This window comes from Gambusia affinis, linkage group LG20 (genome assembly GCF_019740435.1).
Source record: "Gambusia affinis linkage group LG20, SWU_Gaff_1.0, whole genome shotgun sequence".
In the NCBI taxonomy this organism is placed as follows: Eukaryota; Metazoa; Chordata; class Actinopteri; order Cyprinodontiformes; family Poeciliidae; genus Gambusia; species Gambusia affinis.
The window spans coordinates 20,312,208-20,451,661 of NC_057887.1; the positions used below are offsets into that span (position 1 = coordinate 20,312,208).

A 139,454-nucleotide genomic window follows, 5' to 3' on the forward strand; every position below is an offset into this window, starting at 1 on the left:
AATATTAATCAATGTGTCTTGCCATTTGAAAACTTCTTTAAAAAGCAGTATAATTATTTTACTTCTTTTAAGTATAAGAATAAGGAATAATTTCCAAAAGGAAAAATATTTCATACTATCTTTTCCAGTCATACTTATATAGATTTAGAACGTGATAAAAATAATTTTTTCATAATTTTCCTGAGAATGTAGGAACCATAAACCAATATTTACTGTTAAAGTAGAACAGAGTAGGAGAGTTTAAACCTGCTAACCATCTGAGCAACAAGCAGCATTTCTCTAGAAAGAGAAAAATCACTCACATTTCCAGATGTCTTTCCCTTTCTCCTCTTCTTCATCAGATCAGGAAGTTGCAGATTGTTTTTTTTGCTGAACAACAAAAGAACTTGCTTTACATTAAGTTTAGACTGGAAATTTCGCCATATCAAATGTGAATACCAAAGTTGCTTTTCTACCAAAAGATCTTTATCTTTCTGCTGTATTCTTCAAATGCAATGCTGTACTTCTTTGCATATTTAGCCTAAAGAGCAAAAAAAAAAAAAAAAGAAGTTAAATGTCAGTTCTTTGAGATATTAAGTATTGTTTTACAAACAGGTTCACTAAAGACAACCTACTTTCTTTTTATCTGAGAGTTCGTCATACTTCTTGTAAAAGGTATTTTTCATCAACAGTACGTTCTTCTCTGGATTTTTCCTCGCATACCTGGACATATTCTTCCTAATATAAGCACTTCTTGGAGGATAAGGCGGTTTTGGCATGTCTGGGTGAATCTGCAAGAAAAATAAACCACAGATTTACAAAAACAAGAATGTGTTATTATCCTGGGAACATTTATACTAAATGGCAGCAAACTGCAATACAGTCACACAAGTTTAAAGGCTGATTGCTTACATTTTTGTCACTGAAGGGGTTTGAAAGCAAATCTTCAGCTTCATCAAGGATATCAAGAAGGGTGCGATATTTGCATATCTGAGGAACAAAAACAGTAGAGAAAGGATCACATATGCCACATTCAAATTTTTAGCAGCACAATGTCGCATTTCGCTTATTTTACCCAGCTTTTGAGCGCTTCAATAAAAGAAGGTTTGACCGTTTGTGCGGAACGTAGGCTAATTTATCTTGCCACTAGTTCAGAATCTGAACTATTTCCACTTCATACAGGTAAATATAACAAAATAATACAGATGTGCTTAATCTATGCATCTGATGAATGAATCCAACATTTAGACAACAGTAAAAAGAACAACTAAAACATAAATATGTTTTCATATTGTTCTACTTTTTCTATATATATCTAAATCCTACAGATACTTTAATCAAATTTTATACTATTTCAGGTTGTGAAGAAATCACAACCTGAGGTGGATGGACACTAACTACTAACATTTACTCAATTAGATTATGTTGAGTAACTTTCTTTGAAAAAAAAATTCCTTTTAGGAGTATTTTTTAAAACGCTTTATTTTTTACTTTTGAGTAATTTTATTATGAAGTATCGCAACTCTTACTTGAGTAATACTTCTGGATTCTCGACCCACTTAATGAAAAACAAACATGTTTTAACCAAAAATTCACCAGACAACTTTAACAGGAACCTGCAGTTCTACTACTATTTCATTTTATTTCAGCAAAAATATGTTGAAGTAGTGCTATTCTTATTTGAGTAAAATTTTGGGGTAATCTACACACCTATGATCACAACACTATATTTTGAGCAGGAAATCCAACATTTAAATACAAATTTAAAGCCTTATTGCTCACCGTCCCCATTATGCTGTTCCATTTCTCGCGACATTCACCAGCAGAAAACGGGGGGAATGCAACTTTATCCCAGTCTACAGCTTTCAATCCTCGGATATAACTCTGTGTTTTTTTATTCTCTGGGAGGGTGTCTTTCAGAGAAGCAAAGAGCTTCTGGAGGTTTTCCTGCGTCCATTCTGTAGATTCAGCCCCTTTACACAGAAAACGGTTGAATAATCTGCTAAAATGCTGTTGCAGGAAGAAGTTTTAATTAGCCGTACTCACCTGTTTCACCATCTTCAATTACTCCTTCACTCATTTTAAAATTAAAACGAAAAACGTTGAAAATGTGAGAAACAAACCTGAACGATTCACAAATTTTTCGACTCTATCCCCGGTTATCGGCAGAAAACCAGCAGTGAAATTACAACTGTATAATCATTCATTCAAACTATTAGAAAAGTAACAATCTGAAATGCATCTAAAATCTGAAGATAACACGTGGCGTGTGTTTTTGTTTAAATACAGCTTTATCTTCTTCTTCTGCTGCTGCTGCTACTTCTTCTTCTTTGTATGGGGGTTGGCAAGCAACGTACGGATGTGCATTACTGCCATCTACTGGAGTGGAGTTTGGACCGGGACGCTACATGTTTAATAGAACTTCCGTATGCGGTTCCATAAAGGCTGAGCCTTTCAGAGGAAACAGCCAATCAGAAACGAGACGATAGAAACGTCGCTAAGCAACGGAAAAAGACATTAACCCCGAAAGACCCAGTCACAAAAAATGTATGACAAAGATCTACTTTTTAGATGGTTAGAAGGAGTAACTAGATTAGAGATAAAATAGGAAGTTTTCAGATTTATTTTGCCTTTATAAGATGGCAAAATAAAATGTAATAGTAAATTGAAAAAAAAAAATAAAATATATATATATATATATATATATATATATATATATATATATATATATATATATATATATATATATATATATATTGTTTAAAATAGCGATGTAGTATAACAAAACTGGGTCATACAGGGTTAAATGAGAACGTTGTGTTTAAAGTTGTAGAATCCGGGTGAACATGAAACTTGCTTTTTCTTTTTTTAAATCAACCCCTTTTTATTCTTGCGAAAGTTTCACATCCACAAATGTACTCAAAACTTATTTTTATATATTTTGTACTTTGTAAAAAGGAAATTAAATTGTATCTGGAAATCTAATCTGCCTTGCACAACCTTTAAGGTGGCCAAAAAAATTGCTCTGAATTTAATCTATTACTCTATTAGATGACGTTTCTTTTTTCCAGTACGTGTTTTTCTGTTTTGACAATCAGCTGGTGACCTCATGGTTTTGAATGTGTCTCTTCCTTTGGATGACTACCTTTTAAAAAACATTTTAAAAAAATTATATAAAACACATTTTGTGTTAAAAGGTACTAGAAGTGGTGTAAAAAGCACTTTTTCTTATCATTATTTCTAACAACTTCAGGGTTGGCTTTCTGCTTGTGATTGCATTACAGTGATGCAATAGAAATAGTATACATCCTTTTGCAACACTTAACCTTTTATGATGAAGGGGCCATGGGTTGGATTTTTTTTTAAATTCAATGATGAATAGATTTGATGTGATGTACCTGTAACTCCAACAAAAGGCTAACCAACGAAAAATAGAATTCATAAATTTTCCTTTAATATTTACATTTGAGAAGTCAAAAAGATAGCAACTGCATGCAAAAAAGTGTTTAAAAACACAAATACTGCCATCTTTTCCATTGCCAAAGACCACTGTTGTCCTACTTTAAAGCCTGCATTCATTTTGCTGCACAAGTAGCATTTAAATCACAAAACGTTTTAATCAGAATTTGTCTCCAAGTCAGCAAATTGAAACAATTGTTCTAATATTATATTCTTTGTAGTTGCACGGAATAGACATGCAGGTTTGACTATGAATGCAATCATTTTAAAACTTTTTAAAAATACATCTCTTTTTTTCTTTTTAATTACTTGTAAAATCCTCCTCTGTTTGTTATGGATAAACTAACGTTCAGTTGACATGCATTCCATAAAAGATTTATGTAAAATGCTGATATGCTATACTTTCTGGTGTGAGAAGCTAAAATTAGAGAGCAATGTATCATCTGATTCATGGGGGCTCGTCCGGGATGCCCCAGAGAATGTCAGTGCATCAAAGATGAACTATATTTTATGGAGAGCATGTTAACTGATTTTTTTTTTTGTGACAGTCAACCATAAAAAAAACATTTGAGCCTTTTTTTTCCAAGCTTTTTTTTTAATTTATTTTTTTAGCAAAAATACAGAAATCATCAAATGTTTAGCTTTATAAGTGCATAAGCAAAAAGTTTCCTAAGAATTTTTAAACTAAGGGGTTTTCCAGAAAATGCTAAAGCTATCAGTAATCACCCTCAATAAATATAATCTGCATCTTCATTTATCATGATACAGTAAATAAATATTAAATATCTTGCTCATCTTGGAATTGAAAACTCACTTGAGCCTAAAATAAAATAACTATACAGTTCTTTTAGGATAATAAAAAAGTGTCAGCAGCCATTATCTCAGATGTCTACAAAGGCATCTGCGTTTCACAGTACACATCCTGTCCAGGCTCCTCCTCAAACATCACCTTGGCATCATCGGCATCCAGCTAAAATAAACAAAAAATATAGGATTTATGCATGCAACAGAGCAATTTTAATAAAGTAATGAGAGGACGCTTACACATTTCATTTCCATATCGGTGAAGAGACGTCCAGTCATGACCATTCTGAGAGGGATGGTGAGGATGAGAACGAAGGGAAGAGCAAGGGATACCGGGCTGGACTTTACGAGCCACAGGATGCCGAGGCAAACTATCTGGATGGCTGTATACAGGTGCATTCGTCCTGTGCTTACCTGTGTCAAACATACACAGATATCAGTCAAGCAAATCGGGTCCTAAATATGATCAATCAATCAATCAATCAATCAATCAAGCCTATCTGTATAGCATATTTCAACAACTAGGCGGTTCAAAGTGCTTTACATCATAAAAACACAAAAATACAAAGTCATCAACAATTGAAACATTATATTTTTCTAAGTGACATCATTTCACATCAGAATTTTGAGTAATATTTCATTTATGGTTCAAAAGCAACTCTAACCAGGTGAGTTTTTAGTCTAGATTTAAAGGAACTCAGTATTTCGGCTGTTTTACAATTGTCAGAAAGATTGTTCCAGATTTGTGACGTATAGAAGCTGAATGCTGCTTCTCCGTGTTTGGCTCTGGTTCTTGGGATGCAGAACAGACCAGAAGACCTAAGAGGACAGGAAGGTTGATACAACAGAAGCAGATCTCTAATGGGTGATAAGCCATTAGTGATTTATAAACTAACAACAGTATATTAAAGTTTTTTTTCTCAGTGTAAGGACATTAAAACTGGGTTGATGTGTTCTATCTTCCTTGTTTTAGTCAGAACTTGAGCAGCAGCGTTCTGGATCAGATGCAGTTGTCTGATTTTTTAGGCAGACCAGTGAAGACATCGTTGCAGTGACCAATGAAACTAAAGATAAACACACCGATGAGTTTCTCTAGATCTTGCCTAGACATTAATCCTCTATTCCTGGAAATGTTCTTTAGGTGATGGTAGGCTGACTTTGTATGAAAAGAAAACTATTGATAAAATCGCTACGTATATTAACCTACATATTGTATTTAGGTATCTACATGTTTTTGGATACGCTTCTTTCCTGCATTATGCTCTTCAGCTCCGGTGAAAATGAGCAGACTCTTACTCTGGTGGCGTAAGGTTCATCTGGATGGTATTTCTTCGGAATGAGGAGAAGCAGAATGCGATCCCACAGCTGGATACCATTCAGCGACGTCACGCCCATGTAGAGGAAGATCCCAAACAAAGCTGACATGGGAATCAACTTTAGGATTGGCTCCATTAGAATTGATAAACCTGGACATACGAGGATATTTTTTTTATAAAGGAATCTCGGTTTCCATAAATCAATACATGAGAAGAAGACAATAAGCAGGACCTACCAACAAGCAGAGCTACCACAATGCCGCTGATTCGCTGCTCCACTACTCTCTCTATCTTGGGTTTTGTTCCTTTGCTCATGACTGTGAGAGCGTTGGCGTGGGTTACAGTTCTGACCGTGGCAGCGCTCAGCCAAGGCACACCAAATATGGCGCTGAGTCCTCCCATCCCGACCAAAACCAGCAGGTCAAAGTGGAACCCGGAGCCTTTGGCCATCTTCCGCTCAGGTTTACTGATGATCAGACTGCTCAAAGACAGGAGGGATAAATCAAGGTAAAGAAAGGCCACACTCTCTGGTGCTAAAGATCTAGAGAGAAATTACAAAACTTTTCCACAATTTGACACTTTATAACCACAAGCGTCAAGATATTTTGTTTGGATTTTAAGTGGCAGGAAACACAAACTAGGTAGGGTTTTATTCAGCTTTTCACAGGTTTTCCTCCAGCCATCCACTGTGCGATGAAGTCTGAGAAGCTAAAATTTTTCCTCATAGCATGACGCTAATGCCTCCATGTTCTTCTGCAGTGAAGTTGCATTCAACGTAATGGTCAGTGCTAGTTTAGTAGGCCAGAGACATCTGTTGGATCTGAATCAATGATAACATCATTTTCTAGATGTCTGCTTTACCCTCTTCATTGTGGCCAATGTAAGAAGGAGTACTATTGGATTTTCTTCGGCAGTAGATTTTTTTTCACCAAATTTGTGGATTGCATGGTCAACAGATTCTCCCTGAGCTCCTGCAACGTTACCATGGTGGTTTAGAGAAAAAGGGGTTGAAGAAAAGAAAACATTTACCTCTAACTTCTAACTTCTCTGTGTTGGTCTATCACATAAAATCTCAATAAATTACCTTAAAGTTTGTGGCTGTAACAAAATGTGTCAATAGACGTATCTGTTTGGCAGGACACTGTAACTCACGTAGTGATCTGAGACTCCAGGAAGATAAGAATGAAGACAAGCACAGCAGGAACGCAGGATGCAAACATCAGCCATACGGGGAAAGGTTTGTGCTCCCCAAAGGGATTGATAATCCAGCCTCTTTTGGCCGGATTAGACACCGTCAGGCCTTTAGGAACAACCAGTTTCTGCATATAAGAAGTAAAATGTTGTCAGTTCAGCACATTAGAGGTTTACTGTCTGTCCAAGTCTGTTTTTTACACAATAAGGAAGCTTTGAAAGAAAAGGCCAACCTGAGTGTAGGTATCTTCAATGTTATAGTCTGCAACAACCATGAGGAAAATTGCAATGGGAACTCCAAAGTCGCCAATCAAGCGCCTGACCTGACAAAGAGAGGCAAAATCCAAAATAGTTGATTATTAAATCCACTTTCATACTGCAATTAATCGATTTTATTGATTTATCACCAACTTTAAAATGAAGTAGAATCGATCAAGCTACGTTTTTTTATTATGAGAATAAAGTTATGATGTTACAAGAAGAAATTTGCAGTAATACGAGAATAAAGTCAAAATAATATGGGAATAATGTCAGTATTAGCAGATTAAAGTCATAATGTTTGAAGAAATAATTAATTTTATCAGAACTCTAATACAAAAAATAAGAATTCAAATGGGGAATTATTAGCATCTTGTCATGTTCTACTTTGGTATACAATTCAAATAAACCTGATTGATTAATATTAATTTTAACACATAACATTATGAGTAGCAGGACTTTGGAATGATTAAGAAAATGTTTAATTTTGAAGAAAACAACACAAACTGAGCTGCTCACACCAGATATTGATAACCCTAAAATCATTTTTCTTTCTCCCCACCAGCGGGTCTTTTTGTGGGCTCTAGTGTTCCTTATATGACAGTAGGCTGACAGGAGAGGGGGGAAGACATGCGGCAAATGTCGCTGGGTCCGGGAATCGAGCCCGCGACGGCTGCGTCAAGGACTCAAGGCCTCCAAACGTGGGTCGCGCTACCCTCTACGCCACCACAGCACGCCCCCTAAAAGCATTTTTCTAAAAAGATATTTTTATATATTCAATATTATGATTGTATTCTCTTAATTAAACAAATGTATTTGTAGCCTGGCCCTAATACCTAATTGTACAACTCTCAGAAGAGATGATTCAAAAGAAAGCCACATTTTCTTTTTTAGGAAATAGAGTGAGATTTATTTTCTTAAAGTCGGAAATCACATCTGGCATGAAAAAAATCTAAGATCTAATTTTTAACCCATATCAAAAACTCCAAATTTTATCTAGCTGGAATTCAGTCATAAAACCCGAAAAATAACCTGCAATAATAATGTCAAAGGACTCGACCGTCGGGTGATGACTCACATTTCCAGGAAGGAAAGTCCCGTTCTTGAACTGCCGCAGGAAAAAAGCGATGAAGAAGCAGCCAAACATGAGGCACATGGAGAGCAGGGCCGTGTTCGGGTACGGCGGCTTCACGGTGTTCTCAATCACCGTCGTGTTTCCAGTTTTGTTGTCATATGTAGTGATCCACTCCACCTTTGGGTGCCAGGGATTTTCCAATGTTGCATTCACATGATCATAATTCATAATCAGTGGATGTGCCTTGAAGATCTGAGAAGAAGTTGACAGAGAGTAGACAAAGAGATGTGAGATGATTTATTTGAGGAGACAGAATATATCTTTAAGTTTTTGTTTACCCTTCCTAGCTTGGAAAAGGTTTCATAAATGAAGATGATGGAGATGAGAATGGAGAAGATTTCCTGGGTGAAGCGTGAGATGTAGCGCACTAGAAAGCTGCCCTCAAAGGCGACAATGATCACCACGATGATGACGAGCCACACCCCGACCCACACCCTCCCAACGATGTACTCGATGTCCTGGGACTTACAGAACTGAACAAAGAAAACTAGGGATGAAGTGAGCCGTGACCATGATCAAATATTGTTAAAACCCGACGGTTAAAACTCACGGCAAAGAAGGCCTCTTCAAACACCAAAAGAGGGCCGGAAAAACCGATAACCAGGATGGGCTGAGCTGCGACGAAGCAGAAGATGATACCCTGGATGCTGGTGGAGATGAGGAGCTCCGGCACACCCATCATGTTTTCTACCTTGTCAGCTAAAAAGAGAGAAATGTTTAAAAGTTCCTCAGGGATTCTGTCTGGAAAACAAAACCAGATTTCGATTTGGTTACACACCCAGCAGGCCTCCAAAGGTGATGGCAGGAGACAAAGCAGCAAAGTAGATGAAAATAATGGCGGCCAGAGCCTGGGGGTTCAGGGCATCTGTGAGGTCGCTCTTGTAGTATTGGTAGCGTCTCTTTATGTCTCGAATCATCCCGCCGAATGGCCGACCGGTGCGTGAAAGGGGATCTTCAACAGAAGCCCCACTCGCTATAGAAACTGCAGAGAAATGCTGTCAAGTTAAAACTGCTCCCAGATTTGTATGTTGGTGAACATATTGGTCTTAACTTGAGGAAATTAAGTGAATTTGAACAAGTTCTGACTTGTTTTTTAACTTCATGTGCTGGTTTTTACCTACACATGCACAGAGTACCCAAAAAAATGTACTCAAGTAAAAGAGGTAATAATTTCACATATTTTTACTCAAGTAACGTTAAAATGTAGCTGTCCAAGAAATTACTCGAGTCAGAGTAAAATAGTATGTTGGCAAAAAGTCTGACCAAGTACTGAGTAACTTTTAAAAATTACATAACCAGACGTACCAAAATATAAAGTTATGTGGTAATTATGGTATTTTAAGAAACATGATGACAGTAATTCATGTAAGTAATAAAAAATAACAAAGTTGGGCAAAAGAAAAATGTTTCCAAATCAGCTTCTTTCAATATAAAACTGAATTTTTGGTTAAAATACATTTGTTTTTCTGTCAAGTAAGAGTAGCATTACCTCATCATAAAATTACTCAAGTAAAAGTAAAAAGCACATTTAAAAAAACCAAGTTACTCAAGTAGATGTAATTGAGTAAATGTATCCAGTTACTACTCAACTCTGCACATTTAATCTGAATAGTGAGGGTATACTGGGATCAAGAGTGAGAAATTCACAGTGTATTTTTGTTTATTTATTTATAGTTAAGGACCAACTGAACGTATGGAAATGACATTTTTATGAACAACTATTTATTGATTTAAAGCTTCCTAAATGCTCCAACCTGTTCATAAAATTATAAGCAAAATTTACCATCTTTACCATCCTGGTTTATCTGGCCGTCTTGTGTTAAATATGTAGTAATTCAACCCCAGAGTGATATTTCCCCTTACACATGATGAGGGATTAACTAGTGTTAATGACCAGTGGTGCTGCTGCTTTCTGTGTGGTTTGGTACATTTATCAGCTCCACTGGTTGAAAAAAGTAAAAAAACAAAATAGAATAAAAAGACTTAAAATAAATAGCTGCTATAAGTAAGTCGAGATTGCACTCTTTGTGGCTGTTCTCTAAACATTGAATATTTTTCACATCCCTTACCAGCATACCCATTGAGTTTGGTGTCATGGTAAACAGGGATTCTCCATCTTTGTTCCAGTTTCACTTGTTTGAAACTGCTAAGTCATGGCCATAACTGTTTATATGGGCAACTTATGTTTCAGCTATTTTCTTCTGACATCTAAATCTTGTAGATTTATGGCAATCTAAGTGTATGTTAAAATATGATTCAAATATGAGTGTGAGCTCACGCTCCTGCAAAAGAAAAAACAGTTTTTTGTGGGGGTTTTTTGCAGATCTTTAATGGTGGTGGTTTTAAAAGTAACTCTCACCTCTGCGGGTTTTGGAATCCCTCCGGAGCGTCAGGTCCTGAGAATGCAGTCTGTCCTTCAGGAGTTTCTTCTGAAAGCTGATGATGGAGCTGAGCATCCCTTCATTCTTGATTTCAGTGGGTGGGATGACAATGCTGCAGTCGATAAAATCCACCAAGGCATCCGTTAGCTCCCTGGCCGTCTTCGCTTGAAAGGCCTCCTGGTTAAAAACCTTGGATGGAGAAAGTGGGAAAAAATAAAATTAATTTCTCTTACAAATAATTTGATATAAAATTTGGTATGTTGGACAAATGTCTCACTTTATCAGCCATCAGAGCGGCCATCGCTCGGCCAGTCTCATGGTAGTCCAGGTCAACCTTGCTTGGGCCAATCAGAACAAAGATGAAGCGAACGGGAACCGGGGCCTCCAGAGCTGAGTCGAGGGCCACCGCTTCCTTCAGCCGCACAAAAACAATCGTGGCTTTCTCCAGAAAGTCCAAGGCTCCTGGTCAGAAAGACACACGGTAAATGTTTTATTTGAACTTAGATAAAATAAAAATGATGGCCGTAAGAAACCAGTTCCATCACTGCAAGAAGGTAAAATAAGAATAAAAACTGGAGCTCACCTACTAGCACCATGGAGGCCTCAACATGATCACATTCATCTTTCTGACCAAGAAAAAAAAAAAAAAAACAAGAGTTAAAAATATATACTTCATCTTTAAGAAGGTTCTCATACGCAGAGGTAAGTAAAGTACCCCAAAATTGTACTCGAGTAAGAGTAGCACTACTTTAACATATTTTTAATCAAGTAAAAGTAAAAAGTAGCCATTCAAGAAATTACTCAAGTAAGAGTAAGAAAGTCTTTGGTAAAAGATCTGCTGTTTCTGTTAAAGTTTCATAAGTTTCATATAGAAAGAAACTGATTTGGAAAAAGTAATTTTTTGTCACTTATAGAAATTATTGTCATTTTTGTCCTTAAAAAGCCAAAATTTCTCCTCAATTTTATATTTTGGTCTTACCAATTATGTACTTTATAAATATTAAATGATTGATAATTTGATGAGTTTCTCAGTATTTGAGTAGACTTTTTTTTAATCAAATACTTTTTTACTCTTGAGTAATTTCTTGGTTGGCTACAATTTATTGTTACTTGGGTAAAAGTACATCGAAGTAGCGCTACTCTTACTTGAGTACAATTTTTGGATATTCTGCTCACCTCTGAATAAAAGTAAAATGTAGCCGTCCAAGCAATTACTCAAGTAAGAGTAATAAAGTAGTTGGTAAATAGTCTGTAGTACTGAATGACTGATCAAATTATCAATCATTTAATATTTAAAAATGACATCATCAGACAGACCGAAACATAAAGTTAGGTGGAAATTTTGGTATTTTAAGGACTAAAATGATGATCATTAATGTTAGTAAGAAAAAATGTAATCAGAAAAAAGAAAATTTTTCCAAATGAGTTTCTTTCTATATAAAACTGCAGGTGTGTGTCTGGGTTTGGTGAATTGTTGGTTAAAACATGTTTGTTTTTCATTCAGTGGGTAGAAAATCCAGGGATTTTACTCAAGTAAGAGTAGAAATACTTCATAATAAAACTACTCAAGTAAAAGTATGAAGTACAGCGAAGTAAAAGTACTCCTAAAAGTACATTTTTACCAACACATTACAGAATAAAATGTAATTGAGCAACTCTGCGTATATGTTGCTGTATGCCAGCGCTTCTCAATTCCAGTCCTCAGATGTACCCTTTTAGATGTACCTCTACTCCAGAGCAGCTGATTCAAATGATTGCATGACCCTCAAGTGCTGCAGAAACCTGTTAATCACCAAAATATTCAATCCAGGTGTGCAGCAGAAGGGAAACACCTAAAACATGCAGGACCGGAATTGAGAATCACTGCTTTGTGCTCTGCAGCAGTAAAACCAAAGTCATCTCATGCAAAATATTATCAGAGGTTATTCTGAAAGGCAGCCTCGTTGTTTTATCAGAAGGAAAGTTTGGTTCCAGTGGGGAACTTACTCTTTCCCTGACAGAAAACCTGTGCAGGTCCACGCCGTCAGTCAGCTTTTGGCTCTCTGGGTCAGCGGATTCACTGCAGGCAGAAACGTCACAAGCTTGAAGCTTTTTCTTCATATACTTTTCACATATACAATGCACAAAAGTTTTTGTGCATTAAATCTTCTCTTTTAAATAAAAAAAAAAATCTGAGTAAAGAGAGTTACAGATATTTTGTCGAATCAGGAAAAAACAAAAACAATTGTTAAATAAATAAATAAATCCATTCTACTTATTGGTTAAACAAGGGGCCAACAATCTTTTAAATGCAGATAGCTATGAAATAAATTCAAAGACCCCAAATAATATGAAAAATATAAATATAAATAGTTACTAAATTAAAAGTTTTATTTTGAAAGCAGTCACTGCTCAGAAACTAAAATGTTATCTTTTTGATAAAACAAATTCTCTTGTCTTTCTTTAACACTCTGATCATTTTTGTGTATTCATGACCGCTATGTAACAAAACTGCGCCCCAAAATAAAATATTAATTCAAAAATAAATAAAATTATCTTTTGAAAATGGTTTTATTATTTTGCTTCAAATTGGAGTAATGCCTAACATGACAGCGTGCCTTCTCGCCCAACATCAATGTCTGACCTCACAAATGAACAATATTCAAAAATTTCATAAGACACACTCTGAAACATCATGGTTGAAGCTGTCACAACTCCAAAAAAGGGCAAATAAGAGATCAAATCTTTTGCAATGTATTGTAAATAAAAAAAAAAAACAAAACAGAATAATAATAACAATGTTAATGTTTCTTTTTCTTAAATCTGCTTTTAAGATGTAAGGTAACTATTGTCCAGATTGGTTGCCTTGCAGGCAGATTGTTTGGTGGTCAGTGATGGGTTCCCTTAATCACAGGTTTGGGCGTTACAGCAGCAACTTTCTCTAACTAAAGCAGTTAAACCCAAACCTCCAGAGTGGAGCTTTGGTTAATTGCCTCAGCTGAAAGCCTAAATGTAGGTCACCGTGTTTGAGTCACTGCTGGGTGGCGTCTCAAAGGGTACCTGCGATTTTGAAGCAGAGAGTTCAGGACTCCTTCGCGGTCTCCAGATCTAATCTCTTTCTTGCTAACCATCTCGCCAACCATCTTCTCAGCGATGGCAGCCAAAGTTTTCTCCTCGCAGTCGAAGATTGCCACAACTTGAGAGGAGAAATATTAGTAGACATTTTAATAACACGGGGAAAATAATCTGCTTTCGCACCATTTTGGAAAAGCAGCATTCAAAATTCTATTATATTTACTGTACTTTTGAGAAAAAAATGTGTGCACTGCAAATGTTGCTAAGCTTCCGAATTTGAAGTGCACTGCAAAAATACCAGGTATTTTGGTCTAATTTTTAGTGCAAAATAAGAAAAAATTATTTCACTTATAAGATTTTTTCCACAAATCTGGAATAAACTTTCAGAAAACTGCAAAACAGCTGAAACACTGAGTTCCTTAAAGTCTAGAGTAAAAACCCAGATGATTAGAGTTGCTTTTGAAACATAATCAGTAAAACACGAATCAAAAATCTGATATGTAATAATGGCTAACTGTAATGTTTCAGTGTTGACTGTGTGTTCTGACTTGTATTTTTGTTTTTATTATATAAGTAAAGCACTTTGAAATGCCTTGCTGCTGAAACGTGCTAAACAAATAAAATGTAATTTAATAATCTGCCAGTGGAGCTAATATTTCTTCACCAATGTTAAAGATTATTCACTTTAAACAAGCTCTTATTTCTTGCTGAGAAGTTACATGTAAGTTTTATCTCATTTCAAACATATTAAGATATTTTCACTAGAAACCAGACCAAAAACACTTGGTGAGATTTTGTGTTTTTGCAGTGTATTATAAATCAATATTTAGGGATGTTTTTAGAAATGTTTGCCACTGACCGGTGTTCATGGTGCGCCGCAGCTGGATGAGGCTCTTGAAGGTGAGGTAGGAGATTTGGGAGGATGCCCACACCCCAGCGTGCGGGTCCAAGCTCTCCTCGTAGCCCGCCCATCGGCCCGTCTCCTGCCAGTAGCCCTGCTGCTCCTGCTCCTTCATCTCCGCCTTCAGCTTCACACGCCTGTGAGCGGACAGAGGCACGCAGAGGTGAGGACGTGATGGCTGCGCCGCCTACAAGCAGAGCCTGAGCATGTAGTTTGCAGCTGAGGTTTCTGTGACCACTTCATGTACGTGGTCCGTGGGTCAGATAAATGACGAACAAGACAGTGGCTTGTTTGTAATAAGTAGAGAGCGCAACCAGAAAGATCTCCTTCATCGTAGCCTGATATTGTAGCAAACTCTGGTTAAAACAAGAGAATTATTGGAAAACTCACTCTGATTTTTCGTCATACTGTTAAAACATGAAGGTAGTTCTTCTGTAATTACTCAGCTGATTCTTTTTCCTGTATTTTTTGTTGTTGTTTTAGGTTTTATTAACTAATTTTGGGGGGGTTGGATGGCAGGAGAAGCATCAGTAACATTTAAATTACTGAACTTTTGGTCGAGTTTTAGTGCAAATATCTTAGTATACTTGAAATAAGACTAAATTAATTTACAATTAATGTTTCAGCAAGATAAAGTAGCTTGTTTTAAGTAAATAAAAAGTTATTCATTATTTCGCCAATAGTACTTTTCCATCAGTATTTAGCAGTTATTGAGTGAAAACAAGCTAATATATATTGCTGTAAAGTTACTTGTAAGTTAACTTTGTTTTATTTCAAGTATACTGCGATATTTGGATCGAAACTAGATCAAAACTACATGGAAAGATTTTGTGTTTTTGCAGTGTGCCGTACATTTTTGTGCAGCCTTCTTTACTCTGAAACACCAAATTCAAATCCGGTTCAAATGTCCTCAGTTGTTCTCCCCACAGTGAAATTGAAACTGAAGAGGATTAGAATCACTGGGGGAAAATAACATCTGAATCCTTAGAAAAAAGTTGGAATTATGAGATTTTTTTAAGTATTGCTACCCTGAGAAGGCATCTGTGGTTTGTTAATTAAGTTAAATGAATGAAGAATGAAGCATGGGAATGGCAGCATAATGCTGGGGGGATGCTTTTCTTTAACAGCGATGTGGCGACAGGTCAGAAGTTGTGATAAAAAGCCTCATGCGCCACCATGTCTGGGTTTATTACACAAAATCCCAACCAAATACAACCAAGTTTGTGATAAAACAATGGAAACACTCAATGGGGCATGAATACTATTGCAATGCCAATATGCTTGATAGAGGCCAACTAAACTTTCTGCCGTGGTTCAGTTGACTTCTTTTCAAGCACGTCAGATTACCGCGACCTGGATCACTGGAAGACTTCAGAGACCACAAGATCAGATAAAAATCACCTTCATGCCTTACTGCAAGATCCAAACACACAAGATATTAAGGGTGTTGTTTTCCCCCACAGCGGCAACAGGTACAACACCACGTTAGGTAAGTCATCTCCTACAAACTGGACATGGATCAAGAGGAATTGGGAAGGTGACGCTTTGTGTCTAAAGTAAACATGATGGCTATCCTGTTTCAGGAGGAAACTGGCTGCGGGGTCTTGCTTCGTCGCTGGTTTCTGTCAGCGGCGTGAACGACGGATCACCCTGCACACCTTCCACCGACTTGTTTGCACTGTCAATACGTCTTGAGTGGTTTGGTATGCGCCGTGTACCTGGCAGTCTCTCACTGGGATTTTCGTTGGAGGTCGTCTTCCTTTCTGCTGAAAGAAACAATATTGAGCAAAATGGAGAAAATTTTAAAAAATGAACATATGAATGTAGTCGAGAGGGAGTTTATCCAGAGTGTAGCGGTTGACCTCTAATCCCCAAAGGCGGGTAAAGGACCCAAAACTTACACTCAAGTAAGAACGGCACCACTTCATCATATTTTTACTCAAGTAAAAGCAGAGTTATATCTACTCAATTCCATTTACTTGAGTAACTTGTTGGATATAAGGTACTTTAGGAGTCTTTTTACGACATTGTACTTTTGAGTAATTTTATTCTAAAGTATTTCTACTGTTACTTGTGTAAAATTTCTGGATTTTTACCCAGTGAATGAATGAATAAACACGTTTTAACCTAAACTTCACCAGACACAGACACACATCTCCAGTTTTTGTTCAAATTTCAGAATTTTTTATGGAAAGAAACTACTTTGGAAAATTGTCTTTCACCTGATTTTGTTATTTTTCTGTTACTTATATAAACTGTTGTCATTTTCATCCTTAAAATACCAATATTTCCACTTGACTTTATATTTTGTTCCATCTGATTATGTAATTTATAAATATTAAATGATTAATAATTTGATCAGTTACTCAGTACATGAGTACGCTTTTTACCAAATATTTTTTCACTTTTAATTGAGTAAAAATATATGGAAGCCCATTTCCGCCATGAAAAAAAAAAAGACCAACAGGAAGTCATAATTTCGAGATTCAAAGTCATAATTTCGACTTTGACTTTGAAAGTCGAAATTATGACTTTGAATCTCGAAATTATGACTTCCTGTTGGTCGAAATGGGAAAATATGATGCAGTAGTGTTACATTGTTTTGTACATTGAGTATCCAAAAAATGACCCAAGAGTAAAAAAGTATTTGGTAAAAAGGACTGAGAAAATGATCGAATTATCAAATACTTTAGATTTAAAAATTACATAATCAGATGGACCAAAATATACAATTAAGTGGTAATTTTGGTATTTTAAGGATGAAAATGACAATAACTCCTATTACTCAAAAATCACAAAATCTGTTAAAAATGTAGTTTCTTTCGATAACAAAAACTGCGGCTGTGTGTCTGTGTCTGGTGGATTTTTGGCTAAAACATTTTATTTTGTCTTTCAGTGGGTAGAAAATCCAGAAATTTCACTACAACTTAAAGTGGACATAATAAACCTATGGTAATTATAATAAAATTACTGAAGTAAAAGTAACTAGAACAGCATCGTGAAAATACTCATAAAAGTTTTTTTTCAAAAAGTTACTCAAGTAAATGTAGTTAAGTAAATGCAACTGGAGAAGGCAAGTTTTAAGGTTTGCTCTGGGATGTTCAGAGTTGGGTAGCAACTATTAAAAACATTTTATAACAATCAAAAAATTGAACACATTTTGTTCGTTTGTGCCTTTTTTCCATTGCAGTTGGATCAAATCTCTGTTGTGTTTACATAGTTTCTATTTTATCTGAGATCAAACCTGACGTTTTATGTGACAACAAAAAGATTTATTTCCAAAACACGGCTGTTCAAAGAGCAGTTGATTCAGTAGATTAAACTGGGATGATGCTGCTCAGCCGGGAGTCTGGGTTGTGCACCAGGCAACGCTGCACATTGAGGACGTTTTTCATGATCTCTTACTCTCTAAAGACCAATAGGGTTCATATTGCTGACAGCATCCTGCAACTTTTATTTGTTTCTTTGGTTTAACAAAGCTGAAACAAATTTCTAAGGGCCTAATTTGATGAATCAGGTGTGTTGAAGTAGAGACACATCTAAAAGTTGCAAGACATTTTCCTGAGAGGATTGCAGTTTGAGACTTGTGCTTTATTTGACATCATGGATCATTATTGTTTGAGCTGCCATGTGTAATCAGTCTGGTTTAGGTGCTATAGGTAAAGTTTAAAGCTGGAATAAGTTCAAGGTTGGACACAATTTAAGAGAAGTCAATGCAAGCCCCTAATGTGGTTACATGTGTGGACTTATTTACGATGCCTACTTTGGACTTTTACTGGAATAAACACTTAACTTTTGAAGACTAGTAGTAAAACCACATCTTGTTCCTACTGCTGCAAACCCCAACTTTTAGAGTTACTTTTAGAGTTGCTAAGTCCATAAATAGTTGGACTGTGTTAAGAAAGAAGAGCTTGTGATTTTGTTTGTTTATATATGATGATGGAGTCCGTTATTCGTTTACTACTTGTAAACATGGGGACCAAATTGACTTTGGTTTTAGATTCAGGGTTAAACTGTGAATTAGTTAGGTTGACGTTAAGTTTCAGATAAAAGATTTTAAATGACTTAACATTAAATATTTGGCCGGCGAGGACATACAAATCTAATCTTGAATAATATGCATATATATCGATAGTAAATATGCATTTTAATCTGTGTTTGTTTTGTTTTTCCAGTACAGATTGAAATTATTCTCAAAAAGACTAAATTGGGGACACATTTCTATTCATAAACTAAAGGAGTGAACTTGAAATTAGTGTTCAGGGCTCAACTTTTTAGCTTCCAGCCAAAATAACAGGGAGGTTCAACTAATTATGTAAATAAAATATTAATTAAATGTTGAATAACAGGGGAATAAAAAAGCCTTAATGTCTAATTTATTGCTCATATCTAATGTTTTATGTTGGATAGTTTATTTAATGATAAAATGTTAACAAGCCCATACAAATAAAAAGTACAACAGAAACTAAATTAAATAGAAAAGAACACAATATTTTTAAAAAATGCATAATGGGTAGATTCTATTCTGTAGCAAGAATAGTTTCTATACTACTGTATTCTATAGAATATAATATAATATAATATAATATAATATAATATAATATAATATAATATAATAGAATAGAATAGACATTTCCTTTCTTTTGGATTTGAGCATCAACAAATTGCACAATAGTCTCCAAATATTTACTTGTATTTTTCATTTCTATTTGTCGCCACAATATTTCAGTAAACAGTAAAAGTAACAGCTGTTACAACCATCATGTTTTCTGAAAAATTACATTTTTTTTTTTTTTTTTTAAAACAACAAATTTTGAAGAAATTGGTATTTCTTCATAAATAGAAGAAATACCAATTTCTTCACTGAACTGTGGAAAGCACCCAACGCAACAATGACTCTCAGAAAATAACACGAAGCGCACATTTTCCAGGAAGTGTTCTGCTCCCATATTTTTCGCCCTGCAAAGTTTCAGCTTTACTTGCATTCAAAACTTCATCATAAAAAAAAGAAAAGTGACGCCTACCTTCTGCGGGCAAAGTGCTGCCATGTAAGAGTCCAGGATGGCAAAGAAATGTGACTTTATAAACACTCCCTCTTCCAAAGCCTCTCTCTCTGCATATGTAAATGCATGTTATATTATGATGGGTGGGACTAAAACATGCATGCACAGAGACAGAAGTGAATATGGAGACTTTAAATCTTTGGGACATCCTTCTACAGCGCAATGTGTTCTGCACTAACCCATAATATTGACGGTGCATACACTGACTTGGCATGCAAGCAAACCAGCCACACTGTGTCATTATACAGCCAGCATCTTATCAAATTTTTGTTCGTGTTTATTTGACAACAAAGTCTTTGATTACGCTGCCAGGTTTGCCCTCTAACCTTTGCCGTCTTCTTTTTCTCTAAACTGTTCAACTCTGTGCTTTAACTTGATGTCTACTTTGGGATGTGCGCTTACAAAATATAACAAAGTCAGGAAGATGGGCCTATAAAACTGAACTAAATGATATTGGAACAATGTTTCACTTAAGGACCATCTAACTTTAAATTACCCCACAACGACACACACATAAAATATTAATCTCGTACCTCACTTATTGTCATGAACCATTCATTTTGAGTTATTTACATATTGTGAAAAGTTTGGTTTGTAAGCTTTCCAATTATGTCAAATACATGGAAATTAAAAAAAGGATGTTTTTTTTACTACCAACTGTTGTGTCCATTAATAACATTTAAGCCTATTTGACATTTAGAAGCACAATTAAAGAAAAATAGACTTGAGTTGCTTTGGCAGAAACAACTAAATGTAAAAAAATCTACACCCATGTATTTATCTTTTGTATTTAATTCATTTAATTTTAAATAAATAAAAATAACAATAGCTGTTGAGGTGCGAGCAGAGCATCTTATGCAAGCAAAATCGCAAAAGACAAAGAATAGTTCTCACTGAAACTTGAGTCCTTCCGTTCACGGCAGAGAACTGTTCAAAAGAACTGAATCTCTCGTGAACAACACATCAATATTCTCACTTGGTTTCCTCCGGTCATATAAGTAATTCCTGGAGAGGTTTTGTCTCCACCGGTATCTTCAGCTTTTCTTTTGAGTAACCCGGTTTTATCCATTATTATTTTTAACCACAATCATTGGGATGCTAACTGTAGCGTCGCTCTTTGACCTCACGTCACGGAAAAATGAACGGTCGTTTATATGCAGTACCACAAGGGGGCGCCCGCGGACCATCAGTGATCCGTTCACTACAGTTTTGAGAAAGATTACTAATCCAACACAAAGTAGTAAAGGAAACGTGAAGTCAAAGAAAATTGATATTTCAAACACTTTTTGAAATTAAAAATTAAAAATTTAGATATTTTTTTTTGTTTTGCATTAATGTAATCTGTATCTGATCTTTGCAGAAAATAATCCAACACAGGTCGGATTATTTTCAAATCTGATACATATATAACCGGATCAAATATAATGATCCAATCATCGGATATATAATATCCGGATCATATACAAATATATGATGCGGATACATCGTATCTGATTGTCGCATTCATCAGGTCAGATGAATGCGACAATGAAGGATGCATTCATCTGACCTGATTGTCACTGATACTCGACAAACAACACTATTCTGCGCCCTTATGCGCGCAAGCAAGAAGAAAAACAACAACCATGGCGGATGATAACGAGGATTAAGCTGTTAATATGCTGACCCTGGTCGGACAACAAACTTCAAAATCGTAAACTATGCTCCACCCTCAGCATCCACATTAACCTCGCAAACACTGAGCACTACTTTTTATGGCGGATGTCAAAACTGAGCATGGCTCTCTGATGTTATTGCGCCCTCTACTGCGCACGCGGGACACTTTCAGGTCGTTTGCAGTTCACACTGGAGATCGCATTTAGACATAGGTAGCCTATAAAGGTATATTTTATCAGAATTGGGTCACCACAGCTCTGCACATCCAAAGACAGAAATAGTCCTTTTTTTTCTTCTTTTCTGCAGAAATACTCCAGGATCAGATTGGATGCTGCAGCATTTCAATTGTTTCCCCAAATTTTTGACTAGCGATTAGACCGTGCAACACATAAATATAAATATTTCACATACAACTCTGATTTAAAGAGTTGCATTGTAGCTCTTGTATCTGTGAATTTTTCTCCATTTATCTGTAGATCTTCACTGTTCAGCTCAGCTCTGCCTGAAAAGCATCTTCTTGTTTTGCAGCAGGAGTGATTTGTTCATGATTTTTGCTTTAAAACATGCATAACCTAACGTAAAACAGGAAACTCAATGTTGTTTTTTCTCTCCTACATGATTTTTGGAAAAGTTTGAACTTTTTCATCGCCATGATTCCAAAAAGACTCAGTTGTCCTGTCAACAGAAATATTCTGTATGAACTAAGAATCTCATTTATAGTAATACCTTATGAATAATTTTTATTTTTTGCTGGTAAATAAAAGTTAAGAGTTAAAATTAAAAACTAATGTAAAAGCAAATAAACGTTAACTCAAATTTCCAAGTGTGGAGTCAGTATTTTATCAACATCCATTCATTTATTTCAACATAATTACAAAAAAAAAAAACATAAAATTTACATTTTTACTTCCTAACAATATCGCTTTATCTTAAATACTCATATTTACTGGTTATTTTTTATACAAGCATAGCTTTAGAGAAAAAATAAAGAGATAAAGCATAGATGTGCATTCTTTTATCTAACGTAAATTTTAAAATTGGCATTTTATCTGTTTCTGTTTATTTATTATCATTTACATCTGTGTCCGGTGCAGACGATACAGAGCAATCAGAACAAGAACCAACCGTCTCAGAGACAGTTTTTACCCTACAGCAATAACAAAACTAAATGCAATCAAAAACAACCATTAATCATCATGAATGGGCGTGCTGTGGTGGCGTAGCGGATGGTGCGACCCACATTTGGAGGCCGTCGCGGGTTCGATTCCCGGACCCGCTGATATGTGTCGCATGTCTTCCCCCCTCTCTCTCCACCTTTTCCTGTCAGCCTACTGTCATATAAGGGACACGAGAGCCACAAAAGACCCCCTGGAGGGGCAAAAAAAAATCACGAATGATGTGTGTGAGAATGTGGCTATTCTTATTTATCAGTTTTTTTATCAGTTATTTGTTATGTATCTCTTATATTGTGTGTAAACTGTGAGACAGTTATTTTTAAGCATATGCACTGACTGATGGCACTTTTTAAATTTCGTTGTTCTTGTGACAATGACAATAAAGATTTATCTATCTATTTGAAATAAACTCAAATAAAAATTACTGTAATGCTCCACTTGTGAAAGTAAATCTGTTGGTTCTCACCTCGACAGTCAGAAATCAATTCCGATTATATATTTTGATCTTTTTGTTAGTCAAATAGTTTTCAGTCACCTGTGAAACACAATGCCGTTGCCCTTGGCAATGGAGCATGATCTCATTACGCTTGTTTATTTTTGTTGCGTTTTTCCTCTCTGTGCCTGAGGTGTTGCCCTCTTTGGTCTTTTACAAACTATTTTTGTGATTTTCTATGTTTAATTCTTGATTGACTCTCTTGCAGTAATTTATAATAACCATTTCCTTCTACTGTAAACAGAGACACGTGTGCTGCCTGTGGCGCTTTGTGTGCTCCTCCAAAGTGCCAAGCGACAGGTCAGGGGCCACTGTGTCCCAAATCCTGCCCTGCATCTCCTGTTGAATCACAGGAAATTACTTGTAGCACATAGCAGCAGGTCATCCACCCCTGCAAACCATCAACAAATATTAAATCTAGACAGGAGACATTGTTTCACTGTGGCTTTTTTTTTTTACAGTGTTTGCATAAAAACTGATTGAATAAACTGTTTTCAAAGAATTATTACAGTCTTATCTATTGGACAATTTACCCGAAATGTACAAATTATTGTTTTCAGAAGTTGTGTTCTGTAAAGTAGTATTTTAAGAACTGGACTTTTCTTGACCCGTTATTAGTCAGAAATGTTTTTTTAAAAACACGCAACAGTCAATCTCAGATTATATTTTGAGGTTACTGCAGATTCTTCTGTAAGCAGATCATCATTTCACAGTAAATGATGGTTAAAATTTCATCCAAACTGCAGGATCTCCTGAAGCTCTGTGCTTTTAGATTTAACAACGCAGCAAAAACACTTTTTACCAGGTAATTTTGGTCTAGTTTCTACTGCACTTGAAATAAGACAAAATTAACTTTTGTTGTGATTTTGTGTTTTTGCAGTGAAAAGCATTTATATCACTCATCTGCTGCTTTGGGTTGGAATCGAAAGTCTAACGCCGGATTAGCTACTTTCACACCTCAGAGAGGAATATTTCTGTATCAAATTTAAACTTGCTGTTTTTTCTTAAAAGTTGATTCTTGGCGCTCTACATTTTTTGGGTTTATTCTGTGAAAACGTTGCATCTCCTTCCTCTGGGGGGGGTGATGCTGCCGTTACGAGGGCAATAAAAGTTGCTATTTCACGATTTAGCAAACAGCTGAGCTTTATTTAACAGAAACTTTATTTTATTTCAAGAAGACAGAAAGCCATGAGCCAGTTATTTTAAAACAAAATGCTTTGTTCACATTGCCACTGTTATTGCAGATTACATGTTATCAGACCTCATTTCCACTCCACCCGCTTTTCATGGTTTTATTAGGAATATTTTTTTAACTAAAACTATTTTATCTGTTAATTGGTCTAATGAGTGAAACAGAATTGATTTTAATGTCCTTCTTTTGGCTCAGAAATGCCTAAATGGTCTCTCTGTATCATTTTCACCTTTTTTAAACTTACTTTCTATCACACGCACACACACGCACACACACACACACACAAATCATAAATCAGATTACCATAGTAATCTGATTGTTTTTTTTTTATATCTGTATATCAAATCAAACTTTATTTGTATAGCACATTTCAGCAGCAAGGCATTTCAAAGTGCTTTACATCAAATCAAACACAAAAACACAAAGTGATGCAACACAGAATCAACAATAAAAACACAACATCAAGTCAGATTCCGTCAATAAATTTGTAATTGATTACGTTTCAAATACAACTCTAAACAAGTGGGTTTTCAGTTGAGATTTAAAGGAAGTCAGTGTTTCAGCTGTTTTACAGTTTTCTGGAAGTTTGTTCCAGATTTTTGGTGCTAAATGCTGCTTCTCCTCGTTTGGTTCTGGTTCTGGGGACGCAGAGCAGAACCAGAACCAGAACCTGAGAGTTCTGGAAGGTTGATACAACAGAAGCAGATCTTTAATGTATTGTGGTGCTAAACCATTCAGTGATTTATAAACTAACAAAAGTATTTTAAAGTCTATTCTTTATTTTAAAGTCTATTCTTTAAGCGACAGTGGAGAGACTTTAAAACTGGTGTTATGTGCTCTATCTTCCTGGTTTTAGTGAGAACGCCAGCAGCAGCATTCTGGATCAGCTGCAGCTGATAAATATATGTTTTGCTAAAGCTTACACTTTAAACTTGGTGTGTGTTAGACACTTCAAGGCGCAGATTTATGGAACAGACTACCAGTATATCTCAGAGTCAGTAAAAACTAAAGCGCTGGTTCAAAGTAAACCATTTATGTAACCATTAATGCCTTCCACTGCTTATTGAGGAGGGGTTTTGTGTCCGGTATTTATTTTGTCACCTCCTGAAGATTCATCAAAAATGAAAAGTTCCTTTTGGTAAAAATTGACTTAGGTCATTATTTTAGTAAGACGATGGCATTGTTTCTGTCTGTTTTCTATTAATTTCTTGTGTAAATGCTTTCTTTTGCTGTTTTTTTATTTTATTTATTTTAGTATAACTGTGTGTACTGTGTTCTGTCCTATAAATTGGATAGTGAGGTGTTTTTTTGTCTTGGGACAAAGGATGAAACGGATCTAATGTGCTAATTCCTGCACAATTACACTACCATGAATTGGGGTAATGTCCAAATCAAATAAATAAAGCAAATTAAATAAATTCTTATTTTTAAGTCTCTGTTTAAAGCAAATATACTCCCTTCGATGTAAGTAGTAGTGTTAAGTTTTTATATTTATTTGATATATTTTACACATTTTACAGTTGAAGTTAAAGTTGAAGTCCAACTTCTTCAACTTTAAAGTCTGCTTTTCAAACAAACTGGACTTGACCTTATATAACAGTGTAAAACTACACTGCTTTAAGCAAAACGGAAACTGAACCAAGTGCATGATTCAGCAGCTGCAGAGCTCTAAGTAGTTTCTTTACATGTACGTGTGTTTACACTAATTCGTGCATGAGGTGATTGCAGAGGACACCAGCAGTATCCTACAAGCTGTGGCGCTGCGGGTTCAAGAGTCATTAACATGATGGTCTGTGTCAATTAATCTCAAAGCAGTGTTTATAGGGGCCAGTGACACCACTGACCCTCCTGCCGCTTCGTCCAGTCAGGAAGAAGAAAGATCGTTTCCAGAGGCGACGCTGATGCTCCAGGTTTGACTCCAGGTATCAAGGTGACCCTTCACCTTACGCTAGCTACATCATGGGTCTGCCACTGCTTTGGATGTCAGTCACTTCATCACATCACTTTAATTTGACTTGAGCAGAAAAAAAAACAATTCCATGGTAGAAAACATGTTTTGCCTCCAGCCCTTATTTGGTGTGTTTAGGAAAAAAACAAAAGTCAATTAACTTGAGCTGTCAACCAATTTTAAAACTTTTACAAACCATTTTGTCTGTTTTTGATAACAGCTTTTTATATTACAGGAAAATCAAAGTAAGATATTTAATTAAAAAGACATAAACTAGACTTAAGATGCAGATGCCATGTTTGCATTTATTTATCATATAAAATCCAAATGTGCTTGGAGCTGGAGTCAAGATCCACATATGTATGTGTTTTGGTTTTAAGTCTTTCCTTGCTGTTTATTTTGTGCTTATTAACCATACTTTGGCCATACTCAGTTCATTTATTTGTGTTCATTATTGTTAGAATGGTTTTGCCATATCGGCTCATTCCTTTGTGTTTAGTTTCTAAGGCTACGTTCACACTGCAGCCCGAAGTGAGACAAATCCAATGATTTGTCAAATCGGATTTTTTATTTATCTATTTTTTTTTTTATTATTTATTTATTTTATTTTTTTGCCTTGGCTGTTCACACCTCCAAATGAATGTGACCTGAATGCGATCTCCAGTGTGAACTGCAAATGACCTGAAAGTATCCTGCATGCGCAGTAGAGGGCGCAGTAACGCCACACATAGAGAGCAGGCTCAAGAAGTAGTGCTCAGGGTTTGCGGAAGGTAATAGAGATGCTTACGGTGGAGAATAGTTAACGATTTTGAAGTTGTCCGACCGGAGCAGCACATTAACAATTTAATCCGCACTATAGTCCGCCATGGTTGCTGTTTTTCTTCCCGCTTGTGCATCAGGGCGCAGAATAGTGACGCTTGTCGAGTATCGATGACGTTCAGGTTGAAAGAACGTGACCTGGCCGTTCAGATTCTCCTCACATTTGAAAAGATCGGATATATATCGGATATCTAAGTGGTCTGGGTGGCTTAAAAAAAAAAATCCGACTTGTGTTGTTCAGACTGTCATGAAAAGATTAGACACAGTTCACATTATGGCGGAAAAAAAAAAATCCTCTCCTACATGTTTTCTTGTTTTGCTGCTGAATGCAACTATCTATGAACATTACTGTTCAAGTTGGGCCTTAGATTCTTGGTTTGATTTGGGTCTGGACTTTGACTAGACCAGATTAAAATGCTTTGATCTAAACTACTGGCTCTGGTTGTATCTTTTGGGTTTTGTCTTGCTAAAAAATGTTTCTCCTCTCGAACCTCAAGCCGTTTTTTGCCTGTATTTTTTATACAAAATCTCATTTATCAGTATATTCTTATATAATTGTATTTCCTGATTTCCTTTATAAGAAATTTGATTGGTTTTCTCTTTAACTTAAAATCCCAATAAAATATATACCTATTCAAACTTTGACTGTCTATGCAAATAAAGTTTTCTAATCTAATTTTGTTGTAATAAAACCAGTAAAAAATAAAACGTGGTAATCTTTCTCCAGTTGCAAAGTGGAGAAAAATGATGCATCTTTCTCACCATTTTTCCAGATGCATATTTGCATCTGGTGCTAAATGCTAAATGCACTAGCATATCTGGTGCATTTAGCATTTAAAAATTAGATTTTCTGAAGCTCATATTGCCTATACATATGTTAACAGTTTCAAAGTGATGGGGACAATAAAATGCATTTTAATAATAAAAAGAAAAAACACTAAGCAAAGCACAAACGTACACACATTAAGCGAAATAAGCTGGAAGGCTCTGAATAGACGAGTTTTAAATTATGGTTGTTTTTCTTGTTTGAATGGCTCAGTAGCAGTAGAGTTTACACCAGTTTACTCCTCCTGATTTGTCATGTTTTCCTTTCTGTGTTGGTTATCGGTCATTAGCTGCCACCCCTCATGCTCCGCCTCAGTCTGTGTCTGAGCTCCTGCCTCAGCAGGTCTCTTTCTTTGCGAATGCCCTGCAGTACGGTGCGGTTCTCCTGCGCCCGGCGCACCAGATAGGGGAGCGTGTCTTCCACTGAGCCGTATGGCACCGACTTGTAGACAGGATAACCTTCCTTTGCTGGCCAAAAGAAAAACATTAGTCAGAGTCAGTGATGCTCTTCTGTACAACATGAAGGAAGTATGAGTTCATCTCACCCAGTGTCAGGGAGACGTGATCACACATCCCCAGCAGCTGGCCGAAACACACAGAGCCTCCATCTTTTTCTATCCCCAACTCCTCCATCCTGAAGTTAAAATACCCAATGTTCATTTTAAACACTGAAACTTTAAATATTCCTGTCCTGTGCAGTCATGAGAAAAGATCAGGATACTCTGCTACAGCCTGGGAGTTATTCTAGCATATTTGAACCTTTGAATGTTTAAAGATCTGATTAAGTGTTATGCTTCCATGAACAGGTTAAGGTAGGTCTATGGTCTATAGAAAACGTGTTCCTATTATTCTTTTGCACAGAATTATTATTAGATTAGATTTTAGTCTGCTCAGTTCTGCCCATTTTGACCTCCTTCCAGAAAGAGCTTGAGCTGGATTCGCCCCACAAATCAACACTTTACACTCTCACATACTGCAGACAGATGCACAATTATGCAACTATGCATCTTTGAAAAGCAGAAGCGGAGCATCCTGTACAGTCAACAAGAATACAGGAAGTGGTTTCTGGATGGTAAGTCAACATCCAGACATTTCTAGAATGGCTTCTAGAAATATCTTTTCTAGAAGCCATTGTACAGCGCATACAGCAGTGAAACCAGCTGACCAAACATACTGGACCTCAGCTTGGGTTGCTAGGTGACCGGAAAATGGTAGTCGATTGTGACTTTTTGAAACGGCTAATTTCAGCCACGTAAAAAGTTTTTTTTTATAACTTGAGACCTAAAAGAAAATGTAATTTTCACATTAGATCCCCTTTAATATATCTAGCCTTCATCACGATGTTCGATTGAGCTTAAATATCGATATGTTCCTTGAAAATTCATTATTTGACTCTAAGATCTTTAAACCTCCTGTGTGTTTCAGCTATTTTAAACTCAGTTAGCTTTCAAAAATTGATACATTTTGTTTTCTAAACACAAGAGTGACTTCTGTGTGCTAATTGTAATGACCCTTCATTCTCCCTTTCAAACATTTTCTTTAAATCCTTAATTATTTTTTCTTTAAATAACCCTATGAAGTAATTTTTTATATCCTTACCTTTTAGCAGCTCGTCTCACAGACTCCTCATTGTGAGTGGCCACGATGATCCTGTAGCGGTCCGGTTTCTGTGCTATGGCATCCATCATCACGTCCAGGCAGCCGTTATAGCTGTTGTCACAAGAACTCGTAAAATTTTAGGGTTTTATTTCTCACACTCCTTTTAATTAACAAAGACTTCTAAATAAAAATTAAATGAATATATAGATCACTCTTTTGTCATAGCAAGTTCAGCTGAGACAAGTTTTAGATTTTGCAATAGCTGAACGCTATCAGCATATGTTGGTTTTCACTCACAGCCGACCACGAATAGCTAAAATCCCCAAATGCATACGTTGGTCACTTAAACACTAACTTAATGCGCATTAAGACAAAATAGTAAAACGAGTATTAATAAGAGGCTTTGGACAAGAATGGCTCTTTGGGTTATAAAGATTGCTTGGAGTTAAACTGAGAACATAAAGTTTGTTCAAAAGAACAAAAATGTTTGAACCAATAAAAGGCATACAACTGGAAAAAAATAGTTTTTGTCGTGTTAATTACAAAAACCAAGAGTCCTGAGAGTTTTGAAACTGAAAAAAAAATCTGAACCAAAAAAAAGTTTTCAAATCTCTTTCAGTTTTCTTTTTTAATTTAAAACCATTTTTTTAAGTTTCAAAATTATTTTTCAATTTCAGTTTTTATTTTATTTAAACAAACGTTATGTCCTCATTTTTGCTCCATTGCACACCTGGGGTTAAGTATGTTAGCTTCCCATTTTATTTTAAATATTTTGGTCTTTTTGTGAGTTTTCCCTGAATAATTTAAAGTCATGTTCCAAAAAAAGATTCATTGTATTATTAAAAACTATGATGGAAATGTAGATTTGGATTTAGTCATCTGAACTCATTATTTTGTGCATTAAAGCCAGTTGGGTTCAATCTACTGGTTAAATGCTTTACAGCTCATTAATGCAGGAGACAAATGTTTCTTCCAGGCTGTCCTTCTGGGTTGACATTTTGATCATAGCGATCATAATTTGAGTGCATCTTTAGATTTAGCTGTTATTTGCTGTGCATCCAACCTCTTGTTGGTCTCTTCCCAGCTCGGGTGAATGGGATCCACCCGGCACTCCTTCTCTGCCAGCTTTCGCTCCTTGTCCATGTATGCACCTCGTACCAGTTTGACGCCAAAGCAGAAACCTTCAGCCTGCGACAGATGGAGACCCTCCAACAGCAGAGCCCTGGAGTCCTGCTTGACAGATGAGACGCTTGTCACATACCATCAGTAAAAACGCTCAGATGTTTGTAGAAGTTATTGAAGTGTTGATTTTGACAACTGCCTTTAGATAACACTGATAGGTGTTCCAGATCCAGCCGCCATCTTTGTTAAACTTCTTCATCAGCGCCATGGTGACCAGAGTGAGAGCAGGGTTCATGTAGGTGTACTCTGCATCAACCAGCACTCTAACTTTGTTAACACTCGCCTAAAAACAAAAAGTAAAAAAATCAACATTTAACAATGTAACGTTTTGTGACCACAGCAACATCACAAAAGATAAATCTTAAATATGGAATGCCATTTAAAGTAAGTTTTTATAACTGTGAACGGTAGGATTATGGACGTGGGTGAATCCTAAAATAAGTCACTGTTGTCACAACGACTGACAGGAAAACAAATATATTATAGTACAGCAATGGCAACAATATGTGTGTAAAAATTGCCCATAAAACTACTTCTGACTGCAACTGCATTGTGAAATTACAACCATTAGAAGTAGATAAGTCTGGAAAGGGTTACCTCTGCTATTTTGTTCAGTCTTTGCAGACCACACAAGAAATGAGCCGCCTCTTTTTCCTCCAACCCAGGAAACGTTATCATCTAAAAGAAACGGATTAAATTGTTTAAAATGCAAGTGATACTGTGAATAAAATAAGAAAAATACACTGTATAATCTGCATTACTCAGAGGACTGGTGGCTTACTTCTCCATCCATCGCTCGGACAAGGAGGCTAAGGTCGTATGGTTGTTGTCCAATCAAGGTTGTGAGTTTGACCTTTGACACAAACAGTTTATTCTCAGTAGAAAAAGGTGAAAGACATTCAGTAATAGATCAACGTGACAGAGAGACAGACTGATACAAACAGAGGGCAAGTAGGCTGGGGCAATTAATGTTGACTCGGCAGAAACAACTTAGAGCAGCTGTTGACAACGTAAACACTAAAACGTGTTCTTATCTTTTTTTTTCCTTTTAGGAATTCAAGGCTGTCAGTGTGTTGGTGGTGAGCCTCAAAAACCCAAAAAAAAAATAAATTAAGGAAAAATAAATGTTTTATATTTAATCTTTTTGTGTTTGGAGGAAGGATCCTTACACACAGCTCTGGGCTGAGCAGAGCCGTGATCTTCAGCTGCATCATCGGGTCTTTGCTCCAGGCGTTGCTGTGGGACATCCGGACACATTCCAACATGGCCGCCATGTTGTCGTCATATCTCTTTTCTCTAGTGGGGATACAGCTTACTTAGAACCATGACATTCAACACACATCCAAATATTAAAGATAATGTTGTCGAGTTATTCATGTATGCCTGCGTGCGTGTGTGTGTGTGTGTGTGCGCGCGTGTGTGTGCGTGCGTGTGTGTGTGTGTGTGTGTGTGTGTGTGTGTGTGTGTGTGTGTGTGTGTGTGTGTGTGTGTGTGTGTGTGCATGTGCTTGTTTTTAGTGCCTGTTAAGGACCTTCTCTGGTACTTTCACCCATCCTCCGAAGTCCATTGGCCTTATGAGGACCAAAGCCATTTTTATGTTGTGGGTCAGGTTTATAGGTTTCTAGTGTGAATTAAATTTTGGTTAAGCTTATATTTAAAAATATAGTGGTAATGGTTGGGGTTAGGCATTAATGCAGTAACTAAAGCGAATCTAAGTCAATACCAAGTCTTAATATTTTCTCTTTATTCTGAAATAATTTATAGGTTTGCATATTTGCATGTACATACTTGTTTTTATTTTACTTCATTTATTAATTTCATAGCTAAATTACATGTAAGTTCACAGTTATGAATGTATTTATGTTGCATATGATTATATTAGCTGTGTGTATTTCCTAATACGTAACATTTTGTATGGAGTAGCTTGTCAACAAATTAACAGTTTTCTCTCAGGGATAAATTCTGATTCTCTAATATGAGTAGAAATACAAAGTGAGAGATTAAACATAAATTACTACAACAGGATTTTACTAAATATATTTTTTAATTAAAAAAATCATGCTTTGTGTCTATTTTAGGTTAGAAGAGGAACAAAAATTGAGCTGACCAGCTGGCATTAGTAAAAAATATAAAGGGCAACACATTTTTTAGTGAGCTATTGGTGAGTGTAACATTAAAAATACTATTTTCAGCTGTTGAGGACCATGTAACAGATGTATTTATACTGTATTCATCAAAGCCTCAAATAAGATTTTTATTACATAATGAATGATTTAAAACCAATCTTTTTAAATGTATGGTACATTGTAACAGTATTTATTTCCACAATTGGTCACTTTACAACCCCAATTTCAACTTTAATGTGTTTTACTGAGATTTTTTTGTGATTCAACAAACCAAACTAAAATGTGTTTTTTTTTTTAAAGTGGAAGGAAAATGATGCACGGTGTTTTGTCTAAAGAAACCAAGTCTGATCTTAATGCAACACTCTTCCTCCACTGATAAACTAAGACAATGGGAATGTCAAGCTGTGTGTTGGTAAAATGCTTCAAAGTAGAAAAAAAGACTTATCTTTCCATATTACAATTATGCACTTCTTTATTTTGGTTTATGTAATAAATCTGTGAAATATATTGAAGTGTGCGATTGTAATGTGACAAAATATGAAAAAGCTTAAAGGGTATGAATAATTTCTATAAAACTCTGCAGGAATTAAAGGTCTACCCAGTGCTCTCTCCGAGGTCTTCCTCAATCGGAACCGCCAACATGGGCCTCAGTCCCAGCAAGCTCATCTTTCCCATGGACTGGGAGATCTCCGTCTCGTTTTCTCCGGCCACAAACTGGGCGTAGACGGTGGGGCGCAGCAGCAAAGAGAACCCTCTCCTCCCCAGGATGGTGCGTGCTGCTGTCATCAGCTAAAAAAATTTTACTATAACTGAATCAGGTTATTTTTATCCAACTAATTCAATATTTCTTTCATTTACTTTAAAATGTTATAATTTAGTAGCGCTCACTATATCCTAAACCTATAATAAATTTCTTTTCAAGTGTAAACAGAAATGGTTTGAAATAATAAAAAAAAACAATGAGAGTAGAGTTTGTTCTAAAAACTAAATATCAGGATGAAACATTTGCACTTAAGTTGGAGGGATTCAGGAGTGAAATAATTGTGAAAAGATGCAACTGCGTTTTTCACTCTTCAAATTAAAAAAACTGCGTGCAAATAATTTGCTACAAATACAATAAGGTTTGGTTATGACTGTATATTTTCTTTTATGAGTTTGTCTGCAGACTCAGCGACAATTCCTTGGAATATGTTTTAGAAAAACATGGAAGAAAGATGCTGTTTTGATTTTGATGAAGCTATATGTATGTAAAAATAAATTTTTTGGGCTACACTTTGTGTTCTTGCCATTGACAGGAAATTTGTTTAGTTTTTGTCTAGATATTTTTCTTTGCTTTTGCTTTTTATTTTGTTACATTTACTTATGAGAATAGTCATGATATTGCAAAAACAAATTTGTACAAGAATAAAGTCATAATAACATGAAAATAATGTTCCGTTTGACTTTATTCTAATAATTTTATTGATTTATTTACTTACTTATTTATTTATTTTCTTAAGAAGTGGGTTTATTAAGTGTCAAGGAAAAGAAATACAGGAAAGACTTCATAAAGCTTAAATCTCACCTTACCACAGTTGTTGACCAGCACAGGGAAGGAGCACAGGCGGAAAACACAGAGAGCTCGGAGAAGTTCGCCCAGACTCTTCACCCTGAAAGCGCTTGGATCCTCAAAGGCCAGGCTGACCGACAGAATCTCCGGCCTCTTCACCGCCGCCGTCCTGGAGGTGGAGGTACCAACAAGCCTCCGCGACAAGAGGTGATGGAGGGCCGGGCGGAGGTTAGAGCACAGCATCGTCCCAGGAGAAGCAGAGGCCTGTTCAGGTTTAGCAGGAAACCAGCTTATAGAAATATTTAATGTCTTTAGTAAATATATGTTAAAGTGCCGACTATTCGATTTTAGACAGTTGTTTTTCCTTTCCAGGTAAAAATCCTATAGGAGGAAGAAAAACACCTGCAAAAAACACAAAAGTTTTGAGATTTTAAAAAACAAATGCTGGTATCCGTTTACAAGCTCCATAGAAGCATAAAGGTAAGATAGCACACTGCAAAAACATAAAATCTTACCAAATATTCTCTAGATTCAAGCAATTATCTTAGTTTACTTGAAATAAGAAAACTAGCTTATCAGTAATTCTACAGCAAGATATTGGAGCTTGTTATAAGAATTATTGACTTCAAGCAAGCTCCATTATCTTGATGAAAAGTTATTTGTAAGTTAATTGTGTCTTATTTCAAGTGCACTAAGATATTTGCACTAGAAACTAAACAAAAAAATTGTAAGAGTTTTTGTTTTTACAGTGTCTATTTATTTAGCTCTCATCTAATTTTGTGAGACATTGTTTAGTATTTTTAAATCTATAAGTAATTTGTGGTAGGACTACTAAAGAAACAAAATCTTACCAACTATTTTTATCTAGTTTCTCGTGACTCTGACTCAAGTATTTAACGGGTAGAAAAATCATCTCAAAAAACTATTTTTACAGTGGAATCAAATCTAATTCAAGAAAATTGAAAATTGAAGCAGAAAAGAAAGAGAAAGTCTCACCATCCGTCCCAGAAATGCCACCCAGATCACCTCAGTGATTAAAGCAGGTAGCTGCAGTTTGAGGGTCCGAGCGCAGGACTTTTGGGTTAATCAATGACTGTTGGGACATTTGAGTAAACATCAGTCTGACCCGTAGCATTGCCTCATAGATCTTCACTTGGTTTGCAATCTACTGACACTAAGCTGGTCATACGTATAAAGCATTTTATCATATATATTAATCCTCGCCAGGAGATATTTAATATATTTGTGAAATATTAGTGCATCACTGCATTTTCCTGTACTTTTCTAAATGTGTTTTATCCTTTTACATTTTGAACCAACAAATAATGATCATAAAATAATTTTTTCTTACATTGTTAGGCATTGCATTTTTCTCTACTTTTGGAACATAGTTCCTTCCTTAATATTTCATTGGAAATTTAATTATAATCAAAAATATATATCTGGCATATATTGGAAAACATCACACGATCAAACAACATTTATCACTGTAGTTTCCTAAATGAAGAAGCCATAAGCTTGACGCTCTCCGTCTTTCTCATTCCGTCCACCTGATGACGAAAACGACAAAACAAAAAAAAAGACTGGATCCTCTTAATATAGTTAAATGGTTTACTTTAGAAATATAAAACGGTACAAAGGTTACTTTGAAAAATAAGGAGAAACAAGAAAATCTAAAGAGAAAGAGAGTGAGGTCAAAAAACTGTGTGGCTCCACTCCAACTGCCCAACTGACTCTGCCAAGCCACACCCTAAAACCCTTAACTCCAATTAGATATGCAAATTTACAAGACTTTAGTGTAGTCAAATATAATAAATTACTATGTAATAGAGATTTAACTGGTTATCATTTTTATCCAAATAAACAAATTCTAATAAGAAACATGAACAGAACTTATCCTAAAGTCTGGATGAACAAAAACTGAATTTTGGCTTCTACAATCACTTTTACTATCAGTAACATTTTTTTGAAACATGGCGGTTGCCCAGGGTGGGGCTGTGTCTGGGAGAGGTACAAGTTCCTATAAGAACAGAAAAGATTATACGTCAATTATGCCTTGAATTAATTTTCTCTTACTTGCATTCCAAAAGGGCTAGTTCACAGATTTTTGAGGAATCAGATTTTCATTTGTTCCAAATTATAAAATATTTACAGTGGTTATTCTTGAACTGGATTCCTCAGAAACTGAAACTATCTGAGTTTCATTAAAAGTTTTATTCTATTTTTTACATTTAAAAAGACCTCATCACCTTTTAGCATCAAAAGGCATCAAAGTGGAGCTTTTTGAAACCTATTTAAGTGACACAGAAGAAGGGAGGGATTCATGGTGTTGGGGCCCGCCCTGGGTAGCATTCATGTCAGAATCGCCCCTGTTTTAAAACTGTAGTAAACAGTCAATTTTCTTTTTTTTTTTTTTTTGCATTTTGCAGTTTGGTGGGCAACATGTAAAAATTGTTTATGCCATACTTCATTGAAGAAGTTTATGTCTCAGAAATATTTGCCCAAACGTGACAAATTTGCCTGTAAAAGTTGAAATAATCTTACAAATAAACATAAAGAAAGTTTCCATTTTATCGCAGATGTGTTTGAGGTAAAATATGGTTACTTCTAAAAATGTTTCATACTCTTTTGAAACTTAAGCAAAGATAGAAGAGATGAGATCATTGAGGGACTGTTGGACACATCATGTGCAGCGTAGCCGGACCTTTCTGGTTTGTTTCTGCTTCTCTTTGTCTGTTTGTTCTTCACCTCAGAGGTTTGCAGAGGGGAGCTGCAGGACTGGTTGTTGTTCAACGAGACGCATTAATGTGCAGCCAGGTGGCCTCTATGTGAAGTTTTCCCACCCGGCTTCCAGGTTTTGTGTTATTACTAACATTTTGACCTAAAAATATACCTTTTTTTCTTGCACAGTTAATTTAGACTTACAGAAAAATACCACAAAATTACTTATGCACAGTTTAAGTAATCAGAAAACACAATAAAAGCAAAACAATTTAAATAAAATATTTATTTTAAAACAAGGAAGAAAAATACAACATATGAAGTTTTAGCTTAACAACTTAAAATATTGAAATAACTTGTTGAGCGAAGATAAAAGAAACAGATAGCAGGGGCAACATATTTTATATTGAATTAGAATGTTTTAAAATCAGAATTAAATTTAAATCGAGTTTTGGTCAGAATAACCTGTTCAAATTGTCTAATTTTGCCAAAAATTTGCTTGAAAATCTTTCATCGCTGAAAAGCTGTTTATTTCATAGAGAAATTCATCTAAATCTGACTTCAGCAACACTCAAATACACTAAAAACTTTGTTCTCAGTAAAACCAGTGTTTGAACATACCTTCTAAAATGATGCCTTTACTGTTTATGGGAATGCCTATTTGCTACCATTTACTTGAAATTCAAGAAGCCATAATAAATAAAACATTATCAGATGTAAGCATGGTCTGATTTAGTTTCATAAAATCTTGCTAACTCAATGACTTTTTTTCTTGATTTTAATATGTTCTGTTAGTAAAAATGCATCTCTTCTAATATTATAACTATATATCATAATTATGGTAAACACAATTCTTGCAGCCTTGCTCTAAATCTCCATTGTACAAATCACAAAAGAGAAAAATGGAAATAAAATCCACTTTTTGAAAATATTTTCTGTTTGTATTTCTTTTTTTTTTTTTTTTTTTTTTTTAGAAAAGGAAGCAAGAAGAAAATAATCAGTTAAAATCGTATCCTGTATGGAATAAGTCTGGGATTTTATTTTTAAGCCATGTTGCCAAGTTATGATGGCGTATTAGGTTCACTGTACATAGAAAACAAAGGAAGAGTAAATTTCTACTGAAAAAATATAAAATTTGAGACTTACCTCAATTTCTATAGAAACAAGGATATTTCCAAGTTTAAAAAGTAAAAAAAATAAAAATTGAGAGAAAAAAATTATAATAGTAGGAGATATTTTCTAGAAAAAGTCTGGATTATTTTTACTTTTGAAACTCAGAAATGTACTAGTTTTTTCCTAAAAAAACTTCTGAGGTTAACCTCAACATTTCTGAATTGTTTCTTGCAAATGTTTGACTTTTCAAACTCAGAAATTTTCTTGTTTTTTCTAGAAAACTTCTGAAATTTACTCTTTTTTTCTGTCTACACTGGCTCTAATACACCATCATACCAAGCTGTATTCAAAGTATATGCAAATCATCATTATATCCACCAATATCAATCAGCTGAACAGTTCGGCTCTCATACAAAGTTCACAACTGCTTCTAGTCTACAAATTGCTAAATTCCCTGAAAGCGCCTTGAAAACAAACACTATTCTAAAACACTGCTCTTGTGCTGATGTAGGACCCCTGGGAGCGAGGGTGGCTCTGCTGGTGCTGTCTATAAAGATGACTGAAGGGTGCAGAGAGAGCGGAGTGGGGGTCCTGATGCAGGCGGAGAGGGTATGATGGGAAGGCGGGGTACAGAGCAGGCGCAGGCGTGGAGGTCGGCTGAGGAATAAAAGCCTGTCGGTGCAGTACCACCTCCGGGTGATAGGGGGAAGTCGCGAACTGAGCTTGATGGGTCAAGTTGGGGAAATTCAAAGCAGCGCTTGGAGTGACGTTTGGAAATGAGAGAGTTTGAATTTGTTGGGGAAGTGACGGCAACGCAAAAGTGTTGCAGGAACCATTGGGAGGAAAAGTAGCTAAAGAATATTCAGGTTCTGCATTCATAGGGAGGATATTTGGATAAGTAAAAGCCGCCGAAGTGTGAGCTAAACGTCCATTACTTGCATTAGCATCCGGTTCCCCCTGCTGCGCCTGAGAGGGAGGAGAATTTGACGGACAGGTGAAATCAGCTGAAGTGTGAGGGCTGATTGTTTCTGGGATGAAGGCACTATTAGCGGGGGAGGAAGAGGTGTCTGAACGTGGAGGTGTGGGGAAACTTAAGGAGCTGGAAGGGTAATCCACAGGAGGGAAGGATGGCTGAGGATGGGATGGAGGAGCAGGGAAGCTAGGGTCAAAGTTCGCTTCAGCCATAACTTCTGAGCTGTGAAGGAGAAAATAAACAATTTATGCACTGTTTACATCTTTCTATGACGGCGTTTCAGGGCCATACAAAAATGGAGTAAATTTCTGCCAAAAAACTAGAAATTTTCTGAGTCTCAACAGAACTTTCGTCTTTTAAAATTCAGACATAGCTATGTTTAACCTCAAAATTTGACCTTTTTTCTATCAAAATTGGATTTTTGAATCTCAGCAATTTCCAAGTTTTTTTTTCTACAAAAGGTTTGGGTTTTGTCTAGCAAGTCAACTCAGAAATTTTCTTTTTTTTTTTTCTAGAAAATTTCAGATTATTATTATTTTTTTGGTAAAAATTTACTCCTTTAGAACCACTATAAAAAAAGGCCTCTTATTTTTAACAAATCTGCATGATTCTACAAATATTGTCCCAAAGATAATCAGCATATTTCCTCACCTTTGAATCATATTGTGTGCCGCTTCGTTTTCCTGCGTTTCCTGCATCGTGACGCTGATATCTGACATCTGGGAGGTCATGAAGGTCTGGGTGAGGTCCAATGTGGGCTCTGGGACGGGATAGGACGCTTCCTCGGGTCTGAACCCGCAGGAAGAGTCGGGCAGTGGAGGGAGAGAGGCGAGCGCCAGAGCCTGCAGGTCCGAGCTGGAGGGCGAGGGTTCAGTGGCTTCAGCGGCTTCACAGGGATTACAGTTCACTTCATGGAAAACGGGAGTAAAAATACAATTATCCATGTTTATTTCACACCAAAAACTGAATTGAAATGATAGTTTCTGTCATCTCTCTCACCAATATCCAGAGTCTCTGTTAGAGCGACCATCTTGCGTTTCTGTCTTGCGTCTCTTTGCCTGCAGAAGAAGGAAAAAAAGTGAAGTTTAGATCATTTATGATCAAGTTTTTAATTTTTAAAGGAATTTAGTGATCGGTTACTTTTTGCTGTTCATGCCATCCTCTCGAAAGCCTTTAGCAAAAGGGTTGGAGTTGATCTTCAGCTCTGTGATCTGAAAACAAACAACAAAGTTATGGATTTCTGTGGCTGGCCAAGAAAATGCATCAGTATCTGCTTTTACATTGACAATATAATCACACAATTAGACATTTAAAAAATAAATCTGCTTAATGGAGACGCACCAAGTTATAATAAATTGTGTCTAGATAGGTTTTGGCTGCTAAGATGAGGGGATTTGTTTTGGCCATATCGAAATTGGTTTATTTTGCTAAACTGAATGGAAACTATTTTATTTATTTATTTTTTTTGCATTACCAGAGTCACATGATCAACAACTGGATGTTGCCACTGGTGCAAACCAAGAAGAAGAAGATGACAGGAAGTGGTAGCAGGTTTGTGGCGCTGCTTTTATTTTAATGACCCCTCTTGTGTACAAACTAACTCACCTGTGATTTTAATTTAGTTTGTTATTTGTTGGAAACGTCAAAATTGCAAAATTGTCTTCTTTCTACATTAGCGCAATAGCGACAAAGTTTTGGGTGCATTTGTAATGAAAACACAACTACTGTGACGAGCAAAGAAAATAATAGAAGGATTTCAAACGTTTAGCAATAAAAAATCTGAGAAGTGTGGAATGCATTTGTTCTCAGCCTTGCAAGAAACTCTAATAGCAAGTTTAATAAAAAAAAAATAACCATACCTTGTTGTTCTGGTAAGCTGTGACTGTGATAAACTGGGTCTCGGGGAAAACGAAGCTGTGCTGTCCTCCGCACCACCGTAGCATGTCTCTGGCTTCGACCACATGGACTCTGGGCTGGTAGCGATGCAGCGAGTGCAGGATTATCTTGAAGCAAAACCAAAAGAAGATTTACTAAAAACATCAAAATCTATTGAAGCATGTTGCTACGCCAACGTATTGGGGTCATTGTAGACAAAGAAAATTTAGTAAATTTCAACCAAAAAACTAAAAAATTTTGAGATTAATCTCAAATTTGGTAGAAAAAAACAAGAACATTTCTGCATTTGAAATGTTGAGAATTTGCTTAAAAAGAAAATTTGAGATCAATCCAAAAGATTTCTTGCAAAAATAAGAAATTTTTTGAGTTTAAAAAGTCTAAAATTTTCTATAGAAAAACTCAGACATTTTTAGATTAATATCAGAGTTTGTCAGAAAAATGTAAATCTCTGCGCTGTACAAGTTAAAAATTTGCTAAAATAAACAAGGACATTTCTTTGAGATTAAACTTTTGAATCTTACCAACAAAACTTGAAACTTTTTGACTTTTGAAACTATTTAAAAAACTAATTAATCTCAAAATTAGAATTTTATCTTGCAAATTTTTTGACTTTTTGAGCTCCTTGTTTGTTTCTGGAATGTTTCTTAGATTGATCTAATTAATTCAATTAATTTCTGTGTTTCTTGCCAGGAATGTATTACTCCTCTATCTTTTTCACTGTCTACGACGGCCCTAACACGCTGCCTTACGTTGCACCCCGTACCGCAGCATGCACTCACATGTCCCTGTGCGTCCAGGGTGTTGTTGGTGAGCTTGGCGTAATGAAAGGAGATGGTGCGGCTCTGCCAGTGGGCGCCGGTGGCGGGCGAGTCCGGGTGGATGAAGACCCGGTCGGGCAGCCTGGCCTCCGCCGCGCCGACGGCCTGCCAGCCGCCGCCTTGAAAGCGGTAGCGGGAGTTATCTGCCGGGAGGACGTCCAGCAGGAGGATGTAGCGGAGAGACGGGTTCAAACCCGACAGTTTTAGTCTCAGGCCTGGGAACATCCGCCTGCAAAATGGAGAAATTAAAGAAAATGTTTGGCATCTTTTAGAGCTGCAGGCAGATCTTGTCTGGCAGCAGATGAAACTGTTTTATTGGGATTTTGAAACTGGAAAAAAGGTCTAGTTTGAAGTGCGAATATCTTAGTAGAATTTGAGACAAAATTAATTAGAAGCAACTTTTCAGCACAATATGAGTTTAAAGTTAATTCCTTAGTATTGATGAAAATGTACCACCGTAGTTTCACTGACAGATTATTTCACTTATAACATGGGAAAAATTACTTGTTATAAATGAAATAATTTGTAAGTAGAACTAGTAAAATTTTTTAATCAATGTTAAGGAATTATTGACTTTAAACAATCTCCTACGTCTGGTGAAAAGTTACTTCTGAGTTAGTTTGAAATATTTAAAATATTTTCACTAGAAAGTAAACCAAAATACTTTGTAAAATTTACACTTTTTTAAGGTAACAAGTATCTTGCTCAATTGTTATTCGTAAAGTTGCACTTGACTGAAAATACTTGGTAAGATTTTACAGTGTATCACGTCGTGTTATTCATTTATATGTATATATATATATAAACTACCTGCTTTTTTGCATCGTTTACACAAATAACATCTAATAGATCATTCTTTTTTTTTTATTTCAAAACCTAAAAATCTATATCAAAATTCTTTTTTAAAAAAAAGACACATTTCCTAAAAAGTGGTAGGTTTTATTAAGCTGACAGCACAAACGGCTCTTTACATTGTTACTCTTGCAGAGTCCAGATGTTGTAATTTACTGACCTGTGAAGGCCTCAGACGTTTGTTTGAGAACATAAAATCTCAATAAAGTTGTTTTTAGTGTCTAACCATGTTATTTATAGTTGTGTGCAGAGGTGGCCGACCTGCCCTTCTTGGTGATGATCATCTCGGTTCCCACTGAGCTGAACTGCTTCCATAACGACGAGTTCTCCAGCTCCATCTTCACCTCGTCTTTTTGGCGTTTGGAGGACGACTCCCCGGCGCCCAGAAGCCTCGGCGCCACGTCGCAAACAGGAGGAAACGGAGGTAAACGTGCAGGAGCTTCTCTGTCTGCAAAACACGTCAGTTTTAGCGAGTGGGTACAAGATAAACGACTCTTCACCCAGCTTCTCGGTTCTTCTAAATCTAAACGCTTGAATTTTTACTCTGGATGATAATATGTTCTCTTTTATGGAGCCATTTTTCTGAATTTAGAAGAACTTACCTGACTGGCATGAATGTCCTGTTCTTTTACCTTTCCCCTTTTGAAGAGATGCTAACGCTGCAATATCTTACAAAGTATTTTTCTCCTAGTTTCTAGTTCAGGTTATAGTACAACTGAAATAAGACAAACTAACTTTTAAGTAACTTCAAAACAATAAATAGAAGTTTGTTGGAAGTCAATAATTCTTAAATTTTTATCAATATTAAGGAATTATTGCATTAAAACAAGGTTCTATATCTGGAAAATTACTTGTAAGTTAGTTTTCTGTAATTTAAAGTGTGACAAACATTATTGCGTTCTGAGATGTGAGAAAATAGAGAATATGCAAAAACACAAAATATTATCACATATTTTTTGTCTAGTTTCTAGTGCATATATCTTAGTACACTTGAAATAAGACAGAACTAACTCACACAAAGCTTTTCAGCAAGATACAGCAGCTTGTTTTAAGTCAATAATTCCTTGACACTGATGGAAAAAGTTCAGGTTCCACTGGCGCCGTTACCTAGCAACCCCAGCCGTTACTTAGCAACCCACTGGCAGATTACTTCACTTGTAACAATAACTTTTTCCCATGTTATAAGTAAAATAATCTGCCAGAGAAACTCCCTTCATTGTTTGTTGATTTAATTTTAGGCTTCATGTTACACGGGACGTTTTATCTTGCTAATTTGTCATTCATTGTTTCAATAAATTGTATTTTCAAATAAAACTGGGGAAATAATCTTTATTATCATTATGGATATATATAAATATTAGTGTTTAGTATTTTTTTATACTTTTTACACTTGTCAGGATGCAAATAAACAATAAAGAGAGAAAAAAAATTACTTTTTCATAAGATATTACTGACTTACAACAAGCTCCTATACCTTGCTAAAAAGTTACTTGCAAGTTAATTTTGTCTCATTTCAAGCGAACTGAGATATTTCCAATAAAAACAAACCAAAAATACTTGGTAAGATTTTGTTTTTTGCAGTAGTGAGGTCGTACATGTTTCCGTTTTTACACTGCAAAATCTTACGAGATATTTTTTTGCCTATTTTCCAGTGCAAGTAACAAACTTACACGTAACATTTCAGTGAAATATAATATCTTATTTTAAGTGGATAATTCCTTAATATTGTTGAAAAGGTTCTATTCCCACTGGAAGATTATTTCACTTATAATGTAGAGAAAAAATGTTTTGTTATAAATGAAATAATCTGCGAGCAGAACTAGCAGTTACTCATCAATATTAAAGAATTATTTACTTAAAACAAGCTTGTAAGTTAGTTTTGTCTTATTTTAAGTGAAATAAAATGTTTGCATTAAAAACCAGACATAAATTCTTGGTAATATTTTGTGTTTTGGCAGTGTGAACAGCTTTTACATGCGTTCAGGCCCTCTCACCTCTGTAGAAACAGTCTCCCATCCGTTGAGGTCCCACAGTCAGACCCGGGAACATCTCCACATTCAGCATTCTCCTCGTCATTTTTTCTCACCTGTCCTCCTCATTTACTGCAAATAAACTCACTTCTTCCCCTGGCTTTTCCTTTTTTCCTCTAAAATAAATTTCTAAGTTGTTAGTTTTGCTTCTTGCTCGTCGTCAGTCTGTGTTTCTGTCGCCGGTCTTTGCTGTAAGAGCCCTCAGTCCCGGCCGGTTCGGTTAAATAGGTGTGTCGGACTTCACACCTTCGGCCAAATGGTCCTATTTTCACTTCGCTCCTCCTTTCTCCTCCCTGTCCTCTAAACTTTACTTCTGCCTCTGCTCGGCAAACATAAACATTAATGGTCGTTATGGATTTGACTGGAAAAATCTGAGTTTTCTTAAGTGTTTATTACTCCAACAAAAGTGACAGGTGTGGCAAAAAATATTACCAACTAATATCTTAGTACACTTGAAATGAGACAAAACGAACTTACAAGTAACTTTTCAGCAATATACAGGAGCTTGTTTTATGTAACTAATTTGTGAATATTGATTAAATATTATTATTTATTTAATTTATTTGTACTTTTTCATCAATATTAAGGAATTATAGGCTTAGCTACTATAACTTGCTGAAAAGTTACTTTTTAGTTAGTTTTGTAATATTTCAAATGTACTAACATATTTGCACTAGAAACAAATCAAACATACTTGGTAAGATTTTCTGTTTTTGCAGTGTAGTAGGGTAATGTCTTCAGTTTTAAAAGGATTTTTAGAGAACTTACTTTAAATCTGAGTTTGGGACAATATATCTGTTAATTTAAGATTGGCCCAGTTTCCTTTGGAGAAATGCTTGAATTCAGAAGCTAAAACATCTACAATATCCAAGATAGATATCAGTCCAGATTTGACTAGGCCACTTTAAGGCTTCCTTTAGTCCTCTGGTTTATAGTCCTGCTGCAGAGTCCAAGCAACAGAGGAAAATTAAAGATTGAATCAATGAAAACAAGTTGCTCAGTTGAAGGAAGCAAAGTAGCCCCAAATCAGGTGATTGTTATTGTTAAATCATGACCTCTGACCTCAACTGGAGCAGTTTTTTGACCTCCATGGTGAATCATCAATAAGCTTTTGGAGTAATTTTGATTGATTGCGTTCTGTCGGCATCCCGTCAAAGACTGATTGATTCCGATGTTTTGTTTTTCTACTTTGTGTTTGATTTTGTTTTTCAGATTTTTCGGCCATAAAGGACGTTAAATTAAAGTTATTTATTACTTCTGCAGGCTTGCTAACAACCAGAACTTGTTTTGAACTGTAATTTTAGTGCATAATATCCAGAATTCAGTAATAACTAGTTACATTTTCTAATTTAAATTTACTTGAGAAACTTTAAAGAAAAATACTTTTAGGAGTACTTATACTGTACTTTTTACTTTTACTTGAGGGATTTAATTATGAACATTTTCTTTTGTTTCTTTTTGTTACTTATATGAATTATTGTTATTTTCATCATATAAATGTAAAAATTTTCACTAAATTTAATATTTTGGTCTGTCTGGAGACGTAATTTTTAAATATTAAATGATTGGTAATTTTATCATTTACTCAGTACTTGAGTAGAGTTTTTACCAAATACTGTTTTTACTCTTACTTGAGTAATTTCTTGGACAGATACTTTTTTTTGCTAGTGCAAATATCTTCAATGTCTTAGTACATTGAAATTAAGACAAAACTAATTTATAAATAACTTTTGAGCAAGAAATGGGAGTTTATTTTAAGGCAGTAATTTATTAATACCGATTTTTAAAAATGCTAATTCCACTGGCAAATTATTCCTCATATAATAAGACATTTTTCCCACATTATAAATAAAATAATCTGCCAATAGAACTAGTACTTTTTCCTTCAATATTAAGGAATTAGTGACTGAAAATAAGCTCCTATATCTTAATCCACAGCTACTTGCAACAGTAAGATTTTGTCTTTTGCAATGTAGATTTTAATTAAACAAAATGTCAGATTGGTTCAAATGAAACAGAAGAAATCTGTTTATGCAGATACTTGAACTTGTTTGAGGATCTTCAATAAACACTAAATCACACAAACTTCTGACTAATTTACAGTTTTTCTGTTTGTTTTGTAGTTCTGTGTTGCACATGAAGCAGCTGCTGTGTTTTATTCCAGATTATCCAGATTATGTGAAGCATTTCTCCGTGCAGGTTAGTCTGGTTGCAGTAATGGCGTCCCGCCCCCTGCAGCTGCTTGATGACACGTTTCTTCCTCCCTGTTAAACTCCCTGCAGGGGGTCCGGCTCTGGATGCAGTTTGGCTCACAGCTGCAGTTTGGTCTCCAGATAAACACGAGTGTCTGCAGGTTTTTATATGCGTCTGAGTTCAGGTGCATCTCTGAGATTTGGAGATCTAGACAGTATTTACAACTACCAGTTTCTGAATTATTTAGTTTTTTTAAGTCAAACCTGTCCTGGCTGTTCAGCATCTATGCTCAGTGTCATCCTGTGCTGCTAATGCAATTTTTTAAACTAATGTTGAATTTTTTATTTTAATTTTAATTTCATCTCAGAATTTTATAACCGAAGAAGAAAACTCACCAAAATCTCAAAGCCTAATCCTGATTTTCATCCAGATTGAGCTGTAAAAGCAGCTTCCTGTCTGTCACTGTGTGGGGCGATAATTATGTTTCAACTGTTTCAGCAACTTTTTTTTGGCATCTTTAAGGGTTTTTCCTGGTTTAATTGTCATTTTTCTGTTAATAATATGACTTCCTCTTAAAAATTAAAATTCTTGTAATTTCTTTAGAAAAATAAGGAAACAAGCAAAAACAATATTAAAATCAGAAATTTGATGTAATGTAAAAAAAAAAGTTTGTTTTTACATCTAAACCATATTGAAAGGAAGAGGATTTGGGCCAATGGAAAAAAATGTAAATGTTTTCTCTCATAATTCTGACTTTTGTCTCAGAACTTTTGTTTTTATTTTTCTCAGAATGAGTTCATATTTTTTATTTTTTTTTAGACCTTGCAATTTTCTCTCTCAGAAAGTTAAACTTTTTTTAGAATTTGTCATTTTCTCTATTGGAATTCTGAATATTTTTCTTTGTAATTTGTAATTTTCTCTATCTGAATTCTGACTTTTTTTTTGAATTTGTCATTTTCTCTATTGGAGTTCTGAATTTCTTTTGTAATTTTCTCTATCTGAATTCTGACTTTTTTTTAGATTTGTCATTTTCTCTATTGGAATTCTGGCTTTTTTTATAATTTGTCATTTTTTCTATCGGAATTCTGATTTTTTTTTGTAATTTATAATTTTCACTATTGGAATTCTGACTTTTTTTTTCTCAAATTCAAACTTTTTTCTCAGATTTTGCACTTTTATCATATAATTCATACTTTTCTCTCAGAAGTTTCACTTTAATCTCCCTTTTAATCTTCTGAAATCAAATAATTTGAGTTCTGAGAAAAAAAGTCAGATTTTTTTTCAACATGTTTTAAAAGTAAAATCTCCCATTTTTTTAACACCCAATAGCCAATTTTAATCTTTTTTTCTTGTTTTTGTTTGTTCTTCTCTTTTCAGTGTCCATACTCCTCTCCTAATATTTGCCAGCCCTAACTGCAGCAGGTTTTCCAGGAGTTCACGTTAAAACAGAATGCTGTTTCCTGGTTAGCAGGGAAAGCAAACTAACAGGCCTCACACCAGGCTGCTTCCAGCCTCCTCTGTCGACATTAAACAGCGACAGCTGGAGTCGGTTTACACCACCCAGCTCTACGTGTTGTTCTAGTTGCTGTTTTCCTTCGCCATTTGTGTTTGTCGTCAGGGATGAAAGTGAGCGCGGCTGGAGGGGAAGCGGAGGTGCGAACGTCAAGCCGAGGTCGAGGTCGTTCCACCTTGATGGGAGTGACGAGGCGTTCGATGGCTCTTAATGTTTTTACGGTGGGACAGGTGAAGCCGCTGATGAGGACTGTTAGTTTTGTTTGGGGGCAGCTGGAAACATCAGGATTAAGAGCCCAACACTTTAACATGGATGTGTTAAATGGTTTGATGTCCACCTTTGTTTGCTCTGAGGGGTTTAAAGGTCATTCTTTGAGGAATTTATGACACATCCCAATCCGCTGTTTGTCGTTATTTGGCTCTAAATCCTCTGAGTCGAGCGCTGATTGAACCCTACATGCAGAAATGGGATTTCTGATTCCCTACTTTACCACTGAACAAGTTTTTTAATCTTACCGGGATTACTTTTGGTCCTGTGCTCTGTGTAATTACTTCCTTTTAGAGAAAATTTGTCAATCCAAGCATTCCCTTTTAACCCCCCCACACACTGTAAAAACACAAAATCTTACCAAGTATTTTTGCTCTAGTTTTCTAGTGCAAATATTCTATTACACTTAGAATATTGATTAAAAAGTACTAATTTAATTGGCAAATTATTTACACTTCACTTATGGGAAAAACTGTCTTATAAATTCTTTAAAAAATTAGAAGAATATTGAAGAAAGGAATTATTAGATTAAATCCAGCTTGTATAATGTGCTGGAAAAGTACTTGTAAGCTAGCTTTGTCTTATTGTAAGTGTATTTTCACTAGTAACTAGACCAAAATGCTACATTCAGTGTTTTTGTAGTGTGAGATCTAAAATAAGTGATGCATATTTATGTCGCAGAAGCAAAATGTAAATTTTCCCTCAAGGTGAGCTCTGACTGCTGAGTCTAAGGTTTTTTCCATCTTTGTGAGGAATCATATTGGTAGCACAGATCCAGTAACCCTCTTTACTCTAAAATTTAATTATATTGCTTCCAGCTTTACTTTATACATAAGGGCCAAACCTCAAAATGAACAAATTAGGCATTTTTTACGTTTAGATCTTTGCATTTCACAGCTTGTCTTTATTATATTTATAATATTGGTTATATTACAGACGTTTCTATTCTGGATACAAATTGAGATTCTTGTCTGAAAGTGGCAAAAGTTCATATCTGAAAATTCTTTATACAGATTAAATTATATGAAAGACACACTAAGAGCTTGTTTTAAGCCAGTAATTCCTCAGTATTGATTAAAAATTATTAGTTTCACTGGCAGGTTTTTAAACTTATAACATGGAAAAAATTTCTTGTTATAAGTGAAATAATTGGCCAGTAGAGCTGGGTTGCCAGGCAACAGGATAGGCTTGGCTGAGGTTGCTAGGTAACGGTGGCACTGGAACTAGAATTTGTTCATTAATATTAAGGAATTATTGACCTAGAAGAAGCATATATATCTTTCTGAAAAGTTACTTTTAAATTAGTTTTGACTTTTTTCTAGTGTCCCAATTTATTTGCATTAGAAACTAGACGAAACTACTTGGTAAGATTTAGTATTTTTGCAGTGCACAAAGGCTGAAGGCCCTAGGTGTTGGGATTATGTCTCCCTGTGTGTCTGCCAGAAATAGATCCACTGCTTACTCCACGCATTTAAATTACAAATTAAATCCTTTATCTTCAGCTCTCACTTGCAAGATTATGTTTTTTTTTTCTAACATGCATAAAAGCTACTTTAATCAAAATAATGTACTTTCTATCACAGCCTGTTTTTACAATAAAAAAAGCAGCCATTTTAAGTTCAGTAGACGACTTTCCTGTGTTTTATGATTTATTTATAACTCGGAGTCCTTCAGACGACCTCCAGCGGGTCTCTGTCAGCCTTGGACAGCACCACCGTCACGGCGTCGGGCAGCCGCACGGCCAGCCGCTCCCTGAACACGGCCAGGAAACCGCGCTCACTGTTGCTGTGGTCGCTCAGGATGACACTGGTTCCTTTCGCCACCGCATCCAACACCTCATGGTGGGACATCTCACCTGGAAGATCAGGTTTAACTACACCACAGGCACAAACTTTTCAACCAAACTTAGCTTAACAAAGGGAATCAACTGGTAAAGATGTGGAAAAAGCGTTAAAGGTGACCCAGTATAATTCCTTGAACAGGTTAGGATTAGTCTATGGGCTAAACATGACATGTTCTTTACGTTTTTTGCACAAAATCATTATTATATAAGAAAATTTTAATCTGATAAATCCTGCCTACTAAATTACTTTAAATTCAAATAAGCTGCTGCAGGCCACGCCCCCCCCAACTCAACATTTGCACTCCCACGTGAAAATGGCTGAAAACAGTCGCGTAATTATACAACCGTACGTCTTTGAAAAGCAGAAGTGGAGCCTCCTGCACAACCCAAAAGAAAGCAGCAAGTGGTTTCTGGATGGTAAGTCAGCAACAAAACACTTGTCTTTTCCAGCAGCCATTGTACAGCGCATGCTGTGGTAAAACCAAATCTGCTGGAATTCCCCTTGGGTTGCTAGGTAACAAGACTTGGCTTTGCTGGGGTTGCTAGGTAACGGTGCGGCGCCTGTTGAATGTGACTTAATCTTGAAGTTTTTGGAACGACTTGTTTTCCAGTTACCAAAAAAACTTAACTTATTGCAAAAAAAAACTGACAGAATGTTTTTTTTTAAATGCATCGGTTGTTTTAGAGTCAGTAGGAACCCAAATGGAAAAACAAAAACATGCAAAATGGGTGTTTTTTTTTGTGTGTGTGTGTGTGTGGTTTACTGTTGTGATAAATGAGTTTTATTTACATTCTTAGTTTATTTCTATCTTGTTCCTGTTTGTGTTGTCCTGTGATGAAAAGGATAGGAAAATATGTACAAATTGGATTAATAACGGTTATTGATATTGGTCCAAATTCTTGAATTGTTGTGTTCCCATTAACCATAAAATTTCGCAAATTGGAATTACAAAAATAAATTTGCTAAATGGAAACACGGCAAAGTCTAAAACGATTCGCATTTTATGCTAGGAAGATGCGTTTTTAATAGCATTTCTTATTTAATGGAAACACCTTAATTTGACATTTTTTTCCCCCCAACAATAGCAGAATATTAAAAGATTTGAACTTTTTTCTACATCTCTCCTTGTTTGTCACAGTTTCAGTTGTTTTAAACATTTTGTATATAGAAAGATAATTTTAAAGCTTGTTTTTTCCACATCTTTACCAGAAGTGGCAGTAAATGTTGCCGTCTACAGTTCTGGTTTGTTCGACTGTTTCCAGATTTACCGGTGATGAAGAGGTCAGCCTGGACGCCGCTCAGCACCGAGGCTCCAGAGCCGGCACAAACTGCTGCAGTGCAGACTGAGGACTCTGAAATAAATCACAACAATGACCCATTATTATTATTATAGAGATTGATTTGTTAAAAATACATTCCTAACAGAAGGTAAAGTACAAGACACAGCATTCATAGCACCACAAAATAAAAGCTGCATTTGAAAAACTATCTGACACAAGCTTCTTCAACTTAACTTAAAAAGTGATTTATGTCACTAAACTGCATGTAGAGACTAAATTTAATCATATTTTTTTTAATTTACTGATATAAACAGGAGAGAAAATAGTGAAAACATTTTAATCAATTTTATATTAACTGAAATTTATTATAAGAAATTTTTCTTAAGTGACAAATGATACAATAAATGCCCACCGAAACCAAAAATCTCTACAATTAGTAAGTTTCTGAAAATTATAGAAAATGGAGCAGCTAAACAGCTTTTATTTTATTTTATTTCAAGTATAAATAATATGAAATAAAGCATTTATTTAATATTGATTTATAAAAATAATTAAATCTAAATTTAGATATTTCATTTTCAGATTAATATTTTAAATTACTTCATTTATTTATTTCACAGCTTTTTTTTTTTACAGTGTGTGCATAAAAAGGAAAATCCAGATTACGCTTTCAGTGCAGTAAAATTTATATCTTTAAATCAACTAATAAAGATTTAAATGTTAGAAAATATGCTGTTTAGTGACGTGTTTGTGTCCAGGTTTGCTCACCTAGTGTCCTGCCTGCTCCCAGAGCCAAACGGAGATTAGCTAATCCCAAATGAGATTTCATCTTCTGGATAGCTGTTGCCACGGTGACCGGCTGGTCCAAAACGCTGAGCCGTCCTTGGCCGTGGCCCGGCAGAGGAGCCTGCAGGTGACATCATAACTTTACTTCATTGCTGTGGAAAAATGCATTAAACTCCATATTTTAATATACAGTTAAACAGTTGGGGTTAAAATGATTAATCGAATTAATTGCGATTAATTGATTGTTGAAACAATCTTAAAAATTGTTTAGTGGGTAGCTGAAGTTTACAGATAAATAAAGTTAATTTGCTGAAAGAATAACACATTCAGAGCAGTAATTGAGGCTGTTTTTGTACAAAAATCTATATTCTTACATTTAAGGTAAAAAAAAAAAGACTAAAAAAAAAAGCTTTTGTCTGTAAATATGTTTTACCCAAAACTCCTCAAGTGACCTGGTTCAATTTTATTTTTAAATTTCCTTTTGAGGTCCAATTATTAATCAGTTAATTAAAAAAATAACCAAATGATCATCAGCTCTACTCTGTATTCATAAGTCGACCAGAAATTGCTGAACTTTTCACATTTAAGCTGCAGATGCATTTTTTGCTACAAATGGTCAGTTTCAGTAATACAATACTAAGTTATTGCATTTTAGGCAATAAAATGTTCGTTCTTTATGTTAAAAAAGGAATCAAATTATTTGTTTGCATTTTTAATAGTATATAAAAGAGGCTTACGTGGCTAAAGAAAAAAATATGGAGAATGTAATTGAATTTTTTAAATCCAATTAATTGTCAGAATAATCGATTACTAAAACAATCTTTAGCTGCAGCCCTAATAATGTGAAACTATAAAATTGTACCTTCTCCAACTTGAGGATGCTGAGGGACTGGCAGGGAGCACTGTGCTTTAACAGTATCTGGACACTAGGGGTCAGTGCTGAGGCACTGCAGGTTAAGCTGACATGGATGCCGCTGCTGTTTGGTCTGTGGTGAAGCAAGAAAAGTCTTTTATTTTCAATCCAATCTTTCTAAAAATTATAGTTTCTTTTTGTTTTAATTTGGATTTTTGCAGCTTTGATGGGACAAATAACCAAATCTCCACAAAGTGTGTGATTTGTATCCAGTAGACTTAATCAAAGAGCTGATTTTTTTTAAATCTTCCGTCATGAAAACTGCAAATTCTTACCCACATATAACAGGATAAGTGTTTAATATTGACACTACCTGGTGCCTGAACACTGCAGCGCTGTTCCATCATCACTAGCCTTCAGCTCCTCCACAACAGCGTTCAGCTCCTCTGGACTCCTCACCATGAATTCCAGTTTGTGACTGTGGGAGGCGCCGCCAAGCGCCTGACTGAGCACAGACACCTGACCACTGCCTGACAGACAAAGATGAGGGGAAAACCACAGCTTCAACGTATTTTACTGGGATTTTCTTTGGTGTAGAACAGGAGCAACAAATGATGAAACAAACTGCAAGAACATGAATCATGCAAACTCCAAAAAACACAAACAAAAAATTAAATGATGCGGAAAAATGCTGCAAACTGCAAAAATAGAAATAAAAGGAAAAGGGCCAGAAAATGCAAAGTGAGTATAAAAAGCTGTAAACTAAAAACGGAAGTCCTCCAGACCTCTAGGGGGAGCTGATCCTCAGTCATGATTCAACTGGTTGTCCAGAAGAAAGTTAGAGGAAGAAACGGTGCAATCTGTACATTATCATAGAACATCATAGTGTTTATAAAGGTAACATTGGGTACTCTAGACTCCCCCTAGTGGTCTGGAGCAGGTTTGCAGCGTGTCACACTTGCTGTTTGCGTAGTTTTCTTTTTTGCTTCCATTTCCGGTGGTTGCAGCATTTTGTCTGCCTTCGCAGCAATTTTTTGTGGTTGGCAAAATAATTTTTTCTATGGTTGCAGCAATTTGGTTGTAGTAATGGTTTTGCTATTGCAACAACTTTGTGGTTGCAGCAATTTTTCTGTGATGGCAGCATTTTGTTTCCTGTGGCTGCAGCAATTCGACTGGATTCAGCACTTTGCCTGCAGTTGCATCGATTTTGTCTGTGTCTGAATCAGTTTCCTATTACAACTTTTGTTGTTTGTCAGCTTTTACTTCAACTTTCTATGATTACAGCATTTCCCTCTAGCAGCCTAGTTAAAGTCCAGACCTCAAGGGATCTAAGAATCTGTGGTAAGACTTAAATAATGCTATTTATTGATGCTGTTCGTCAAATAGTTTCTTTTTTATTGTTATTCTTTTGGAAAGAAGGTTTGAAAACGATTTATAATTTTACTTCACAACTCTCAAAAACAAAATGAAGAAACTTTGTGGCGTCTCACCCAGACCACCAACCAGCCAGTCGTTCACCCCTCCCTTCATGCTGTCCCAGGACGTATGCGGGGAGAAGACCACCATCCCGGCCTCAACGGCCCGGATGGCCAACCGCTGCTTCCAGTCTTTCTGAACCAGCCGCTTGATTGGCCGAAACAACGGCGGGTGATACGAGATGATGAGGTCACAGTTCAGGGCCTCCGCTTCCTCCATGACGGCGTCCGTCAGGTCGTTGGTCAGCAGGACGGTTTTGATTGGCCGAGATTTGCTGGGTTCCACCAGCAGGCCGACATTATCCCACGATTCAGCCAGAGACAGAGGAGCGAGCTGCTCCAGAACCTGCAGAACCTCCTTCAGCTCCATTGGGCTGGCAGAGACAGAGAGGCGGCGGACGGAGGGAGAATGAACCGAGGAACGCAGAAGACCTGAGGTCAGTCTGGTCTGAGTGGCGGATGAAGCTGAGGGAAACAGAGCTGGAGCATTAAAGTTTGAACTTTTACAGATTAAAAGTCTTCTGCTTTTCAGAAAGTAAAAAGTCCAAGAGAGATTTCTCCATCCTGGCAGCATCAGTGGAGATCTGTCAGGACAAAAAGAAAAGAAACACAAAACAGTTGTTATTTTAATAATACATAGTTTCTACAAGTCTGAACTGGAAGTGATCTGCGCTATCTTAGTAAGCAAACGCAACGCAATAAATAGTAGACTCATGGCTTGGAGACAAACAAAAAGAAAGTATCTGGACACAAATGTGCGAGAGAAAGATACATGAACAAAATGGCTGCTGTCAAGCTCAACCACAATGAGACAGAGAAGGAAAATATGTCAGATGAAGACAAGCTGCCTCCAATCTCATACTACAAAATAGTGCAATTATGTATATCTGAAATAAAATAAAAAAAAACTATATTTATTGTAATGTTTGGTTTATTTTACCTGCATCAAAAAATTACATATTTTAAAGAAAAGAAAATATTCTAATTGTTTTTATTATAGAATGTGATTTACAAATCTTACTGGCATACAAATGTGTTTGGTTGAAACCTTGTGGGTCACTTTTACTGTATTTAGCAAAGTTTAACAAATGGGTGTCTTCAAGCCTGCTTTTGAGAAAAAGTTGCTAAATTATTGGGGTCGTCTTTACCATTAAGTTAAATCAAAAAGTGTGGTTAAATAAGGAAAAAAATACTGTAGCTTGTATCTAAGATTTCCACATTTATAAAGTTGTCTGTAAAAATATTCCCCTGACTTTTATTTTTTTTAAACCTACCTGCATCAACCTTTCAGCCAAACTGATTGTGGGGCCACAAAAATTAACTCCAAGGGCTGCAAATGGCCGTCGGACCGTACTTTTACCACTCTGCTGTAAGTTTCACTTTTTTAAATTGAGTCACAAAGATGCACACATTTTAAAACGGCATGTCTATTCAGTATCACCATTTTAAACAACAAACAAACTTATGGATATTCCAGGGCGCGGGAGCTTAGTTTAATATTAGCTTTAGCTGCTCTGACTGCTCATAGACAAGACGCTAACAGCACAGCTAACGCTAGCAGCAGAGCTAACATTAGCATTTCCTTTGCAGTAAACGGTTAGTCAACCTCTGCACAACGTCAAACAAATGCGAACATGAATGGACTCACCTTACCCGGGTTTGCGTTTTAAACAAGTCACGACTTCAGGAGTTACGTTGCTAAAATTTTCTAAGTCGGAAAAGTGAAACAGAACAGCACACTTTTAGCAGAAATCTCAAAATGTCCTTTCTAGGCTTCCGTTAAACATACCAACGTGCATGTTGTAGTTGTAGTTTTTTTTATCCCCTACGTGTAGATGGGACAGATTATAACTTTAGGGTTTTACCGTATGGTGAAATAAAGAATAGCAAGTCTTTAAAAAGCAATTCCTAACTTGTTTTGCATTTTAATTTGAAATGATTAAAGAAAATGAGCTAGTTTTATTCCATGCTTTCGGGGGGAAAAAACAAAACATAATCCCAGCTGAGCCCAAATGTATTTAATTGATTGACTCATTTCTAATCCATCAAACAGATCCAAATCAAGCAACATCACTTAATAGTCAGACTTAAGAAGATACTAAACACACAAGAATAAATATATAATAAAAATATTGTGTGATAAAATAGTATGTTACTTAAGTACAATCTTATGTTTTTATAGTAAGAGAATGATTAGCAGAGAAAATGTTTTTGAAACATTTTGTAATTAAAAAGAAAGTTCTTTTTACTGAGATCTATTAGAAATTAATTATCTTTATACTTACTACTTTTGGTTTTAAATTCTAAAAATAAGAGGATCCTAAATTGTTTAACCAACTTGTTGTACCTTTAAAACAAAGAGGTTTATCTGGCTAATGGAGGAAATTTAATCAACATTCTTTAGCCTTGGTATTACACAATACAGGTTATTTACAAGATTATGAAACAAACCTCCACATTAAACTAAACATAAAAAGACAAGACGAGTGTGATGAGCCGAGATAAGGTGAATCTGGTCAGAGTTCAGCTTCATATACGCAGAAGGATTACCAGCTCGGCAATAAAGCAAATGAAACATGGCTGCAGATGAAGATTGCTGAAGGGTTAAACCTGCAGCTCTGACACGAAAGCAGGCTTCTGGGCAGACTGGCTTCCTCGGGATTGAGAGTGACCAAGAGGGAGATTAGTCTGGATTAAAGCAAAAAAAAAAAAAAAAGGTTGATGCTCGATGTTAGGATCAGGGAAGGATCAGATAAACGGCACGGTAACCATCATTACATCATCTGATTCTTCCTTCTCCATTAACATAAACAAAATGTATAAAATCGCGCCAAAAAAAATGATTCAAAACAAACACGAGTTTTAAAATATCCCCATAAAAGGATTTTTTTGGTAATAATATCGCTGTTTGTGTTTAGTCTGTTTAGTGGGATTCACAGATGTGTTTTAGGTTCAGCCTGTTCACTGAGAGAACTGCTTTATTCCGGTTAATTGGCACTATAAGCCCCCTGCGCCCCATCTGTCTGCCGGTTTCAGGCTCAGCACAGTTTGTCGCTCTGCTTTAACATCTGTCCACATGTCTGCCGAGTCCACATGGGAACACACAGAGCGTCCCTGTCCACTTTCCAAATTTCCAACTAGGCATTTAATCTCTGCTGGAAAGGATTTGGAGCTTTCTGACAAAGTATTAGAAGATAAAGCACCAGAAACCTCTGAACTCAGGTCAGCGGTGGAAGTAAAGACTCTGTGTTTATGCAGTGATATACCAGGAAAAATGGGATAATTAGATTATGGAGCTTTCATTTTATTTTATTTAATTTTTATCTTTGTTTGGTTTCGATTTTAAGCATTTTCCCCCAATGGACTCAATTCTCTTATGCAAGCGGTATGATATGTCATTTTTTTTTACATTTTGTGCAGTATTTGCTCAATCGTACAATATTTCTGCTCACATGATGTTTTTGACTTACAAATCCCTTATTTTGGGAAAAATCTATAAAATGATTTACCGTAACCAATATGCAGGGCTGGTCCAAGACTTTTTGGGGCCCCAATCAGATTTTCATTTGGGGCCCCCCATTACCAAATTGTCAACAACAGACGCTTTATTATCCCAAATCTATGTGTAACGTATCTTCAGCTTTGTTACATTAGGCTAGTGTTGTTATGGCTTTTTATTTTAACCTTAGAAGAGAAATAAACAAAAAAAAAAGGATTTTGAAATGCAGTGTGGTAGATGTTTTAATTATTTGAAAGCAGCATCAGATGATAAACATTAATTCACGGTAAACCAGTTAGCAAGTCTGATATCTTAGGTAAGCTTCATTTATAGTAAAATCTAATTTAAATTTAATATTCTAGGTTTGAGACATATTTTATGTTTCTGTTTAGTTTTGCTTTTCAATATGCAGGGCCGGTCCAACTCTTTTTGAGGTCCTAAGCAGATTTTAATTTGGGCCCACATCCATTACCAATATATCAACAACAGATGCTTTATCTATGTGTGTAGCATACTTACTATAATTAGCTTTGTTTGTAATTAGCTCACATCGTGACAGTTTTGTTATGGCTTTTGATTTTAACTTTACAGGAGCAGTAAACCAAAACAGATTTTCATTGGGGTCCTGACATTACCAACATGTCAACAACAGATGCTTTATCATTCCAAATGTATCTTTAGCGTTGTTTGTAGTTAGCTAGAATTATTACACTGTTGCTGTGGATTTTGATTTTAACTTTACAGACCAAGCAATTGGTCTCTAAATGTTGGTATTAAACTATATTTATACCTTGTACAGAGCCCAATGTTGTGGTTTAAGACAATAATAATTACACAATAAGGCGGTTTTTAATTAGTAATCCCTTTATTTCCAAAATAATCTATTTCATTAAACCAATCTGAAATAACTTACACTTTGCATACAAAACAAAATATTTTCTGCTGTTCAATTCAATACATTCATTAAATTGTCAATGTTAGTTTGCATAGAATCCTTAATGAGAAAAGTTGATATGGTTTTATTTTCAGTGCTGAAATAACTGGAGTGCTGAAGGTTCAGCTTCGGAGAAAGTCGCCACCTGTGCAGGATCATCGTAAGAGGTGCGATAAAAATCTTGTTGCATTCTCACTGGCCAGACATCATTCTGACAAACTCTACAAGAAAAGAGCAAAAAGAGGTTTAATTATTTTACATGTAAAGCTCCGCATGGATCACATTTACCCAAAGTGAAGTCATGCTTATGCACCTTCAAAATCTACTGTCCCGTCTCCGTTATCATCCGCCTCTTTCACTATGGCGTCGATCTCTCTGCGGTTCATGTGCTCTCCCATCAGCTTGTTCATGGCCGCCCGCAGCTCCTCCGTCGTGATCTCTCCGTCTCCGTCCATGTCGAACTAGCCGAGCGGAAAAGAGGAACAAAAGGGGAAAAAAAACTCAGAGAATTGTTCAGAATAACTCCTGGTAAATTCTACAGAGGAAGATTAGGGACACTGAAAAAAATTACTTTTAGAAAAAGTCAGTTCTGAGATTAAAGTCAAAGTTTTGGCAAAAAAAAAAAAAAAAAAAAAAAAAAAAATAATAATAATAATAATAATAATAATAATAATAATAATAATAATAATAATAATAATAATAATAATAATATCATTAATGTCAGAATTCCAAGAATAAAGTCAGAATTGTGAGATTAAGGTCAAATGTCTGACAAAAAAAAAAAAATCAAAATTTGGAGGAAAGAAAGTTTTAAGGTCAAAGTCGGAATTCCAAGAAACAGTCAAAATTCTGCAACTAAAGTCAGAATTCTGAGATTACAGTCAGAATTCTGAGATTATAGTTAGAATTCTGAGATTATAGTTAGAATTCTGAGATTACAGTCAAAATTCTGCAACTTAAGTCAGAATTCAGAGATTACAGTTAGAATTCTGAGATTATAGTTAGAATTCTGAGATTACAGTCAGAATTCTGAGATTCTGTGGGGGGTGCCAGGGAGTGGGGATGTCAGAATTTTGAGATTAAATCAGGATTCTCAGATTACACTAAGAACTGTCAGATTAGATTCAGAATTCTGAGATTAGAGCCAGAATTCTGAGCTTCTGGGGCGGAAATATGTCAGAATTTTGATATTAAAGTCAGAATTATTTCTGGGGTTGTTTTTCCAGTGTCCCTAATCCTCCTGGGTAAATCTCTGCCGGTTTCACCTCTTTGAAAGCGTCTTTGAGCTCCTTCACGCCAATCATCCCGGCCGTCTCTGCCAGGAGCTTCGGAGCCATCAGTTCTACAAAGTCCTCAAAGTCGACACTGCCACCAACTGCAGAGGAAACGGGTTCTGTTTTTCAGCAAATACTTCTTCAGTCTTATGCGTTTCATTACACACTCCTTAGCTTCACGCTGAGATTTAGAGGGAACTCCAGTGTTGCCAGATTGGGCTGCTTTTGAACACAATGGGCTGGAATGAAAGGCTGTGGGCGGGCCGTTAAAGACTGGGCTGATTCTTACCATATCTGACAGGTTTTCAGAAAGTTTTCAGTGGAAAATCTTTTGAAAATAACTTTCATTGTGTAGCAGAAAACACAGAAAAATTTATAAAAGACTGTTATTGCACTGCAATTATTAATTAATTCATTTTTGAAATGTCTAGAATCTTTTAAATGTGACATCATCAATGATTAGTCATTGGTTAATCAAGTGTCACTATGTAGAAGTACTGTAAAACAGAATTCCCAGAGCAACTTCATATTGCTTTAAAATACACAAATCTTATCAAGTTCAAAGAGTCGAGTCCATTACAGTCCCAAATGGATCTGGTTCTAATCAGAATATAATAGAGGATAACGAAAAACCAAAAACATTGCAAGTCTATAAATGCATTCAGGGTCTAATATATAAGAGTTGGGTAGTAACCAATTACATTTACTTGAGTAACTTTTTTGAAAATGGAGTATTTTTACTATGCTGTAGACTTGAGTAATTTTATTATGACGTATATTTACTCTTACTTGAGTAAAGATTCTGGATTCTTTATCTTCATTGAATTAAAAACTGAAAATAAATTTAACCAAACATTCACCAGACGCAGACACACACCTGCAGTTTTTGTTTAAGTTTCATAAGTTTGTTATCGAAAGAAACTAATTTAAAAAAAAAAAAAAAAAAAGCCAAATTTTGTTATCTTTTGTTACTTATAAGAATTATTGTCATTTTGGTTCTTAAAATACCAGAATTTCCATTGAACTTTAGAATTTGCTCCATCTGATGATGTAATTTTTAAATATTAAATGATTGATAATTTGATTGGTTACTCGGTACTTGACTGGACTTTTTACCAAATACTTTTGTACTCGAGTAATTTCTATGTTTTACTTTTACTTCAGTAAAAATTTGTTGTTGAAGTAGTACTACTCTTACTTGAGTACAATTTTTGGTAATATATATAAAAACTCCGCTCTGGTTGCTAGGTAATGGTGCTGGGCTCAGCTGGGGTTGCTAGGTAACGGGGCATGGAATGTGACTCAACAATCCATATTGTATTTATGCAGTAGAGAGAGGAGGATTAGGGCCAATGAAAAAAGAGAAAGTTCTGAATTTAATCTAAGAATTCTGATATAAAAATCATAATTATTTCTTTCTCAGTGGCTCTAATCCTCTTCGACACATTAGATGTTGAGATTTCAGCTGGGTTTTTTTTCTGGAGTTGGGCAGGTCTTGCGTTGTGTTTGGGCTGTAAACTGTCAGATCTGGCAACCCTGTGGGACTCACGGTTCATGTTGATGTTCTGGCTGAGTTCAATCAGCTCCATCTCGGTGGGCATGTAGCCCATCGTCCTCATCAGGTTCCCCAGGTCTTTGCAGCTGATCAGCCCATCTTTGTCTTTGTCGAACTCGTTGAACGCGTCTCGCAGCTCTGCAGAAATTAATACACAAAAAGATGTAAATATGAGAACTGGAACAAGATTCTGCCGGGATACTACAATTTGATTGATTGATTTTTTTCTTATTTATGCAGTCAGGCATCAAATAATTTGTTTTCCATACATAAAAATCTGACTTGACTGTAAAGGAACAAGCAGAAGATTTATATTTGTACATCAAATTAAACTAAATTACCCCTTAATAAATGCAACATATAAAAACCCCACAACATATCGCTTCCTATATTTAAATCTAAACAGGATTGTCGCTACACATGTGCTGTAATTCCTGTGAATGAAGGGGAAATTTTGCAGAGACTCTGATGTGTGACATCTCTCTGTAGAGATCTTACAGATGACCTGTTACACTTCACAGACCGATGGCCTAAACAAAACATTTTCATTACATTTTTGCACGAGATTATTCTTATGTGATGAGATTTCATTTTGCCCAATTCTGCCTGTTTTGAGCTGTTTGTATTTTATAAAAACTAGAAATATGCAGAGGTGGACAGAGCAGCCAATAATTGTGTTCAAGTAAAATTAGCTCTATTTTAACATATTTTTTTATTTAAGCAAAAGTAAAATGTAGCCACCCAAGAAATAAAGTAAGTAAAAGTAAAAATGTATTTGGTAAAAAAAAAAAAAAAAAAAAAAAGCAACTTAAGATTTTAAAAATTACATCAATGTAAGTTTATGTGAACATTTTTGGTGATTTTATGATGAAAATGAAAATAATTTACATAAATAACATAATTACAAAAAAACAAAATGAAAAATCTAAATTTTTCAATCTAAAATTTAAAACACTTTTGCAAAAACTGCAGGTGTGCGTCTAGTGAATTTTTGGTTAAAACAAATTAGTTTTTTTTTTGTGAAGTTACTCACTGTTGGTAGAGAATCCAGAAATGCTATTCAAGTAAGAGTAGTGATACTTCGTAGTAAAAGTTACTCAAGTAATAGTGAGAAGTACAACATTGTAAAAATACTTGAAAAAGTTACTGAGTAAAGAAACTGAGTAAATGTATCTAGTTACTATTCAACTCTGGAGATTGGCTGTAAAATTCAGATTTCTGCATTTCTACAAAAAAAATAAACGAAAGAAAAACATGAGGAGCATAAAGTGATGAACTTACCATCAATTTCATCCTCAGCCAGCTCTCTTGACTGCACAAAAACAGAAACAAAGTCTAAAACTGGATTGAATATAAAGAAACTTCAGCTAAGAAAAACTAAATATGCAAATTGATTTAGGAAACCCTGAAAATTTGCTGCTCAGAATGAAAAAATAAATCAATGCAGGAACCAGATTAAAATTAATGGATGTTCTGATGTTGTGGATTTACACATAGATTATGGCCTGAGTCGTCACTGGCATGCGGTTGCAGAAAGCAGATGCAGATTTTCTGTCTGTTTAATCCGTCCAGACTGCAGCTGATGTTTGCAAACAATAACCGCCGTCAGAAATAAATATTCCTCTATACTTACGATGTTTTTCCCTCCTCGCAGGAAAATGCACGCTGCACCAAAGCTCATTTCTGTGGAATAAAAAGAAAAATGTTAAAACTGATTGAAATACATCATGATACATTTTAAATCAATATTAAGGAATAATTTAGTGAAAAAAAGTTCTTATTACTCCTTAAAAAGTTACTTCTAAGTTAGATTTGTCTTATTTCAGCTGTTCTAAGACATTTTCACTTTAAGCCAGACTAAAAATAGTTGGTAAGATTGTGTGTTTTTGGAGTAGAAAGTGTCTCACCTTCTGGTGATTTCTGCTCGTCAGTTAAATGCGTCACACATGAAGCCTCGGCCTCGGTTGACACCTGCAGAGTGGCGGGAGCCTTCTTCTGCTTCCCGCTCTTCCTCCGGGACTGTGAGCCGTCCCTCTTCAGCCAAGACAGCTTTGCCTCTCAGCGTGCAGCGACCCGACCTGGTGTGGCCCGCCTGCTGCTGCTGCTGCTGATGATGATGATGATGCTCGGGAGTCTGTGTGAGCCGGAGTCTGTGTGAGCCGGAGTCTGTGTGAGCCGTGGATGTTTGAATGTGAGGCGGAGTGGGAGGAGTCAGTCAGTGGTGCGTCTGGAGGTCGGCAGCAGCAAACATGATGCCCTGCTTTCTCAGTTTATTAGCATCACTGCAGTCTGAGATGTGAGAAAATATGCAAAAACACAAAACATCACCAAGTATTTTGTGTCTACTTTCTAGTACAAATATCTTAGTACACTTGAAATAAAAGAAAACTAACTTACAAGCAGCTTTTTATCAAGATATAGGAGCTTGTTTTAAGTTAATAATAATATCAATAGAAAATGTTTGTTTTAGGTCACACTATCAGATGAAACTAACATTTAAATTACTTTGCTTCATTAGTAATGTTAGTAAGATCATCACACTGCAAAAACACAAAATCTTACCAAGTATTTTTGGTTTATTTTCTACTGCAAATATCTTAGTGCAATTTAAATAAGACAAAACTAACTTACAAGTGACTTTTCAGTAAGATAAGATTGTTTTAAGTAAATAATTCCTTAATATTGATGAAAACATTCTAGTTTCACTGGCGCCGTTACCTAGCAACACCTGCCAACCCCACCTGTTACCTAGCAACCCAGTTCTAGTTCCATTGGCAGATTATTTAATTTGTAACAAAACATTTTCCCCATAATCTGCCAGTGGAACTAGTACTTTATTTATTTACTTTCACCAATATTAAGTAACTATTTACTTAAGACTAGATCCTATATCTTGAAAAAATATTTCTGAGTTAGCTTTGTCTTATTTCAAGTGAACTAAGATATTTTCCCTAGAAACTAGACAAAAATACTTGGTAAGATTCATCCTAAATTTGCAAAGTATATCAGAATTACACTGCAAAAACACAAAATCTTACCAAGGATTTTTGTCTAACATCTAGGGCAAATATTTTAGTACACTAGAAACAATACAAATCTAACCTAAAAGTAACTTTTTAACAAGATACAGGAGCAAGCTCCTGTAGTTTGAAGTAAATAATTATCTGATATCTATTTTAAAAAGGACTAGTTCCCCTGGTAGATTATTTCACTTATAACATGGAAAAAATGCCACGTTATAACTATTTTTTAATTTAAAAAAAAAGTATTTCTACTACACTGTATTGTTAGTATTACTTGAGTAATTTTATTATGAAGTATCGCTACTCTTACTTGAGTAAAATTTCTGGATTCTCTCCTCAAAAACTTGCTATAACCAAAAATTATATTGAGTAGTTATTACCTAATTCTGAACATATGTGAACTAAGATACTTTTTTATTTTCTTCTTGGCAGATATTTTTTGATTTTTATTTAATTAATTCCTTTTTTATAATATCCCTTGTTTTAATTAACCAAAAATGCTCCAACAGACTACAACAGCTGTAAATCCATCATCAAACTAAACTACATAATTACCACAAACACGTTGTTTAACTTTGGTATTATGTTGTTTAGACTTTTTACGCATTTGACTAAAATAAGCAACAACTAAAGGAGCTTAAATGTCTAAAGCCTCAGACTTTTTATGCTCCGGCTGATATGTGTCACTATAAATCAACAAAAGCTTATGAGGCTCTTCCTCCTTTCACAGACAATAATATAAACCAGATCTTGGATGTATTAAAGGGTCACAGGCCCTGACATCTTTTTTATTTTTTATCCAATTGCGCTGTAATCTGCTGCAGTTTTATAAGGTTGACTGTTTTTATTCCCGACTCATAACCCTGCAGGGTCAAAGGTCACGTTGTGGAGTGGAGACGTTCACACCCACCTGTCTGAGGTGAATCGGACTCCAAGTCGTCTTCACATGTCTGTCTGTTCCTTCTTCTGTTATGTAAATCTGTCTGAAATCTGTTTGCATAAGAAGCTTAATGCGCTCCACCATGCGAACGGGGACTAATAACGGTTTATTATCTTTTTTTATTTTTTTTATTTTGTGCAGTGGGCCAGTTGAGGAGGTTATGCAAGGCGTAATCTGCAGCTGTGAAAGGATGTCTGTGGAAAAAAGGGCTGGAGGTATGTGGGTGAGGAAGCGTCTGGGTGGTAAACGGTTTAGCATGAGCAGAGTTGGGAGTAACTAGTTACACAGCGTCTTCACAGGTCTGTCCAACAAATCAATCAAACAGCTGCAGCTGATCCAGAATGCTGCTGCTGGCGTTCTCACTAAAACCAGGAAGATAGAGCACATAACACCAGTTTTAAAGTCCCTCCACTGGCTCCCTGTCGCTCAAAGAATAGACTTTAAAATAATGTTGTTAGTTTATAAATCACTGAATGGTTTAGCACCACAATACATTAAAGATTTGCTACTGTTGTATCAACCTTCCAGAACTCTCAGGTTCTGGTCCTGGTTCTGCTCTGCATCCCCAGAACCAGAACCAAACGAGGAGAAGCAGCATTTAGCATCTATGCACCACAAATCTGGAACAAACTTCCAGAAAACTGTAAAACAGCTGAAACACTGACTTCCTTTAAATCTCAACTAAAAACCCACCTGTTTAGAGTTGTATTTGAAACGTAATCAATTACAAATTTATTGACGGAATCTGACTTGATGTTCTGTTTTGATTGTTGATTCTATGTTGCATTGTGTTTTTGTGTTTGATTTGGTGTAAAGCACTTTGAAATGCCTTGCTGCTGAAATGTGCTATACAAATAAAATTTTATTGATTGATTTGATTTACTCAGATACTTTAGTAACTTTTTTGAAAAAGGAGTATTTTTACTACCCTGTACAAATTTCTGGATTTTCTACCCACTGAATGAAAAGCAAATATATTTTAACCAAAAATTGACCAGACACAGACACATACCTGCAGTTTTTGTTAACATTTTATAAATTTGTTGTTTTTTTTTGGAAGACACTGATTACAAAAAAAGTCCACTTTCTTTGTCTAATTATGTGTTTTTTAAATATTAAATGATTGATAATTTGATCAGTTACTCAGTACTTGAGTAGACCTTTTATTCAAGTAATCTTTTACTCAAGTAAACCTGAATAAAAAACTACTTTTTACTTTTACCTGAGTAACCGGATGAGCCCCCAATTGTTGTACTTTGTTCATTTTCCCCTCTGTGCACCACCCTGGCCCGTTTACCAGTTTCAGAACCCGATCAGAACCTCTCAGTGTAATTACCTTGAGAAACAATGAGATTTGGTTAGGTATAAAACAGGCTGTGAATGCTGAACAATGACCAAATGTTACAAGCAATGCAAGTCATACAAATGGAGCAGATACAGAGCGACATTCACCGTCCAGCGCTGTTTTTTTTAAGCCAAGTCAACTTGTCAAATGTAAGAGTGTATGACTTGCAACATTTGATTGTTTTCGACATTAAAGCTTGATGTTTACTTAATTAAGTCTCATTATTTTTCAAGGTAAGGACGCTAGGGTTTCAGTCAGGTTCCAAAACAGAGCTACTGTGAGTTTAAAAAAAAATTATAATCTAAAAAATTTTGGAATCTGCTTGGATTTTTTGGTGGAGGTAATCTGGGACTCGCTTGTTTTGTGTGCATATTCTGCATATCCTGTCTGCTGAAAAAGAAAAACATGCAGATTACACCTTGTGGATTACATAAACAAGCTCTAATCCAGAGAAGTCATGTGTTATTGCGCTGAGATAATTTCCCATCAAATCAGTCTGACAGATGGGAAAACTCAGACAACGCGACAGGAATTACCTTTAAATCCCCCTAACTAGTCACAAAGGTAATCCAAAGAGTCATTTACAGGAAATTAATAAATTGTGACGTTTCTCATTATGCAACAGCATCATGGTATAGAGTCTTTATTTCTTCTGGGTATCGGTTATGTAATAATCTGTTCATCCAAAATAGATGTTTTGGAAACATCAGGAGCAGCGTAGATACATTTTATTGTAATATATTATTTAAATGAATGGTGTGCCATTCAGGCCATTTATTCACAGAACCAGAACCAAACATGGAGTAGCAGAATTCAGCTTCTATCCACCACAAATCTGGAACAAAATTCCAGAAAACTGCAAAACAGCTGAAACACTCAGTTCCTTTAATTCAAGGCTAAAAACCCAGAGATGCTTTTAAACCATAATAAATATAACTTTGACCAACGTTTTTGGTTAAAGTTACCAAAAACTTAATCAAGACACATACATCATGTGTATTGATGATTTGTGGTTCTTCTCAAAATGAAATATCTGTTATTCTGTTGTTTATGCGTTTCATATGTTTGTATGTTTCTTACGTATTTCTGTTTCAATGTCAAGCACTTTTGCTCTCCTAGTGGTTTTTGAAATGTGCTAAAGAAATTAAGTTGATTGATTTTTTTTTTAAATGTTTTACAATGTTAAGAACTTTAAACTCGCTGAAATGTGCAATGCAAAAAACTTGAACATACTTGGAAAAAAAATCCAGTAATGTAGTCTCTAAGGGAGACTTACACCACTACACATGCAAATAACTTGTTCCGGGAACAACTGACAGATAACATATATTTAATGTTCTAGTTCTTGGGTGCCACACCCCCTTCTGATGCAGCCCTGGGCAACCACCCATATAAAACACTGTATGCGTGTTTTCATTTAAAATGGTTAGTTTAAAATAATTTCTGTGCATTAAATTTAAATTAAATATACTATTGAATAATTATAAGCTTATTATTTAATTAGAATCAATTATACAATAATTATTATTTAAAAAAAAAAACATATTCAGAGGTAGGTAGAGTACCCAATAATTGTAGTCAGGAAATCGCTTTGGAGAAATTAAGACATCTGGACAGAGCAAAGACCTATAAATTTAAGGAAATATGAGACGCCTTCATGCAATTGTTGAAAAGTAACCATGCTGAAATGACTGAGTGGAGTGGAACAAAATAAAAGAAACACCTAATATTATTAATATTAATATAACTTATATTTATTAACAAGACAGTGATACATTATTTAGGCATGATAGCTGGTTGATTGAAACTTTATTTTACTTGTCTTTATATTCATATGCTTATTTAGCTATGTGTACTTTTTACCCCTTTATTTTTAATGTATTTTTTATTGTTAGTTATACAAATTTTTTTTAGCTAAATCTTATTTTATTTTATACTCTTATTGTTGATTGTGAATGGGAATGTTCAGCGTATATATGTTTTCTATGTTTCATACATGCAAAACTCAATACAAACATTGTTAAAAATTACTAGTTACTACTCAACTCTGTAAATTAATAATAAACTAATAATTAGTTTGTAATATAATTTACACTTATGCTTTTATTAACTATGTTTTGTACAAAATATAACATGCTAGATTTAAAAATAATGATTAGAGTGAATGAATTCAATTAATTTAATATTTTTTATACTTTTTCGCTGAATTACCTCATATTTCCCTGGTGTTTTGATGATTTCGCCTTGGCCACATGGGGATACTGTTATTGGACACTCGCCTGCTTCTCAACCCGAGAAGAAGAGCACTTCCGGTTTCCTCTCGGCTCCCGCCCCGCTCCGCCATCATGAAGTCCTGAACAAAAAAAACGGATGAGAGCCGAGCAAAAATGGGGATAAAACGGAGCGGAGAGGCAGCTCACCGACAGCGTTAGCTAAAATGTCACTGCGAATCGGAGTAGGGAGCGGAGTGGCGGGTTTTAATGAGCCGGTCTCCCCCTGAACGACGTCCTCTATCAGCTCCGGCCGTTGACGTTATTCGGTTAGCCGCTGTGCTAACAGCAGCCCCGGAGCCTTGGCCCTGATTTTCCTCCCCATTTTCTCCGGCAGGGCAGCTGCGCTCGTGGGTTAGCTGGCAGGAGGCAGTCAGCTGGCTCCACTCATGTCAAGTAGCAGAAAGCTGCTGGGAGCACCGGGATGGCCCGGGGTTTAGCTACAACCGCGACGGGCAGACGGAATGTGGGCTGTTCGTGTTGAATAGACACCAGAGCCGAGGAGGAGAAGGGAGGACAGGGGAGGGAGAAACCAAGATTTTCCTGCCAGGCCAGTCAGCTAGCTCCAGGGCTAGCTACAGTGGATCCCAACAGCCACGGTAAGATTTGATAAAAATTATTTAAATTGCTGTAAAACAAAACAGTCGTTGCCTTTCTGGATCATTATCTGTTGGATGTTAAGAACGGACACTGCTTAGGATATTTACTGTTTAACCAATATTTTACATGCTTTTTTGTTACCATATTTAGCGTGTCACGATAACAAATTTTGCTAGACGATTTCTAATGTCTTAGAAATTATTGCTATAAACGATAATATTACTGTTTTGAGAGCATTTTCAAAGAATATTGCAATTTGCAATAATATATTCTAAAATATTAATAAACTTTAAATTCTAATGAACATTTAACACTGGAACTGAAAGACATTTAAATATCCAAAATACATAAACAAAACAACAGAAAAAATGAATGAATTATAAAGTCTTTGTAAACAAAATTATCTTTCAAAAAAGGGCTAGTTGAGTCCGAAACACCAAACTGAATACTTCTGTCATCCAGTTTTTGGTAGAAAGAAAGAATACGATAAATCATGCAAATAGAAATGAATGAGTTTGTTTTAATTTATCATGCAATTATTTGATTTACTCCTTGACACAGGCCTACTGGTATGCAAGCTTGTCACAAGAACAAATTATTGTGCTTTACGGTAATATTGTAATTTTGAGGCCATTTTCAATTAACATAATCATAATAGTAATTATTAATGTAAGTATATCCAGCTAAAGGTAAATAAAATATATTTCTAATTTAACTGGAACATATTGTAATACCCAAAATAAACAAGCAAAGCAACTGATACAACAATAATTTAAATTGGAGTTTTGAATTTATTCTGGGAAAACCTGACTGGGTTTCTAATGATATTAGCATCTCTTTAATGATTATTATCCACATGAAAATTAATGTGCTCCATTTTAATTTATCACTCATTTAATTTCTTTCTATCTTATTGTGCTAGGCTTGCTGGTATGCATCTTGCTTTTATTAAACCCACCCATGTTTTACATGCAGTTAGAAATATAAGAAATAAGCCTTTACAGTAATCACATCAGTGCAACATAACTCGTCTCTTTTTGTGTTGCCTGCCACCAGGCTCTTAAAAAATAGATCAAGACAGCCCGGCTTTTGTTGCAGTATTTAAACAGCTTCTCATTTTTAAAGGGAACCAAGCAGTTCCTCTTTGACGGCAACAGAACAACCACAGAATAGCATCAGATGTGGCTTCGTTTTGAAGTTTGCATTCAAAGCCCCTGGGCTTTAGAGCTATTGTCCTGTTGGAATAAAGCAGAAATGGACTCACAGAATCAATAATTATTGTAATTATACTCCACCTTTGGCATGCTAACGCAATAATCAGCCAGTCTGATGGAATCTCACTTCAGTAGATGCTCACGCCTGTTATGGACAACAGTGTCCAAGATGCTAAAACTACACGAAGAACAGATGAGAAAGAGAGGATTGCATGATTTTCCAATAGGATTATGCAATTGCAATTAGAGCTGCATAATGTTAGGATATATATTTATCAAATGCTGAGACCATTATATCATTTGGAATAAATTCAGAGTTGGGAAGTAAAATTTCAGAATTTTCTACCCACTGAATGACAAAAAAACATGTTTTAACCAAAAAATCACCAGACACAGACACACATCTGCAGTTTCTGTTAAAGTTTCATAAATTTTTTCATTGAAAGAAATTGATTTGGAAAAAGGTTCTTTTGCCTGATTTTGTTGCTTTTTGTTAGTCATATGAATTATCGTCATTTCTGTCCCGAGGATACGAAAATCTTTATATTTTTGTCTGATTATGTTATTTTAAATATTAAATGATTGATAATTTGATCAGTTACTCAGTACCAGAGAAGACTTTTTACCAAATATTTTTTTCCTCATTTTTTGAGTAATTTCTTGGACAGCTACTTTTTACTTTTACTTGAGTACAATTTTTGTCTACTATACTCCCTACTGAATAAATAACACATTTTTTAGCTCTTTATTCCAATGGACATAAGACATTTCTGGCGTTAGCTTCTGATTTTATTAGTTCAAACACCAAAAAGGTTTAATATTCAGTGAAATCTGTCTACTGCAGACAGTTTTACAGACGTCCTTAGCTCCAGTTTTGGTGATTCAGCCAATCAGCACCAAGGAAAGTAAACACCGGGATTGGCTGCTTTGTAACTCCAGCTATTAGTATGTCTAGTAACATTGTTATCACCTTAAACTTCAATGTATGTAATTAGGATTTTATGCGATTCACTACCATAAACACAAAATTCCATCAATGAAACATGGTGGAGGAAGCGTAATGCTGTGGGAATGCTTTTGTTGTTGTTGTTGTTGGGAAGATTGAAATGGGAATGTGAATGGAGCTAAATGAACCAGAAGGAAATCTGTTGGATGCAGCAAAACACTTGCTTACATAAAGACAGAGCTGCAATAAAGTGCTTCACATCAAAGCATATTTATGTGTTAGAATGTCCTAATCAAAGTCCAGTGAAGAAAATGTGTGAAGATGATGCTTTTCATCCAGTTTTACTGAGCTGGAGCTGCTCTAAGCTGATAAGAATGGGCAAAGGTGCTAACATAGAGAGCATGGTGCTGCTACAAAGTGTTGGGTTAAAAAACAGCATGCCACACTTTTCAGATGTTTTTAACATTTCTTAGCAGTTTGAGTCCATCATAGGAAATTATGTACGCACATAATGCAATTCTGTGGTTGTAACACGACTAAAAGCATCAGGGGTGTGAATGTTTCTGCACAGATATAGATTGATTATTGGTATTAATAACTGATAATATGATAGCCAACCATGTTTCATCAAACCACTCAGGAGTTGAGGTTAGCGATTATTTGATACATTTTGCACATTTCATCTCTGCATTTATCATCCTTTAAAATATTTTGATTAAATATCATATTTGTTATGTTAAAAATAGGTCTGAAACTGTAACCTTTTCTAACAATGTTTTTCTTTTGCCAAGTTACAAAGTATCATATAAAGTTGGGAACAGTGACTGAAACTAAATGCTGTTATCTTGGCTCTCAGAATAAACAGTTACAAAATAAATTTAGATTCAAATTACACCAGGAGCGTGTTTTAAAACTTATCTGTAAGTTTTTATAAAACGTTTTAGGAGTTGGTGACATTACAATAAAACCATTCATGGTGTATTACACCTTATCCTATCAGGATAATAAATTATCAGTCATAATTTAAATATGGTGAACTGTGCCACTTTAACCTTTGGTTACCTTTACAGAGTGCTTGTTGGCTACAGTTTCATTTGGTTCAGGGAAATCCTGTGGCCTAACTGCTCCGCTCTGTAGGAAAATCCTCCAGCTTTTACAGTGTCATCCGAATCAGAATACAGTAAGGAAAGGCTTTGCCTAAATAATTTACTGCTGCATTTTATCCTGGCTTCAGTTTTATTGTGGAAGAATTCATTCTCCTCCACTTTTTCCACATTTTATCGCTTTACAGCAACAGATTTCAATTTATTATAATGTAATTTTATGTGATTTACTGACACAAACCAGGAACTAGTTCTGTCTGGGTCTTAAATTGTTCCAGAAATTATTGTGATAAAAGATAATATTGTTTTTTTGAGACCATTTTCAAGTAATATATTAGTAATGGCATATTAATAATGCAAGAACACATTCTCAAAGATCAATTAACTTTAAATTCTAATGAACATTCAACAGAATGTTAAAAAAAAACAACAAATAAAATGAATTATGAAGTCTTTGTAAACAAAACTGTCTTTCCGTAAAAACAGCTAGTTGAGACCGAAGCAGCAGACTGAAGATTTTTATCATCCAGTTTTTGGTGGAAAGAGAAAAACTATAACTCATGCAAATGTAAATTAATGAGCTTGTTTGAATTTTTTATGCGATTAATTGATTTGTTGTTTATTTCAACAGGATTACACACAACCAAAACCATAAATAAAATGAATCATGATGTCTTTATGAATAAAGTTGCCCTTCAAATCGGAAGTTATTTGAATTCATCATATGATTGTTTATTACTAAGTTCATTTCTTAAACTTCAATCCTCTAATTTGTTATAACTGTATCAGTTTTCCATGTTTTGCTCCGTTTAAACGCGTAACAAACCTTTTTTAATTATTTTGTGAGCCGTGTTTTTGTCAGAGGTGTTAGCCGTGCGTTCAAACAGCAGACGCTCACGCTGCGTGTGTCCTGCGCTCCCTGCCAGGCGCTGGCCATGCCGTCGAGTGTGCGGGCCGGGAGCCTGAAGGACCCGGAGGTGGCGGAGCTGTTCTGCAGGGAGGACCCCGAGAAGCTCTTCACCGACCTCAGGGAGATCGGCCATGGGAGCTTTGGCGCCGTCTACTTTGTGAGTTTGTTGCTCTGTGTTTGGATGTCTTGATGTCTCCTGTGTCTATCTGTGCCAAATCTGTCACATAAAAGATGCTCTGATGTTTATTTACTAAAGAATCTGTTTAAAATCTGGTTCAGATGAAACTCAGATTGTTTCATCCCAGTGAAACTCACTGTGTTTGCTGCAGGTTGCCCTATTTTTGTAAATAAACCAATCCAAAGAATGTGCAAAAAGATTTCAGTTTGAAGGTTGCATTGTTATGATAGCTTGCAGTTTAACCCTTTAAGTTTCAAATCTCCGTATGAAGTTCTTTAAATGTCCTGTGAGTAAATTATTTGCCCAATTTCTCCAAAACAACCATAACAATCTAGCAATTATTTACAAATTACAGTCTGTTAAGAGTGTCTCATTAGATTAAAATGAAGAAAAACCTGCTTCCTGTAACAGCGGGAGTGAAATTACCGTAATATCCAGATATTTTCTGAGAAGCGCATCGTCTCCCCTTTTAGAAACCATTGGAATTTTTCAGATGATGCAAAGTATCGGGGAGTTACGGCACCGCAACGTTGACTTGTGAAAATGTGTCGTTTATAATTTATGAATTAACTTAATTCATAAATTATAAAAATTTACCTAAATCTTCTTTTATTTATGAATAAGTGACCAAAACCCTTCTTTTATTGATCAGAAACTAGATTTTGTTTTGTATTTTTCCAGTTGATACATTGAAATTTTGCGATTCTTTTTTTAATAAGGCGAACCATTATACAAAACAACAGAAACGATAAATAAAATGAATTATAAAATCTCTGTAAATAACATTAGGTGAAGGCAGAAACTGTTGGTGTAATCCTGATTGCTTTGACATTTCCTGTCAAAGATGAATCAGTTTTTTTTTACAGAAATAAAACCTTCATTTGAGCTAAACCTGAAACTCATTCCTCCTCCCCACTCCAGGCCCACGACATCCGCACCAATGAGGTGGTGGCGATCAAGAAGATGTCCTACAGCGGCAAACAGTCCAATGAGGTACGAGACAAAAACTAATTTAAATCAGGTGTTTCCAGGGTTCATTTCTGGATAAAACCCTTTAATGTTCTTGATATTCAAACTGCACAGTTTAGTAATAAAATTCAGTCTAACATCTGATTAAAATAAAAATATTAGATTATCAAGAAAGTTAAATCTGAAGTTAAATCAGACTAAACTTTTTTTGTTTGACATAATTTAGAATTAGTAAAGTTATTTTTATTAACTTAAAGCAGGAAAACGTAATTCTTGTAGAGATTTCTTTTAACTTTCTTTGTATTTTGTATTCAAGTACTTAATTTGAGCAGGAATTTCATTTACCCGTGATTTGTTTAGATTGTTTCAATACATTGCATATTTATTATTTGTAATTGCTCAATGATTTATTGATTTGTGTATTAGTGTTACTATTAATAATAAAAATGTATTTTATTTATAATACTCTTTAGATCTCAAATGGCAAAAACCAAAAGCAATTTTAAGGAATATAAATATGTAAGAGATTAAAACCAATATCTAAGAAAATGAACCAAAAATGTTGCTAAAAATAATAATTCTTTTTTTTTAAACGGCCAGTGGATTGTGGTGCCTACAGAGTATTAATTAAAACAAAGCTTGGCTTATATTTTATACACTAATAAACTTAATTCAAATTTAAAGATTTAAAGATTGATTTTTTTTTTTTAATTAGTGTTTTTATTTCTCTGACCAGTCGGGTGTAGAGAGAGTGTTAGTGAGACTTTTTAAAACAAAATGTTATTATTATATTGGTTTATCTTGTCTCTGCTGTAGAATGTAGTATACTATTAAATATTATTTCACTAAACAGTGAATTAAAACTGTCTTTTCTTAGTTTATTTGCATTGTTTCTATCTCAAAAGTGTGGTGCTGAAAACACTTGAGAACTGAAAGGTTAGTCAGCTGGTCGGTGACGGTGGTTCTGTTTCTGCTCCAGAAATGGCAGGACATCATCAAGGAAGTGAAGTTCCTCCAGAAGCTGCGCCACCCGAACACGGTGGAGTACCGAGGCTGCTACCTGAGAGAGCACACCGCCTGGGTGAGGCGCTGCACAGCACCTGCAGCTCCAGCAAATGCAACACATTTACAAACACTGAATTAAAAAAACTACTTTTCTCTCTATCTGATATTAAATTTCTCTAACATTTTCTGCATGTCCTCATTTACTGACCAATGCGTCTGAATTTTGACCATTTCCTTTTGGCCCACTTCTAATCTGACTTCCTGTTTCTAAATGACTCTTGAAAGCCAAACTTGTAAGACGAAAATGTGACACTAAGTGGTAACATTTACTTTTTTTCTTTTTGTTTTTTTTTTGTTTTTTTTTTTGCAAATGCTGTTTTGAGATTTTCTAAAAGATTTTCTTACTCTGTGTAAACAGTTCATGTTAACTTGAATTTTTATTTATTTTTTTTTTGCATTTTGACAACTCCTCACGACTTAATTTGGATTAAGAGTGCACTGCAAAAACACACAATCCTAGCAAGTATTGCTAGGATTGCAAGTATTATGTCCACTTAAAACATGAGAAAATGTCTTATTATAAGTGAAATAATCTGCCAGTGGAACTAGTGATTGTTCATAAATATTAATGAATTATTGACTCTTAACAAGCTCCTGTGTCTTGCTGAAAAGATAGAGCTATAAGTTACCTTTGTGTTATTTCAAGTGTACTAAGATATTTGCACCAAAAACTAAATCAAAATACAAGGTAAGATATTGTGTTTTGCAGTGTGTTCTTTTAAAGAAGGTCCTGGAAAATGTCATTTGCTCTTCAAATATGAACTAAGTTAGAATCCTGTGCAGAAAATAAAATTTTTCCTAAGTATAAAAATAAAGCTTAAAAAATTCACAACCTATTGAAAAAAGTTTTTGCGAAATCAGGAATTTTTGGCAACAATCACAAAAAACATTTCAACTTCCTGAAGGGACTGTGATTAGATTTCTTTCTAACTGGTAAATGTACAGTTTTAATATTTCTCTCCCCACCTCTGCATAATGCTACAGATGCTTAATAAAAAGAGTGCATATTTAAAAATAAAATAAAAAAACCCATTAAAAAATGTCTTTTGGAGAAACAAACGATGTAAAGTCAATATTTCTCTTTCATGTCGTCTCATTTTTTTTTTGATCCGATGACACAAAAAAAATTCTATTTGTAATTTATCACTAAAAAAGCAGAAACTCTAAACCTCCGGTATTTATTTCAGCAATGTCACTTCATTGTTCCACTTCTGCTGCTGTTTGCATGTCGTAGTCGTCGCAGCGTCTGTGTTTGACTAATCCGACTCGACTCCACAACTTATTGAAACGGCAGGAAGTGAGATTAGATTTCAGGATTAGCTCCTGGTTCCTTTTGGGCTTAATTAGAGTTTTATTCCCAAAGACAATTCACTGAGAACCTTTGACACATTTGAAAAAGCTAATGAGGTTAAAAATCAATAAAAGCATTGATAAGTAGCTAGATTTATGCAGGTTTACTTCAGCGCTGGAGCAAAACAAAATGGTCACTGTGTGGTTGGATGTTTCTGAACAACAACACTCTTCCTGTTTGCTCTTTTCCAGCTGGTGATGGAGTACTGTTTGGGTTCCGCCTCCGACCTGTTAGAAGGTACGAGGAGACAAAACATTTATCAAGATTTCACTGCGTTTTCAGTCTATCATTTATGCAAATGTAAAAATTATCTCCACAGTCCACAAGAAACCCCTCCAAGAGGTGGAAATAGCTGCCATTACCCACGGTGCTTTGCAGGGACTGGTCTACCTTCACTCTCACAACATGATTCACAGGTGAGCCTCACTTCTCTTCAGCCAACCCGCTCTCCACGCCCACACTTTGACGAGAGGCGTAAGCGGTTGTGATAACAAAGCTTATGCAACACCGTTTATGCTGCAGCAACATTTCATCTCTTCCTCGGTTTTTCTGTTTTTCTTCCATCTGATGCTTTATGCCTGTCAGGGATGTGAAAGCAGGAAACATCTTGCTGACAGAACCGGGTCAGGTCAAACTGGGAGACTTCGGCTCTGCTTCTATTGTTGCTCCGGCCAACTCCTTCGTGGGAACACCTTACTGGTAAAACAGCCACCGCATATTTAATTAAATGTTTCATACACACTAGGGTTGAAATGATTAGTCGTGATTAATCAATCATTGAAATAATCAACTAAGTTAGTGATCAATTAATCGTTTATGTATACAGAATGAAAAGACACAAACTTCTCTTGTTTTACATAAATTAGAATTACCAAAGTTATTTCTATTCGCCAAATGCCAGAAAGTGCGGCAGGAAAATGTTTTGTTTTGTAAATAATTTTCTTTGAATTCAGAAGTTTACATACTTTTGGTTGGTATCAGGGATAAACTGTATAACTCGAGTCTGACCTGCAGTCGAAAACTTGCACTAGTGCAAAAAGTTAGTATGCAGCAAGGTTGCAAGTGACAATTATTTTTGATTAATTGATCAATTATCCTGATGATTAATCAAATAAAAAACGGTCACATTTTGCATATTTTTTATTTAAACCTTTTTATGCAATATTAGAAATGCATTAAAAATGCAAATAAACAAATCTAGTTCTCTTTTAGATAACAAAATAAACATTTAATGTTTAAGATGTACGACTCTAATACTCTCGTACATCTTGCATTAGCAAGTTACCTTTAAGTTATTATTTCATATGAACTAAGATATTTTCACTAGAAACTGGACCAAAAATACTTGGTAAGATTTTGTTTTTTTGCAGTGTTCTTTTAAGAAGGAGCAGAAAAATTTTATTTGTACTTTCAATATTAACTATGTTACAATTGTGTCTTTTTTGGGGTGGGGGAGGTTATCAGCATAAATTCCAACTTTTTATGTAAGAACATGCTGTGGCAAAAATAAAGCTTAAAAAAATTCACAACCATTTGAAAAAGCTGTGAAATGAAATCAGTGATTTTTGGCAACAATAATCACAAATAAAACTCTGCAACTTCCCAGAGGGAAAGGCAAATAAACAAATAAATTCCTCTTTTAAATAACAAAATAAATATTTAATGTCTGAAATGTAACAACGCAGCACTCCTTTAGTAACTGCCTGATCATTTAATGATTATCAGTTAATGGTTAATCTATTACTAAATTAGTTTACAATTATTTGTATAATCGATTAATCGTAATGAATCTCATTAATCGTTTCAGCCCGGCTCTAGACGTGTGCTTCATTCTATCAAGAACATTTACAATCCTTGGCTTCCTCTTCATGAGGCTCTTTTGTCAGTCAGAGCCGCTGTAACACTGACTGCTAGAGGAGACTCTCCCTGCCCTTGTTTATCACCATCTACAACTCTCTGAAGAAAATCGTAGAATATAAGTTGAATCATTTAATTTCCCTCTGAATTGAATAAAGTATTTTTGAGTTTGAATATGATCAGTCCATGTTGTTTTGCCTGGAGGTGCAGCTCTCTGTTGTTCCACCATCAAATGTAAACAGAAAAAGATGGAAATGTTTTCTCTGTGCAGGATGGCCCCTGAGGTGATCCTCGCCATGGACGAGGGACAGTATGACGGGAAGGTGGATGTGTGGTCACTTGGCATTACCTGCATAGAGCTGGGTAAGAGAAAAAACTCCCATTAGTGTGTTAAGCACTGAAGTTCACGAAGCTGAAACCATTTCCTCTTTCTTGACGCTCCCTGCTTCGTCACTTGGCAGCGGAGAGGAAGCCGCCGCTGTTCAACATGAATGCTATGAGTGCCTTATACCACATCGCCCAGAATGAGAGCCCCGTGCTGCAGTCGAATCACTGGTGAGAAATGAGAAAAAAACGATTTTTTATTGACGCTTGAACTGAAGATTTCACAACCATAAACCTTAACACAGTTTGCAAACTTTTAGAATCGAACAATGAACAATATTTGAGCCTTTTAATATTATGGATCTTAGTCTTATTGAGAGCAAGAACATTGAAATTAATTCAAAACTCGACTTGGAGCCGATTACCTGAAACCAAACCGGGATAATCACTCTCTTGTTCGCTGGCTCTGGGTAAAAATTGAGCAATGACGCGTTGTAGCTTTGGAAGTGTGAAAAAAGAAGTGAAGTGCATTAAAGCAGTAGTTAAAAAAGCAACATTTGGGTTTCCCTAACAAATTTTTGGGTTTTCAGCATGAATCATAATTCTAGCTTTTGTATCCTGCTATGATAATAAGAAACATAATTTCCTGACTTGGCAAATCCGTCAAAGAGAGGCTGGACGTAGAAATTACCAGTATTCTTCAGTGGAAAATAAATCTGATATTCGACAGCGTCTTTAAAACTTTTTGAACTGCTATTAAATTACAATTTTTATTTGTTTTCTATTCCAGGTCGGATTATTTCCGTAATTTTGTGGAGTCCTGTTTGCAAAAGCTGGCCCAGGACAGACCTACCTCTGATGTGCTGCTGAAGGTACGAACAGTCAGAGCAAAGACGTTGGACGATTAAGGCAGGCAGAGTCTTCAGATTGTTTTTCTAACAGAAAAATTTGAAGATTTGACAGAAAATGCCTTTAATTGTAGAATATTTTATATTAATACATCCAGGTTGGAAACGATTAATCGTGATTAATCAGTTGTTAAAATAATTGTCAAATAATTTAGAGATTGGTTAATCGTTAACTGCAGCATGCAGACTCGAAAACGGTCTTTTGGTGACAAACTTATTTAGAGCAGCCATTAAGCCAAAACTGTACAAGACATAAAGATTTTGGATTTAAGGTATAAACATTTGTTTGTGAATATGTTTTATCTTCACTTGGTTCAGATTCAGCAAATGGAAAACTAGGTTATTGCATTTTAGACAATAAAATATTTATTTTCTTGTTTAAAAAAGCAACTGAATTGTTTGTTTGTTTATTTTACTGTTATTCTAATAATGAATAAAAGAAAGTTTAAGTGGTTAAATTAAAAAATATGGAATTTTTTAAAGTAATTGTTAAAAAAAAAAAAGATCAATTACTAAAATAGTTGCAGCCCTAAATTCATATTTTTATAAAAATTCAAAAATCTTCGTCCTAAAGAGTAATTTAATTTAATTATTCTTACATGATTTTGTCGCTGAGCTCTGAATCGTAAACAGTAAAATCTTGAAATTGTCCAAATTCACTCATAAAATGTGGATTCTCCTGTTGGAAACATGAAGCTGCTGTTTTATCCCGTCTGTTTCCGACCTCTGCTTTGTCCCGCCACCCAGCACCATTTCCTATGCAGGGAGCGCCCCATGACGGCGGTGATGGATCTCATCGCGCGAACCAAGGACGCCGTCCGCGAGCTCGACAACCTGCAGTACCGCAAGATGAAGAAAATCCTGTTTCACGAGGCTCACAACGGTCCGGCACCGGAGGGAGGGGATGAGGAAGAGGTGAGGCTGCGTTCATTCATCCCTTCATCCATTCAGCCAAGCCTGCCGCAATAAATCAGTAAACCAATTAATTAATCGCATGACAAATTAAAATAAGCGCTAATCTCCATTTGGAGGTTATCACTGACCCTTTTAATATTGTTGAAGAGCCGCCATTTTGAGAAATTATGCAAACATTTGACATCAAGCACAAAGTAGATGGATGGTACCTGCCTCTGTTTTCCATGTCTGTTATTATTTTTTTAAATCCAATTTTGTTTTCTGAGACTTCATGATATATTTTAATTATTGGGGTTTTATTTGTAATATTTTAAATGTATGCCTTAAAAGTTTTATGACCTTTGTGTAGTTGGATTAATGAACCATTAATATTTTAGAAAATGGTTTCTAAATTTTCATTTAGATAATATTTTCATTTATTGGAATAAATTATTCCATAAATTATTGGGATAATTTATCACAATTTTATTTTATCAGAAAAATAGAATCTATTAGCTTCTTTTTCATCCACTCATGTTACCTATAACCTATTTCTGAAGTCTTAAGTGTAGAAATATGAATTCATTTTAAAGTGAAAGTTTGTACTTATAATTTAAAAAATGTTAACTGAAATAATAGAACTTGAAATTATGTTTTGGATTTTTCACATAATAACATCCTGTAGGTGGAGCAGGAAGGTGATGGCGCTAAATGATAAACATTAACCCCTGAAAAGTTATTTTGATTTGTTGTTTCAGGAAAAAGACTGTAAGAGGCCCAACGTTTCTCAAATCAACCATTGCAATCTGCTGGGAAATATAATATTATAGCCTGGTATATTTATTACCTTCATCCCTGAAGCCCGACTGTTTCAAACCAGTGTTTTTCTTTGCCTCCTCCAGGATGTGGAAGGGTACATGCTGCGCACCGGCACAGTGAACAGTATGGAGAGCTCCCACTCCCTGCCGTCCATGTCGATCAGCGCCAGCTCCCAGAGCAGCTCCGTCAACAGCCTGGCCGACGGCTCGGACGACAGCGGCGAGATGGCCATGATGCAGGAGGGCGAGCACACCGTCACCTCCAACAGCTCCGTCCTGCACAAACCTCTGGTCAGACTCTTTATTTAAAAATATAAATCACTAAATAAGACCACAAATACTACCTTCAATAGACTATAATTTTATGATAATTGTTTTTAACCAGTAATTTGGTGCAACATCCTTTAGTCATAATATAATATTTAGGGGGTTTTGTACATTTAAATGTCTGTTAAAAACTAAAATCAAACAGATTTTGGTTAATTTTGACTTTGGAGAAACTGCACCCCCTAAAGGAAATGTGAAGTAATAGCAACACAGAGTTACACTTCTACTTGCAAGGGAGCAAATGTTATTGTTTCTACCTTCAAAGAAGAGTTATGCTGCAAATATGCAAAATGAAGAAGCAACAAAATTTATTATTATTCAGCAAAAACACAAAGATTTGAGGCAATCTCTGAACTGAAGAAGATGGATCAGAAGAGCCAGTTTGGACATCAAGGAGGCTTTTACGTGAAGAAATGCATTTAAATTTCCACATTTGGGTTTACATTATTTAATCTGCTGACACATGGATTGTTAGGTAGATATGACAGCAAAGGTTAGCACAGAATAAAAGAAAACAGTAAAAGTCAGTAAGTGAGATAATTTGGCATCATCTTGTCTGTATTTATTAAAGTTTAAAATAATATATAAAAGAATTCATCTTTTTAATTGGTGTCTTTAAATTCAATATAAATTTCCCAGTATTCACAGAATTAGGGAGCGAATAGCTGAAATCCATTAACACTTGAGAACCCCTATAATCTGTAAAAATTATTAAAACGACTATTTTAACAGTTCAAATGACAAATGTACCTTAAATATACATTAATATGAACAGTGGGAACTGCACTAGTGCAGAAGCTAATAAGCTTCAGCCAATCAGCACCAAGGAAAATAAATTACTCTTCTGGATTGGCTGCCAATAGTGTTTCATCTTCCTCAGCTGCATTTTTATTAAGATATTTTAGAATGCTCTACGAAAACATTTGTAAATAATTTGGAGTTCAAGAGAAAATCCACGTCTAGCCTGACTTTTATGGCTGATTCAGAAACATTACATGACTCAAACTTTACTTGCTAACAACAGAAAAGCCAGGATGTTTTATTTTTAATCCTAAATAAATAAAATTGTTTAAAAAAAAATTCTCTCCACTTTGTAGAGCCACGACAACATCTACGATGATCCCTATCAGCCAGAGGTCGACTCTCAACGAGAAGCTTCATCTGGCGGCGGCGGGGGAGGAGGGGGAGGCGGTGGCAGACGGCGACGGCGAGACCACTTTGCCACCATCAGGACCGCCTCGCTGGTGACCCGTCAGATCCAGGAACATGAGCAGGGCTCGGCTCTTAGGGAGCAGATGTCTGGGTGAGACCATGAAATGCTTTACATTGCGAGAAAATATCCTGTTTTGTTGTTTTGGGAACGCTGAATACTTAAGACTGTCTGCACATCCTTAAAAAGTCTTAAATTCACTCACCCAAAATTAAAGCCTTAAAAAACCTTTAGATTTATCCGGGGAAAAGTTAAGGCCTTAAAGTCTGATTACTTTAAAGTGAAGTGGTTGTGGCTACTGCTAACTAGCTGCTAATATGCCCTCGCTAAAAGTATAACATTTCTGTATATAAAATCAAGGCCTTAAAATGTCTTAAATCCAGTTCAAAAAAGTAAGTTGGCCTTAAATGCGTTCATCAAACGTCTTAAATTTCATCATGGCAGAACTAATCTCATATATTCTATGTATTTCTTTCCTCGCGGAACTTTTCTGTCAAAGTTTGAGTTACATCTTCCTTTCGTTCTTTGACTCACAGCTAACACTCCTTTGCTAGCGAGCTAGCTATTATTTTTCCATCACTAGTTGGTTTGATGAAGTTCGTACATTTCTTTGGAGATATAGGTTTTAAATTGCCTTCATAATTAAGTCTGAAAGTCTCAAATTTGTGTTGGTGAAACCTCCAGAAACCCTGTTAAGACTTTAATTACATCAGAGTGGGAGGCAAAGAAAAAGCTAAACTTCTTCCTGCCGAATGATTTTGATGCGCTGCGTCTCATCACAGGTACAAACGGATGCGGCGACAGCATCAGAAGCAGCTGATGGGTCTGGAGAACAAGCTGAAATCAGAGATGGACGAGCACCAATTGAGGCTGGATAAGGAGCTGGAGAACCAGAGGAACAATTTCTCCATGGAGCTGGAAAAACTGTCGAAGAAGCACCAGGCTGTCCTGGAGAAGGAGGTGAGCTTAGAGGAGCCGTGTCACGCGACACAAACTCCTGCAGTGCTTCTGATGGAGATGTTTCGGTTTGTTTAGACGAAGGCGGTCCTGACGGAGGAGAAGAAGTTCCAGCAGCACATTCTGGGTCAGCAGAAGAAGGAGCTGACCAGCCTGCTGGATTCCCAGAAGCGACAGTACCGACAGCGCAAAGAGCAGCTGAAAGAGGTGTCGCAGATTAGCAATAACCAATCAATCTGTTTGCTAAATTTGTCATCTTTCTCTCTTTCCATCTAAAACCGAATGACAAAGTCCTCGGTTTGGTGTTCTGGTCTCAACTGGCCACTTTATTTGAAGAATAATTTTGTGTTGTGTTTTGTTCATAATTCATTTTATTTGTTGCTTCTGTTTATTAGTTTTAGATATTTAAAATGTCTTCCAGTTCTAGTCTTAAATGTTCATTAGAATTTAAAGTTTATTGATTATTGAGAATGTGTTCTTGGATTATTATTCCATTAGCATAATGGAATACTTACTTACAAACGGTCTCAAAACAACAATATTATTGTTAATCGCAAAAATCATCATCCAGCAAAACAGGCCGAGGCGAAGATGCTTCGACACGAGCAAAAAGCCAGACAGTCTAAAAGAATCGGGAAATGTGAAATATTGTCTGTGATATTGTTATTGAGGTATTTAAAAATATATATTGTAATATTTTTTGGCAATATCGTCCACTCCTGGTGAGGACAGTTAATGAATTTTAATTAATTTCCTCTGTATAAGACATAGTTTATACATATTTTATCCTATTTTATGACTCTTACAAATGAACGACGCATTGCAGTGTGCCAAAAGTAACAGAACAACTCAAAACCATTCATCGCATTCTTTTTCCTTTTCTTATTATGGTGGTTCGTGTCCATTTTACGCTAGACACAGACCTGTTGTCATAGCAACCGACAGACAGCAGCACCGCTGGCTGATAGAGCAGATGTTGGGTTCAGATGTATCAGGACTCAACACATAAAAAACAAAAACATTTCCCACACGAAGGAGCAAAATATTCAGTCTGTTTCAGTTTGACATCTTTATGTTTGGTGTTCAATTTGCGATTATTAATAAGTGATAGTCTGAACTTTAGCCGTGGTTGATTAGCTAATTTAAATATCTGCACTATTGATGATCTGTCAGAGAGTCGCTGTGTGGGTCGCTTTATTTTTATGTTTTACTCACCAAAACACCAAATTCTGCAGCACATCTACATGTTAAGGTTGTCAAAGCTAAGCTAGCGTAGCTGACCTCCTTCCCTCTATTTCTTTTGCAATTTCTCCGTAGGAACTGAACGAGAACCAGTCGACGCCGAAGAGAGAGAAGCAGGAATGGCTGGTGCACCAGAAGGAGTGCATGCAGCAGCTGCAGGCGGAGGAAGAAGCCGGCCTGCTGCGGAGGCAGCGGCAGTATTATGAGCTGCAGAGCCGCCAGTACAAGAGGAAGATGCTGCTTGGACGCCACAACCTGGAGCAGGATCTGCTCAGAGAGGTATCATCCCTGATTGGTTGCCTGAATGTAATCCTGGTACTTTTTAATAAATCCAGTGAATGGATACCGTCACTGCTGATGGGAAATAATTATTTGATTCAGATCGGTTGGCACACGAATGCTAAAAAAGATTTTAACAAGTCAACATATATATATATATGCATATATTTGTGTGTGCAATAAACTCTCAAATATAAAATTGTGAGTTTATTTCAAATTTTCCACAAAATGTTAAAATGATTGTTTAAGTAATGTTAACTCCCACCTACAGGTGGCGGTATTTCTTCTATCTCACTGCTGATTCAGCCGTACTTAATGTCAACAGTTTTTACAAAAACAAAAACTTAGATACTTAAAATGTTTGTGTGACTTTATTTTCCTAAAATTACGATTCTTGTAATATTATGATTTGTCGTATTTCAACTTTATTGTCTTAAGACTGCTTTCTTGTTCTATTATTATTATTATTATTATTATTTATTTTATTCTTGTATTTCAATTTTTTTATGTTTTGGTAATTTTATGTTTTTATTCTCGTACTGTCTTAACCTTTTTTTATATTTGAACTTTATTCCTGTAATATTACAACTTTATTATCGTTCAACTCTTTTCTCACAATATTCCTTTACTCTAGTATTTAATTTATTTTTGTAATGTTGTGGCTTTAGTCTCACAATATGTCTAATATTTGAACTTTGTTCTAATTTTACTACGACTTTATGGTCATACGGCTGTTTTCTTGTAATATTATTGTAGTTTAGCCCTAAGATTTGGTTGTAGTGTTGAGCTGAAGTCCAAATAAATAGAAGCTGTAAAACATTCTTATCAAACAAGATGGCGGCTTGTGGCTGCATGGAAACCCCAGTACCGCATTGGTGAAAAACCATCCTGATTTTCCAAATGTTGACTCTTGAATCACCAGCGTTGCTCCTCTTCCTCACCGTGGCGTCTCTGTCTGCAGGACCTGAACAAGAAGCAGACCCTGAAGGACCTGGAGTGCGCCATGCTGCTGCGGCACCACGAGTCGACGCAGGAGCTGGAGTTCCGGCAGCTGGGCGTGGTGCAGCGGACGCGCGCCGACCTGATCCGCACGCAGCACCAGACCGAGCTCACCAACCAGATGGAGTACAACAAGCGCCGCGAGCAGGAGCTGCGTCAGAAACACGCCGTGGAGGTCCGCCAGCAGCCCAAAAGCCTCAAAGTGAGTGAGGGCCGGGACGGCGAGGCGGCGCCGGGGGGGCGGGGCTTAGAGCCCGACGACGTGGAGGAGTGTGAGGAAGAGCCGGACGGAGCCGCAGAGCTCCGAGACGACGAGGCGGTTATAGAGGAAGGGAAAGGAAGCGAAGAAAGAGAGGTAGAGGGAGTGCAGTGGGCGTACGAGGGCGATCAAAGAGAGGTGTGTCACGTCGAGTCTGATGAAGAGGAGGAGGAAGAGGAGGGCCGCGGCGTGGCCGACGGATGTCCGTCTGAGCTCGACGACTTGTTAGAGTTCTACTTCCCCGACTCGCCGGAGGAGCTGGACAAGGTCGCCGCCGTGGCCCCGCCTCCCCCACCGCAGTCCTCCCTCCCCTCCCTGTTCTCCCACGCCGTCTGCCTGCTGCTCTCGCTCTCCGCCGCCGCGCAGCCGTCCAACTTCACGCTGCTGCTGCTCTCCGTCTTCCTGCTGTCGCTGCGCCGCTCGCCGCCGCTGCCCTCGCTGGCGTCCGTCGTGCTGTCGGCCGAGCTCGTCTTCCTGGCGCTCTTTTTCTCCTACCTGCTGCTGCGCTCCTGCTGCGCGCTCTCCCTCTCCTCCTTCCTGTGGCTCAGCCTGTGGGGTGGCGGCGTCTTCAGCCTGGCGCTCGCCGTCAGCCTGGGGCTCTACTACATCCCCTTCATCCTCGTCTCCGCCTCCTTCCTCAGCTCCCCGGCCATCTTCCTTTCTCTCTTTCTGCTCGTCGCGCTCGCCGTTCGGCCAGCCCGGAGCTTCCTCCAGCAGGCGCCGCGGAAGCTCAACCGCTTGTGCATGCGCGTGCTGTTCCGCTTGCCCCGCCCCCTTTTCGCCATGCTGCAGTCGGTTTTGGGCGGCATGGCAGAGCGGAACCTTTACGAAATGTTCCCCAAAGCCGGGCGCAACTGGGGCGTCCGCCAATCACGGATCCCCGTCCCTTTGAAGAGCTTACCGTCCGAGCATCACGCCCACCGCTGTTGCCACGGCAACTCACGCCTGGCGAAGGTGCTGCTTTGGGTTGGGCGATTTGGAAGACGGCCACTAGGGGTCCTCGCGGACTTTGCCAACACTGTGATCCTGAAACTCGCCAGGCGGGTCGTTACGAACCTCCCGTTGCGCCTCCGGGTCAAACTCCGAACTCTGGGGCTCCTGAGGAAGGAGCTACCCAGCCGGTTGCCACGGTTACTGCCGCGGGAGGTCCGAGACAGGAGGCAGAGGGAGCGGAGCAGGAGGAAGATGAGGGAGGAGAGGATGAGGATGTATCGCGATGAAACGAGATGGGAGTGCGGGTTGAGGCGAACCGCATCCGGGAGGTTTGAGAGAGGGAAACTCCGACCGTGGAGATAACAGGAAGTGACCCGGTTCTGGTTCCTGCAAATACACAACAACTTAACAGGGATCGTTATTTTAGTTTCCAGTGCAAATATCTCAGTACACTTCAAAATTAACTTTTCAGCAAGAAATAGGAGCTGGGTTTAGTTAATAATTCATTAAAATTATTTTAAGTGAAGTGATCAGCCATTTTGGCTTAAAATCTGTGAATAATTTTGATGAAAAGTTAGTTATGAATTGATTTTGTCTTTTTTCAAATGTTCTAAGATATTTGCACTAGAAACTAGACCGAAATACTAAAAAGACTTTATAACTGTTGTGTTTTTGCAGTGTAAACCCAGCTAATCCAGAGATTATCCCCCATTTCCTCATTGTGCTTTTTGTAAAAGTTCCTTAAACCTCCATCAATTTTATTAATTTGTTCTTAATTTCTAAGAAGAATCTTTTTATGGTTATTTTAAGACCGTTTTGTTTTTATTTTTAGTTTTTTTTAAATTTTGTTTTTTTTCCTCTGTAGTCGTCTCATTTGAATGTGTGCCGAGAACAAATATTTCAGTGTTAACGACGCTCCGTGAATGAAACTCCTTTATGCTAAGAAAAAAAAAATAATGTAAAAAGCTGTGAAAAATAATTTAAATATAAAAAAAAGGTTTTATGATTTCAGAAAGGTTTCACTAACGTCGCCCTCAACACTAGCTAACGGTCGGCGGTAATTGAAGTGCAATAAACGGTGGCGGCGGCCATATTTACCGTCGCTTCCAATCAAGTCCGTCTGTTTTTGATGGACAGAAACAGAGACATCCAACCTCTAATTTGAATTTTTTTTATGGGGAAAACAGAAACAGGCCCAAAGCATCACTGGTCCTCCTCCATGCTTTCCTACATATCACTCCTGATCTAAATATGGCTGTTTTCTACAAGCTACTTCCTGATTTATTAAGACCAACACAAACTGCCGTTACTGGAATTACATGTTTTCTTGTCTTTCCCATTTTGAAAAGTGGCTAACTGTCAGAATTTCATTGTTGAATTAAAGTTTGTATTTTTAGGAATTGGTAGAGAATTTTAAAAATTTGTTTGGTGGATTTTTTTTGTTTTAGGGAAAAGATCCCACAGCATGGCAGATCCTCTACCGTACTTTAAAATATGCTTTCTTTGTAGAAATGGACAAGTTGGGTGAAAGTAGCTACTTTTTCAATTATGAAGACAAACACATTTATTGCTATATTTTCTTGTTTTTCCCCATTTTGAAGAGTGATTAAGGGAAGCAGATTCAGTTTCAAGAATCAGGGATTAATTACCAAACATTCCCAGATGCACAGTTAAAAATGTGATTTATAATTTTGTTTTCTGTGAATTTTGTAAAAAAAAAATTCTTATCAGTGAAATCACGATTAAATGTGTTTAAATTAAAGGTTGGATTTCTCTCTGCAGCAGTAAGAGATTAATTTAAAGTCATAAATATAAACCAGTAGTGCCAATAAAACGGTCTGTTAAAAACCAGAATGTTAAATCGTTTAAGGTTGTTGATTTCTCTAGAAATTCTGGTTTCAGTTTTTCAAACCATTTCATGCACAAAGCTGCTGAAATCAGCCGTCTTTCAGTCGCATTTAGTTTTGCTACCTTATTGCGCTCGATGCAATAGTCTTGATATGATTTACCGTGTAAACATTTCCCTTTTTTAAAAAGAAAAGTGCCTACTGTCAGCTGTTTGCACAAGTCTTAGTCTGTTGTGAAGAGACGAAGTAGAGTAGAAAACGAAGATATCTCACAGTACTTAAAGCATAATATAATAAAATTATATTTAATGTATCAGCATGATATAGAACTTTATTGAAGCCATATTTTGTTGACAATCTTTTGCGAAATGCAGGGCTAGATTGAAGAAACACGAATGTGAAAAACGGAGCGACTCATTACCAAAAATATCCAGATTAAAGGAACAAAATTCATGTCTTTTGGGGGGGGTTTTCAGATAAAGTCTTTACATTTTTCAAAAACAGTGCAGCTACTCTTCACCTCAAGTGACTTTTATTTTTGTTTTATTGGTATCAGGAACCAAAGATTTTCAGCGACCGACCAAAACTGTTTTAAGACGCTAAAACCAAAAAACATATGTTGGATTTTTTTTTACACATTTTGCTTAAAAAGACATTTTATCTTTTAACAGAAACACCAAAGTGCTCCAGTAAAAACAGGAAGTTTTAGATCATAAGGGATAAAAATGAAGGAAAAACTTTTAAACCATTTTACGTGGAGTATTATAAAATCAAAACATTTAGATATGAAAAAGTCGAGTTTTATAAGTTTGTTGGATTGTAACTCGCTCAGTTTTCACCTGTTTTTCTGTTTACATGTTGCATTGTGTTTTTCCCAGTTTTATCACCCTGTTTGTTTAATTTATGCAGTATTTTAAAAGTACTGCTGCGTTCTGTACGGCTGTGTGCTCCAAAAAACATTTTATTTGTTATACTTAGATTTTTATTTGCACAGAAATAAATTCTTTTGTTTTGAAATCATTGTCTTTGTCTGTTTTTATGATTTTTTTCCCCCTTCGTCTTTGTCACCTCATTTGTTTTCTATTCTCCTTTTTTTTTTTTGTTTTTATTACCCAGAATCCTCATTCACTTCCTCCTGCATCATCACACCTTTTCTGTCCATTTGTCACAGAAACTATCAATAATTTGTCTTAAAATTCACATATGAATATATTTAGATTTGCACAATATATTTATATGAAAAAAAAAGTTTTATATTTGTGGTATATATTAGCATAAATATTTTTCCACAATATAAATATTTTTTCAGTGAAGAAAAACCTTTCAACAAAATATTTGAAGTATTTGGCAAAATTGCTACTCAAGAACTGTTTGATCTAAATAAATTAGATAATTTGAAAAAAAAATAAAAATTGTTTTATGGGTATAAATTAGAATATATTGTAATATTATTGAAAAGTTTCTTTATTTCACTGAATAAAACAGTATTTTCAAGCTTTTATTTCTTTACTAATTGGGATGATTTTCAGCCTTTTTTCTGACATTTATCATTAGAATTAGAATATATCAACCAATTAAAAAACGTTTTTAATGCAGAAATTAAAATTCTGCTTTGATCTTATTCTTTAAAGATACTTCTAAATGCACCACATCGTTGTCCTTGTATTTTTAGTCTATTTACGAAACCAGAGTTGATAAATGCAACAAAGTTGTACTCGAGTAAACAGCATTTTTTAGTGCTGTTAGTATTTTTTTTTTTTCTCCAAAAGCTACTCAATAAATGAGTGTTATAGAAAGTACTGTTAAAGTGAAATCCATTCAGGTGTATTGATGATCTTGTGTAAGCTGAGGCCAGGCGGCAAGAATAAGGTCATAATATTAGTCTTAACAGAATAAAGTTGTAATATTGGCTTTACTCTCAAAATATTGACTTTTCTCCAATAATGCTGATCTTATTCTGCTAATATTACGACTTTATTCTAGTAATATATTTCCAACATGGCCCCAATACTCCGTTAAAGATACTCCGTAATTATCAGAGGAGTTACACTTATTGGCATTCCAGCTGTCAAGCTTGTATTTTAATTACTGAATAGTTTTTTAATAAAAAAAATACATATATTATTTTTGATAACTTCGAGCTCCAAGCCTGAACTTTGACTAGGCTCCTTGGAAACAGTAATATAACCTCCAGCTAGAAGAAACATATTAAAACTGAACATTTTTTCCAAACCGAACAAGTTGATGATGTTTTGTGTTTTCCAGATCTGAGTAAGAACAGGAAAACAGGAAATGGTAAAGCTTTCCAAGTTTCTATAAGATACAAATTAAAGTTAAAATACATGACATGGACAATCAGAGGTGGGTTTTACGTTTTCTCAAATAAAACCATCATTTAAAACAATTATTTAAAGATTTCCTACAAAGCTCGTCATTATGTTTGTTGTTTTGGTTCGTTTACCCATCAAATTATCAGCAGAGCAGTTTTGGTTTTTGAGGGACTGACTGAGACCACAGACAGGTGGGTAATCGCACACCTGCACAGGTACGGCAACCCATCAACTCACATTACGGCAAGTTGTTGACATGCAAAATAAGAAGGTAAATATTGAAAAATTACCGTCAAAAATCACCAGAATTCCATATTTAAAATGACACTTTTAGTTGTTTTTTTTTATATGGTATAATTTTATAACTTTTTGAACTTAATTTGCTCATCAGCACCCTGCAGTAACGAGTAAAAGCAGCGATCAGTTCATTGATCCTTCTATAAATGTTTGGGTTTAAACACAGATCTAAAAATGTCTTTATGGAGAACGAGAAAATTCAGATTAATTTGATAGTTTCCACCTCCATGAAGTGGGATTTTAAAGTTTACTTTGTGTAATTAGCTTCATGATATGATTCTTGTTGCCACGGTTACAATCCAGCATCACATGGCTATCCTTTTCTTTGTGTTTGAGCTTCATAACACTCTTCTGCAAATAATAATAATAAAAATAAAATAAAAAACCTGTTGAGGTCTGAACATGAGAACGGGCCCCAAATCAAGTTCCTCTTTTCCAAATCACTTTTCTTAATCTTAAAAGTAAAGTTTATTCATTCCTGTGTTTTCTGAGCCACCAGAGCTTTTTGGGTTTTTTCAGCCCGGTTTCTCTCGTCTCTCCTTCAGTCCAAAGAGCTCCAGATAAAGCGCCAGTTCCAGGACACCTGTAAGATCCAGACCCGGCAGTACAAGGCCCTGCGGAACCACCTGCTGGAGAACACACCCAAGTCGGAGCACAAGGCGGTTCTGAAGCGGCTGAAGGACGAGCAGACCCGGAAGCTGGCCATCCTGGCCGAGCAGTACGACCACTCCATCAACGACATGCTGTCCACTCAGGCTGTGAGTCGCTGCCCTTCCCACAGAACCTAGAACCCGACCAGAGCCGGTTCTTGGGGTGTAGAACACGGCCCAGGGCCCAAATCCAGAAAGACACGAGTCAGCCGCAAGTTTCCACCAAAAACTCTCAGAAATTTCTGAAATGTTTTTTTTTTTTAAATCTTGGAAATTTCTGAGCTTGAGGAGTTGAAAAATTATTAGAAACAGCTTGAAGATATTCTAGAAAAATTTAGAGATATAACGCGAGTTAGCCTATTCTATTAAATCTTTTTAACATTTTTATTCTTCCATTTGGGTCTCGAATGCTTCTTACGTACTATAGATCTAAAATGCTAATATTTGTTTACTTGGATAAATAAAAAAAATGCAATAGTTGAAAATCATTTTTATTTTAAATTTAAAGGAATTTGCTAATTTACCTTGAAAAAGTGCAACAAATAATCGTCATTGTTTGTTGTGTTACCATAGTAACAATCTAATCTGTTGTTAAGAGTTCGATTTTGCATCTTTTTTAAGAAAAAAAAAAATCAACCAATTATGATTGGGATCCACTAAATCTGTATTTATGGACCCCAAATTAAGTTCTGCCCACGGCCCCATATGATCTTGCATCAGCCCTGTTCAAGGCAGTTGAAAGGAGAATAGATGGATCCCGTTTGATTCCAGTTTAGGGCATCAATTGGGGATTGTAATGAAACATTTTAGTCTGATTTAAATCACAATTCAGCAGTAAAAATCAGAAATAAATTTTGTTCGACATTTTCTCTGCCCTGGATCTTTCAGGAGCGCTCCCACCTTCATCTTCGTCGTCATGCGGAGACAAAGCTTTGGGTTTTTTCCTGAATGATTTATTGTGAGAGGGCTGAAGAGGGGGAGGAAACTGTAATTACCTCACATGGCAGCGCGCCATTTAACCTCAGTAAGCCAAATCCCTGCTGCCCTTGATGTGCCTCCAGTCAAGCTGAGCAGAAATATGAATAACCTCTGAGGTCAAAAACATATTTTTATTTACTGAAAGGCTGCAAGGAGACATAACTTGTGTCTACACCGTGTTCCAAGTTATTATGCAAATGATATTTTCTCAGATTTTCTTAAATGGTCAATGCAAATGATGGTCAGTACAATTTTCAAGTCATGAACTATTACAGTATAAATCAAATTTTACTGAACAAAACTCCTCAGGAGAACAGTATGTTTTTCAAAAATAAAAAACTCAAAATGCACTCTTCCAAATTATTATCCAGAGCAGATTTTATAAACATTTTATGGATTATAAAGAACTGCATAAGTTTTATAGATAATACTTAACAGAAAAACTTTAACTTTTCATATATTAGCACAGAATATCCTCACTGATCCATTTGAAGAATCCAAGAATACATGGAGAAAGTCTGGACATTAATACAAAAACCTACAAAAAAACATCATTTTTGAGATATTTTCAAATTAAATTTGAAATACAAGTAGAGAAGACGTCATTCTACAGTTTTATTTTCCAGTCCATATCTTTAAGTTACATAAGCAAAACTTTTCTAATTTGTTTGTGTTATAAGCTCAAATAGCTGACTGCAGATATAACATGTTTGACTTTATCTTCTAATCTGACGGGAATTTTGAATTCTGCAGTTGAATCTTAACCAAATTTAAAGTTTTGCCCTTTTTTCCTCCGTTTGTTTTTCTATTTTATTCTTCAGAATAAATTTTGCTTTTTTTAACCCGACTTTCTCCGTTTTCTTTCACTGTTAGTTGCGGTTGGACGAGACTCAGGAGGCGGAGTACAAGGTACTGCGGATGCAGCTGCAGCAGGAGCTGGAGCTGCTCAACGCCTATCAGAGCAAGATCAAGATCCACACCGACACGCAGCACGAGAGGGAGGTGAAGGACCTGGAGCAGAGGGTGTCCATCCGCCGCGCCCTGCTGGAGCAGAGGGTCAGCCTTAAACATTAGCAAAGCCTATGGAACATGCTTTTACAACGTAGCGCAGAACGTAGCGCGCTGCAGAACACAATAGAACGTAACGTACAGTAGAACGTAGCGCGGAACGTAACGTACAGTAGAACGTAGCGCGGAACGTAACGTACAGTAGAACGTAGCGCGGAACGTAACGTACAGTAGAACGTAGCGCGGAACGTAACGTACAGTAGAACGTAACGCGGAAGGTAACGTACAGTAGAACGTAACGCGGAAGGTAACGTACAGTAGAACGTAACGCGCCGTAGAACGGGGTTCAGGAGAATAACAAGCTCTGGAAAATCGTCTAAAAGGCAGTTAACTGGACATTATTTATCCTCAATTTGAGGGAGCTTGGAAATTGAGCTGAAGTTTGAAAGTTAAGCTGTAAATAATAATAATAATAATAATAATAATAATAATAATAATAATAATAATAATAATAATAATAATAATAATAATAATAAATTAGATAAAAACCAACAACAATTTTAATCAATGATGAAGTGACATCAATCATGACAGAGTATAAGGCCCATAGTAGGTAGGGGAAAAAAGTAAGTAAAAAAGGAGTAAATTTTCTCAAAATTTTTTAGATTAATCTCAGAAATATTCTAGAGAAAACTTTGAAATTTCCTGTGTTTCAGAAGTTTTAAAGAAGTCTTCAAATAATAGACTTCTGGAACTCAAAAATTTCCATTTTTTTCTAGAAAATTTCAGAGATCATTTTCAAAATGTTTCGTTCTTTTCTTGCGAATTTCCCACTTTTGAAACAGAAGTTTAGCCCTCTATTTTTTTCCTAACATTGACGCTAACATGCTGTTGTAAGCAAGTTGCTTATAATATATATATATATATATATATATATATATATATATATATATATATATATATATATATATATATATATATATATATATATATATATATATATATATATATATATATAAAAAAAAAGCTCATTGAGCTCAAAGAGCCGAGTCCTTTGCAGTTCTAACTGGATCTGGTTCTGGTCAGAATATAATAGATAAACAAAAATGTAAATTGTCACAAGTCCGAATGCAGTTGATGACTAACGAGACACAAAATTCTGAATATAACTGGCGCCATCAACATAAATTTCATTAGCGGTTGGGATTTGGAATGGTTTTTTTGGAGTTGGGCGAGTTTTGTTCGTTTTTGGGTTATAAACTGTCAGACCTGGCAACCCTGCCCTCTTTGCAAACCTTGACAGGAGCCTAAAACCCAGAATGTAAAACGTGTTTTTGTTTTCGCAGATCGAGGAGGAGATGTTGTCCCTGCAGAACGAGCGCTCTGAACGCATCCGCACCTTGTTGGAGCGGCAGGCCAGCGAAATCGAGGCCTTCGACTCGGAGAGCCTCCGCCTGGGCTTCAGCAACATGGCGCTGACCGGCGTGCCCGGCGACGCCTACGCTAAGCAGGGCTACTCCAACGCCCAGCCGTCCGGCTCCCGCTCCGCAGGCCACTGGAGCCACGGCGTGCACCAGCAGAACATGTCGTCGCAGCAACTGTCCCGCCGCAGCCACAACAGCAGCAGCAGCAGCGGGATTGGCAGCGGCGCCAGCGACCGGAGGAGCGAGTCGTCCTCCTCTTCCTCCCACGGTTTGGGGATGGCTCTGGGGCACGGACGGGACGGCAGGGACATGCACCACTCATCCCGCTCCTCCGCCTCCTCTTCCTCCTCCTCCTCCTCGTCTTCCTCCCACCATCAGCGCCACCACCTGCCACAGCACTACCACCACCAGAGCACGCCGCAGCTCTACCGGGAGCGGGAGAGAGAGCGGGAGAAGGAGAGGGAGCGGGAGTGGGCCGGAGTGCGAGGCTCCGGCGGTGACCTGGCCCACCCACACCCCCTGCCCTTCTCCCATCACCTCCCCTCTCGCTCCTCCTCCCAGTCCCTGGCCATGCTTCCTCCTCCTCCTCCGGCTCCACCCTCCATCTCCGGCCCTTCATCCTCCTCGTCTTCCTCCTCCTCATCGCAAGGCGGGATATACGGAGGCGGAGGGCTGGCGGTTCGCGGTACACCCAACCTGATGGCCCTGAGGAACAGCCCCCAGCCGCTGAGGAGGACGGCGTCCGGCGGCGGGCCTGGAGGCGCCGGCGGCAGCGACGGCGTCCTGAGCCGAAGCACCTCGGTCACTTCTCACATCTCCAACGGCTCACACCTGTCCTACTCTTAGGAGCCTTCAGAGGCGCGGCAGCGATGAAGGTGAAGGTAGCTATCACAGGCTGCGTCGCTATAGATAGTTCCCACAAGACCCGACCGGAAGAAAGTTACCCCGGAAAGCCGCCATATTGGAAGGCAACCGGTGAACAGTAGCTGTTTCCTTTACAAATGTGGGTACAAATTTGTCGATTTTCTGCTGATATAAAAAAACCCACAATTTTACGATAATTGTGTTTCAAGTAAATACGAAATTAAATTAAAATAGAAGCTTGTTCATGCTATAAGTTATTACTTATCGTGTCATTACTTAAGACGCGATAAGTAACTGTTATGATGTCAACAGTTACATGAGATATATTCAAAATTCAGCCATGGGACTATCGCTCATTTATCAGCCAATCAAAGGAGATGTTGGCGTCTTAGTCAGGCGTTGGAGCGACAAACTCCTTATAGTTGGGAGCAGCTGTGGGGGAAATTGGACTCTATGGTTTCACAGAACTGCTGTGAGTTCAAAGACGTTCTAATGACAGCTTTTTATGAACTGTGCAATGCACAAAAAACAAAAACAAATCATCCTCCTACTACTTGCTGTCGTCGTCCTCAACGTTTCCGCCAGTAATAACATCCAATATTCATCACAAAAGTCGTGTGATGGACAAAGTATTTTCATCGCAGTTTTCGAAATACATCTATTTTAATACGGCCAAAAAAAACACCTCATCCTAGTGCAAAACCTTATCAAAAAACATTTTGGTGTGTTTCCATTAACAAGTTTATTTTCAAAATTCTAATTTGGGCAATTTTATGGTTACTGGAAATGCAGCTGCAGAAGCAGCTGTAGGCCTGTTATGATAATAAATTTCTGTGGACAATAAAGTATCCTAGAAATTATTGCAATAAACAATAATACTGTCTTATTAAAAATGTTCTCAAAATGCCATTTTGGTCAAGATTCAGTAAGAAAAAAAATCAACTGTATAGAGAATCGCAGTTCCTAGACCTGGGAATACTGAGTCTATTGAGAAAGCTCAAAAATCCTATTTTAAAATGTGTTTCTAGAGACAACCAATCAGAGCTAAGAGGTGGGTCTTAGCGTTGTCAATCAAGCTTGTGTTCGAATTCTGACTTTTTTCGTCTGACTTATGACTCCTTCTCAGAATCAGAAATGTTTAAATTGTTCATGCACCATCAGGGAAATCTAGTCTTAAAATTCAAATCTACCAGATAAATTTGGGACAGGCTAACGTGCCGGTTTACAAATCCTGTAACAAGAAAGAAACATTTATGGAATTATTTTTACATGCTAACTCCATAATTCACATACACCGAAGAGTGTTTATTTATTTGGATTTTGACAAAGATAGGCACCAAATTTTCTTTTTTTGCATAAATTTATTTATTCCCCTATGGCCAATGCCATCTATAACTTCATTTCATATTTTTTGTTGGTCCTAATCCTCTTCCATAATTACAGTTATTGACTGACATTGTCACAGTTTGCTTAATTTTAAAACGTTTAAAAAGATCCTTACCGCTAATAAAGTGATCAGAGCTAATCCATACCAATCCTTCCGTTTCCTCTGGATTTCAGTCAGCAGCACTTATTGATGCTTAGCAGTGAGGTTTGCTCACATTCACAGGTCGTTTACTGTCTTATCACCTTTGTTTTTACACCCTTGAATCAAACGACAACCATCGCCGTTCTCTTTTGCGCCATCACTGAATTGGAAAGCTGCTTCCCGTACTATAAAAATGGCGGCATAGCACCTGGATGTCGGAGGTGTGACGTCATGCGGGAACTATCTATACTCCGTTTACCGCCTTTCTCTGTCTTCTGGACAGATTTCAACTCCTGGAACCGTTGAGATGCAGAACTTTGTGCACAAAAAGTCCCAGCGGTCATGAGGACGGGGCAAACCGGGGTTGCCGAGCTGCATCCTGCCTCTTTAGACTCAGGGTGGGTAGAGAGGGTTTCTCCCATTCTCACGGATATAACAAGGGGAGGAATGTAACCGCCTGTGACACCACTGGATGACGGTGGTGCTAGATGTTTCTGTTCAGTGTTTTTATCTCTGTTACTGTATAAAAATGTAAGGCAGGATGTGTGACCGGGGGAACGTTTGGCCTTCGTTTCCTCCTGCGGCCGCAGAGACAGCAGCCGTGTCTCAGGGTTCCTACACAGCCTGGAGAACGCTGGAGATTATTTTTATGGAGATTAGCGATGGAAAGTTTTGGGAACATATGAAGAAATAAGAGAGAATGGAAAGATATTTGTATTTATTCCATATGCCATTGTTGAATCAAGGTTGCATCATACAATCATCTTCCATTTCTTTCATTTGTTTTCATCTGTTCTTTCAACCATTTGTTTTCCTTTCTTCATTTTCTTCTTCTTTCCTCTGTTCAATTATTTCTCATCCTTCCTTCCTTTTGTTTCCTTTCCTTCTATTGGTCTTTCACCCATCTTTCCATTTTTTCTTCCATTTCTTTTCCATTCTTTCCGTTATTCCTTCCTTCCTCTGTTCATTCATTTCCCTTCCTTCCATTTTTTTCCATCCTTCTTTCCTTTGTTCATTTTTCTTCCTTCCATTACTCCTTCCTTCCCTTCTTCATTTAATTGTTTTTCTTCTTGCTTTCCTTCCTTCTCCTCCTTCCTTCCTTTCGTTTATTAATTTCTGTTTATACTTTTAAATCGGGTCCAAACGGACTGAGGAGTCTTGAATCTGCGTTGGGTTTTGGCTTAAAGCTGTGTAGAAACCCTGCTGTCTTCATCTATGATGTTCTGTTCTGGAATGGAGAAAGAAAGAAGACATGGGAGAAAAAAAAAAAGGAAGATGTTTTTGTTTTGTGTCCAGATGCTGAAACAAAAGTCAAAGATGAAATTCAGAAAACATTTTTAAACTGCTGTTATTTTTTAAAACACAAAAACAATTTGCTTGGAACGTCACCAATGCCTTCAAGGGGTTCTTAAAGGGATGTTGTGCCATCCACTTTTTATTGTTATTATTATTAATATTAATTTATTTCATGACTGAACTGAAAACACAGAATGTTTGTAAAGTAAAGAGACTCTTCCAAAAACGCAACGTGAACGAGGAACGTGTATAAAACAAAGCTTTCTGACGTCGATGACATTCTGAATATCTCAATATTAAGTGTCACTCCAGTGCATGACATAGATGTACATAAAATAGAAAAAAAATGAACAAACACATTGAACAGTACTGTATCCGTCCCAGTTTACCGCATTTAGAATCACTTGTCCCAGTTTTTTTTTTTTTTTTTTACCTTTTACTGTAGATATTTATGGGAATATTAAGAACAGAAATCATTTGGTTTTATAGATGAACAAAGACAATGATAGTAATTTTTTTATATACTCCAAAGTTGAACTCCAGCTGCATTTTTTTTTTCTATAGGTGTCGATATTACCATAACTAATCCTGGTGTAATCGTTGTCGTGATCATGTTCACGTTTTTTCTTGCGAGAAGGAAAAAGGGGGCCACTGTTTACTGTAAAAACATAGAACTATAACAATAGCTGATGAATCTGTTGCATTGTCAGGTGTGGTGTGTCTAAGATATCAATGACTATTAATAAGGAGATCGTTAATAACTGTTAATGATTTATGTACGTGTGTCGAGCGGTAAAGTCTAGTTATAATGCCACTTTCTTTTTATAAAATAATTTAAAAAAAAAGACTAACAACTATTTAAGATTAAGCAAGCCACCCCGCCTGACCTCTGACCCCCTTCCTTTGGACTCTCTTTGGAGAAAAACGACAGTAAAAAAGAAATCTATGTATACATAGGCCACTGGAATGTAAACACTGGTTTACTTTTCGTTTTGGTTTATTTGTGTTTTGCGAGGATCAAACTGCCGAAGGATGCAGCATGCAGGCAGTGGACAGAAAGACGGAGGGATGACGGGACGGGCCCCCGACTGAGCTGCTGTGGCCCCCCAGACCCCTTCACAGCAGCCCGTCTGAAGCAATCAGTGTTCACACAAAGGATTTTATTTACTACTCTGGGCATGATGCTCTTTTTTTTTTCTGGTTTGAAAAGAAGAAGAAGGAGGAGGAATTGAATCACCCTGCAGTTTGTAAGACTCAGAAACACCAGCTCAAGACAACGCCCCTCTGTGTAACACTAATACTTTATGCTCGGTTGGAATCTCAGTGCATGCGTAAACTCCTTGTAAAAACTAAGACTCTGCGGGCTTTGGGACGGCGTGGATGTCGGTGTGGTTGCTTGTTAGCCTCCCGCTTCGGGAAAGGACAACGCGGGCTCGTCGAGTTGAGGTTTTATGGGGACGTTGGGGGTTTTGTTGGGTGGGGAAGGGGTGAGATTAATCACTGGACATAAGCTTGAGGAGGGAACACAAGATGGGTTGATGTGTGTTCGTTGTTGGAAATGGGAAACAAGGGTTGGATTTAAAAAGTGATTTAAAAAAAAAAAAGACAATAAATTGATATTAACACATTAACTTGGTTTTATGCTTTTCATTTAAAATACACTTCTCACATGTTTTTATAGGTGCTTTCGGTCAATAGCTTAATGTTTTTTGGGAGTCTGGAAGAAGAGCTGTGTCAAAAACTTCCTGATTGTTGAGTGACATTTGACGGGCACTCCATCGTTACCTAGCAACCCCACCCCGTTACCTAGCAACCCAAGGGGAACTTCAGCACGTTTGGTCAGCTGGTTTTGGAAATTTCTGACAATCTCAAAATTTCTTTAGGCAGAAATTTACTTTTTTTCTTTCTATCTACAAGAGCCGTAATACGCGAGTCTGCTTTAGTTTCAGAAAGTTGCTTAAGTAAATATTTGTGCAATATAATCAAACATAAGATGGAGTAATAAATTTGTGTTTTCCACCAACACATGGGAAGACGTTTTGAACAGTCCAATAAGAGAGATGAGCCCACATAAACATAAACATGTTACAGTCCAGTTAGTCTGCAATTTTCTACTGAAGTATTTAGTTTGAGGAAAAGAATCTTCAAACTAAATTATGACAGCTATTCAGTAAGAAAATTTTAAGTTTAAGGAAAGTAGCTCGTTTTATAGCAAGTAATATTTGAATAAATATCAATATGTTAAGCTTTGTAGATTTACATTTTAACAGTGAGAGAAGCATTATCTTTTTGTGCATTTTGGTTTGGATCCTGGGTGTGTGTGGATTAATCCAAAATTTTGATATCGTTTTAAAGTTTTGATAATATACCAAGTTGGTATCAGTATTGGATTGATACTACCATTGTAAGGTTTATATTTTTGTTTTACATTACCTATTAAAATATTTCATTTTTGTATTGTAGTGTCTTAACTAACTCAAAAATTTTACTTTGATTTGCGCTCAAATAATTTTTTTACACAGAGGAAAAAGAGAACATAAATTTGTTCTGTCCAATAATATCGATACCAAATCTGTATCTGATTGATAACATGGTAAGATTGATACTTTTGTTTCAGATTCCCTTATAAAATTTTATCTTACTTTGTCGTAGTTTCAACTCTACCTCAAGATTTTGTTTTAATTTTCTGAAATAAGACTTTATTCAGGAAAAACAACACAAATTTGTTTAATTCTATTGTTTATGTATGATTTTAATATCGTTAAAGTATTTTGTGGATCGCTATGAACCTTGCTTGGATTCTGTGGTTTTAGCAATATAACGCAAAAGTTAAAGCAAAAAACATCTAAATGTCTGAAGTTTAAAATATCAAAAAATATTGGTATGTGTAATAGGGGCCGTATATTTTGTATCACACACCTGCAGTTTATTATTATTTTTTAACGTTATGCTAATATGTTAAAATATTTTGTAGACACCTATAAACTTTATCCATATTGTGTCCTATGTTTTAACAAAATAATTTAAAAAAAAAACCCACAACAGCACCAAAAAGTCAGAAATCTGATGACATATGAAACTTAAATAATATAAGTATTGATATTGGCAATATTGGCCTGTATTTACTTAGCATTGGCTTAATAACAAAATATATTAAAGTATTTTGTAGACAACTACAAACTTAATCCAAATTATGTCCTAGGTTTTAACAAAATAATTGAACGGAAAAATCACAGAAACACCTAAAGAAGGTCAGGAATTCACTAATAAAAGTATTTATAATCTGAGGCATTGACCCTGCATTTACATGGTATCAGATTGATATCAAAATATGCAGCATTGCACCTTCAGATTGTGCAGTGATTTTCTTTCAAGGCACTCCATGCAGGTTGCCACTCTGGGTGGAGAGCCAAGTTTAAACCGTTGGTAATATAAAAATTACATCCTGTTAATACTTTCTTGGGGGTGGGGGGGTTAGCTGTAAAACTATAGCTTTTGATCCCTGTGCTCTTGTTATTTTTATTATAGATTTTTTTTTTTCGTGCGTTTTCTCTCGTGAGCTGCTATTGTGCTGCAACAACAGTCTGACATCATTATTACAGAGCAACTGGGAGGATCTGCGCATTGCCCTTTAAAATGTGTCTGTCATCCCTCTCGGCTAATGGAAAGTCACTCTGCTTGTTTTCCCCGTTGCAGATTTGCTCGGTCTAGCTAGCCAGAGAGGTGGGGGGAAGAGAGAGCATTTTCCGTCGGCCGACAATCCAGGAAGGAAGGGGAGAGGACAACGAGGACGGAAATAACAAGCGCGAGGAGGAGGAGGGGGTGTCCAAAAAGGAAACTCTACCCCTTTAAGAGCAAGTGGGACATAGCGGTGCGAGAAAAAGGAGAGGAGGGGGAGAAGAAAGAGGAATTAAAAAAGAAAAGGAAGAAAGAGACAGGGAGGGAGGAGGGAGAGCGGGCGATAAAAAAAGAAAGATGACATCCTCGCAGCTGAACGGCCGAGGTGGAGCGGTAGGCTGCGGCCCGGCGAGAGCGCCGCTCGCCGGGGTCAGGGCTTGAATCCAGCAGCGAGGCTTCGACAAAACACCCGACCGGCCTACCGCGGCTTCGGGAATCGGAAAAAATTAGACTCATAAATCAGAAAAAAAAGCAAAGCATGACCTGCTGTTTTGACAGATATTACAACTCATATTCGTTGTCTTGCGTGAAAAACAGCATTTATTTCACTGTTTTGTGCGCGGCGCTGAAGAGTAAAACTGCAACGGCTCGGTTATTAGTATTATTACTATTTTTGGTTGTTTTAAGGCATCTCCTGTGGGCTGATTTCTGCGTGTTTGTCGAGGTTTGGGGTAATTTTTGTGTTTGTAAACTATTAAAGTTTAAAACAGGAGACAAGCAGGCCGTTACTGGACTGGGCCTGCTCCACCTCTGCAGCCTGCGTTAGTCCCAACAGCTGCGTGCGTCTCAGCCCACAGCTCTACCTCAATGAGAAAACCAGATTTCAGCACACGGCTTTGGCTTTGTTCGCGCTTTACGACAGAACCGGGGAGCCCATCGCTCCCGCTGCGGGCCGGGCCTCCGTCCGCGTCCCGATCGCCACCAGAGGAACCGATCCGAGCCATGCAAAGGCGGCTCCCCACGACCTCAACCTCAACCAGGAGCTGACTTCATAATCTCCACCGCTGTCTGTGGCGCAAAATGGATGCTGCTTGGAGCAATTTTCTCTTCCAGGTAGGCTTTTTGCGGGCCTCTGTTTTGCGTTTTCTCCCCCCGCTGCTTCCACGCCACACACGCAGGCCCTGTCTGTGTCATCCCAGCCTCGCTCACATCTTTTTGTTACTACCTCTGCAAGATAAATGCTGTGACTTGTGTTTACATTTGGTGATGGCCTTCTCCTTGCTCCTCCAGAGTACTCCCACCCAAAACCAAGTGGAGGGGAGCCTCCAATCAGAGCTCATGCAAGTGCATACGAGTTCTCCCCAGACCCCACCCACAGAGCACATAGCGCAGCCTCCTTCCACTGTGGACACCACGGCTCTGAGTGAGGAACCCCTGCCTGGTGAGAGTCACGGCAGCTCAGCCACACCTGAGTGGGTTCAGGTGGATAAACAACCTGAAGACAGTCGGAGAGAGGAAGGGTGGCTCAAAACACTGACAATTTGAGCTGGGTGACTTTTATTATGATAGAAATGTGAAGATGTAATTGGGACTGCAATTAATGATTATTGTAGGAATTAATTGTTTATTCAGGCGATTAATCGATTAAAAATGGCACATTCTATAGATATTTAATATAACCACTTATGCATTTTTATAGAATCTTATTTTAATTGCAGCTCAGGCTGTGGTGTGGCATTAGATGGTTTATTTAGGGATGATAATAATTATTTTAATCAATTAATTATTCTGACGATTAATTGATTTAAAATGGCACATGCCATAGATTTTTCATTTAACCACTTATGCATTTTTCCACAATAATTCAAATTCCTTTTGTTGTCTAAAGTAACTTAAATTCAACAAGCTTTGCTTTAATAAATCTGAACCTGGTGAAACTAAAACTAGCCATGTGAGTAGTTTTGGCTAATTTTATCTTAAAAACAAAATGCATGTAGGTTTTGTAGAGTTTTGGTTTATTTACTGCTCTGAGTATGTTGGGTTGTAATATAATTTTGTTCTTGAAATATTCTCATATTATTTAGACTTTATTCTTGTAATTTTATGACTTTATTCTCACAAATTAATTTATGTTTTCTTAGTGTGTCCCCAATACTTTCTGTTTCAGCTGAATTAAAATGCTAGAAAATGCAGCAGCTTTGCTTCAAAAATTACACAGAAATCAGAATTAGATCTTTTAGTGGTGAACTTCACCTGAAAGGCTGTGACAGACCCTGAGTTTCTCTTCTTCTTCTTCTCTTCCCCCTGGTTCCTGCAGAGCCGGTGAAGCCAGCGCCTCGGCCGGCTCGCGTGCAACACATCTGTGCCATCTGCAACAAGCAGTTCAAGAACAACTACAACCTGCGGCGGCACCAGTCGGTCCACACTGGGGTACGCATGAAGGACAGGGCCAGAGTGCAGGCGGAGGGAGCAAAGGAGGGAGCCGCCGGCCAGGTGGTGGCGGCGGCAGCGGCCCCGCCGGCCATGGCGGTGGGGGCCGGAGGGAGGGCGGAGAGGCCCACTGTTCCACTCTCCCTGCTGCACCTCTCCGTGCCTCCCCCTCTCGCCCCTCCCGGCGTGCTGGCGGGCGCCCAGCAGCCTCCCCTGGGCGGTCAGGATGGCGAAGGGGTTGCCATGCCAAACGTCATGGCTACTGTTAACCCTCATGCTCCGCCTCCTGCTGCTGTCGTCATGGCCACAGGGGCGACAGTACAGGTGGGTCAGGGCCTTGTGAGAGACGGTTGTCGTCAACCCCCGAGCCTTCGAGAGTGTTGTTTCTTAAGCTGCCTTCGTCACGACGATCTTTGGATTCGTCTCCTGTGTTTGATTTTGGGAGAAATCCCTGAGCGCTGATTGGTTGAGGGGCAATTTCAGTCCCCGGTTTAAGAAACAGTTCGCTCGAAGTAGGGCTGGGCGATATGACTTACAAATAAAACCCCCTAAAGAATGAAAGAAAAGTCTTAAGATTTGTTTTCATACCAGAGACGACTGTAACTTTTCTTTTCTAAAAAATTAAGTGGAAAATAGAAAATATTTTCAAAAGGTGGCTTTTATTTCAGTCATCATATTAGGGCCAGGCTACAAAAATGTTTGTTTAAAGGGTACCTATTTTACAAAATTCACCTTTTGCATGTTTTCATACTTCTAAAAGCATTAAAAAAAAGAATACCCAGTTGTCTTTTGGCAAAAAGTTAAAGTTTTCTTGGTGTCTGGAAAATGAGCTGTTTCAAAAACATTCGACTGGCACTGCGCCTGTTATCTAGCAACCAGAGCGGCGCTCCAGTAAGTTTGTTCAGCTGGTTTTACTGTATTGACTGTATAATGGCTGCTGGAGAAAAACACATGTTCTGTTGTTGACTTAGAATCCAGAAACCACTTGCTGCATTTTTATTGGTTGTGCAGGAGGCTCTACGTCTGCTTTTCAAACATGTATGGTTGTATAATTGCGCATCTGTTTGCAGCATTTTCATGGACCAGTGTAAACGTTGAGTTTGGCAGACCTGACTGAAATCTTAAAATGAACAAAAAAAAAATGTCTTGTATAGTCCAATCCTAACCTGTTCAAAAAAGCTTATGGGTCATTTTTAATTGTAAGAAGGTAGTCATAATATAAAAATAAAGATACAATTTTACCAGAAAAGAAAAAATTAAAGTCATTTTGAGAAAACGTTTCTAGTAATCAAGATCTGATGCGAGCTGGTCAGTTCAGATCGTTTTCTTTAAAACAGCCACAGTTGTTTGCTCAAACGTGTCAAAGTCCTGCCAACCAAAATGATTTGTTGATTATGTTAAAAGGTTAAGTGTATCCATCAAATATTACAAATTATAACTCTGCAAGATGTTCAATATTCCTCATTTTATTTTATTTTAAAATGAGTTGGAGTTCTCATAGAATTCCTACTTTATTCTCCTAATATTGTGACGTTTCAACTTTATTGTCGTACAATTTTATTTTCATATCACTGACTTCATTCCTGGGATTAAAAAAAGAAAAAAAAACTTAGCCTGGCCCTAATATTCCGTCGTAGAGTTAACCTGATTTCAAAGTCTAAAAAAATACAAGTGCATTGATGAGAAACAAAAATCCAGATTTTCTAAAAATTAAATATTGAGAAAAATGAAAATTGATGCATCGCCCAGCCCTAGCTCGAAGCCCCACTCCCCCACGCTCCCCTGCATGTTCTCTGTAACACAAACCAGAATTAAAGACGAGCCAGAAGTAATTCTTTGCAACTGCGATCATCAGATCATTTATCTAACTGGCCGATTATCTGTGTTTGCATGGTTTCCTCATCAAATATTACAAATTCTCTTCCAGTTTGTGGAGAAAAGACTTCAGACCTAAACTCTGTAGCTTGTTTGTTTTTCTCTCAGCGGCCCGCCAATCCCAACCCCAACCCCGTGAAGAAGAACCACGCCTGCGAGACGTGTGGGAAGGCCTTCCGGGACGTCTACCACCTCAACCGGCACCGGCTGTCCCACTCGGACGAGAAGCCCTTCTCCTGCCCCATCTGCCAGCAGCGCTTCAAGAGGAAAGACCGCATGAGCCACCATGTGCGCTCCCACCAAGGCGGCGTGGAGAAACCCTACATCTGCCCTCACTGTGGCAAAGCTTTCTCCAGGTGATGCTGTGCTGCAGCCACACGCCGTGGCCACGCCCCCTTCCTGCTCTAACTTGTCTCTCTTTTGTCCTGCTGTAGGCCTGACCATCTCAACAGTCACGTCAGGCAGGTGCACTCCTCAGAAAGACCCTTCAAATGTCCGGTATGTATAATTTTTTTCTGTTTTGCAGGGGGTTTTTTTATTCTTAAGGCACATTAACACACCAGTCCTGTTTAGTCCAACTCTAGTTTGTTTGACTAGAAAGTCCTGTTCATTTGGGGAGATGTAAATCCATAATCGAAAGTTGATGCAGACAAAACAGCTCAATTTCTTTTCTGGGGCCTCCTGCATAAATGTGCGGCTCCATATTTTACGCACAAGTCGGCATGTATAAAAATTAACTTTGCATCAAAGTTTGCGTAAATATATGCACACTTTGCCTGGCGTGAAAATGTGCGGCAGCCACACAAACCTTTTCTGTGGATAATATCAAACTACAAAGCGTCAAAACTCACCTAAATCCACTGAAATCTGACGACATTCAGTCATTTAGACCAAGAAGCATTATGATTCAAATATTTTATTGTTTAATCGTAAATGATGAAACTGAACTGCATTTATCCTCAGACAATAAGCTAACACAAAATAAAGAAAATAAAAATAAAAGTATGTGAAAACCTCGCTCGAATGTAAATAGTACTTTTTGTCTCATAAAGATGTAACGCGTTGGTCCATGAGCCGAAGCACAAAATGCGTCTATGGGGTAATTTCATTCTCACTAAAACTGGATCAGCAGATTAACTCAAACCTGCTGATTAAAAATAATCAACAGATTTGATTATTTTTAAGGTGATCAAGGTGTGTAGACAATCACACGTATTTAAGTAGCTGAGCTGCGTAATTGTGGCGCTTTGGCTCTGATGGAGAACATCGCCAGTGGAAGGATTCAGAGGGAGTGATTGATCATATTGATCAGCTGGGAAATGTTGATGATGGTTTATGAGCGTTTAGATTAATCCAGACTGATCATCCTGGAACTCTGAGCAGAACCTAAAGAGCCGTGCGGTACCGGTACCGGTCCAGCTGCCCGCTTTGTGAATGCGCCTTTATGGACATAAAGCATCTAGTATTTAGAATAAACGTCCACATTCCCACTCATTGACTCTCTGTCTGAACGTGCTGCTGTTCAAACAGGCATTTGCAGGATCTCTTTATTTTTTATTTTTTAGATTTGGATTTTTTTTTCTTTAAAATGTATTTTTATTTTTGTGAGGTGACAATATGTGTCCTCAAAGCACCCTTTGAATAAAATATATAATTATTGTTATTATAAATACTTATACTGAACACCAAGCAGACTAAAGCAGGAAGCGGACTGCAGTGCAGGGAATTCTGGGTAAATGCAACCAAAACAAATGCGCAGGTGTAGCGCTAGCAGGAGAAATAGGAGAGAAATCCTACAACTCATAAAATCTGTTGCTAATCCATTTTAATTTACATTTTTCAAAGAAGGACATTGCTCTTATGTCTTTGATTGTTTTTATGTTGTTTCCTTCAGTGGTTCTTGGTGCAGCGAGGAGGGGAACAGGTTTTTCAAAGAGTTTGGTTCGTTTGACACATTGCAGTTAGAAAGAAAACCACAGGAGCTGAAAATGCAATAATTTTGGTCTCCAATCAAACCAAATCTATCAGGTGTGAATGGAGCCTAAAATGCCAAGGTGTTCTGATTTTTACCAACGATGCTTCATCTCTCATCTGTCTGCAGACTTGTGAGTCGTGTTTTGCCACCAAGGATCGCCTGCGAGCCCACATGATCCGTCACGAGGAGAAAGTGCCGTGCCACATCTGCGGGAAGCTCCTGTCCGCCGCGTACATCACCGATCACATGAGGGTGCACAACCAGTCGCAGCACCACGTCTGCCACCTCTGTAACCGCAGTGAGTGCACACGCTTTTTACCATGAGTTTTACTAAAAGTGTCTGATGAAGGCACAAACATTAAAGTTCATAAATCTAAAGTCCTCTGCAACAGTTCCTTCTCCATTTCATTTTTGGACCATGCAGATAATCAATCAGTTTCCATCTCTGGTGTGTTTGGTATTTTGAAAAGTCGAAAATTTTCTAAAAACAACTCAAAAATTTTGAGAGTGATCTCAGAAATTTTCTAGAAAAAACTTTGACATGTGAAACTCCTTTTTTCAAATGTCAGCTGCAGGTAGACTGTATATGTATTTAAAACATATATCTATATATATATATCCTGGTACTATTAGGACAGCAAGGCAAATAACGCCCCACGTTTGGAGGCCTTAGTCCTCGACGCAGACGTCGCAGGTTCGACGCCCGGTCCTGACTACCTTTGCCGCATGTCTTCGCCCTCTGTCCTATCTGCCTACTGTGCAAAAATACGAGCCACTAGCGCCGCAAAAACTCTTCGGAGGAAAAAAAACAAAGAAAAAATTTCCAGGTTTTTGTCTAGAAATTTTCTTAATTTCTAAACTTCTGAGTTTCTTTTTTAAGCAAATGTTAAACTTTTCAAGCTAAGATATTTTCTTGTTTTTTTCTAGAAAATTTCTGACATTAATCTCAATTTCTGAGTTTTTTTTCTTCCAAAGTTTAGATTTTTGTAGCTCAGAAATTTTAATCTTTTTTCTAGAAAATATTCTCCTGTTTTCCACCATCTACAATGGTCCTAATACACCTTTTTAAAATTCTGACCTCAAATTTTTGGTATATTTTTTGTGTGTGTGAAAGTGTACTCTCTTTTTCTATGTACTTTGGCACTAATACACCATTGTAGTAAGTGGTTAGTTATGGAAAAATACCCGTGTTCTGTCAGATCGTCATGCGCTTAGCACAAACTGACAGCTATATCTGTCATTACCATATGATTGTATTTAATCAGCAACAGAACCATGAAGTAGACTGTCATACACTTTGTTATTAACAGCTGTATGACATCCTGAGTCAGCGGTTAAGCAACAGGAAGGCCAGTTTTACACTGGAGTGTGTTGTAGTTCACTGCAGCTACAACCTGCTTTAAGTACACTTTGAAACCACAACAATGCATCTAGTAATCATTGAAAACAATTTATTGACTTATTTTTGTCGTAACTTGTCGCATATGCTGAACTGACAACGCCTCTGAAAGTTGGACTTCTTAATGCGCATGTGCAGGCATGCGTACTCACCGCATGTATGCCATTCTGACAGCGTATGATGATCTGACTAAACACCTGCTCTCCACCAGGCTTCACCACGCTGACGTATCTCCGCGTCCACGCCCAGAAGCACCACGGCCAGGAGTGGAAGGAGAGCCCCGGTGGCTTCGGCGGCACGGCCTCGGGCGGCATCCTCGTCTGCCACCTGTGCGGCGTCCAGTGTAAGACACCTACCCAGCTCCAGGGCCACATGGGAACCCACAGCACCAGCCAGGCCGCACCGAGCCCCGTCACCTCCAACGTGGCAGCCAGCAGCTCCGTCTCCCTTAGCAACATGGTGACGGCGGCGCCCACCGTGTACGTCACCGGGAACACGGTGGTGGACCTGCTGGTCACGGACTGCTCTAGCATCGCGGCGCCGCAGTCCCACAGTTAGCAGGATTGAGCTGAAGCGAATCCCGGGACGGTTACTTGTTGATTCTGATCCGGTTTAATGTTCTATTTTCCGTTTTTATTCAAGTAGGTATGTCTGCAGAAGAAGTAGGCGTTTCCAAAGACGTTTCACAAGAGCCACACCTGATTGGACAAGCAAAAAAACAAACAAACAAAAAAAAAAACAAGGACCACGCCTGATTGGACGAACAAAATCAAGCGAAAAATGATTGGACAAGCATGTCAAAGTAGCCGTTTTTCAAGAACCAGGACGAAATTAACTCCGTCAGACATTTTTATTAATATCGTTAGCTAACTTGTCCGGTATCGGATTGTCATTTGTTCAGCCAATTTAACGACCTTGCTGTTGTAACCAAGGTAGAAGACTTATTAAGCACTTATATATAATAATGGGAGGGTGATGGTGTTAGCTGGTAGGACATTAGCGGCGTCTCCGTAACTTCTCCCCCAGCCTTTTTTTTTTTTTACCTTTTAACGTCCGGTTACATTTCAAAATAAAAGCATCAACATAAATCACGTTTTAATAACAAACAGCTTTGATTTTTTTAAAGAGATGTTATCAGTAAGGAGGCCTAAATGTTGACTAAATGGAAAATTTTTCTTTACATAAAAAAAAACTAAATCCGTTTTTGTTACTGAAATAATGTGAAACTGACATAAGTAGCTAAAAACAAACAAATAAAAATAAAATTATCATTCAAAAAACAATGTTACTTAAATTGGCCTTGAGACCTTCTTCAACTTTTTATTTTCTTGCTCAGCTTTTAAAGCAGTCACCACAGATGAATTATTTCAGCATGTTTCTGAAAGACCTCTGTTACTGGAACAAGCCAATCAATGTTTGCTCTGTAGAAACACCTATTTCTTTAGAAACGCCTGCTTTGAGTCTGCAGAGAATCTCCCGTTTCTTTTTATTAGCACTTACTGGTTAGAGATGAAATCTTTGAAATAAAAAAACATCTAAAAAAAATTTGCTGCAAAGAAGACATCTTGGAAAGCAGCTGCAGCAGGTTCACTGACACTAATGACAAACATGGATGTGCTGTCCAAATATTTCCGAATGAAGACTCTAATGAAAGCGTGGTTCTCCCTCTCCGCCCTTAAACCCCCTTCTTTTTTTTGGCATTGGCTGCTGTCTACTGTACCAAGTACTGTAAATCTCACACCAGCTCTGATCTTACCTCCATGTTAGCAACTACCGAGAATACTGAAAATCCAAAACGGTTTGTGTCGAGACGTTTCGGTGGGGAGGAAACAAGAGAAACGTTAGAAGGGAAGTTGTGTGTTTGCGTGTGTGTAAGTTTGAGCTCCTCTCGCATGTTTGTAGTTTTATTTCACAAGATGGAGATGAAAATTAGGTTTTAAGGCTAGCTAAAAGCCTTTTTTGTGGAGGTTATCAGGAAAGAAGATTCATCTGTAGGGGATGAGTCATCTGTTTCCTAAAGGTACAGAAATAATAAAAAAAAAAATTATAGTTGTTATTCAGGAGCATCAAGCACCTTAAAGCTGTCGGACTCGGTAAGGACGGAGGTTTGAGTTTTCTCGGATTGTTTTGCTCTGAGTCTTCCTCTCTGGGTCTGACCTTCACAGGAAAAAAAACAAACTGCTAAACAGCACTTCGGCTTCTGAACTACCTTTTTGCATGAAAACAAAATAAACCAAGCAAGCTCGGCCATGTTTATTGTTAGAAAACTGTCATGACGAGAATAAAATTTAGCAGTTCCACTAAGTTAGTTAGCTGTAGACAATATTTATAAAAAAGTTGATTTTACTCTGAATTTTTTCACATAGATTGCCATTCATTTGATTGCAGCTGTCATTGCCATAGTCCTTTTTTATTTTTTTTCTCTGTGTTCCAGTCCAATGGGTGAAACTTTTTTTTTTTAGTTTTAGTCTTTTAACCTTCTGCATAGCACTTGTTTTCTGCATCAGTCGTGTAATGGACGGTCAGTTGTCGCGTTGTGTGGAAAGGGCTTTAAAAGTCACTTTAAGTCGAGGGAAAGAAGGACTTGAACAGTCGACGAGTGCAGTTTGTTTTGTGTTCATTTCTTACCTTGAAATCTGTAGTTGTTTCTTTCTTTGAAAATGTGTTTTACCTGTTGAGAAACATAGTGATTTATTGCAAATTAATTTTAGTTTTTCTCCATTACACTAAAAAAATAATAATGATGATACCTCTACTTTAGGCTTCTGTACAGCTCTTGTGATACATCTTTAATGCCTTATCGTACTCAACTGCATTTTAATTCTTTTATGACAAAATATTTCAAATCTTAGTCATGGATTCATTAAGAATATTAAGGGGATGTATTTATATTTATATTTTTATATTTCTCAACAGTATGCATGTCTAAAAAGTTGTTAGAGCAAAAAAAAACGATACTTATTACAGTCATTGTTTTTTTGTTGTTTTTTGTTTGTTTTTGTAGATCAAGTAGAGATCATGTTATTTTATAATTTGGACAGTTTAAAGTAAAAATATTAAACAAGAATTACTGTTTGGACTGTTTTTTTCCCCTGTGTTGTTAGTTAGCCTGAAAATTTTGTGTCCCAAAGGTGATTTTGATAAGAAACACAAACTACCTTTAGAGGGCAAACATCAAAAGTTGTCCATCAATCTCAAACATCGCTTTATACAGCAAGGATGAAGCAATTAGGATTGATTGTGATGAATTGATAATTAAAACAACTGCTTTCTTATCAATTAACTGGAGTGTACAGACTGAAAACTGTACAGATAATATATACATTCTAAATTTAGCATAAAAAACAAATCGTGTCTATTAATTTGTTGTTCCCAGAAGTCTTTGAGTGGCATAGATTTAACTTTATTTGGCTCAAATTTTGATAAAAGATAAAAATAAACCATTATGTACCTTTTGGCATCCTGTTATTAATCTGTTAATTGAAATAATGACCGACCGATCAGCCTGCAATAGTATTAATGTCAATCTGAGCAGAAATGGTTGAGCTTCTAAAACTGTGGTTCAGTTTTTGGGTCTCTCCTTGTGTGAAACTTCCTGTGATTTACAACGAACAGGGCCATAGCACCAAAAGGACCGGGTCGAACAGAGCCGGGCTGGGCCAGGCCAGACCCTGCAGTGCAAAAAGGGCTATAGTTCCCACAAATCTGAACTGGAAGTGATCCGTGCTACTGAACCGCCGTCTTGGTAGGCAAGCGCAGCTCAAAGCTTTGAGACCAACAAAAAAAACTAGAGTACTCAGAAACTGTGATTGAGTAATAGTTATGATGTACTTATATTGTTTATTAATTAGATATGATTGAGTTGAGAGCTAGTTCTAAGCTTTTGGCTTGTTTATTCTTGTCCTAGGAATTCCATAGCAACTGTCATGACAGTTGCAGATACCTACCAAGATGGCTGTTAGCTGCAAAGTTCCCAGAAGTGCAATGTCAAATGAGAACTATATTTGGGGTTTTTTATTTAAAAAAGAGCTGAATTATTTTCTTCATATGCACATTTTAATAAATTTTTTTTTTCTTCCCTCCAGGGTGGCTTTTTGTGGGCTCTACTGTCCCTTATATGACAGTAGACTTACAGGAAAGGGGGAGAGAAAGGGGGGAAGACATGCGGCATACGTCACCACAGCACGCCCCTAATTAATTTTCAAATATTGTACAAAAAGGCTTAAATGGTTAAATGAAAAGCATTTTTTCTAATGCAGTTACTCGACTAATCGTCAGAATAATCACAGGCACAGCTGTAGTTCAGGGAGTGGAAAGCAATGTAGAGTTTATAAACGCTTCAAGCACAAGAAATTGTGTAAAACATCCTATTAAACAAATGCTTACATAATTAAAAAATAAATCAATAACAGGGTTATTTGTGCCCGAATATAATGCCTAACTGCTTCCTTTATAAACAGATGTTGTTCTCTGGGAACAAATAGAATTTTGCAAACAGATTATGCCTCCAGTCCATTCAACATGTCTCTTGGTTTCTACATAAAAACGCAGATGTGACTGCTGCACGTTTCTCGTCATAGACCTGTAGGAACTGGCTGCTGGCGCAGCAGTGTTGAGTCAACGCTACATCTGGGAGGCTGAGGCAGCAGCAGCAGCATCTCTGGTGTGATGTGGCGAGACAGAGAGGGGATGACATAGCGACAGCATCCGCTAACCATACTGCCGCATCAGAGCGCAGCTTCCTCTTTAAGTCGGGTTTAACGTGTTTCCGTTAGATAACGCTGAGTGTTTGCGCCGCCTGGTTCTCGCATCAGTTGCCATCGGGCTAACCTCACGGAGATTTTGATCAAAGTTGCTGCTAGCTCGCGTTAGCTCGCCGCTACCCTTCAAACATTCAAGCGGCCACATAAAACATGCGGAGTATCGAGGCCGAGACCCCTGGGATATCTTTAAGCGCTTCCCGCAGGACACGACCTTCGGCTGGACGCTGACTGGACTCTGCATAGCTGCTGTGTAAATGTTTCATATTTATTCAGAACATGCTCAAAACTCCCCATGTGCTAGCTAGGGTTATTGGCTTAACTGCGGCAGCTGGCTGCTACAAACAAACAACAAGCTAATAAAGAACATTTAAACGCCAGGATATCATCTGTAATTAAATAGCCATAAACATTAAAAGAGATTAAATTGGATTTATGAGTTATTTTTATTAAAACAACCTCAGCTGTGTTTGCATTAATGGGTCCCCCCAACAACATCATTGCTCGGCTAATCGCTAACGGTCGTAGCATCGTCATTGTTAGCAGGTGAATCAACAGCGCAGACATTCGGTCATTTTAATGTTAACCGGTTCGTTATGTTGATGACGAAGCATGGTTTCTGACATTGTCAATAAAATGTCAATGTTTTTTTATTTAATTAATTTGTTGCTGACTTGTTCGTATCCTTCTGGCGCAGGTTAGCCTCACTAGCTGGTCAATTTGTTTAAAAAGAACAAGCAGCGCACAGCTAAGTTAGCGTAACTCCATGAGTTTTTACCTGCCTTTTTTATTCTCCCAGTTTAGTTCATTAGTTCCCCCACCCATATATTAAAATAAAAATCTAGTTAATCCCGACGCACGTCAACGTGTTACCATTTTTAGTTTGTGATAAAGCTTCGCCTCCCAGACAGACAGGTGACACTAACTAACGTTTTTCCTGCAGGAACAATGAGCTCCAGCTATCTCATCTAATGTCAATATTTCTCGATGATTTAAAAAAAAAAATAGCGCATTGCGCATTTTCCTAATGGACTTGAACTTTGTCTTTTTTAATGAGTCAGCCAGTGTAGTGTAAGCAAACTGCAATATTTGTAATGGGGTAGATAGGAAGCTGGTAAATGGTCCATGTAGTATCAGGTGGATGATGGATATTTTACATCTATGTCACTCAGCCACTGTATTTTTATTCTTATAGGTGAAACTACTGTTTTTACTTCAAATTCTGTTGATTTTTGGTCAATTAAAAAAAAAGCATTTAAGCATGCTAAAGTTTAAGTTAGGATTCAACATAAATTAATCATTGTTGACATTAATTTAAGTATTTGAATGTACACGTTTGATTTAACTGTTGAACATTTTACTAGCATTAAAAGCTGAAAGTTTTCTTCAATCCTCAGGGAAGAAAAAACTGAAGGAATCATTTTTGCATCAGAAAAATTATTTTTGCAGCTCTTCTTTCTAAATCTTGAGAGATGTGATAACTTTTGTTCGATACTGTTTTTGGAAAACATCTTTGCTCTATTGTCTTGATATGGAAGTCTTACTTCATGCTTTTGTTTCATCTCGTCAGGAAAATCGGTGGCAGTCTACAGAATGCTAATGCTGGGCTGATAGTCCTCCATACTTTCTTTTTCTTCTCTGGTTTACATACATTCACCTCTGTTATTTGGCTCTACGACTTTTAGCAAGATGGACCTCACCCACACGCCTTTTGCAGCAACCAGCAAGCTTCTGGTGTAATATTCTGCCTCTCTTCTTGGCACAAAGGGTAGAGTTTATTCAACTCAATTGGTTTTCTGGCAGTGACCTGGCAAAATAAGCACAAGCACATTCCCTGTTTGTACACACAATCTTGGCCAATAATGCCTATTCTGATTTTTATGAGCACAGTCCACAAGTTTTCAGTACTCGTAAGGTGAGACCCATTTAAGAAGCCTTGTAATATCCTGTTTATCTGAAAACCAGTTTTGATACGTTTGGGATCATTGTTCTGTCAGAATACATAGTTTTGTCCATTTTTAAACCATCTTGTTTGGAATTGAGTCTAAAAATACTTTATTTATCCCAAAGGGATAAACTCATCCAAGTTTCTTCAAAGTGTCTTTTTGGATGGTGATGTGAGCAAGAAGGATCTCCAGTATCAGTCAGTCTTTCCGCCAATCTGAAGAGGCCTCTGACTGAAGATTGTTTCTGTGTGACAGTCTCATGAGATGCTAACAGTTCAATATCTACACAGCTGAGACAATATTCCTCAGTAACTTGCCCTGGATGACACCATCGGTTATTGGCAAGCTCTGCTATTCCACCTCATTTACTTTTTCTCTTTATTGGGTTTTTGGTCAGAAAGCCAGGCAGAGAGATGTTGGAGTAGGGGATATGATTATTATTTTATGGTTCTGCATCCATGAGGCCTCCTTTTCAGCTACTCAGGTCATAGTTCAGATGTTCTTAGAGCTTTTTTGAGATGCTAATCAGATGCTCCCAGTTGTAAAAACGCTCCTAATGTGACATTTTTAAAAATTCTTTTTTGCCGTTTTTACGTCTTTACTCTCATTTTGTAACCTTGCGAGCTGTTGTTCTGTTCTGCTGTTTTTAAGTGGAATAGAATTCCAAGTTAACCGTTCTTCAGTTTCATTCCTGTTGTATTGGGCTAATGCTAACTTGCAATATGGTAAAAGTGATTTAATATATCTGAATAATTTATTATCTGACCTCAGGGTTAACATTCCCTTAGTGTTTCACACTTTCAAAATCTGTATTTTTTTTTTTTAAATAATATATTTCCAGATGTTTTAACAAACTGTCAGTACTTAAGATTTCTCTATTTTCCCACATTATGCTGGGTTTTGGAAGTTTTATCTATTTGTATGAACCCACTTATGTCAGGACCTGTTTTATTGTGCTTAAATATTTAAACTAAGAAAAACACCCTGTAAATTAGGCTTGTCTGAAAACCAGCAGCACTGATTTCTCCTGGTTGTAGCCACAATTTACTCCAAAAATATGAAAACGCTTGCAGAATATTGATGTTTTTCTCCATTAAATTATCACTTTTGGCAATATAATGCAGACCTATATTTCTGTGTGTCCCTGAACGTCTCATCAGTGAGGTTAGCTTAACGTACAGCCACGTGTGTTGGACTACGATAGCGTGTTCCTTTCTCTTATCTCTTGAGTGCAGTCAATTGTAAACACTTGTTTGTTTTTTTTTGTGAGCGATTGGTGTTAACTCTCATGCTCTCTGTGTGTTTTTCAGAGAGGACAGAGAGCGACAGATCTCAAGGACCAGATTGTCTGCCGAACTTCTTGCCTCCTAAGACAGATCGCCAGGGACCATGCTGACCATCTTGGCTGCTGGCTCTGTATTTTTTCCAGGCCTTTTTCTTCTGTCCAAACAATGCCTGAAGTCCATCCCAGCACTGAGATGGAGCGAAGGAGATGCGGTCATCGTATCGGCCAGGTTGGACTTCCACAAAACTTTCCAACACGTTTATATGTAAGGTGGTAACGGGAACCGTGTTCTTCCTGAACGTCTGTTACTTTCAGTTTGTGTCGGGTTAAAAATAAAATCTATTTTTTTTTAGCTAAGAGAATTCAGTCAGAATAGAAACATAATTTTTCCAGAATATCTTAAAATTCAGAAAAAAAGTCATTTTGATAAGAATAAAGCTTCTAGAGTTATCAAGATCAGATGTGACTTTTTCTTTGAAATTAAAAAATTATGGTGCTCCATAATGCCAGTCAGCTGCTGTTCAACAATAATTGAATACATTATTTGAAAGCGGTATCTTCTGCTAAATATTCAGTACCCAACCCAATCTAATACTTGAGTTTTTTTTAATTCTGCACCTAATAATTAACCAAAGTATTAAAAACTAACACTACAACGAAAGCTTAACAATACTTGACGAATACTAACATAGCAAATTAAATTAAACTAAGTGAATAAGACAAAAAGTCACAACAGAATAAAACTAAAGTAAAAACCCTTAAACCAAGGCTGTTGAACACATTTTCATTTTGGGCCAAATCAAAAATCTGAATGTTTTTAAAGGGTCGGTTCTGCCAGAATGTATTGAGCATTCAATAAGTGTTTCTTAAAATTAAATAATATTGAACGTCTTTTCACATTGGTCAGTCCCTCCAGATTTTTGTGATTGTTTTTATGTTTTTTGCAATCAAAATAACAGATTTTGTGGTGCTAATTTAGGTATATTTGTAAGGATGTTTTATATTTGTGCTAATGTATGTATAATGCTAAATGTGATTTTTATTTATTTTTTATTAATCGCCACGTCAATCACAGACTATAACTTGACATCATTTAAGGCTAAGGCAGCAGTCACTTAAACTCAATGTTTTTGGCCATTTTTGAGAAAAATTAACAGTAAAATCAAACAAAATGGGTGGATCTGTTGACTGTGAATGAGTTTTGCAAATTTGTGAAGAACTGGAGACTTACCGACGTAACCTGGAGTTTTGAGGGCCAGATAAAAACCTACGGCGGGCCAGATTTGGCCCCTGGGCCTCGAGTTTGACATGTGATCTAAACTATTACAACCCTGGTTACAACATAAAGAAATAGGGGGGAAATAAACAGCTTTTCTGATTTATTTTTTGTTTTTCCGTTCTCGCACTCAGGTTGGTATCATCAGTTCAGGCAGTCATGGCTTCTTCAGCTGGCTACATCATTGCATCTTCCTGTAAGGACATAATTGAGGACCAGTAAGTTGTACTGCTGATAATAATAATAATAATAAAATCAACTTTAAATAAAATCACTGCCTTGATTTAAAAACCATAATCTCTTCCTGTCTGCACAGGCACTGGCTCACAAGCACCTACATCATGTTTGCTGTCCCCTACTTTGTCTACGACATCTACGCCATGTTCATGTGCTACTGGTACAAGCTACGGGTGAAAGGTCACGAGGAGGCCTTGACGGCCCCCCAACACATGCGCTCAGCAGTGAGGAGCTACCTGCGTCGCGAGTTCCTCATGGTCCTGCACCACGTTGTCATGGTCACCGTCTGCTTCCCCGTGTCCGTGGTAACTGTCACATGTCGCTCTTTACGTTGCGCTGGGGAAAACTGTAACTGCAGAGATGGGTAGTAACTGGTTACATTTACTTTTAATAACCTTTTTGAAAAAATGTACTTTTAGGAGTAATTTTACTTGTACTTTAGTAAATTTATTATGAAGTTTCTCTGCTCTTACTTGAGTAGAAGTTCTGGATTTTCTACCCACTGAATGAGAAACAAACATGTTTTAACCTAAATTTCACCAGACGCAGAGACACACCTGTAGTCTTTGTTAAAATGTATTGAAATGAAAGAAGATGATTTGGAAAAATGTATTTTTCCTGATATGTTACTTATATGAATTATTGTCATTTTCATCCTTAAAATACCAACATTTCCACTTAGCTTTATATTTTGGTCCATCCGATGATGTATTTTTTAAATATTAAATGATTGGTAATTTACAGTTACTCAGTACTTCAGTAGACTTTTTAGCAAATACTTTTTTACTCGAGTAAAAATATGTTGACCCAATATTTTAGTAATCTGCCCACCTCTGGCAGGGACGCAAGTTATTGATAAATGAGTTAATACAAAGTTGATCACATTGATCGACTTACTATCAATTGAACAGCCATTTTCTTAGTTAAGTTTTCTTATGTTGCTTATGTATGTTGTTTCTAGGGATGCAAGTTATAAATGAGTTAATCTAAGGTTGATTCACCTCTTTAATTGACTAATGGTTAATTGAGCAGCCATTTTCTTAAAAATCTGAGTTTTCTCTTATATCAAGTCTTCCCACAACATAAAAGGCTAAATGTTTCTACATTAAAAAAATATATATTGTGATATTTTATCATTGTTTCAGTTGTAATAAATACAGGCTGTGGTTTTCTCACATTATTAAACCTATTTATAAAATATAACAAAAGAGGAACATTTCTGAATAGAGAAATAAAAGATGACATTAATGAAACACCTAATCGCCGAGGAGCAGAAAGAATGAGTGTGTTGTTGCTCTTGAAGAAATATTAAAACCTTTCTGCCTTCTTAGCACATCAGTAACCTCTTAATGAGAAGTTGACGCTGCTCCGTCATGTAACTCGGCTGAATAAAGCGCTTTTGAGGTCAAATTTCAGCTTGTCGAGTGTTTATGTTTCAAAACGGAACCGAATTAAGTGTATTTTGCGTTTCAAACCGAACTCTGTTGGGACCGTTTTTCTTTCCCGTCCTTGTTTGGCCGCCATCTTTAAACTTGTATCAACGGCTCCGCTTCAGGATGACCAGCTGCGCCCTCTGCTGGATGGCTGCCAAACTACAACACTAAAAGAAGGTTCAAGAGAACATTAATAGTTAATCGATCAGAACTAATTTAACCATTAATTAATTCTGCATCCCTTGTTGTTACTCTAAACAAGTAACATATTATAAATGTAATTGAATTTGTTGTTGAAGTATTGAATGTTTTGTTTTTCCAGTTTTGGCGACAAGGAAAGGGCGACTATTTCCAGGGCATAATGTTCATGGCTGAGTTTAGCACTCCATCTGTCTGCTTAGGAAAAATACTCATCCAGGTGAGTGTTGATGTTGAGACAAATTCAGATCATCATCACATGTGCATGGGATTGATTATAGGTCTTAATTTACACTTTCATTTCTCTTTTTTAATTAATTGGAGAGCGTATATTTCCGGTCAGTCCCAGCATGCAGCTTGTTCATCCTGTCAGATGTTTACAAACAGACTGTTAAATGTCACTCTTTAATTGCTGACAGTGTGCTTGGAAACACATTGTATGAATTGCAACACATCTGCATCTGTTCAGGTTGTTGTTTATGTGTTTGCAATGTTTCAGTGTTTGTTTGGAGGTTAGCCCAGCGGAGGTATTATTCCCAAACATTCAGCTTATGTTTTAGCTGCTTTCAAACCATGTTGCTGTTTTTTATATTTTGCAAAATCAGTACATTTTTGTCTTTATTTTCTTTTGTTTTTGCACTGCTGGAGGTTTTGTTTACAAAATGGCTTTTATTTTGTTTAAATCTTCTGATAGAGAGTCGATACTTTAATAAGCCATCCAATTCAATCAAATACTGAGATTGTTTTTGGCAAAATATTGTCAAGCTAAACAAATTTACACAAAACCGTCAAAATTCGCACAGAAACATAAATACAGAACCTATTTAGACAGTTTATTAACAATATAAAAGTTTATTTCTGTGTTAATTACATTTTAAAAAGTACTCATCAAATACAGAGATATTTAAACAGATTTTAATATTTTAATTGATTAATGTATCGTTTAAAAGATCATAATATGGTTGAAAATGTTTTACAGAAATAAAGCAAAACTACAAACAAAAAACTTTACATCAAACAAAATCATAGAAGGAGTTAAAATGCTAAAACTTGCAGGGCATTTAATATTTTGTTGAAGAGACATTAGGATTAATGGCATTAATGTCTTTTCTTCCTCATTTGGGCTGTAAATGTTGTTTCCTGTTTCAACCATTTGTATATTTACTTTACAAATGGATTAGAAAGGCCAAGAACAAAAATATTTTCCTGCAGGTTTCACAAAAAAATTGATAGGAACCGTAAAAAAACAAATTATTTTTGCTTTAATACTGCAGACCTAACGAAAAGACAGTAGTTTAGGTCAATGGTAGTAAAACCTGCAGTAGCAGAACCACAGCGCCCCCTGGCAGTGCAAAATCAAACCACAGATAAAAGATTTGGTATTAAAAGCGCCATATTACATCAGGCGATTCTTTTTATCAAAACAGAAATGTTTGGTTTGAAAACACCTAAATTCAGCTAAAGCGAGAAAATTATAAAAACTAAAAAAAATCCACCTCCCTCCTTTAGAAACCAACCAGCTTCTGACCAGAAATATATATCCTTGTGCTCTCCTGCCATCCCATAATCACTCTGAGCAAATAGAGTTAAACCTAACAGTGTTAGAATGACGGATATAACATTCAGATTATTAACCTTGTCGGCTTGTACCTCTTGCATTTCCTTTCTCCCTCTGTGTTTTTTTCCCACTCTCAGTACAAACAGCAACACACTCTGCTGCACAAAGTGAACGGGGCTCTTATGCTGGTCACTTTTTTCATCTTTCGAGTCCTACTCTTCCCTTACCTCTACTACGTCTATGGAAGGTATGTCTCTCTTTTTCCTTCTCCGTTCTGTCGTCTGAGCTGGCGGTCGCCAACCTGCACAGCTACCTGATCTGAAATCGCAGTCAGAAGTTTACCGGGCTCATCATTGGCATGAAGGTAGGCCTGTCACGATAGCAAATTTTGCTGAACGATTAATTGTCTCAAAAAACTATTGCGATAGACGATAGTATTGTTTGAAGACCTTTTTACACTGATTTAATGGAAATGACGTAATAATGCATGCGATTTCCTGCCAAAGATGGATGCACTTTATTTTCAAAAGAACACCCAACACTGGAACTTATAAACAAAATAAACAAAACAACCAAAAATAAAAATAAAATGGATTCTCAGTCTCCATTAACAAAAATGTACTTGAATAAAAACGAAATAACATAAAGCCAAAGTGTAAATAAATACTGCATTCAACCAAAAGAGTGCAAATTATGAAGTCTGTTTACCATATTGCCCTTCAGTAATCATTAGATTTAAATAGAGAAGACGGGCACATCTGACTGATGCAATAAAACTTTGATCGTTCTAAGATTGTGGCTTGTGATCATCCTGTAGAGTGTAGTGTGTTATGATAGATCGTTGTGGCCGCTCCGATCTAAATCAGGGGTTTTCCCCGCTGGGATTGTTAACGCAGCCTGTTGAATGTGACAGGTAGCCAATCAGAAAGCCGGATTCTCCTCCATGCTTTCTGAGGGGAAATTACCGAGGGGAATCCCAAACAGCTGAAACGGCGCAACCCGAAGTCCAGCGGACATTGGAGATGATATGTGGAAACAACATTAATGTTTATAAAACATTTTGTACAAAGAATATAGAAACAACGAGGGGAGGAGTTGGAGCGGAATCGCTACGTTGATGAACCCGGTAACTTTTCAGCTGTTCTTCGTTAACGTGACATAAATCGGTTCTAATGATTTTCATTCAGTCAGGACGTTACGCTGACACTAGAGCCACATGCACTGCAGGTAGATAGTAGTAAAGCATTGATTAATGCCTGGTTTTAAAATGAGTTAACTGAACTTGTAGCCATTATGTTGTGCCCACTGTCGGCACATCGAACCCGATGGAACCGTTATACCTAGGATTTCTGTCGGCTAATGTGTGATCTCAGATTTTGAAAATGGGCCGACAATCGACCGACAGCACTAAGATGGTGTCGTGTGCGCTGGGCATTACACTAAGGAAATGAGGAAGGGAGGATCAGTGGAGAGCACCGGAGTTGAGCCTCTTTTCATTTAGCGTCATCAACAGAAAGAAAAAGGCTGGAAGAGACGATAACGGCGATAATTAAAATGACGTAGATAGTTTTAATTTATCGTACGATTAATCGATTTTTCGTTTATCGTGACAGGCCTACATGAAGGTCACTGATCTGGAGATTCTGATCATTTATTTAGACAAGGCCATACAACCACGGAAGAGGATTAAAGTCTCTGAAAACAAAATAAAAATTCTGACTTTTCATCTCAGAGTTTTGTTCTCTGATTCTGACTTTAATCTTTTAATTCTGACTTTAATCTTTTAATTCTGACTTTAATCTTTTAATTCTGACTTTAATCTTTTGATTCTGACTTTAATCTTAGAATTCTGACTTTTTTTTAAGAACTCAGAAGAATTCTTTGAATTTCAGAAGTCAGACTTTAATCTCAGAATTGTGTTTTGTTTTTGGTTTTTTCCCCCTCAGAATTATGACTTTTGGTCTCATAAGATTAAAGTCAGAATTTTGAGTAAAAAAAAAAAGTTACATGTTGGATTAATCAAAACAAGGAATATTAGAGAAAGTAAAAATAATGATGCAAATCAGAAAATAACTGTCAAGATCAAAAATAAGTAAAAATATGTCCGAATCCAAACAGCTCCATTTTTGTTCTGCCATCCCTTGTTTTTTCTATTTGGTCTTAAATGTATCAATTTTAATGTGTGCCTATTTGCTTTTGTTTGTTTATTTTTAATTTTTAGTTTTGTGATTGTTTGTTCTTTTTATAAACCTTTAGAGTATTTTTGTTTATGGTCAACAACACTGCAAATCTAAAGTTTTTACTTCTACATGTAAGAACTCGTTGGCGTCCTCTTGTGGCTTGGAGGAACAATACATAGCAGCATCAAACTCTTTAAATAAGGCTTGAATTTTTGTTTTTGTCCATCAATACCTCTGTGTTTTAGTCTGTAGTGTTTGTTTTATGTGCACTAATTGGTGAATGAATAATAAAGACTAAAGTCTTTCTGACCGTTCATGCCCATGATGAGTTCATCTCAGGCTCTTCTGAACGCGTTTTGCATCTTAAGATAAAGCGGAACGCTAAGGTTCTGCTTCTGTCTCTCTCGTTTGGGTTCAGGTATGCGTCGATCCCCTTCCACATGGTTCCCCTGACGGTACCCTGGCACTGTAACGTCGGCGCCGCCCTGCTCATGGCGCCCCAGCTCTACTGGTTCTCCCTCATCTGCCGGGGCGCTCTGCGATTATTCACCGGCGCGTCGCGCTCCCAGCGGCCGCGGGCGCCTTCCACCGACCCCAAGGAGCACCCGGCGGACGGCAACGCGCTGCCTCAGCCCGCTAACGGCTACAGCGCGCGCTCCACAGAGCCAGAGCTGACCACCCACTGAGAGGAGGAGGCAGGAGGAGGAGGAGCGGCGGCGTAGGGGGGAGGAAGGCGAATGTACCAATGAGTATGTAAACAGGAAGGAGAGCAAAAAGTAAAACTTCTAAAATCACGCTGAAGTGTTTCAGAGCTAGCAAACGGCTGAAACGAAGCGGTGGCTGACCTTCAAGTACTTCAGCTTGGTAGTTTGTAGGAACCAAATGGAGCTTTAGGGCACCTTAGTATTTAAGATGTCATCAAGCACTGTGACGGATAGGAACATGCACTGACCCGGGAGGAACCTGCCTGGATATTTAGCAAGTGTAGGTGGCCATTTCCCCTCATGTAGATCAAATACAGTCCTCGCTGCCTCGTATTATAGGAAGAGCAGGAAAATAGGAATGTATTATATTGTATGTTAGTATGTTTGCTGTAGATGAAAGTTCCGATTCAGTTTAGTAACGAAGAAGACCTTCAAAAAATAACAAAAAAGAAAAAAAAAAAAAACCAGCTAAGCAGTATTTTGACTTGTTAGTGTTTATCTGTATCCTCTATGTAGTCACTCACTGTCACTCTAACAAAATGTAACCAACCTGCAGACTGACTCATCTTTAAAGGGAGATACGTCATTATACTGTATTCTGCTGCCTTACCCCCTCACTCCTCCAGGTTCATTTGCGATTTTAATTTAGTCTTTGAGACGGAAAAAAGGCTTTCGTCAGACACCAAAATGTGACGGTTGTACATAGCAGATGTAAAATGGTCTTTTCCATGTCAGTATTATGTGAAGGAGGAAAAGATTTAATTTTATTTATTTATTTTTATTTGGCTGCACGTTAGCACTGCTGTAGTGAGAAAAAATGGAATGGGAACTGTACTCAGATAAAGTTTAAAACTAATACATCAATAGCTAGGAAATATTAATCTTTAATATTCAAACAAAATGTTAAAAAAACAAAAATCCTTATCCCCCAAATAAAGAAAATAAATTTAGCATTTTAAATCCATAATCAAATCAGGCGTTTAAAAGAAAACTCTTTATTTTAAAAAGGAAATCTCTACATTTTTCAACCAAATCAAAGAAAATGTATCACTAAACAAGGAAGTAGAAGCTTTTTCTGTGATTCCTAAATTTACTGGTTAAAAGGTTAACTTGACTTCTTTTTCTGCTTTACTCCCAAAAAGCATCCTTCAAAAAAAATTAGGAATCACTTGATAAAGTCCTGACTTTGAAAACTCTGAAGGAAGATAAGATTTGCAGTGTTGTTGACCAAGAATGAATATATTGTTAATGACAGCTTTAAAATAGTTACAAATATCACCACTACTAATTTACTGTTATTAATTATTTAAGTGTCGAAAAGCGATAAAGGATAAATATTAGAGCCAAGCATGAAAACATTAATTTAATTGTTGAAACTCGGAATGTGAAATTAGAGCTGGCTGGTGGGTGATGAGCTCGGCTGGAACGGGGCCCCCAAATCAAGTTCAGCTTTGGGCCCCGTTCAGCTTTGTTTGATGCTTCGCATCAATTTATCACTTTCATCAGAAAAAATTCTGACATTTTTATCTGTTTTATTCCAAAACCTGAGTAATATTCCTAATTCTGTGTTTAACTATAACAGGCCTAATATGTTCTCACATATTTTAGCACCTGATTATTATTATTATTATTATTATTATTATTATTATTATTATTATTATTATTATTATTACACAGATTTATTGAACAGTAAGCATCAAGCAGTTGGTTTTACAGCTTAGTGTGTGCAAATGTCTCAGAAAGGTTTTAGCTGTGCTTCTTGTTTCCGTGTAGTTTTAATGTCATTCCATTCACTGGTCTCACATTTAAATCCCATTTTGCCACAAACAGATACACACTTCATGCTTCTTCTTCTTCTTCTTTTGTCTTTATAAGTTCGATGCTGCTGTTGATCTTAAATTATCCGTTTGCTTGGCAGGACTATTTCACAAAGGGATTCACAAGATTTCAGTATTTTTAAATCTTAGTCAGGAGACTTTATGTGTGAAGGGAAACAAGAATGGAGAGTTACCTCAGCGGGAACTGACGCGCAGCACATCTGTCCTTATTTTCTTCTGTTTGTTTCTGGTTTTTAAAAAATCTTTTCAGAATGCCCCCTATCATTGAGCGTCTGGTTCCATGAACCACCTATGAACAAACTGGCTTCTTTTATCACTTTATGTTGCTGTAATTCAGCTGCAGAGTCCTGGAAATTGGTTTTAAGAAAAAAAAAAAAACCTAAAAAAAAAAAAACACACAAATCAAAGCGTGAAATGGTGGGCTGTGCTGAAGCGTTGGGACCCCTGTTGGCATGTTGAACACTGAATATCCATTCACTCCGTTCCATGGATCCATAAAGGTACTGCTTCTTGACAATATTGGAACATTTCAACTGCTGTACTGTATATTCCAGAAATGCTTGTTATTTATTTGTAAGTAATTATTTATTTATTTATTTGGTTTGTGGATTCGAATGCATATTTATGCATACATATACTCTATGCTTTTGAGCCTTATGTGAAGGCTGTATTGTTACTCGAACTTAGCTAAAATATACTTCTTTCTGTCCTGAGTCTGTCTGGAGTCGTTTCTTCTTCTTTTGTTTTGGCACTTTTGACATCCCGTAAATCTCCCTAAGATACTGTATCATTAGTAGGGCTCTATCTAACAATTTTTTAGTTGATTAATTTGTAAAAATAAATAATAAAAATTGGCACAATCTGCAAATTTTTAATCTCTTAATACAAAATTAGAAATACATCAATATGCAAACAATTAAATTACCTTTTTATCAGTCTCTTGATTCAAATTACGTTTTAGATATTGTTTAATATTTATGTAATTTACGGGTGCAACTAGCAATTATTTTAGTAACCAATTATTCTGACAAATGATGAAACTGATAAAAAAAATATATTGGCACATTTTATAAGCAAGCTTAAACTCTTAAGCTTGTTTATAGAATGTTAGAATTACATAAAAAGATGCTAACAAATAAGTAATTTAAAATAACGTTTCAAATGTGTGCAATCTAGGACTGTGACTTGCTATTGTTTTCGTCATTAATTTTTCTGATCTTTCGTAACACATCAGTAATTTCTAAATGAGAATTTGATGCTGAATGAACACTATTAATGTAAGAACCTAGGGAGTTTTCCGAGTGTTTGTTTCAAAACAGAACAGCGTAAATTTTATTTTTCGTCCCACACCGTACTCTGGACTGTAAGTCTTTCCCGATTCTGAATATCGCCGCCATCTTTACTTCTACATCAACGGCTCCGGCTGATGACTAGTAGCGCCCTCTGCTGGATGCCGGCCAAATTACGCTAAAAAAAGGTCCAACCTTTCATTTTTTTTTTTTTTTTACAGCTACGTGTGTGTCCAGGGTGTGAGGTGTACAGGCGAGGTGAAGGGAACAGGCGCAAATTTCACTGGAATAAAACAAAAAGATGGCTACTCAGTAACTCTACTGAGCTGCTTTTCATTTGCAGATTGATCAAACAGAAAATGACCCCAAATCAAAGACCATTTATGTTGGCCCACAGGTTTTACAAATCAGGCTGTCCAGAATATTTTAATCCTCTGGAAAATGCAAATAACATTCACCTGAAATCTCCATTCTGGTTACCATAAGCCAGAAAAGAGTTTAAAATGTTTATTATTGTCTTACAAAACACACAAAAAACCCATACAAAACTTTGTACATTAGAAATTATTCAGTTTCCTAAGAGCCTGGAGAAGCTCTCGGTCGAGTCTTCCTCGGTGAATCGGTTAGTATCTCCTCTGTCTCGGGGAGAAGATGGTGTTGGGGTTGCTGTCTCTTTCCCTCTCCTTCTCTCGCTCCTTCTGGCTGTTCGGGGAAAGCGCCTCCTCCAGCTTCTTCTCGCTCTTGAACAGGTCTCGCCCCGTCCGCAAAATGTGCTCCTCGATTTTCCGGTGACGCTTCATGTCCGACAGCACTTTGTCCAGGCGAGCTTCTCGCTTTACGGAGGAGCGGCCGGAAGATCCTACAGGAGAAAAAAACGGGTAAAACTGGTTACTTTCTCAAATTACTTTGTTTTGTTTTTTTGTCTTTGCTATGGATTTGTTTATTTCACCTGGTGTTCTGCGTCTGCTGAGGAACGAGTTTTTTGGTGTGCTTTGCATTTGTTCCTCATCAAAGTCAAACTCAGTTGGAGTTGGTGGCCTAAAAAAAATTAAAACATTTAATTGATAAACGTCCATTTTCTTAAAAACTTGAGTATTCTTTTGCTGACCATCTTTCCATAACATTCAAGACAAAATTTTAACTAATGCTTAATTTATGAACACCATAACTACATTTTATATTATTTTGTGCCAGCTGTATTAAACCCTGATTGAATAAACAAAGTTGATGTTTCCTCACATTATAAAACTGACAAATTTATACAATATGATAAAACAGGAACCCCTAGGATGCAGAATAGAAAAATAATAAATACAAAGAATATGAGAAACACTTAATTCCCCAAGAACAGAGATATTTATACAGGAGTACTTTCTGTGATTACTCTTGATGGGATGTTAAAACTCCGCTTCACTAAGAGCTTTAACTCACAACAGCCCTCAAAATCAACTATTTATTGGTATGTTTACATTTTTCTGTCATACTCTCCGCTTTTCTGTCATCGAATCAATAGTTTACTTTCAGTACGTCTTCCGCCATACAGCTAACTAAATTAGCGCTACTAAAGTGATAGCTTCAGCAGCTTGTAGATATTTATATTTTAAAACAACTTAAGGAACTTATTAAGATGTTATATTTCAAAACAGAATCGCATAAAGTGCATTCTGCATCTCACACTGGACTCTTTTTTTTATGGACCGTTTTTATTATAGGTTCGCCATCTTTGGATCTGTTTGCTTAACGGTGACCAGCGGCGCCCTCTGCTGGATGGTGGCCAAACTACAACACTGAAAGATGATCTAAACGGTCGTTATTAATTACTTGATCTTTACTAATTTTGATTTAACAAACCATTCCTCGACAATTGATTGATTGCATCCCCACAATGAGTAACCCATCTGATGTAACAGGAAGCAAAGGAAGTACTAACTTCCGCTCTCTCTCCAGCCTCTCCCTTTCCCTTTCTGCTTCTTCTTCGTCGTTCCTCTCAGGCGTCGGGGTGCGTTCCGGTGTTGGAGGCCGTCTGGGGAGGGGCACGAAGTTCAGCTCCAACATCTCCCCTTTAGCTAGGACCTCATAGAGTCTTTTAATCTCAGTCGGCGCAGGCATCCAGTTTTTGGGGTCCTCCATTTCCTCGTCGCTGTACGGAAGCTCCCAGTCGTCGTCGCCCCCCAACGCAGCCTGCTTCCCGTCCTCAGCGTCCCCTATGGTGACCGCTTGACTTTCAGCTTTCTGTATCTCCTCTTCCGCTGCATCTGTGTTCTCATCTGAGAAAATCAGAAATGGAATAAATATAATATATAACTTTTTTAATATTTATATAAATCCTTATTTTTCCTGTTGTCTTTAATTGGCAGTTTTGTGTATTTTCCAGGCACCCAGTGCCACTTTATATCACAATCAAGTAATTATTTTACTTCAATTGTTATTAAAATGCAGTCTATACTTTGGCTAAGGCTCATACTCCTACAGCCTATCTTTAAAATGACTTTGTATTTTTTGGGGGGCTTTATGTGACAGACCAACACACATTTGCAAATTTTTCAATATTAATGCAATGTTTTCAAGAGATTTTACTAAAAAAATCCAGTAAAATATATCTTGTAGAAAAGTAGGTTTTATGGATGCAGGATTATAACAAACAAGAATCATATCCTCTACTCCAACGACACTCTCTGCTCGAGTGTCTAAGCATACAACCAGGCAGAGATTTAAGAGAAGCATCAAAAGCAGATGAGGTGGATTAACAATCATTGCCAACAACTGGTGATGTCATCTAGGACATATTAGTGTGGATTATTGTCTCTGGTGCTTGGAAATTGTGTCAAATAATCTCCTTAGCATGCTAACAAGTTCTCCAGATGCCTGTTAATCACCTATTAATTTAGAATGGGGTGTGTAGCTGCAGGAAATTACCTAAAACATGCAGAACAGTAGGATCCTGAGGAGCAGAATTGAGAACTACTAGTTTTAAACAAAGCATTGTTTCAAACTCCAGATCTAAACCAAAATAAATATATATGGGAACACATAAAAATGGCAATTTGCAGTCGTCTCCATCCTGGCTAACTGAACTTGAGCTATTTCGGGCTATACAACTACTAATATGTACAGTAAAAAGACTGTCGGCTACAACTGCAGTAAAATGTTTTTGTTTTTTTTAAAAAAGATTGTAAATCCTGTGATTGTGATCAGCGGCTCTTGCTGGAGCAGTTCGCAGCCGAGTGTGAAGCGGCTGGGATGGCGATCAGTGCCTCCAAATCCGAGCCCATGGTCTTGAGCCGGAAAAGGGTAGAGTGCCTTCTCCGGGTCAGGGGGGGTGTCCTGCCCCAAGTGGAGGAGTTCAAGTATCTCGGGATCTTGTTCACGAATGGAGGAAGAAGGGAGCAGGAGACAGACAGGCGGATTGGTGCAGCGTCTGCCGTCAAGCGGGCGCTGTACCGGTCCGTCGTGGTGAAGAGAGAGCTGAGCCAAAAAGCGAAGCTCTCGATTTACCGGTCGATCTATGTTCCCACCCTCATTTATGGTCATGAGCTTTGGGTCATGATCGAAAGAACGAGATCGCGGATACAAGCGGCCGAAATGGGTTTTCTCCGTAGGGTGTCTGGGCTCTCCCTTAGAGAGAGAAGCTCAGTCATCCAGGAGGGACTCGGAGTATAGCCGCTGCTCTTTCACATCAAGAGGAGCCAGTTGAGGTGGCTCGGGCATCTGGTCAGGATGCCTCCTGGACGCCTCCCTGGTGAGGTGTTCTGGGCACGTCCCACCGGGAGGAGGCCCCGGGGAAGACCCAGGACACGCTGGAGGGACTATGTCTCTCGGCTGTCCTGGGAACGCCTTGGGATTCCTCCAGAGGAGCTGGAAGAAGTGGCTGGGGAGAGGGAAGTCTGGGCCTCCCTTCTGAAGCTGCTACCACTGCGACCCGACCCCGGATAAAGCGAAAGAAAATGGATGGATAGATGGAAATCCTGTTACAGGGCAGTAGGGTCTAAAGTCAAATACAAACCATACTTTTAAGATCTTGATCTTATGTTTTGTTAGCCTATTAAGTGTAGATGCTGAATATTTTATTTCTAAATTAGTTTTACCTGCTTCATCCTTAGCAGCAGCGTCTTCCTCCTCAGTGACAGCTGTCGTCTCTGTGTCTTGTTGCTCAGCTGTGCTCTTCTCCTCTTTGTCTGCAGCAGGTTTCTCGGAGTCCTTCACGCCCAAGGACTCGATGCCCTCTCTGAGGGCAGAATCCGTGGCTTCAGTTTGCATCCTTTATGCTGCTGGGGGACGTTTATAACAGATCAGCGTTATTGGCACAGCATTTAAACGGGAAGGTACCAAGAAAACAGTCAGATAATAAGAGTTGAATTTTTGCTTTCAACAGCTTGTGAATCTTTAGGTCTTATTCTTGTTTTAACATAAACACTCAGCACAAAACTTACTTTCATCCTACACTTTCCATGCTAGCTACAATCAGGCCTGTCCACCAGCTCTGTTTCAACATAAAACAATCAAATGAGATACAAACCTTAAAATCTAATTTCGGTTTCGTTCGTGGATCGCTGAAATTATACCTGAAGTGGTCATTGGGTTATTTTCTAAGCGATAAAATCACCGCATCTCGCCATGAATTTTATTAAGTGCAATAAAGGATTAAACTGAGACGTAAACATAGCGCCATTTTGGCTGGAGGAACCGTCAATGACGAGTTTCTTCGTTCTGTTGGAACGCAGAAATCCCGCTGATCTAACAGTACATGGATGGTACACGCATATAAAAAATGGCTATTGTGTGCTATTTTGAGATCTAGGCTTGACGTCACTTCCTGTGCCGTACGCATAAGCAGCGCGGGTATTTATACATATATTTTTACGTCTATTTATTTTTTAGCAAATACGAATATAGTTAAATTATTATTGTTATACTTTGGAAACTATGCATTTTTTCCACACAATTTACTTTTTACAAAACGAGGAGTGAGGATGAAAGATAGCGAAATCGCGTGTGAATTCTGATTGGCTGTTGAACACTTCCGTCTGTTAGTTTGAAAAGTGTTTGGGGAGTCGGTGGCTAGACCGTTACAGTTAAAAGGAGGCCTCAACAATGTTGCTGAAGTTGGAGTTTAGTCGATAACAAATCATTTATCTAAAGAAGTTCTGCGCTAATATCGGTAAGACTTGAGCCGCAAATTTAAAAACGTTATTTCGTCTTTTACATACCGGTAAACTTTAGTTTAAGGGAACGTAAACTTGAAGCTAGCTTGAGAGCTAACGTTAAACTCCTCTTCGGTCGCTAACATATGATGTTAGTCATTATTTAATTAAAATGTGTTATACTTTTACAGCACCTAAATAAGTTTTTAGTATATTTGTGTGTTGGTTGTCTTTAACATTTTAAAGTCTGCTGACTTCTTGGTATTGCCCAGGCCTTTGTTTTGGGGAAATTTCAAAGATGGCGCAGCGTCTGACTGTATCAGATGGGGTAAGCAAGAGAACCTCCAGGGTCCGTGTAGCAGTCCGTCTGCGGCCTTACATGAGCAGACAAGATGAAAAAGACGAAGGGCCTTGTGTTAGAGGCCTGGACTCCCAGAACCTGGAGATAATTAATTGGAGGAATGCAACGGAGACCGTGAAATACCAGTAAGTGTTCCTACCCGAATTTCTTTTTTAAATTTGATGTAATTGATGAGCAAAAGAAACTCTAATTTGTCACTTTTTCATCCGAGGCTCACTGGTGAAAGCTAATCGAAATAAAATGATAATTTTTTTTTTTGTGTATGCTTTTAAAAAAAAAAAAAATATTTGTATATTTATACAAAAATGTAATTTACAGCATTGGTGGGAAAAACAAAAATATAGGAAGTTGAATTAAATAAAAATGAAGTGGGACATGTTTGGATCCTGAACTTTAATCATAATATAATAAATTGGCACTAAATGGGTTTTATTTTTATTTGTATCTTTAGTTTTGATGTTTTCCACGGAGAGCAGACTACGCAGCAAGAGGTTTTCCTTTCCTCAGTGAAACCCATTTTGCCACACATTTTAAACGGACAAAATGCAAGTGTGTTTGCTTATGGACCGACAGGAGCTGGTAGGTTAAATCTGTCTTATTATGGTAAATATTTTTAGTTTTAAGTGCTGGAATCAGGAGATTCACTTTGAGCCTGAACGTTTTTCTTCGCTCTATCTCGTTGGGCTTTTTTGTGCAGCGTATATTTGTTTTTCTCCTAACTCTAAATTTTTTAACAGGCAAGACCCACACCATGCTGGGAACTGCGGAGCAGCCAGGTGTGATTCCCCGAGCGGTGCGTGAGGTTTTTAATCTGGTTAGCGCCAAAGATGAGGATGAAGGATGGGACTACAGCATCGGCATGTCGTATCTGGAAATTTATAATGAAAAAGTATGGCTTTTTTTAAACAGAAACGCACCAGTAGTTGTAATTTATACTGTTAAAACTGACTTTATAATGGGGCGTGCTCCGGTGGCGTAGAGGGCAGCGCGCCCCACGCCTGGAGGCCCCCAGTCCTCGACGCGGCCGTCGCGGGTTCGATTCCTGGACCCGACGACATTTGACGCATGTCTTCCCCCGTCTCCTTCCCCCTTTCCTGTCAGCTTACTGTGGTATAAGGGACACTAGAGCCCACAAAAAGGACCCCTAGTGGAAAGAAAAAAAGACCAAAAAACTGACTATATTGACAAAACTGACTATATTGACAAAACTCCCATAATTCCAAGTTAGTTGACATTTTACCAATTAATTAAAATTCAAAGCATATTTTACTCAGTTTGTTTAAACATTATCTGTTTCAGTAGCTCTTTTATTTTGCTTATAAAGTTACAATTTTAATCTGAGCTTTTAGAATGAGAAAACTGTTTTTGAAGTAACTGGATTCTAGAGGCGTTTATGGAAAAGTTTAATCTGAATTATTTAGCTAATCTTTAGATTTGTAAGTAAATAAAAAAAATTTTTTTTTGCTTTGATATGATGTTGAGACTGAAATAAATAAATTAAATTCAGCCATTTTCTGTTAAAATTACTACCGCTTTCACCACTTTGAAGCTAAAACAACCTGTAGTCTTTAGATTAAAGTGTCTAAAATTTACTTGATGGATATTTTGTAACTGCCTGAAGTTGCACCATTTTTTTTTAAACAAGTACTAAATCTAGCTGGATTGTGATTGGCGCACATTTCTTAATTGCTCTCTTTTTTTCAGTCTACATCATTTTAAAAGCTAAGCATTTTAACTTTGTGTAATCCATCACAACCATTTGTCCTCTTAGGTTCTCGACCTTCTATCACCAAACGCCCAGGACTTGCCGATTAGAGAGAATAAGGACAAGAACATTCTCATTCCTGGCCTCACCCACACGGTTGTCTCCTCCTTCTCTGATTTCGACAAACATTTTATCCCTGCAACCCTGAACCGGACCACAGCTTCTACCAAGTTAAACCAGCGGTCCAGTCGAAGTCACGCTATTCTGCTCATCAAGGTCTGACATCTATATTCCAACAACATTCATCATGACATGAAGTCATCGTGACATGAAGTCATCGTGACACGACAGCATCTTAACAGGTCGTGGTCTCTGGGCAGTAGACCAGGATTTGGTAGCTGGTGCTAAAATCAATTCTCTCCTGCAACACTCCCATTAGCAGCTCCTGTGCTTCTTGGGACAAAAACCAGAGAGATACAAACTCCTCGCTTCTGTTCTTGTTTAATGCGTTTCTTTCTGTATTTTGTAGCTTTTAATATGAAGTACAGGATTCCAGATACTGGATGTTTTCTTTCTAAATTATCGTTTGCACATTTTCATTGATTTAGAACAGACGTCTTCAACCTGAGGCTCTTTGGACCTTTCACTGTTTTTTTGTTTTTTTTTACTTGGTAAATAAAGAATAAACTGAACACAACATTTTAAGAAAATAAGCAAAACAGTTGGACTTCCGTAGACGGGATTTCTAAGTTATAAACTTAAAACAAAAAAGTGTCCTGCAGGTTTTTCCAGGAAAACGTACAAAATTTATAATCGTTTTCTGAAAAAAAAAATTTTGTCCTTTGCAACAAGAACATAATATGACTCCCTCTTGCTTTAGTTTGACGTTTGTTTAATAAGTGTGCATTTTAGTTGAAGGCTGAATATTTTTGGTCCCCATTACCAATAAATTAAAAGCAAAACGTGAAGTAAAATCTGCACTCAACATCCTTTTTAAATCTGCATCAACTGTGATCAAGGTTCGCTCAGAATCATTCAGAGGGCCATAAATGGCCCTCGGGCCACACTTTGGGCAACCCAGTTTAGATTTTCCCTTTGGATTTTTAATCAGGAGCGTTTTTG

General features: G+C 37.0%; 11 protein-coding genes and 1 long non-coding RNA gene across 28 annotated transcripts in view; 4 read left to right on the forward strand and 8 right to left on the reverse strand.

The window, feature by feature from the left end:
• Positions 1–2,366, reverse strand: part of LOC122823225 (nucleolar transcription factor 1-like) — a 7,885-nt gene extending 5,519 nt beyond the window's left edge. Inside the window, exons 1-6 of the mRNA XM_044102633.1 lie at positions 2,026–2,366; positions 1,762–1,952; positions 892–969; positions 615–770; positions 456–520; positions 303–369 (exon numbers count right to left, since the gene is read on the reverse strand). Of these exons, the coding sequence (XP_043958568.1) occupies positions 303–369; positions 456–520; positions 615–770; positions 892–969; positions 1,762–1,952; positions 2,026–2,059 (591 nt within the window). The 5' untranslated portion in view covers positions 2,060–2,366. The remainder of the gene's footprint in view (positions 1–302; positions 370–455; positions 521–614; positions 771–891; positions 970–1,761; positions 1,953–2,025) is intronic.
• A 1,646-nt stretch (positions 2,367–4,012) lies between these two features.
• Positions 4,013–19,714, reverse strand: slc4a1b (solute carrier family 4 member 1b (Diego blood group)). Of its 2 annotated transcripts, none has more exons than XM_044102683.1 (18): positions 19,503–19,714; positions 16,197–16,241; positions 14,437–14,615; positions 13,563–13,698; positions 12,510–12,582; positions 11,107–11,149; positions 10,801–10,985; positions 10,502–10,712; positions 8,921–9,124; positions 8,693–8,841; positions 8,421–8,615; positions 8,086–8,334; positions 6,983–7,072; positions 6,711–6,877; positions 5,795–6,036; positions 5,539–5,708; positions 4,483–4,656; positions 4,013–4,408 (listed from the first exon to the last, which is right to left on the reverse strand). In XM_044102683.1, exons 3-18 carry the CDS (start codon positions 14,591–14,593, stop codon positions 4,328–4,330), a joined length of 2,526 nt encoding a protein of 841 aa, XP_043958618.1. In that variant the 5' UTR covers positions 14,594–14,615; positions 16,197–16,241; positions 19,503–19,714; the 3' UTR covers positions 4,013–4,327. The 2 variants fall into 2 exon arrangements, with proteins under 2 accessions (XP_043958618.1, XP_043958617.1); XM_044102682.1 differs by having other exon boundaries at positions 16,197–16,244; positions 19,503–19,581.
• An 8,005-nt stretch (positions 19,715–27,719) lies between these two features.
• On the reverse strand, positions 27,720–35,212 carry prodh2 (proline dehydrogenase 2). 4 transcript variants are annotated; one of them, XM_044102929.1, is made up of 11 exons: positions 35,102–35,212; positions 34,121–34,507; positions 33,155–33,345; positions 31,600–31,726; positions 31,212–31,283; positions 31,028–31,108; positions 30,570–30,713; positions 30,312–30,478; positions 29,249–29,359; positions 28,195–28,283; positions 27,720–28,117 (listed from the first exon to the last, which is right to left on the reverse strand). In XM_044102929.1, exons 2-11 carry the CDS (start codon positions 34,346–34,348, stop codon positions 27,936–27,938), a joined length of 1,392 nt encoding a protein of 463 aa, XP_043958864.1. In that variant the 5' UTR covers positions 34,349–34,507; positions 35,102–35,212; the 3' UTR covers positions 27,720–27,935. The 4 variants fall into 4 exon arrangements, with proteins under 4 accessions (XP_043958864.1, XP_043958863.1, XP_043958865.1 ...); XM_044102928.1 differs by having other exon boundaries at positions 34,121–34,369; positions 35,102–35,188; XM_044102930.1 differs by lacking the exon at positions 35,102–35,212 and having other exon boundaries at positions 34,126–34,261.
• Positions 35,213–38,177: 2,965 nt separating this feature from the next.
• Positions 38,178–45,021, reverse strand: tbx6 (T-box transcription factor 6). Of its 4 annotated transcripts, none has more exons than XM_044102977.1 (8): positions 44,473–45,021; positions 42,740–42,926; positions 41,588–41,855; positions 40,772–40,915; positions 40,053–40,123; positions 39,912–39,970; positions 39,564–39,819; positions 38,178–39,134 (listed from the first exon to the last, which is right to left on the reverse strand). In XM_044102977.1, the coding sequence occupies exons 1-8, from the start codon at positions 44,552–44,554 to the stop codon at positions 38,423–38,425; spliced, it is 1,779 nt and encodes a 592-aa protein (XP_043958912.1). In that variant the 5' UTR covers positions 44,555–45,021; the 3' UTR covers positions 38,178–38,422. The 4 variants fall into 4 exon arrangements, with proteins under 4 accessions (XP_043958912.1, XP_043958913.1, XP_043958914.1 ...); XM_044102978.1 differs by lacking the exon at positions 44,473–45,021 and adding an exon at positions 43,494–43,750; XM_044102979.1 differs by lacking the exon at positions 44,473–45,021 and adding an exon at positions 43,081–43,472.
• A 3,953-nt stretch (positions 45,022–48,974) lies between these two features.
• Positions 48,975–56,620, reverse strand: nif3l1 (NIF3 NGG1 interacting factor 3-like 1 (S. cerevisiae)). 5 transcript variants are annotated; one of them, XM_044102275.1, is made up of 7 exons: positions 56,373–56,620; positions 54,735–55,184; positions 53,618–53,774; positions 53,254–53,377; positions 52,374–52,512; positions 51,594–51,677; positions 48,975–50,336 (listed from the first exon to the last, which is right to left on the reverse strand). In XM_044102275.1, the coding sequence occupies exons 2-7, from the start codon at positions 55,087–55,089 to the stop codon at positions 50,152–50,154; spliced, it is 1,044 nt and encodes a 347-aa protein (XP_043958210.1). In that variant the 5' UTR covers positions 55,090–55,184; positions 56,373–56,620; the 3' UTR covers positions 48,975–50,151. The 5 variants fall into 5 exon arrangements, with proteins under 5 accessions (XP_043958210.1, XP_043958208.1, XP_043958211.1 ...); XM_044102273.1 differs by having other exon boundaries at positions 54,735–55,303; XM_044102276.1 differs by having other exon boundaries at positions 56,368–56,620.
• A 2,468-nt stretch (positions 56,621–59,088) lies between these two features.
• Positions 59,089–67,521, reverse strand: cabp5a (calcium binding protein 5a). 2 transcript variants are annotated; one of them, XM_044102054.1, is made up of 8 exons: positions 67,167–67,521; positions 63,889–64,270; positions 63,615–63,664; positions 63,263–63,293; positions 61,976–62,119; positions 60,418–60,527; positions 59,466–59,613; positions 59,089–59,373 (listed from the first exon to the last, which is right to left on the reverse strand). In XM_044102054.1, exons 3-8 carry the CDS (start codon positions 63,660–63,662, stop codon positions 59,345–59,347), a joined length of 510 nt encoding a protein of 169 aa, XP_043957989.1. In that variant the 5' UTR covers positions 63,663–63,664; positions 63,889–64,270; positions 67,167–67,521; the 3' UTR covers positions 59,089–59,344. The 2 variants fall into 2 exon arrangements, with proteins under 2 accessions (XP_043957989.1, XP_043957990.1); XM_044102055.1 differs by lacking the exon at positions 67,167–67,521 and adding an exon at positions 64,613–64,646.
• Positions 67,522–69,551: 2,030 nt separating this feature from the next.
• Positions 69,552–102,717, forward strand: taok2b (TAO kinase 2b). Of its 4 annotated transcripts, none has more exons than XM_044103220.1 (21): positions 69,552–70,158; positions 74,349–74,489; positions 75,432–75,503; positions 76,459–76,560; positions 78,087–78,132; positions 78,215–78,311; positions 78,481–78,594; positions 80,024–80,115; positions 80,214–80,307; positions 80,867–80,948; positions 81,732–81,899; positions 82,781–82,987; positions 84,121–84,326; positions 85,016–85,193; positions 85,269–85,397; positions 86,508–86,711; positions 87,673–87,912; positions 93,922–94,134; positions 95,878–96,060; positions 97,359–98,317; positions 102,140–102,717. In XM_044103220.1, the coding sequence occupies exons 2-20, from the start codon at positions 74,358–74,360 to the stop codon at positions 98,280–98,282; spliced, it is 3,483 nt and encodes a 1,160-aa protein (XP_043959155.1). In that variant the 5' UTR covers positions 69,552–70,158; positions 74,349–74,357; the 3' UTR covers positions 98,283–98,317; positions 102,140–102,717. The 4 variants fall into 4 exon arrangements, with proteins under 4 accessions (XP_043959155.1, XP_043959154.1, XP_043959153.1 ...); XM_044103219.1 differs by lacking the exon at positions 102,140–102,717 and adding an exon at positions 100,112–101,615; XM_044103218.1 differs by lacking the exon at positions 102,140–102,717 and having other exon boundaries at positions 97,359–101,615.
• A 2,049-nt stretch (positions 102,718–104,766) lies between these two features.
• mazb (MYC-associated zinc finger protein b (purine-binding transcription factor)) lies at positions 104,767–113,307 on the forward strand. The gene is made up of 7 exons (XM_044103221.1): positions 104,767–105,855; positions 106,033–106,183; positions 107,060–107,496; positions 109,156–109,403; positions 109,482–109,545; positions 111,149–111,320; positions 112,633–113,307. The coding sequence occupies exons 1-7, from the start codon at positions 105,823–105,825 to the stop codon at positions 112,977–112,979; spliced, it is 1,452 nt and encodes a 483-aa protein (XP_043959156.1). The 5' UTR covers positions 104,767–105,822; the 3' UTR covers positions 112,980–113,307.
• Positions 113,308–116,930: 3,623 nt separating this feature from the next.
• Positions 116,931–130,549, forward strand: tlcd3bb (TLC domain containing 3Bb). The gene is made up of 7 exons (XM_044103224.1): positions 116,931–117,434; positions 120,438–120,641; positions 121,823–121,906; positions 122,005–122,230; positions 123,681–123,776; positions 125,252–125,361; positions 127,713–130,549. The coding sequence occupies exons 2-7, from the start codon at positions 120,517–120,519 to the stop codon at positions 127,978–127,980; spliced, it is 909 nt and encodes a 302-aa protein (XP_043959159.1). The 5' UTR covers positions 116,931–117,434; positions 120,438–120,516; the 3' UTR covers positions 127,981–130,549.
• Positions 121,617–123,596, reverse strand: LOC122823528. The gene is made up of 3 exons (XR_006369349.1): positions 123,406–123,596; positions 122,162–122,277; positions 121,617–121,882 (listed from the first exon to the last, which is right to left on the reverse strand). It is a non-coding gene; the product is annotated as an uncharacterized LOC122823528 (long non-coding RNA).
• A 1,068-nt stretch (positions 130,550–131,617) lies between the features above and the next one.
• pagr1 (PAXIP1 associated glutamate-rich protein 1) lies at positions 131,618–135,880 on the reverse strand. Of its 2 annotated transcripts, none has more exons than XM_044103226.1 (5): positions 135,642–135,880; positions 135,211–135,390; positions 133,056–133,392; positions 132,075–132,163; positions 131,618–131,984 (listed from the first exon to the last, which is right to left on the reverse strand). In XM_044103226.1, the coding sequence occupies exons 2-5, from the start codon at positions 135,380–135,382 to the stop codon at positions 131,749–131,751; spliced, it is 834 nt and encodes a 277-aa protein (XP_043959161.1). In that variant the 5' UTR covers positions 135,383–135,390; positions 135,642–135,880; the 3' UTR covers positions 131,618–131,748. The 2 variants fall into 2 exon arrangements, with proteins under 2 accessions (XP_043959161.1, XP_043959160.1); XM_044103225.1 differs by having other exon boundaries at positions 135,211–135,393.
• A 119-nt stretch (positions 135,881–135,999) lies between these two features.
• The window catches only part of kif22 (kinesin family member 22), a 9,663-nt gene continuing 6,208 nt past the window's right edge, over positions 136,000–139,454 (forward strand). Inside the window, exons 1-5 of the mRNA XM_044103223.1 lie at positions 136,000–136,283; positions 136,539–136,752; positions 137,079–137,206; positions 137,365–137,516; positions 138,399–138,608. Of these exons, the coding sequence (XP_043959158.1) occupies positions 136,565–136,752; positions 137,079–137,206; positions 137,365–137,516; positions 138,399–138,608 (678 nt within the window). The 5' untranslated portion in view covers positions 136,000–136,283; positions 136,539–136,564. The remainder of the gene's footprint in view (positions 136,284–136,538; positions 136,753–137,078; positions 137,207–137,364; positions 137,517–138,398; positions 138,609–139,454) is intronic.

Coding starts and splice junctions, on each gene's coding strand:
- slc4a1b (XM_044102683.1), bottom strand. CDS start 14,593: ATGAAGGAGCAGGAGCAGCAGGGCTACTGGCAGGAGACGGGCCGATGG. Junction 12,583..13,562: donor TCTCTGCTTCAAAATCGCAG/GTACCCTTTGAG, acceptor TTCTGCCTGCAG/TGAATCCGCTGACCCAGAGA. Junction 7,073..8,085: donor GGACTTTCCTTCCTGGAAAT/GTGAGTCATCAC, acceptor TCTCTTTGTCAG/GTCAGGCGCTTGATTGGCGA.
- prodh2 (XM_044102928.1), bottom strand. Junction 33,346..34,120: donor TGGTCAACAACTGTGGTAAG/GTGAGATTTAAG, acceptor AAATTTTTTTAG/CTGATGACAGCAGCACGCAC. Junction 29,360..30,311: donor TGGGAAGAGACCAACAAGAG/GTTGGATGCACA, acceptor TTGTGACAACAG/CTATAACGGCTGCCTGGACG.
- tbx6 (XM_044102977.1), bottom strand. CDS start 44,554: ATGACGAGGAGAATGCTGAATGTGGAGATGTTCCCGGGTCTGACTGTG. Junction 41,856..42,739: donor ATCATCACCAAGAAGGGCAG/GTCGGCCACCTC, acceptor TCCATTTTGCAG/GCGGATGTTCCCAGGCCTGA. Junction 39,135..39,563: donor GCACACAATATGATTCAAAG/GTGAGGAAATAT, acceptor TCTCCTTCACAG/CTCAGAAGTTATGGCTGAAG.
- nif3l1 (XM_044102273.1), bottom strand. CDS start 55,293: ATGCTGCCAGGATGGAGAAATCTCTCTTGGACTTTTTACTTTCTGAAA. Junction 53,775..54,734: donor CTGGCTGGTTGGTGGTCTGG/GTGAGACGCCAC, acceptor TTTGTCTGTCAG/GCAGTGGTCAGGTGTCTGTG. Junction 53,378..53,617: donor CTGCAGTGTTCAGGCACCAG/GTAGTGTCAATA, acceptor GCTTCACCACAG/ACCAAACAGCAGCGGCATCC.
- cabp5a (XM_044102054.1), bottom strand. CDS start 63,662: ATGAGCTTTGGTGCAGCGTGCATTTTCCTGCGAGGAGGGAAAAACATC. Junction 63,294..63,614: donor TGCGAGGAGGGAAAAACATC/GTAAGTATAGAG, acceptor GTTTTTGTGCAG/TCAAGAGAGCTGGCTGAGGA. Junction 62,120..63,262: donor GGCTGAGGATGAAATTGATG/GTAAGTTCATCA, acceptor TAATTTCTGCAG/AGCTGCGAGACGCGTTCAAC.
- taok2b (XM_044103217.1), top strand. CDS start 74,358: ATGCCGTCGAGTGTGCGGGCCGGGAGCCTGAAGGACCCGGAGGTGGCG. Junction 74,490..75,431: donor GCTTTGGCGCCGTCTACTTT/GTGAGTTTGTTG, acceptor TCCCCACTCCAG/GCCCACGACATCCGCACCAA. Junction 75,504..76,458: donor GCGGCAAACAGTCCAATGAG/GTACGAGACAAA, acceptor TTTCTGCTCCAG/AAATGGCAGGACATCATCAA.
- mazb (XM_044103221.1), top strand. CDS start 105,823: ATGGATGCTGCTTGGAGCAATTTTCTCTTCCAG. Junction 105,856..106,032: donor GGAGCAATTTTCTCTTCCAG/GTAGGCTTTTTG, acceptor TTGCTCCTCCAG/AGTACTCCCACCCAAAACCA. Junction 109,404..109,481: donor TGTGGCAAAGCTTTCTCCAG/GTGATGCTGTGC, acceptor GTCCTGCTGTAG/GCCTGACCATCTCAACAGTC.
- tlcd3bb (XM_044103224.1), top strand. CDS start 120,517: ATGCTGACCATCTTGGCTGCTGGCTCTGTATTTTTTCCAGGCCTTTTT. Junction 123,777..125,251: donor TAGGAAAAATACTCATCCAG/GTGAGTGTTGAT, acceptor TCCCACTCTCAG/TACAAACAGCAACACACTCT. Junction 125,362..127,712: donor CTCTACTACGTCTATGGAAG/GTATGTCTCTCT, acceptor GTTTGGGTTCAG/GTATGCGTCGATCCCCTTCC.
- pagr1 (XM_044103226.1), bottom strand. CDS start 135,382: ATGCAAACTGAAGCCACGGATTCTGCCCTCAGAGAGGGCATCGAGTCC. Junction 133,393..135,210: donor TGCTGCTAAGGATGAAGCAG/GTAAAACTAATT, acceptor TGATTTTCTCAG/ATGAGAACACAGATGCAGCG. Junction 132,164..133,055: donor AGGCTGGAGAGAGAGCGGAA/GTTAGTACTTCC, acceptor AATTTTTTTTAG/GCCACCAACTCCAACTGAGT.